Here is a 106,752-nt window from a genome sequence, read left to right as displayed (position 1 = left end):
TTCCTCGTACTTTCAAAGCTCGTGGATTTTACTGGTTTCGCAATCACATACCTGGAACGATAGTCGACAATGACCAGGATTGAGATCCCACCGTATTTCAAGTATGGACCATTAAAATCAACAGCGACTGTTTCCCAAACGGTGTTGGGTGCGAAAACACGCTCCATGGGTGTCGGTTTCTCTGGTTTTCCGTTGGTCGCACAAACCGCACATGTATCTACCCATGCTTCCGCATCTTTGGTCATGCCAGGCCACCATACACGTTCCCTCAAAATACTTTTAAATTTTGCCGTTGATGGATGGCCCTCGTGTGCAACTGCTAAAGTTTTCCGTCGAAGATTTTCCGGAATAACTGCGCAACCAGTTTTGGCTAGGATACCTTTTCGAACAACTATGTCACTGCCTAAGACTTCAAATCTTTTTAGTTGCTTTGGCCAGATTCCCGTTTCGAGGGCATCTATTACCTGTAAGAGTTACAAAGATACAGTTGCTTGAAACAGCACGCATAAATTTATATATGAGTATACCTCCTGAAGAAGTGTATCCGTCGCAGTTGCTTTTTGGATCTCATCTTCCGTTAGAAAGCCTGTTGGGTTTGCTTCGATGGACGCAATCTCCCAAGGACTGACGTCTTCCTCGAAGGGCCCATCGTGTCCTTCGTATAGCCTTGAAGATGGATCCGCGATGTTATCCCGTCCTCGCACATACTCAACGTCAAAATTGTAGGGGCTAAGCCTGAGGGCCCAACCGTCAGCACGGTTCAGAGCTCGCTTCGAATCCTCGCGCAATCTGTTCAGAATGAACGTGAAACCTTGCGCGTCTGTACGTAGGGTAAAAGGCCTTCCAAGTAGGAAATAGGCGAAATGTTCTACTGCCCATACTGCCCCTAACGCCTCACGCTGATTTTGTGGGTATCTTTTCTCAGTAGGTGTAAGAGCTTTTGACGCGAAGCTAATAACACGGGGAGGGCGTTCGTTATCCTCCTGAACAAGAACAGCGCCGAGGGCATTCGGCGATGCGTCCGTATATAGGACAGTTTTTTGCTGTTCCGAGAAATATCCAAGGGTCGTAGTGCAATGCACGATTTGTTCCTTCAACCGTTCAAAAGCTCTCGTTTGTTCGTCACCCCATGTCCATGAATTAGCGCTGGTAGCTGCCCACAGTGGGCTCGCCGTCTTGGCGAAACCTTTGATGTATGGACTTACAAAAGTAGCCAGCCCCAAAAAACTGCGAAGTTCCGACACTGTAGAAGGATTCCTGAATCTGCGAATGTCCTTGATTTTTGTTTCTTCAATGTTGAAGCCGTACTGGTCGAGTTCGTGTCCGAGGAACTTAATGCGAGCCTTGTCAAACTCACATTTTCCTGCATTTATGGTCAGGTTGTTCGCTCGTAAAATTCTCAATACTTCAGCAACGGTCTTACGGAGGTCTTCTAAATTTTCCGCGAAGATAAGAATGTCGTCTATATAGACTATAATATTTTTCACTCCTTCGAGCATTCGTGACATTTCTCGTTGGAAGATTTCCGGGGCACAGTTCACCCCGAACATTAATCGGGTAAACCTAAACATGCCATCTTCCGATAGAAACGTGGTCAAGTCTCTTGACATTTCATGGAGCTCCAGATGGTAAAATGCGTTCGTCAAGTCAAGCTTTGAAAAAAATTTCGCTCCATGAAGCTTGAGCTTCATTTCGTCCAACAACGGCAAACGAAAATACTCTCGTTTGATTGCGCGATTAGCGGCCCGCATATTGACAACGAGGCGAAAGTCGTCTTTACCTTTGGCCACCGCTTATCCAGTCCGGGGCCTTTGTCACACGTTCGATAATGCCTCGGTTCTCCATGTCCTGAAGCCTTGCCTTGGCATTGGCTCTATAAGCAGCTGGCACATTATAGTAGGCGTTTTTTATTGGAGGGATAGAATTGTCGACGCTGAACTTCACAAGAACCCCCGGTACCTTCGGAAATGTGTTCGTCCGTTCTGAAACGGCACAGCTGTTGACTGATATACCCAACTTGAGCAGCTTCAAATCACCAGCTGTGGATCGGCCTAGAAGCGAACGCCGACCTTCTTTGACGACTAGAAAGTCTGCCATAATAGATGGTTTATGACAGCCAACTACCTCAACCTGTGTTCTGAACCCACAGTTGACTGAGATTGGTTTACTTGAAGCATAAGATCGCATGTCACTGTTAACCGACAACTCAAATGGCTCAAGCTTTGCGTGGCCCGAGTGGAATTCACGTTTTAAACGGTACCAGTCATCACCGCCAATAACTGCGGATCAGAAGATTCCAGGTTCGACTCCTGGCAGGATCGCCAATGTGAATACCCCGAAACTGAGGAATGCCCAGCACGCTCCGAAATTGCCAAATGCGTCTTACCTCTTCTGCTACCAGCACACGAGAAGCGACGATGGTTGGTGCTGCACGACGATCGCAGCGACGGTGATGAGCCAAGAATGCCTATGCAAGGTGGAAGCCATGAGAGGCGAAACAACGGGTGTTACATACAGTGTTGCCGAAACATCGGCACTGCCACACACATTTCAGCTTTTCCTTGTCGTTTTCGCACCCAAAAGGTTCACCAGCTGGATTTTTTATGTAAACTTGGCCAGCTGTAAGCTCGAGAGCAAAACGGTCAAAATCAAAAGTACACATTAGAGTCTGTGTATACGCGCAAAAAAAACCGTTTCGATATTCGTGAACAAAATATCACGATACACGGTACTCGCATACTCATAAATGGGTAATCTTTTTACTCATTTAATGGGTAGTCCCAGTCTCCCTCGAAAATGCTTACTTTGTAGTCAATATCGAGTCTTTTAGTTCTTTAGAATTCATGACTTAGTTCCCATAAACGTGATCGAGTAAATCGAATTTTCATGAATTTAATCTCAAATCCGTGAATTTAGTTCACGTCTGCTCAGCGCGACTAGCGATTTCATAACGCTATGGAAAATACAAAATAAAATCATGATTTCGTGATACCATGGACCAGTGTTGGCAAAATCAATTGATATTTTTCCGCTCTCATGCGCTCGCAATATCACGCGTGATATTGGAACAAAATATCATGCTTGATATTGATTTTACAAGCTCCTTTGATATTGCGAGACTATTCACAACGTTGACTCGACACAAAAATGATTCCATTGCACATTGTTTTCTTAGAAAGAGAAAGCATAGTTTGCTATCTCTTTTTAATCTTCACCGATGGCAGACGCGAAGGGACTGGAAGTTTCGGTTGCATGCGGGTGTAAAGCAAAAATCATTAAACTCAATCTCACCACAGTTTGGTGAGATTTAAAGTTGGTGAGTTTTGTTAGCTTGATATTCCGAGCTGTGATATCACAGCTTGCAAAATCAACCGCAGTTGTTTGCTTGTGGATTTTTGTCTACGAAAATCAAGCGTGATCTTGGGCGTTGGTGAGATTTGATTTTTTTGATATTTTCCCAACACTGCCATGAACTCATAATTAATCATTTTGTTCGACCATTTTTCACAGAGATGGCGCTGTTCCGCTGGTAGGAAGTGATAAAAATCCCCATATAGAAATTGAGAGAAGTGGGAATAATTCGCTTTCGGTGCATATTCAGGTCAAAAAAAGTTAACGACAACCTAAAGAAATTAGTCAGGGGCTTTGTCGTTCAGTTTTTTCCCGGAAATTAATGCTAAACAAGCTACAATTAAATAAAAATGATTTTTCCCCATACAATTTTACCTGCTTTACTACCAGTCCCTAGAGAGCCAAAATAATTCAAATTTGAGAGAGTAATTCTCTCTCACGAGCTCAATCTCTTCACATGCCATGTATTTTGTTGACACTCGATTTAAGATTTCCCTTTCACAGATTACAAAATAGAGTACCTGACACTACAAAACATTGATTGATTGATTTAACTTTATTAGGGAGGCTTTCAGCCTGGGGCTGGTTCGCCTCCAACTACAAAACATGTCTGGTACCTCTATATATGCATTTGCTTTAACATTTGAAGTCCCTCCTTTTTTACATACTCTGCGCAAAAGATCCTTTATGCCCCGCCCCATACATAAAATTCGGCGGGAAATTCTGTGAGGGGTCAGCTATTTTGTGTGCAGAATGTGTAAAAAGGAGGGACTTCGAATTATAATCTAAATGCATACATAGAGGTACCATACGAGGGGGGCGACACATCTAAATCTCAAGTTTAGATGGTCAACAAATCTCACACTAGCGAATCAATCTTCGAACAATCTTCTTTCATTTGTCGCATCTACTTGCACCGCTCATCAATTTTTTGCAGGAAATCTTCAGAATCGTCATAAATCTTCTTTCTATCTACTCAGCGTTCGCCCAGCTAGCCACAGCAAAACACAATCTTTTTTGCATCGTAGATAGAGTCGTCCCCCTCGGTACCATACATGTTTTGCACTGCAGTGTCCTCTGTGAACAATTATAGGAAAACAGATTGTGTCTAGTTTCCGATAGATGTCACCGCAAACAACAGCTGTGACATCTGATGGAACATGAATGCAGAAGCTTGACAAAATGATCAATTGTGATTTTCGTTCCTCCAATCGTGAACTTGGATTACATACAAAGCTGCAGCTGTCTTTTTCAGGTTGTTGTCAAACTTATCCCTACTGAGTGCTCGGATTCATCGAGAATAGTGTGTTGCTTACTAGTGCATTCAGCTGAGCCATATCCTCAGAATGGTGGTGGAGTTCATTAAGCTGGCCAAAATCCTCGAAAGAAAGGGTGAACCAGTGAACGTCCTTTTCCAAAGTGACAAAGCGGCACCAGTTGTGTAGAAAACTTTAAAGATTACCCCAGAGGAGGTGGGTATGTTTACCGCTAGTTCGGAACCTAGAAATATCATGGGAGAGAAGGCGAGCAAGCACCGATGCGGCTAGCATCGCTGGAGATGTGATCAGTGCTTGTTGCTTGTTATGATGATGATGACAGATCCGTCGAATTGATGAGCTGAATGCTCGATGAACATTTCAAATGGTCCTATCTGCTTTGATCGATTTTCTTCATCGACTTTCTCTTTTCATAACCACTGGTATGCAAACAGATTTCGCGCTAATTCTATCACATCGTTTGATAAAGGAGGTTCTTACCTAGCGCCCAAAACGTCAAATACAACAAGGAAAGGTTTTGCAGCTGAGTTATAAGGCTGTCCACGAGACAGTTGCGATCAGCTGTTTTGTTTGTTTACCAAGAACTTTTGACAGATCACAGTAGAACTGGCAGTTTATTCTCATATGAATTTCTGCTTTGTTTATGTGTACATTCAGCACCATTAACACCAAATCACTCATACACTCTTGATTTCTAGCTGTCAGTTCCACTGAGAAACGTCCCTTGGATCACCTTATTGACGAAAGAGAAAGTCGATGAAGAGAATCGATCAATGCAGAAGGACTTTTTGAAATAATTATCTAGCATGTGTGTCCACTTCACCTGCTTCCAATTTGGGGGATGGGTGAAACTTGCATTGTTCGGTTGTTCCAGCCAAGTCTTCCATCGCTTTCAGTTTCCTTACACTTCCATGCTATACAATCCAATCAAAACATTGCAAATTATTTTAATGTTGACGTTTTGCAGTTCATGAACCATGTCCCCGTTTTTGAGAACGGGTTCACGATGGGCTCAAGTGTAATATGTGGAACGAGGCGGTATTCGCGGCCGTCTACCTCATCAATCGGAGCCCCACTACCGCGCTGACATTGAATAAGACACCTTACGAGCTTTGGTACGGGCACAAGCCAGACGTATCGAAGATTCGGATCTTTGGGAGCAAGGCGTACAGCTTCATCCCGAAGGAGAAACGTAGTAAACATGAGCCGCGTAGCAAAGTCAACTATTTTGTTGGTTACGGCGGAGGTGGATATCGTCTATGGGATGGTAAGAAGATCTACATTGCCCGTGACGTCGTGGTAGAGGAGAAAGCGTTGCTACCGAGAAGCATCAATGGCGAATCGTTGGAAGAAGAGGAACCAGATGCGGGATTGGATCATTATCAGTTGCATGGACCGTTCTCGTCAGGTTCTGCAAGCCGTGATGGTCAAAGTCTGCCAGCCGGCGGAGAAGCTGCTGACCTGCTGTCGGAGAGTGATGATTCCGACGGAGATTTCGATGAAGCGGAAGAAGGTTCGTTAAGCGAAGGCAGTCAACATGCTGACGAGAGGGATGTGTAAGTTGCGGCTTACCTGCTTACCTGGGCGGCCTCGAGCAAGGGTACTTCCCTCAAAGTCGTTCGGATTTGGGTGAAACAAAACAACAAAAAGAAAATGCAATTTTAGACATCTATTCTAGACCAACAATTGAAATAGGCGGAACAACCAAACGTAAACAATGGCTTTAAACGCAAATTTCTCGAAAATCAAGATACATCCACGCAATCTAACACCAGCATCTGAAAGAGCAAACTTCCTTTATCGAATGACATTATTAGTTTGCGTGGGTGTATTATGATTCACGAGAAATTTGCGTTTAAAGCCATTATTTACGTTTGGTTGTTCCGCCTATTTCAATTGTTGGTCTAGTATTATCCACATATCTGTGTCTTCCTCCTCGCTGTTGCTGCTGCTATTCGGTGGGGCCTTTTGATGACGGTCTGGCGGCGGTTCTGCTGCTACAAAGCACGGACTGTGCTGAGCGGTTTGCTTCTTTCGCTGCTTAGCAGCTGTCTTTAACACTTAGCGGGGGGATGAGCTGAGCTCGTCTGTTGGAACCCCCCGCGGCGACGTTGGTGACGAATCACCGGACTGCCTACTCGCCATAGGCAACCCCGGCAGACACCGCAGTGTTTCTGCCCAGGCGAACTAACCTCTGGTATCGCCTGCTTGACGATTAACTGTGGTGGCGAGACTGGCTCTATTGACGGAGCCACCGCAGTCAGGACGGCAGGTGTCAGATGGATCCTTATCGGTTAGCCAGGAAACGAATAGCTCGGCTTCCCACAATGGCGATCCGACACCCTTTTCACTGCACTACCAGAACAGTGTTCCGCGGCTTTCACTCGCGGTGTTTTTCCCAGCTGGAGTAGAACGATTTCTGCCTGTAAGGGGGTAATTTGTCTCCAAATCCAAAACACGCCTTCACTCCACCGTGGCTTGGATACTTCTCTCTTTTTCTTTCACAACGTCACAAAACAAAATCAAAACCGCCCCGCCATCGCACCTGCAACAGCGCTCGACACATTTATGTTGCTTTTTATGATTTCACCTTCTTTGCTTTTGGGACCTAACTTTATTTTGGACGCGATACAATCTAAAACGATATTTTTTTCCCTATCTAACTAAACTAACAACAACAAAAAACGAATAAAATAACGAAAAAAAATTACAAATTAAAATTATTCACGAAGGCATAGTGGTGAGTATGTCGCCTACCGTGCAATGACAACAAAAACAAAGCATAACAAACACGGCACACGCTCGTGAGAAACACGGCAATATTACACTCGGCGATAAAACTGTACAAAATGGGACAAATTGTAACACGTAGGTTACAGATGCTGATGTGGAAGTCGATGTGTGCCGAAGTGAACGGGTTCGAAAGGCACCGGCAAAGCTGAACGATTATCTTTGTATTGCGTATGCCTTGACTGCCGAGAGTTTCGTCGTGGATGTTCCTGAAACCGTCGAAGCGCTGCAGAAATTGTAGGATTGGCCCGAATGGAAGAAGGCCATCGATAAGGAGATGTCGTCGCTAGTCGAAACGGTACCTGGAAAATGGTAGACTTGCCTGCTGGATGCAAGCCGGTAGATTGCAAGTGGGTTTTCCGGCTAAAGCTGGCACTGGATAGATCCGTACAGAAGCGTAAGGCACGTTAGCAATATGGGTTCGATTATACGGAGACGTATGCACCTGTTGTTAGGATGGGAACCGTTCGTACAATGCTTGCGCTCCACCAGATGGATGTGACATCCGCCTTCCTTGACGGTGTCCTGACTGAGGACATTTATATGCGTCAGTCGAAGGGATTTGAGGAGGGGATAGAGTCTGCAAGCTCAACAATTCTAAGACTTGGAACGATCGCTTCAATGAGTTCATTAGTCGGTGTGGTTTTCGGCGATGCAAAGGCGATAACTGCTTGTATGTTCGTCAAGGCAAATCAGGTCCTGTATTCCTGTTGCTCTACGTGGACGATGCCCTGATCATAGCGAAGGATGTCAACGAAATTAGGGCTGTGAAGCGATTCTTGCGGAAGGAATTCAAGATGCAAGACCTTGGAGACGCTCGGATGTTCCTGAATATGCGGATCGAAAGTGATCAAGAGCAAGGAGTACTGAAGTTGAGTCAACCACACTACGTCAACGCCGTGCTGAGACGTTTTGGCATGGAAACATGCAAGCCGCCAATAACGCCGATGGAGGCTGGTCTCCAACTCAAGAAAGCTGAAACGGAACAGATGTTAAGCAAACCTTATCGAGAGCTCATCGGTTGCCTTACTTATTTGGCGGTAACCTCCCGTCCGGATTTGAACGCAGCAGTGTCGTACTTCAGCCAGTTCCAGTCCAACTCTACGGAAGATCACTGGACACATGCGAAGAGAATTCTTCGGTATTTGAAATGAACACCGGAGTATGGACTAGTGTACACTCGAATGGAGCCAGCATGTCGTCAGATCGTGGGCTTCGCCGATGCGAATTGGGCCACTGACATCAATGACCACCACTCCGTATCCGGTTACCTGGTTCAAATCTACGGAGCAACGAATGCACACTGAAGTAAAGCAACACTTCATCAAGGAATGTGATCGAGGTGGGAAGGTGGATTTGTGCTATATCCCGTCGGCCGATCAACCGGCAGATGTTCTAACGAAAGACCTTACGCCAATGTTGTTCAACAAGCATCGTCTGGCCATGGGTGTTAACTTGTGATTATTTGAGGAGGGGAGTAAGGAGAAAACTATCCACTGGGTAAGAACAAACATTCAAATGAGGGGTTTCAGATAACCGTGTAATTAAACGTAAATAAACAGTTGTTCTCTTGTACTCAAACGTACTAGTTTCATTCTCGTCTCTCGAATTTCGCGTTCCTATCACAGTCTGCTCTTATGGGATTTACGTCACATTTTCATGTCAGACCATGACCATTCAGAAAATTGAGGAACTTCAGGTAAGTCCAAAAAAGTTTAGACAAATTGAAACATTTTGAAGAGAAGTATTGTGACTATTGTGAGCATCAGGCTGGTTTCTCAAATTACAAATAAACTTCAGTTTATTAACCTTTCGGAAAATTTCGGAAACTTTCAAGTAGTTCTGAAAACCTCAAATAGTTTAGGAGATTTTCCTCCTGAAAATTAACTTGGAGTTCGCTTCAGCGTTAACTTTGAAATTTCCCGAAGTTCCCATATAATTATTCTAGAAAATCCATAAATTTTCTGAAATTCTCTTCAGAATTCTCTTTGCATGCTTCTTTGAATTCTCTAAAAATATCACCGGAATATCTCCGGAATAATTCTCCGACTTCCCTTGAAATATTCCTCAAACGGCTCCTATCGTCCACTCCTGCGGACTCGGCATGTGTTGAATTCGGTGTCCTGCCTTTTCGGTACCTAGTTGCCGAGACCCTGGTAAGCAGAACAATAAGCTATTTGGAGAAGACTGCCGGAAACGAAGAAGTCTGTCTCCTCAGAGAGGGGAACAGAGCTCTAAGCTGTATCCTTTCGGACTCTGCTAGAACACAGCTTTGGAATCCCAGACATCCAGACATTTATGGATCCAAGAGATACAACTGGAAGCTCCGTCGGACACTACCTTCCTATGAATCCCCGGGCATTGCGACATCCGGGGGAATTGTGAAGCAGTCCATCTTGCGGCTACGGGCTGATCTGGAAGGCTCGCTACTAAAACCGTTCCAGGACCTGATTTCAGGACTTGGATGAAGTTCAAACTTCGGAATGCTTGGACCCAGGAGTGGGCCAGCAAAAGAGAACCGTTCCTCCGTAAAATCAAAGGGGAAACCACCAAGTGGCAAGAATCCCCAAACCGTCATGACCAACTGATTCTTTCTCGTCTCCGCTCAGGACATACTCGGACGACCCACAATATGGGAGGTGCGACTTCGTTCCGAAAACAGTGTGATATTTGCAACACAACGATGACGGTAGAGCACCTCTTAGTGAATTGCCTAGGTTTCCAGGGAATTAAGGATCTTTATGGGATCCCGACGAACATTAGAAACGCCTTGACCAATGACCCTTCAACCGAAGCAGCTGTTATATGTTTCATCAAGGACGCCAACATGTATAAGAACATCTGACCTGCCTCACTGACAAGAACCAACCATAACCTACCCACTGCATCGAACCAGGACCAACCTATATAACGGACTCTGAATACACCACCATAACAATTAGCAATTAGCAAAATAACAAGAGCTTTTAAAAATGTGCAGGTAAATTAACTCCAGGTTCTTGACAGTTTCTTGAAGAATAATTAATTTTAGCCCAGAATTTCAACAACTTCTTCAAGTTTAAAATTTATACAGCATGCAAAAATGAGTGCGATCTACCCAGTCACTGAGTAGCCTCAAAATAGCGTGCAAACTAAAAATTGCTCAAACGTCCTTTAGCTGATGGAATGGAAAAAAGCGAAATGGAACGATGCGAAACGGAACGCAGAATCAAAACAAAACAGTAAATGAGGCTACCAGAATCTACCTTTTCTGATGGTCGAAGGGTTACTGCAAGTTCAAATTAAAAATTAACCTCGGTAATATGCACGAAGTGTCGTCTAATCTAATCTAATCTAATACCCCGTTCACATTACAGCGTATATCACGTGATATACGGTGTCTTGCAATGGGCACTCATACATCTAGTTTTCACTGGAAATCCTATGTATGAGTGCTCATTGCAAGACAGCCTATATTACGTGATATAGACTGTAATGTGAACGGGGTATAACGCAAACACAGCTAGTTCTTGAAAGCATCCTGGAAAATGATATATATACACTAGACTGATGCAAAATTTGACTTTTTCGCTCCACAATACTTAAACGATTCCAAATCGGATCCTGACTAACCTCTCAAAATTTGAACCCCTTTGGTGAGAAACTGAGATGGCACAAACCATTTGAAGTTTGTATGGGAATTACTATGGTAAAACCAAGATTTTTGTTCATGTCTATCTAATAATTCACCATATCGGTCTGCTTCAAAAGCTTTCAACTGTACTTGCAAGAAATTTTCCCAGCTACAACTTTGCCCAAGACCACTTTTTGATTAAATGCAAGGATCGAAAGTTATCAATGGTTCAATGCGCTGGGGCGTTGAATAGGACACAAAAATCATGGCTACTATGTCACACTGCAAAATACAGTGTTGCCTACAGAGCAGCTGCTTGATCATGTCATAAGTTTACCAATCTCTTAAATAATTAATAACTTTTTCCTGTCTCATTTTACATAGAAACAATCTTCAGCAAAGTTGTAGCTGAGAAAATTTTCTTTAATAATGGCTATCGAACTGTTTCGCAGCTCAATATGGAAAAAGACTAGAAGCTTAGAGAAATAATTATAATAGAGAGCTCATTACGAAGGAAACTTCGCATCACTGAAACAGCGCCTCTTTCAATTATTACAGCCAACGGGTGAACTAATTCACAGCAAGCGTTCGCATTTTACATGTACGATGAACTACAGGCTGTCAACTTTCCAAAAAAAGTAATTATTTATTGATACACGCTTCAAGATTATTGAATTGCAGGAGTAAACTTGTGAAGATTCTCGTGAAGATTATGCATTCGACGAAAATCAGATATCGAGTGTACATTGGACTACCGGATAGGCGTGCAGCAAAATAAAGCACGAAGCGTGTCTGAAACGGGCACAGTGACGAAGAATTCCAAAACCCGTTCGAAGTTGGTTCAACACCGAAGGAATGACAGTACCGGGTTATAATTTGATAATATTAATTTTAGAAATGCAAAAAATGGATTCCAACACACTTTTTTCCGTAGAAACAAAGATCTTTTTTGTATCAATAATTACCACATAATTCTCGATGAACATTTTAAATGGTCTTATCTGCTTTGATCGATTCTCTTCATCGACTTCAAATACTACAGGGAAAAGTTTTGCAGCTGAGTTATTAATGAAAGAGGAAGTCGATGAAGAGAATCGATTAATGCAGATAGCACCCCTTGAAATGTTCATCTAGAATTAATCAAAAATGAGGAAAGCAATAAAAATTGAGTTTTTTTATTATTGTGGTATAGACCTTTTGTATGGACCATACATGGACGAGATAGCTAGATTGATTTTACAATAAGTCCTATCTCCATTTTTCGAACAAAGAATCTATTAAATTAATTCGGTTTCTACTGCAACCGCGATGTAATGTATTGCAAATCCATCGCTCAGATCGTGGTAGAAAGCGAATAAAGTAAATCGATTATTTGATCGACAAACGAAGATCGGACCTATTCTAAAATCAATTGAGTTTAACTTTTAGCTGGTCAAGTTGTCATCTCAAGAACAACATGTGAAAAGGGCATACCTGGGACGGGACTTGACAATCGGGTAGCGATTTCGAGCCAATTTGCTGTCAAATTCGAGCCAGTTGCTGATTGGTCGATTTGACAGTAGCAATCGTGGAATAAAAAGGATAGAGGGATCGCATCAATCTGACTGGCAGTGATGCCGGAACCAATGGTGACGTTAATGGCGTTGTTAATAGTTTATATTTGCGAAAGGAAAGTTGGAAAATAGGGTCCACGGCGTGTTTTAAGAGATGGATATTATTGTTTGTTTATGGTTGTTTTTATTGTGTTAAGCAAAAATGATGACAAGATGCTAAACTGCGGTAGAAACTCCGAATCAAATTAAAATAAATTAAAATAGAAAAATCATTTTGCAATCCTGGCATCATTGGTCAACTCCGTCAAACACCATGTACTATTTTCGACGGGCATTCATCAAAAACATTAAGAAGAGTGAGAAGCTGGATTGTCAAGTCCCGTCCCGGGGGCATACAAGCTTTTTGTAAACAAACCTTCTTATGCCCTTTTCTCGCCACCCATATGACACCAACGCAAACCATCAACATCACCGGATAGGGAAAGCTTTTCCCTTCCCGATGATGTTATTAGTTTGCGTGAGCGACCCTCGGTTGGCAAGAGGAGGGCCTGCAAAGGTTTGTTTACAAAAAGCTTGTATGCCCTTTTCACATGTGGCTATTGATCTCGGTTTTCATTGTCAAAGAAAATGCGCCGGTAATTCATATGCGTGTGCACGGTACGAACACAAAATGCACAGGGCAGGAACAAAAAGCTTCACTCGTTTATCAATAGATTGCGCTCATGACAGTGTTGAAATTATTTTATTCGGGAAATGATTAAGTGAGCTCTCTATTATAATTATTTCTCTAAGCTAGAAGGCTATGAACAAAAATGTGAGATTTCCCATAGTAATTTACATGTAAACTTCAAATGGCTTGTACGAAGTATGTTTCTAACCAAATGAGGAGGCTAATCAGGACCCGATTTGAAACCATTTACCAGTGTGGAGCGAAAAAGTCAAATTTTGCATAAGTCTAATATACACTCCCGAGCATAAGTTTAAGGACACGTCCAAAAAAACATGACAAATTTGTTATGTTCATATCTCTGTCATGTTACGTCCAATTTTCGTTCTCTTTAGATCATTTCAAAGGTATTTAGTGGAACTTTTCTCGTAGGCAAATTGTTCAATATAATTTTCAAATTTTGTGTGCTAAAAGTTCACCCAAAATTACAATATTTTTAAAAATTTACTCTGAAGAATCTTGACTGATTTTCTCAGAATTGGGTTGGCCAAATTTTGAAATAAAAGTAGTAGTAGAACACTTAGGGATCGTCCATTAATTATGTCACACTTTTAGGTGGAGGGGGGGGGGGTTTGGAAACTGTGACGAGCCTTAAAAAAAAATTAAGGTCCATATAAAAAATGTGATAGAGGGGTGAGGGGGGGGGGGGTGTTGAAAATAGCAAAATTTGCGTGACATAATTAATGGACAAAACATATTTGCATGGTTTTTTTGGGGTGTCCTTAAACTTATGATCGGTAGTGTACCTACATCATTTTTCTTGTCTATTTGATATATGTTTCACATCGAAGATGCGTCACACATATAAAAACGGCCAGGCCTACTGTGCAGCGTTTAAAACGCTGTCCAGACTGGAGAGTTATAACATGTTATAACGGTTGTCAAATAATTGCAACACAGAAACCACCATCAAGATAGCGCTATAACATGTTATAACTCTGTAGTCTGAACGTACTATAAGGGACAAGATGATTCAGAAAACATCGATGCTTCAGAATCCAATAAATGGATGAAACGTGGACATCTCGTACCGTACGTTCCTATTTTGGTAATTATATGATTGGTTGGTCGTTGGAAGCACCAAAGCTAGAAAGGTTAAGTGATGCTCCATTTTCTTCTGACGGTTGGGACATGAGCACTAACTCTTGTCCTAGCCTTTTATGACTTATGGATATAGCGCCATTACTCGCTTTCTGAAAAGAGAAGATTGAAAGGAAAAGGAGAAGGACAAAGGGAAAAGGATTATGTGAAATCTATGAAAATAAACAATATTTTTGATTTGAAATATATCTACAATATAGAAATGCAGAACGGTGCGGTGGTCACTACTCGAGTCTTGTCACTATTATCAAGTCATAAAAAGTAATAAGGACTAAATAAAATGTGATCCTTTGATTACTGGGAAAAAATGCTAAAATCGAACCGTGCCTAAATCAAACGACTATTGTACAAATATTTAAATAAAATAAATGGTAAGCTCTCACCAGATTCTGCAGTTGTTTGTGACCATTCAACACTGTTGACCATCATAATCACAAGTGTTAATAAGTAGGAACGAACTCACCAAATGAATCCACGAGCAATGTCAACAGAATGAAATTGCATGGCGCTACTGTTACTTTCATGATCCACCTTGCTTGCTTGAATCAGGATGATATCCACCTGGTACTATTCAAGAGAATTAACATGTTGCCTCTCCTTGAATACATCCCGATTCCTAGTGATTCCTTTTCTTCAGGGAGAATTTCCTGTAGTCCTGTATCTGTTATCTGGTAATATGCACGAAGTGTCGTTCATATTAACTGGGGTTCACGGTATTCACCTGAAGCTGAAGCTAATAAATTTATTCCTCCTAAATACGTCTTCTGTGAAACTCGAACTTGACTGTTGGTGTCTTTGAGTAAACACACTTCAACATAAAAATAAAAATACTTATGCTTATACGGACAACGTCAAAGATTTATCGAAGCATGACTTTGATCGCATTGGATGTCCCACTACAAGATCGATCCTACATGCCGCATCTCTACATGTCATTCTATCAGATCAAAAGCACCGCCTCACGAGATGTATAGCAGCCACCCTTTGGACGTTGAAGAGCATTGAATGCAACTGCAAAGGACAAACCCCGGCCCACAGCTTGGTCGTATTTGTTTATGAAAATTCATTCATCCCCCCCGAGGCACACACATATTCTTAGGAACGCAACGATCGGAGAGGCAGACAGCGACTGGCGCCACGATCAACCTCGATCTTTGCCGCTTGCCCGTTCGCGTCGCGTCTCTGTATGCCAACATTCAGTGTTGTTAAATTGCCTACCGGTAGGCGTTTCCTCCCCGGCAAACAAAGTCAATGATACCGTAATTATCGACAGACACCTGATGCGTTTCCCTGTAAGCGGAAGGAAGTGAAATTACCCCCTTTCAACACTTCGCCAAATGGATCATTCTTCAACGGATGGGCTATTTTTGGACGACCGGCTGCGCGGTAGCACTACCGGTAGAGAATTTTTTCCTGATATTTCCGTTCGCTCGGATGCTTGTAGTAACGTGACTAACTATCTATGGTGGAAGCCTTTTTGCCCGATTATTTTTATCAAGCACCGAATGCGCTTCTCGTGCGGATTGGAGCTTCGAGCCGATGAAGATCGTTTGAGGAACATCGCTTCGCAGCTGGTGGAAACGTTGGGTGCAGAGCGCTGGCACGTCGATGACCGACAGTTGCATTGAAATCGATCAAACCTACTCAAAACAAAGTTAGATAATGGATAGATGAGTGTAATCGCCGAATGCAGAAAGATCGGCATCCGGCCGGATGTGCCGAAGATCCGTCGTTCGTCGTTCCGATTGGATGGCTTCGTAGTATTCGTCTTCGTCGCCGTCGTGCTGCATGACATTGAGTAATAGGTATTTTAAAGCAATTTTCAATTGTTTGGTAAAATTTAATCGATCTACTGCGGGCGGTGCAAGAGGAAGTATCGAAGCGTTGAACACCGGTGTGTCGCTCAGAAGTGAACTAGGTTAGTGGGTTGCAGGCTGCTAAACGATGGATGTCAAAGTAGATGCCCAGGAGATGGCGTTACCGCCGATCGAGTCGTTCAAGAACTGCGAGTACCATGTACGGGTTAGCGGAACTACGGCGCTGGACAAGCGGGTCATGTCGTTTGTGGACAATTTGTGGGGCTTTGAGGTGACCGGAGGAATTGATCAGTACGAACCGCTGACGGTGATCTCGGTGAGACGGGAAGGTTTGGCGAGACGGGCCGGTATTCGGGTTAACGATGTGATTACCATGATTAACGAAACGTCGGCGGATAAGCTGACCCTGGCACAGGCTCAGGAGTTGATCGCGGAATCAGGAAGGACGGTGAAGATCTTCGTGAGGGGGTAAGTTTTTTTTTAAAAGGGACCCAGTGGTACGAGGGTTAATGGTTACGTTTTTTTTGTAGTGATGTGGAAGAAGAAAGCGAAGATGAGATGACTGTGGACTATTGGTTCAAACCTTGTAAGTAATCTATGTTCCAGGAATTGATCAACCATCTAAGTGTCTCAGATCACGCTTCATTCGGACAAACCATTGTTTATCGAACCGTACCAAGACAAAAGAAGACGTGATTGGTGACCAAAGCGCACTGGCAGATGCTGTCTCTGTCTCTCCTTCTCTCTCTCTCATCCGACCCTCGAGACTATCTCATCCTGTCAACCTCCTATCCCATCCCACCTATCCATGTCATCCCAAGGAACAGTGATCCACTCTTGTTGATCGAAAGATGGTTTCTTTTCCTCAGTGAGCGAAGCCGATCGGGCAATGCTGGACTGGGAAGCTCGCCGGCGAGCTAACCGCAATGTAAGTTCGATCTTCACCTTTCCAAGACTGTCCTCAGTATGCTTATAATTAACCCCTTCGATTCCAGCCGGGCAAGTGGAATGGACTGTGGCCATGGAATGATCGCAGGAAGGTAGTCTACAAGTAAGTATCCCTATCGATGACACCGTCGTCGACGACTACGACGAAGACGTCTACGGATCCAAGATGACAAAGACTCACTACTGACTTCGTGGGTGCGGATGAAAATAGCCCCAGATGCGGTAACGAATGCGGAACTGACGAGGAGGGACCGTTTGGCAACGATCCCTTTCAAATTGGTGAAAACAAATACATTGTGTTGTTGGACCTATGCATTGGTTTTGCCTACCGATAGGCGCTGGTACTTAAGTTTCCGTTTTTGTATTTGCACCTTTTAGGGAATCCAACTGTTACATGGTGCCAAGCGTAGCGGAGGAGAAGCGCGATCGGGAACTCAAGCTTCGCGTCTCGGAAGCCGAATACAAGCAACATCTGGAGAATGAAAAGGCAGCGGCTGACAAGAAAGCCGAAGAACAGCGCCTGGAGGAAGAACGGAAGGCCGAAGAGGAACGACGAGTCGAGGAGGAGGCGTTCTTCGCCAAATTCGAAGCTGAGCAGACACGATTAGAAGCACAGGAAGCGCAAAATGCCAGAGAAGCTGACCAGTACATCGAGGAACTCATGCAGCAAGAGGAGGAACTGCTGACGGCGAACGAGGAGGAAATAAGTTCCGAAGTCCTGGAGGTGGACGCTACGCAAGAATCGCAGGAAGATGCTGCAGAGTAAGATAACCGTATCCGTAACTCATCTAGGCTTAAGTGACTGAACATTCGCGCAATGTTTGATATTTACATGTAAATAATAAACATATCTACCATTTATTTTGCAAAAAAAAAAATACTATTTAGTACTCCTTCGAATTCCTTTCCGAACCCAATCATCATGTCCCTAAATCTAGACGGCAGATAGTTTTGACTCGAGAGGATCACAAAGAGACAAGAGTGCATAGTTCTAAATTTATCGCCGATCGATTGCGAATTGAACTCATCGCAGTAGGCAAGCGAGACACGAGGAAGCACGTTGTCCCCGTTACCGATCGACACGAGGCGGCGGCGATGGCGACGGCGATGGCGACGGCGGCGGCTGAAAACGAGTACTGCATCTGCAAGTGTCTGCTGACAAGTGCCGATTGTACGATCAGATATTCTTTGCATACGGGACGGTTAACACACGCATCGTGATCGCGCTCCGTCGGAGTCGGTTCTTTTTCATTTTCCTGGTGAAAGTTTCAACGGAAGTGCGCTTCCAGAAGCAGGGGTCGTTGGACTTTACTCGAGTGTGTAGATTCGGTGTTCCTAAAGATCGCAACATTTGAAGACTCATAATCCGCGGAAAAGATCATTGCACCGGTAAACTAGGACACGGGAATACGTAATCGCATTCATCTGTGTGAAAATGCCCGAATTTGTGATCGAAAAACGCAATATTCCAGTGCTGACGATCGCTTCCAACAGTAGTGGCGGTGCAGGTGGTAGCAGCAGCAGCAGCTGCAGCGGCAGCCATGGGAGCGGTGAAAATGCGCTCGGATTCCGGATTACCGGTGGAGCCGATTTCGAAATGCCAATTACGGTGTTTCAGGTGAGAGGAAATGCGACGGACGACGAACTTCGGGTCGTCAAAATAGTACGGGAGCATCGTCGGGCGGTCGGCCGGTCGGTTATCATCTGGTAGACGTGCGAAATTTTACGGGAAGAAGCTGATCCGGCTAAAAATAGCCTTGGGAACCGTCGCCGCATCTGTCGTCTGTCTTTTTGCACGAGTGATGCGGTTTTCTTCGCAGCATCAGCACGCATTTGTAACACACTTTCGAGTGATTTGAATGCGCGTCGTGCATAACCTAGGATCAAGCGAAAGCGGTTGAGATTCGTGCGCAGTTGCATGCAAGTTTGCGTGCAAGTGATTATGATTTGTGTGGCGCTTGCGCTGTGTAATCATCATCAAGCAATCAGATGGAAAATGGATATTTACTGTATGGGAGAATTGATCTGTTTTTGAATTTTAATTGCAATCAGATTTTTACTTTGCTATTTTGCAGCTTAAACGCTGCACAGACATATTATAACATGTTATAACGGTTGTCAAATAATTGCAACATAGAAACCACCATCAAGATAGCCCTATAACATGTTATAACTCTGTAGTCTGAACGTACTATTATGCTATATTCGCACTACGGAGTTATAACATGTAACAAGGCTATCTTGATGACGTTTTTCTTGTCAATAATTATTACTACACCCTTGTAACATTAGGGTATTTAATTTTGAAAAAGCTATGAACTTCTGATAGTCCACCCTGCAGTTCGATTCATAACCCCAAAATATGAGACTGTACAAAAAACGGTAAATATTGATGAAGGATTAGAGGTCGCGCAGTTTGTGTAGAGATTTCGGAGAATTAGTTTGGAATATTATTATTATTGGTTATAGTTGTTCAAACGTTGAAAAAAAAAATAGTATGTGGTAATCATGACAATAATAAACAAGCCTGTTGCTGTTGTTGTTGTTGTGATGAAATTGGCGTTCTTTTCTTGCACATATTTATCTATCAATTTACCCTATAACGACATTTTTTCGCATTTATATGTTTCATGATATGCTACCAAACTGATCGTAGCAATAAAATTCTTGTTAGTCATTGCCATATCAACAATAGATAATTATTTTTCTACATTTGGACATGAAGAAGCAAAGTTATACCAACAATCAATACGAAACTATCGATTTTAAATTGGCTCACTACTTCACTAGCCTATTGGTCCCAAGCAAATCGATTAACGTACCCCATTCTAGTAGAAATTCTAGTACTACGAGCCACTGCAACTCTAAGACTAGAAGGTCCCGAAATAACGTGCTCAACTTTTTGGCTCAGCTCTGGTACTCTCTTCGGTCTCAAGCTAATCGATTCACCCCTCGAAACAGAGGAAAAACCAATAACCCCTCATTTTATCTGTCAAACTGTCATAGCGAATCAAAACAAACATAGTGTAGTACTAGAATTTCGTCTAGAATGGGGTGCGTTAATCGTTTGCTTGGGACCACTAGGCTAGTCAAGCAGTGAGCCAATTTAAAATCGTTAGTTTCCAACCTGTTGGCAATAGTGCGGTGCTTTCACACTCAGCCTAAGCAGTCAATAATTTTACGCTCTCGCAATGATACGAGTTTAGTGAGGAATTCGTGGATTTTCCTATGTTTCGGGGGTGCATCGATTAGCTTGGGACCGAAGAGAGTACCAGAGCTGAGCCAAAAAGTTGAGCACGTTTCTTCTGAACCTTCTAGGCTTAGAGTTACCTCTATGGTATTATTCTATGGTTATAACATATGAGGAGGTTATAAGGAAAGGGCTGCAAGTGACTTTGATCGATTCTCTTCATCGACTTTCTCTTTTGATAGCCACAGCTTTATAAACAGATTTTGCGCTATTTCTGCCACATAGTTTGATATAGAAGGTTCTCATCTAGCATCCAGAATGGCACACGAATCAAGGAATGTGTTTGCAGCTGAATTATTAACGAAAGAGGAAGTCGATGAAGAGAATCGATCAAAGTCACTTGCAGCCCTTTCTTCCTAAACACCTCGTATTATTTTAATTATAGACAAGAAAAATGTTATCAAGATAGACTTATATAATGTTATAACTGCTCAGTCTGGCCAGCGTTATAGACAGTTAGACTTTTATTAAACTACTGTTAAAGTCGGAATTAGAACAATCAAAGTAATCATTGAGAGAATTATAGACATTCGAATATCTGTATTATGTCTGATATTCAATCTAAACATGTATGGGAAATTAGCCTGTCGAAACCGAAGAGGAAGAGAAGACAGTAGGGGGACTTTTATGAACCAATTTTCTGTCAAACGCGAACCAGCGCCTGATTGGTCGGACGAACGTATAGAAACGGGGGAATCTATTTTCTTGTATTTTGGCAGTCCCCACAATGAAATAGTTTTTGCACGGTTGTTTCCGCGAGAGAACAAGAACACATCACAGTCAAAAATAAGCCAGTTGTCTCCTCTTTCTCTTAGAGCAACCGTACCAATGAGTAAATAAGGCACATTTACCTACCTCTACCATAACGCTACTTGCGTACCGGGGGTTGCTATTCAGGTGGGGGAAATAGCAATCCTCACCTTGGGAAGTAGTGAGTTCATAAATTTAGCAACGCATCAGCCGGTTGCTATTTTGAATAAACGTCAAAAGTTTGTTTTGCCGGTGTGGAAAACGGTAACTTAAATTATGACTCTGATAGCAACGACCGGTGTGGAGAGGAGTGAGTAAGCCAAAATGGAAACGCTGTGCGTGAGTAAAATAGTGCCGCAAATGGCAAAGACTGGTACGGTTGCTCTTAGGTCAAAACTGAGTGAACCCAGAGTCGATGTTAAGTGGACCCTACACGATTACTTTTATTGACAATAATCGTATTGTCAATACATTCTATATTGACGTCAATATATCGAGATTGACAATATTTCTGAATTCACATCATCAATATTATTGTCAATAATTCCCCTTCGCGTCAATATATTGATGCGTGTGGGGTTTGCTTTATAATAAGAGTCCTGCCTAGAGAAAATGACTACTATTTGTGAATTATTTTTCGTCAGAGTAAACGGCAACCAGATTTTTTGCGTTAGCATTGGATGACTTTCATTCAGAAGTGAAAAATTTCATGTCGATAACGGAGCTTCTGGGAGACAAAAACAATTATAGAACCTGAAAAAGGTTCAAGCAAGTGCTTGGTATATCTTATAAATACCACAATGTACTGAATAAAGCGAATAAATGTTTTTCATCTAAAATTACTAAAATATTGTCAGTAATAAATGCAATACTTGTAGTTCACTGGCTGTGGGAACAATAATGTTTATTTACTTTGCTTGTTTGGTACCCCGCTTGACAGTTTTATTGGTACTTCTGGCTTCACTCTTGGCGGGACTCTTATTATAACATCGACTCTGAGTGAACCTATATTGGGTTTCTGGCCACTGCCGAATTCAAGGAAATGAAAGTGCCGACATGTTACCAATTTTAGATCCCCCCACTTCCCCCGACTGCTTTCAGAGCAACACTACATCTTGCAATATGACATAGAACGACGCTTAGCAGTTGAATTAGCATGTCAGAAGAATCACCTTCCTAATTAATTAATAACTAATTTTCCTGAGGTTCTATTAAAATTAAGTCTTCAGCAAGAGAATTAAAAGTTCACTTTTCTCATAGCAATTCCCATATAATCTTCAAAGGACCAGTGTTGTATGAGATCAACCAAATGAGCTCAAATTTTGGGAAATGATCACGATTTGATTTAGAATCGATTGAACTGAGTGTAGCAAAATCGATATTTTGAGCCACCCTAATGAATAGCGTGTTTGTCGGTTATGACTTGTTCAGACTACAGAGTTATAACATGTTATAGCGCTATCTTGATGGTGGTCTCTGTGTTGCAATTATTTGACAACCGCTATAACATGTTATAACTCTCCAGTCTGAACAAGGCATTACTTACAATGGGACCCAATTGTTTCCAAACGTAATACAGTCAACTCTCCACAACTCGAAGTCCAATAACTTGATATCGAGTTATAGAACCATAGTAAAAATGAATTTCATGGCTGTTATGATAGCGATTTTGTATGTAATAGTACGTTCAGACTACAGAGTTATAACATGTTATAGCGCTATCTTGATGCTGGTTTCTGTGTTGGAATTAGTTGACAACCGTTATAACATGTTATAACTCTCCAGTCTGGACAGCGTTTAATCGTTATTCAATAACTCGATGGTCCCTTCAATATCGAGTTGTAGAGAGTTCACTGTAATTATAAAGGAGCTAAGAGACACGTCTTCTATAGATCAAAGAGCGGCTGAGAAAGTTGAATTCACTCTAATAAGGGCCTAAGTCGCAAACGCAAACAATGACTTTTTCGCTCTCGAGATAGTTGCGGAACAAATTATTGAAAAATTGAAAGCTTAAACTAAAAATGGTCTAGCAAAAGATGGGTGAAAGAAGTGAGGGTCTAGGATAAAAGAGGAACGGATTCAAAACCAACTGCCTTGGCAATCTACACGGGCAATGACAACGACCTAAATTTGAGTTTAGTTAACTTATAATCGCCAAAAGTGTCGGGACGCAGCGATGAGTCAATTTGCCTCATGTTTTTCTGTGGAAAACCGCAAAAATTCTTCCGGAAAATGAGAAAAATTAACGAAAATTTTACTCAGTCTAGGAGAAGTACCAATAGACTGAGTGAATCCAATCTTTTCTTTTCTGATATTCGGGATTTTTTTTCCTGCACAAACCTGGATATTCCTGGAAGAACATGAGGCAAATTTACTCATAGCTGAGTTCCCACACTTTATTGGCAAATCAAAGTTGGCCCCCGTGCGGTGCAATTTTAAAATGCATTTATTTTACGAACAATTTACTTCAATAAAATCCGGTTAGTATCGTTAGTACAAAACTTGAGGGCTACTGAAAAGTCATATAATATAGAAACAATAATTTAATTTCAACCAGATTTTAAAAATTTGCGCCATTTGCAAAATAAAAGCATTTTACGATTGCACTCGTGGAAATTTTTTAAATCATCATCACTTTCATAGTTCTTCTCACGGGAGCCAACTTGCATTTGCCAATGGCCGTTGTATACCTAGCGAATTCTAGCAACACTGCCTATGAAAACAAGATACAGCATTCCCTCCAAGAGTGCACTTCATACGGACGGCCTATAATGGAAACCGCATATATGGAGTCCACGTAGCATATGGGATTTGGCTTAATTGGTTCAAACATGAAATATCTCGTCATCCTAGACATTTAGAAAGCTACTGCCTTGAGCGAAGTTGTTCAATGGATCAAGGCCTTACGGTTGGTGGACAGCAGTTCATAATTTTCTCACTACGCGGCGCTAGTGTGAATGTCTATTTTCTGCTTAAGCTATATCTTGAGATCCTGGCCATCTAGAAAGTTTTTGCCTTCTTTAAAGTTGTTCAGGTGACCAATACCTTTCGGACGGTGAGCAGATTAGGTGGGAATAGAACATAATCCAAAGTGTTGTGTTGCAACAGATGGCACTTTTTCTGTGGTAGTGAAATCAAATTTTCGGGGCAAAGAAAGCATTCCGACTAGACATTTACACTAGAGAGGGTCTAGTATAAGAGAGGAGCGGACTGGCTGGTTTTAAGCCAAACGAACTGTCAAAGCCATAGCCAATCGAGCAGCGCCTATCTTGATTGTATTGGCAGTGTTGCAAGAAATCATGAAGGCATAGGTTGCCACATTTCTTGTTCATAACTTTTTGGTATGAATTGATTTAAAAGCCAGAAAACAACGCATTTCCATAGACCTTTTAAATGCACCACCAATGTAGAGTGCACCAAGCGAGTTCGAGAGGGAACGTCAAACAAACCGTTTGTTTGCATCAGAATAAGGATTTTCACAACGCAAATTAAAGAGTTTTTCAATGAACATCTTGTAAATTTCCATCAGTAATTGCGAGAGTAATTGTTGTATTTTACGATTTTTCACAATTTCTGAACTGATTTGCACCTAAACTATTTTCGGAACGGTGACGATATTTATGCCGAAAATCAATGTCCGACCCCATTTTTTTGATCCAAGATGGCGGCTCTTAGATTCTGGAAGACTGTCAAATACCCACAATATGGATATTTTCGGAACAGAGACGAAGTGTAGATGCCGAAAATCAATGTCAGACGAATTTTTGGAATCCAAGATGGTGGCCATTAGTTTCAGATGAACTATCAAATGCCCTATAATATGAGTATTATCGGAACGGGTTCGACGCGTACATCCCGAAAATCGATGTCTAATGCCCTTTGTTTAATCCAAGATGGCGGCCATTAATTTCAGAAAAACTGTCAAATACCCTATAATAGGAATATTTTCGGAAAATGGCGTCGGACAGTTTTGAGATTCAAGATGGTGGCTCTGATGGTGAAAAAACAGTAAAATACTCTACAATATGGGTATTTTTTGAACCGAGGAGACGGGTAGATGCAGAAAAACTATGTCCGAAGCCATTTTGTAATCCAAGATGCCATTGATTTCAGAAAAAAATGGTGGGGTTGTGTACAAGACACGACCGCAGGGTTGACGTAGACTACGTTAAGCTGTGTAGTGATATTGATTTAAAATACAGTAGAAGTAACCTATGTAACAGTAATTAAATTTTAAAGTCAGAGCAGAAGCTCGTATACTGGTTATCCCACTTGTTAAATGTTTCATTAGTATGAATCATAGTTACGTGTCGAACGTATGCAGTTCCAAAGGTTGTTAATTATTGATGTGAATTTCCTACCTCGAGTTGAAGGACATTCTGCAGCGTCCCAACCAGTAGATGGTGACGCATTACCTCTGACTGCTTTTTTGTTGGCCCGATATAACCGAGCTCTCTCTGTAGTAGTCTTGGGTCGTTTCGGAGAAACGTCTGCCTAACGATCCTTCACGCGCTTCCGGTAATTACGCACGTAATTTGCACTCAAACGTTGAGAAATACCACTGATTCGCTGTTCCACAATTTCTCAATAATTGCTTATTTTACTTCCAAGAAGTTTTTCGTTATCAAACATGCACTTCTGAGAAATAATGCATGAATTGCAAGTAGTAGATAGAGTTATTTCTCTATTTTGCACTATATATGCATTTAGATCAACATCCGAAGTTAATCCCCTTTTACATATTCTGCACAAAAAATATTTTCCAAACCCCGCCACTGCCAGGATTTCCCGCCGTTTTTTTATGAATGGGGCGGAGCAGAAAATATATTTTGTGCAGAATATGTAAAAAAGGATGGACTTCAGATGTTAATCTAATTGCATATAAAGAGGTACCCAGAAACTTTTCATTTATTTTTCATGTCTCTTTATAGGTTAGTTAAGGAGGGGGGTTTGTTTTACAAAAAATACATTTGTCGCGTTTCGTATTATAACGGGACCCAAACAGTCCAATAACTCTTTTTGTAAAAAAAATTGTGGTCCTGAAAAGGACCAATTGGTTCGATCTTCACATAGTTTACATCCTCTCCTCCCCCACTCCACTTCATCGTTGGTTGCCATCAAGGTGATCACGCCGTTCGCTGCTACTTTACCGCTGACTCCTGCTCTTTTACCGTCCGTCCGATGCAAAAATGAGCGGATTCGCGAACAGCAGCATACGCTCGACTGCGATTATGTTCAGCAAAGGGAAATTCCACCTTTTCCTGTATTTGCTTCTGCTTCCTACGCCGTTCGAAGCTATAATGAGCGGAAGAACGACAGCAGCGCTTTTATATAGTTTCACAGATTCAAACAAAACGATGCGCAACCAAATTGTACTTGATTATGAGGACTGGGTTTGAGGAGAACGTTTATTTCATGAAAACAGTGATAAAATTATCAATTTTTATTTGTCCATTTTTAAAAACAGTTTTTTATGAAAAATTGAAAAAAAAAGTTTATTGCAACAGCTTACGAAAGGTATTTCCTATTGATTGGTGTATTCGGATTTGAATTTCATCTATAAATGACAAAGCTTATAGCGTTCAAAAAATTACACCTTTTCGTGACGGTCGCAATTTTAGATTACCGATTTACCCCCAGTGCCTTCCCGTAAGACGTAGTCTACGTCAAAACTGTAACATATCCTACAATATGGACATTTTAGGCACGAGGACGACACCGGAATGCCGGATTCCAAAAATGGCGTCAGCCATCGGTCCGTCTATTGTAGTGTATAAGAGTTTTATAAAAACAGAGGGCTGCCATCTTAGAATAAAAAATTCCGTCGGACATCGATTTTCAGCCTCTACATATCGTCCTCATTCCGAAAATACCCATATTGTGGAGGTATTTGACAGTACTTTCCAGTTTATCTGTAACCAGAAACCGCCGTCATGGAATTCAATATGGCATTGGACAGCAATTGCCGGTCCCTAGCGTCCTGTAACTGGAAGTTGCCACCTTGAATTTGAAGACATTAATGTTCGATCTCTAGACGACATCCCGATTCCGAAATACCCATATTGAAGGATATTTGACGGTTTTTCTCCCTTTTCGGGAACTGGAAACCGCCATCTTGGATATCAAAATGGCGTCAGAAATCGATTTTCGGTCTCAAGGCATCATCCTGATTAAAAAACTACAAATATTGAACGGTTTTTTTGACAGTATTTCCCCCTTTTTCTGAAACTGGAAGTCGCCATATGCGAATCCAATACGCCTTTTTAATGCACCATCAACGTAGAGTGCGCCACGCGTGTTCGAGAAGAAACGCCAACCAAACCGTTTGTTTATATCAGAATAACTATTTTCACAACGCAAATTAAAGCATTTTTAATTCAATATCTTGCTAATTTCTATCGGTAATAGGCCTTTTTAATGCACCACCAACGTAGAGTGCGCCACGCGAGTTCGAGAAGAAACGTCAACCAAACCGTTTGTTTATATCAGAATAACTATTTTCACAACGCAAATTAAAGCATTTTTAATTCAATATCTTGCCAATTTCCATCGGTAATTGTCTTATTGTACGATTTTCCACAGATCTGAATTGATTTGTACCTTAACTATTAGCACACAAGAAATCCGGAAGATCATAACTTCTGAGGCACTTTTCTAATATTCTATTTTTCTCAACAAAATTATTCCTGAACACCAGTAGGATCTTTTCAAAAACGTTACAGAATTAAATTTTTCAACTGTAGATTAAGTTTTGAAGCATCTCAGATGAATCAATTTATCAGGAAAATTAAAAAAGTGTTCCGCTTCCTATGTCTCAAGGCAAAAATGTCTGCTCACAACACTCTTTTTGACGTTCTCCTATTCACCACCAGAGGTTGAATCGATCGTTTAGTTCCCATTAAAAAGACCTATTAAAAAGGCCTATTATAGATTATAGAAACTAAGTGATCGTTTCAGCCTCTGGTGGTGAATAGGGAAACCCTCAAAAGAGTGATGATGGCGAAAATTTCGACGCGAAGCATACACTGATAAATTTAACTATTCCCATTTTGCTTGAAATTTAATCAATAGGACATTAAACTCAGTTTAATCATATCGAATGATTAAAAATTAATCCTCTATTTCTAAAAAATAAGCATCTGATATTAATCCCAGTTTAATCATGGTTGATTAGATTGTAGATTATCTTTTTTTTGAATAAATTTAAATCATTTTTGTTTCTATTTTAATAATTTTTGATTGAATTTTAATAATTTTTTGATTATGTATTAGTATTGAAAAAGAATAAAATTTAAAACTGGAAAGATTATTTCGATTTTAATCATGTATGACTACTGCCGAAGTAATCATGGCTCGGACTCAATAAGGTGAAGCGGGAATCTGCATACTTTTTAAGCTTTTTGGATTTAATATATCTTTGAGTGTAGGGAGAGGGAAATATTTTCACCTTTCCTGATTAATTTATCAACCGCAAGTGCTTCAAATTATCATCTACGTGGAATATTTTGTAGTCTGCATCGATTTTGCAATGATCCGGCTGGTGCTTCCATATATTTGTGTAGAAAAACACGAAGATTTATAAAACTGTCGCAGCGGTTATGATCTTCCGGGGTTTTAATGCGCTGTTTTTGAGCTGTAAATCAGTTCAGATCTGTAGATAATTGTAAAATAATACCACTTCCGCTGGACATTTGCAAGATGTACAATAACATATACATTATTTTGAGTTTTTAAAATCGTCATTATAATGCAAACAAATGGTTTGGATGACATTTTCTCTCAAAATCGCATGGCGCACTCTACATTGATGGTGCATCAAAAGAGCCTATCTTGGATTCAAAAATGACGTTGACGTCGGACAATAATATTAACAATCAATACGAAACTAACGATTTTAAATTGGCTCACTACTTGACTAGCCTATTGGTCCCAAGCAAACGATTAACGTACCCCATTCTAGTCGAAATTCTAGTACTACGCAATGTTTGTTTTGATTCGCTATGAAAGTTTGACAGATAAAATGAGGGGTTATTGGTTTTTCCTATGTTTCGAGGGGTGAATCGATTAGCTTGGGACCGAAGAGAGTACCAGAGCTGAGCCAAAAAGTTGAGCACGTTATTTCGGGACCTTCTAGTCTTAGAGTTACCTCTATGATAATATCCGGTCTCTACACGTGTGAGTATTTGAGTGTTTCGCACTTGTTCTGAAACCGTAAGCCACCAGGATTTCAAAATCGGACATCGATTTATGGTCTTTATACGTCATCGCAGTTCCGAAAATATAAATATTGAGGGTATTTGTCAGTATTTCTGACTTTTTCTGAAATCGGAAGCCGCTATATTGGATTTCAATATGACGTCGGACAATGATTTGCGGTCGCTAGACATCATCCTAAATCTGAAAATTCACATATTGAAGGGTATTTGACAATATTCCCCTCTATTTCTGAAACTTGAAACCTCCATCTTGAATTTAAAAATGGTGTCGAACAGCGATATCCGGACTCTCCCATATTGAAGGTATTTTAAAGTATTTCCCACTTTTTCTAAAACCGGAAGCTGCCATCTTGGATTTCAACATGGCGTCGGACGTCGATTTATGGGTTTTACACGTCATTCCGATTCCTAAAATACCGATATTGAAGGAAATTTCAGACTTTTTCTCGTATTTTCAGACGCCCGTATTATGGATGGATGGATTTTTGTCGTGATGTTCCTTTTTAAATGGCAATTTAAATTTGGTTCGTTGGCGAAAGAAAAGAGCCAGAAGCCATACATTGGGACATGAACGAAGAGGTTTCCTTTGGGGTACTACTTGACTAGCCTATTGGTCCCAAGTAAATCGATTAACGAACCCCATTCTAGTCGAAATTCTAGTGCTACACTATGTTTGTTTTGATTGGCGTTGACGGCGACTCTGTAGCTCTTTACTCCTATGAGAAAATCCATAAGCAAACGTCAGACTGTGCGTGAAATATGGCGGACTTTGTACTATCCTTTCACTCCACCGAAAGTTCCCATCAGAAACTGTCAATATTTGCTGGAAGAGCAAATTTTTCGACGGTGCCGTCAACGCCAATTCGCTATGAAAGTTTGACAGAAATGAGGGGTTCGTGGATTTTCTTATGTATCGAGGGGTGCATTGATTAGCTTGGTACCGAAGATAGTACCAGAGCTGAGCCAAAAAGTTGAGCACGTTTCTTAGGGGCCTTCTGGTTTTCTCTATGGTATAAAGTTGTGTTGAACTCAGAGCCGAGAGTGTGAGCTGTCGTACTTTGTCACATGGAAAAGTATGACTGACATAGGACTAGAGTGATTATCTTTCACCCCAGCAGGCCTGGGTTCAATCCCAGTCGGCGCCGCCGGGATGTTCTGAGGCATAACATCTCTGATCACGGGAAGTAAAGCCGTTGGTCCCCGGTTCATGAGTTGATGGGTCAATAGGTAGGCTGCAGGTGTGGAAGCTGCCTCCCTGGCGTCGGTAGGATTAGTTCTCAGCACGGAAAACAAGATCGACGGAAAACAAATCAAGGAAAAAAAAAGAGAATTTTCCAGGATGAACATTTTTTAATGTATCTTGCCGTGCGTTAATGACAAACGTGACAATTCCCAAGCCTGAGCTGTAAATACGCAAAATTAATTGAACATATTTGATGAAAATGAGAAAAGCAGTTATCGGCTATCAAAGAGACCTCATTGGAATGGGTGATATATTGACATTGACCCGACCTAAACACAAAATTTACCCGACATGGGATAGACATCGGATTTAAATTGGTCTTGCATTGATCCGACATCGGATCGACATGTCTGTTCGGGACCACTGCCGTATATCAATTGACAGTGAGTGACTCAATTGACAGTGACGATGAGATTCGTTTGAGAAAGTGGCTAAATATGGACCAACAGGTCTGTGCCATAAAAAGGGAGACAAATTCAAATGATGGGCACGAGAAAAGTAGTTTTCGCAGAACTGATTGATTGTTTGGTTAATTTTCAATCGAATGATATGAACATTAACAGCACTGTTACAATATAAGTCTAAGAAAGGATGTGCCTAAAAATGACAATGTGATTTTCTTCTTCGAAAATAATGATGAGGACACCATACAAAAATGTATGGGAAATTGGTCGTTTTCGAAGCATGATTTAGAATATCAAAAATTATTATGGCACCAAAATAATCAAAGAGTTAGTTCAAATAATCATTAAACAATACTTTTGCAAAGTTTTACGTATATCCAATCGGTAGAAGTTCTCAAAATACACGAAAAACACTGGTTGATCATCGATGATCACCCAGGCCAGAACGAGTAAGCACTCTTCGAAGAAGGGAAAAGCTACATAGGAATTTTCATATATCGGAAATCTCTTAGAAAAACAAGTTTTTTTTTTATTCATGCCCGGGAAAATCTTTCGAGATCCAGATCTCAAACATGTCGGCAGTGAGCATGCATAAGGTCGTAAACGCGATGATCGATTCTCTTCTTCGATTTTTTCCTTTGTTAATAAGAATGTAGCCAATACAACCTGTTACAACTCTGCATTGAAAAAAATCTAGATAGAGCTGGAATTAGGACGTAACAGCTTTTGTAAACAATGACTTTTGTTACAGCTAAGCGTAACTATTTTCTAGAATTTGTTCAATGCAGAGTTGTAACAGGTTGTATTGGCTATCAAAAGCAACACATCAAACGCACCGAGAAACGTTAAATCTAGCGAGTTATTAACAAAAGAGAAAATCGATCATCGCGTTTACGCCCTTATGCATGCTCACTAGACTGATGCAAAATTTGACTTTTTCGCTCCACAGTGCTTAAATGGTTTCAAATAGGGTCCTTATTAGCCTCTCAAAGTTACAACTCCTTTGGTTAGAAACAGACTTCGCACAAGCCATTTGAAGTTTACATGTAAATTACTATGGGAAATCACAACTTTTTGTTCATTGCCTTCGAGTCTTTTTCCATATTGAGCTGCGAAACAGTTCGATAGCCATTCTTATTGAAAATTTTCTCAGCTACAACTTTGCTAAAGATCGTTTCTATGTAAAACGAGACAGGAAAAAGTTATTAATTATTTAAGAGATTGGTAAACTTATGACATGATCAAGCAGCTGCTCTGTAGGCAACACTGTATTTTGCAGTGTTACATAGTAGCCATGATTTTTGTGTCCTATTCAACGCCCCAGAAACACCAATATTGCCTGCTGAGCAGTTGATTGAGCATGATCATAAGACATCAGCGCATTGAACCATTGATAACTTTCGATCCTTGCATTTAATCAAAAAGTGGTCTTCAGCAAAGTTGTAGCTGAAAAAATTACCTACAAGCACAGTTGAAAACTTTTAAAGCAGACCGATATGGTGAATCATTAGATAGACATGAACAAAAATCTTGGCTTTACCATAGTAATTCCCATACAAACTTCAAATGGTTTGTGCCATCTCAGTTTCCCACCAAATGGGTTCAAATTTTGAGAGGTTAGTCAGGATCCGATTTAGAATTGTTTAAGTATTGTGGAGCAAAAATTTCAAATTTTGCATCACTCTAATGCTCACTGTCGAATTGAAGTTACACAACGTTCAAGTTCACTTCGTCAAACGCACCCAAATTTTGAAACAGATGGTGCTTGACGGTGTGACACATTGTCACTACAGTAAGTGATCTCTCCGGCGGAGCTTATGAATGGACACATATTACCATTCTCTCGGAACGCGGGGATGCTAATCGAACGCGACAGTGTTTATGATTTAAATTTAGACGCCATCCCATTCCCAACAACAGCTGACAGTCGTGTGAGCTGGTCCTCGTCTGGTTGATGTCGTAACTTTTAAAGAAAATTTAATGAACGGCGCAAGCGAATTTTTGCGTCCATTGCGGAAACTTTGCCCGCCCTATAAAAAGTAATCCCGATCTGCAGAGGAATGGGATTGCTGATTCGAAACAATTCAAATAAATTAATCCGCGCGGCACTGACCACTTGACGTCACAAGCAGTTTGATAGATGTTTTTGTATTACAATATTTATTTTGTGATGAGATTCTGATTCTCTTTTTCCCGCTCGCCGAAAACTCGTGTCTCGTGTTTCGCGGTATTGGTTAGCCATGGCACCCCCTTGATAATAATTGTAGGGGTTTTGCCGATTGCCGATTGCACACTCGAGGAGAGCAGGAAATTTGTTTTAAAAATATGAAAATCCGAACAACAGTCAAAATATAACCAGAAAAAAAAATACGACGACGACGGCGACGATGATGATGATGATGGTAGCAGGCCCAGGGCAGCGATCTGATGTCCGAGTTTCGCCCTCGCGTTTCAGTCTTGCGTCTATTGTTCAGCTGAAAACTGATACCGTTCTGATCCGTTGATCCGCGCGCGCGCTCGTGTTTGAAGAAGAATTTTTTTTTCGCTACCCTCGAAGTAAAATCAAGTTCACCGCGCATACTTCCCCTGAGAGCTACCGGAATGGCTCTGGAGGAACCGAAGTTGGCCCCGGAGGCTTCCGGTGCCACTGAGGAGCAGCAGCAGGAATCGACGGCCGACGACGTTCCATCGGGACCGGTAAAACGGGACGATGCTCCCGGCTACTACAAACGACCCTTGTTCAAGCGCAACATTATCCCCTTCGAAACGGACGATTTGTCGGTGCGGGTCATTCGTGAACGTTTTCTCATTCCGAGCCAGGTCAAGGAGGGCAGCCCGGCGGCAAAGGCTGGACTGAAGCTGGGCGATGAGATCGTCACGATCAACGGAGCCGATGCGTCGGCGATGCGCCTGGCCACGGCCGAATCCGTCATCAAGCAAGCCGGCGAGCAGCTGCACCTGGTGGTGACCAAGTAAGGACGAACATTTTTCTCTGATCTGAGCTTTTGGAGTGCATGGACGTGGAAGGCAGTGAGTGTACCTAGAAGTTGCATGATTGACAAGCCAAGTGTGATTATAAGATGGAACGCAAATAGCGATTGAGTTGTTGAGTGATGATGGACTGAGATATTTGAACGAGAAAGATTGCTTCCGAGCAGGATTGCGAGCGTGTGTGACAAGTGGGATTTATTTTTAAAATATTTTATATCAAGTTTCGAGCGAATTTGTGATAGCGTAAATGTGAAATGAACGGATGACATGCTTGCTGGGATTTAAACTGATTTAAATTGCAGAGCAGAAAATACTTTTGATACGGAATGGGGTAGCCTACTTCGGCGAAGGTTACCGAAGGGAGTGCCCTGCAAGCGAAAGTGATTGTGTTGTTTTTGTTGAATAAGTGTTTCAAGGTACATAGTTGTATTTTCTTTTACAGAAATCTCACCAAATCCAAATCAACAGCTGAATGTTCTTTAATATCGGTACAGTTGAAAACCAGTATAACCCACTAGCAACAATCGATTTTACTCTCGTTCTGTACGTTGAATATAGTGTCGGAAGTAGTGCGTATCATTGTGCTATTACAGCGCACTACTTCCGACACTATGTTTAACATACAAAACAAGAGTAAAATCGATTGTCGTTAGTGGGTTATTTTGGTTTTTAACTGTACCGATTTTCAAAAAATCTGTAATTTATAAAAAAAATGTCATTTTTACCGAGTTTATTCAGTAAATATTTACAAATTATTCTGTGAAATTTTAGTTGAAATAATTTTTATTTTATCGATGTGCTTTTCACTCCGCTTGACTTCTTCTGCTTCTTATACGTCTTTAGATCCATTCTTTCCTTGGCCCGCTCGACGTTACTATTCGAGGATCCCACTTTTTTAGCCGCGTCTCGAACCGAAGCACTTTTCATTCGAGTGAAAGCTTGCACGATTTCCCGGTCCAGATTTCGGTCGGTTTACGTCCAGATTTTTGCTTGTCCTGGAAAGTTGCTTCCTTACACACTAAGTTTTTTTCGCCGTATCTCGGCAAAACAATTGCCGAGATGGGCACCACTGAGTGCTCGGTAACCATCTCGGCAAACAGCAAATTTACCGAGGATCTCGGTAATCATAAAATTCACGGTTGTCAATTTTTGCTGAAAATCTCAGTAAAAAAACAACTGATTGCTCGGCAAAAGCATCCCTACGGTAAAAAACATACTGAATCTCGGCATTTTTTTCCAATTTTGTTTACTTACGTTAAAGAATAAGAAAAAAATAAATAAAAAGATTGTCATGTGGAAAATAGTTGCAAATAAGAAACAATGCAATGGGATTATAATTTTGTATATCTATTATTTTGTGTATCTCATTTGGTTAATTTTAAAGTTCAAGCAAAAAGCCAAAAAATAGCTTATCAGACGGCAAACATGCTACTCTGTAAACCGTAAACGCTTTACAGAGCAGCACGATCGCCTACAATACATCCGGTCCTGTTCCGACGACCACGTTATCCTAAATAACGTAGCACTCCCCTACCTCGAACTCCTCCCCAACAACTTTTATTTGGGGAATTGCTGACGTCGGCATACTCTTGTCGGACTGAAAGTTTAAACCAAACAAGAATTATTTTCACTCAAACAAAACAGAACAATCTTGATCTTACATCAATCCATTGGATTATACCATGGAGTGGGTTCATCTTTCGTAGGTTCGGATCCTGCTTCCTCGAGCGTTTTAGTCCACGTTTTGGGTTTTTTAAAGTTGTTTTCGATGCAAAAGACACAGACAATAATTAACTTCTGATCTTCTGAAAAATGGCGGGTGGAAAAAAGTGACAGCTGTATTACCGAAATTCGGCAATGGATGAGGCCAATACCGAAATCTCAGTAAATGCGATTGTTGATTTCGGTATTATTTTTATTTACTGATGTGCTCAGCGAATTACTTTGCGAATTTCGGAAATGTTTTTGGTCAATCTCGGGAAAAATATTTTTGTTGCCGAAATATCAGTAAAATTATGAATTGCCGTGTCAGCTCAGTATTTTTTTCTACCGACCTCGCGAATCTGTTTTAAGTGTGTACCATACTTCCGAATTGCGTTTCGAACGGCTCCGATGCTTACACCTTCCAATTTCGCTAATTGACTCAGAGAAATGTTGGTAACACCATTTGTGCACGATCTGTTTGCGTTTTTCCAGAAAAATGCTTCGCATTGTCACGGAAATGTAAAGAACCGATAATCAGCTGTTTCATCAGTCATCTGAAACAAGCAGGGGTGTTCCAAAGTCGTGCTTAGACATTCTGGGACACCCTATATGCTGTCCCTTAGGTAGAGAAGACATTCTGCACATTTTTTTTATCAAATCAATCACACCTAAAATCAGTGATGTCCCATTTTTTTTATTACTCGATTAATAACTAACCGATTAGTTTCTGTTCGCTTCGCTGTCATTTTTCCTCCAATGAGAGTGCAGAACATGTTTGAAACGATGGGTGATGATTCTTTGGAGAAGTTAATGCTTACTTTGATGTTGTAAATCAATTAATCGATTATTCGAATAAAAATCGGACACCACCAGCAGCGTTGCCAGATATACAGATTTATCGGTATTTGTACCGATTTTCCATCTTGAAACCGATATACAGATAAGGCTCCACAGAATACCGATTTTTCAGATTTTATACCGATTTATACCGACTTTTTAATAATCAAAATGGTTATTGCCCGCCAACGCTCAAATGTCATAAGAAACAATTTTGAGAGAATTCAGAGTGTCTACTCAATCCAAGGAATCAAATTCCCTGAGTTTTGCAGGTTTTTCCAGGTCGGATGAAAAAAAAATCAGGTGCATACAAATTATACACATTATTATTTTATCTATTTATCCATCTGGAATCCCTTTTAAAGGGTGATACGGTCAAAATTTGGTCAATATCAACTTGACGTATTTCTTTCAATTTTGCATTTAAAAAACCTGAACACCCCTCATTTTGAAGGTGTGTGTGTGTAGAATGTTGCTCCTATTTTGATTTTGGAATTCACTCTTCAGTTGTCAAAATGCCGTCCAAGCAAGAAGAGCAGCATATCAAAATTTTGCTCGCGCATCGCGAAAATCCGAGCTACTCGCACGCAAAGTTGGCAAAATCGCTAAAAGTTGCCAAATCAACCGTTACAAATGTAATTAAAGTGTTTGGGGAACGTTTGTCGACAGCCAGGAAGTCTGGATCGGGGGGAAATCGAAAACCGGAAGCCGCTGAGACGACAAAGAGAGTTGCCGGTAGTTTCAAGCGAAACCCTAACCTCTCTCTCCGAGATGCCGCAAATAAGCTGGGTGTATCGTCTACAACCGTGCATCGAGCCAAAAAACGAGCCGGACTATCGACTTACAAGAAGGTAGTGACTCCAAATCGCGATGATAAACAAAATACGACGGCCAAAGCGCGATCCCGGAGACTGTACACGACGATGCTGACGAAGTTTGACTGCGTGGTAATGGACGACGAAACCTACGTCAAAGCCGACTACAAGCAGCTTCCGGGACAGGAGTTTTATACGGCAAAAGGAAGGGGAAAGGTAGCAGATGTTTTCAAGCACATGAAACTGTCAAAGTTCGCAAAGAAATATCTGGTTTGGCAAGCCATCTGTACCTGTGGCTTGAAAAGCAGCATTTTCATAGCTTCCGGGACTGTCAACCAAGAAATTTACGTGAAAGAGTGTTTGAATAAACGTCTGCTGCCTTTCCTGAAGAAACACGGTTGTTCCGTACTGTTTTGGCCGGATTTGGCATCTTGCCATTACGGTAAAAAGGCCATGGAGTGGTACGCCGCCAACAACGTGCAGGTGGTTCCCAAGGACAAGAACCCTCCCAACACGCCAGAGCTCCGCCCAATTGACAAATACTGGGCTATTGTCAAGCGGAACCTAAAGAAGACCAAAAAAACTGCTAAGGGCGAGCAGCAGTTCAAGGCAAACTGGCTTTCTGCGGCGAAGAAGGTGGACAAGGTGGCTGTACAAAATCTGATGGCAGGGGTCAAGCGTAAGGCCCGGCAATTCGGATTTGGAAAAGCGGAAGCCTAACTGAATATTTTTCCTGAATTTTATACTAATTGAACTTGAAAAAGAAATTTAATTTGAATTTTTAAATAAACGATTTCACCGATTTACACGCGTTTTCCCTTGACCAAATTTTGACCGTATCACCCTTTATGTACTTATTGATTTATGTTATTTTCGATTGTTTAAAATATGGGCGTTGGTACTTATAAGTCGGCACAGCAAAAAAGTTATTGAATATTACAGCAGAACAGATGCACATAGGTTGTTTAATATTAATTTGTACAATTTATGTTTAGTAAATGCACCAATAGTGGAGGTACGTTAGTACAATGTAGCGGCTTAGGAAGACTCTATCACACAGAAGAAAAAAAACATAGCTAAACCAAACAAAATTCGTTTCATTTTTAACAAAATTTTGAATAGAATTTGGATCAATAAAATTGATGGAGTAATCCAACAAAATATTTAGTTGAAATAATACTTCAATGTTTATTGAATGAAACATCGGTTTTTATTGATTCAAAACAATGTTTGCTTGGATCAACTTGAAGCATTATTCAAAGTAATTAGCGTTGTTAGTTGTCTTGAAACGTAATTTTTATTGTTTCAGAATAAAGTTTATTTAAATCCCAGGTTAGGTTAACTAGTCTTTTTTGAAACATAAACCAATATTTTTCAATTCTGGTTTCAAACAAGTTATTTACTGAGCCACCGTTTATTTATTTATTTAATTGCACCATTTGCTGCGTGAATGAGTTGTAGAACGTGTTGTCCTTGTGTGCCTTGATATGCACCATGATGTCGATTTGTTATTGTTGATGGTAATTTTAAAGCGATTCTGCTGCTACCTCGGCTGCCACTAAGCTGCTGATGGTGACGATGCTGCTTCAACAGGGATGGTTCTGTTGAATCTCCGGAACCAGACGTAGGTTGAAGTTGGCTAAATTCTGTTCCTCGACGTTCGGTGAGGCACAGGGGGTACCGAGGGAGGTTCTGCATATGCAGTGCCAAAAAACGAATCCGTCGATGATCAACAGTGTAGCCTAATTTCGCGCTGAAATTTCAAATGCAAGTTAATAGATTGCTTGTCAAGGAACTTTATTAATCAATATTATTTAAAAAAAAAAAAAAAAACAAACAAAAGCTCACTGCGTCCTAGCAAGAAGTACGGTCGACTTGTTTCGCGCTCCGTTGTTTTGGAAGTTTTCTCGGTATTCGCTGGATATAAATTATCAGTTTTTTCTCACTAAGTGACTCCTGGCATAGTTCCCGGTAAATTGATCGAAAAGTGAGTTTTCTTACTAGAAAGTGTCATTTTCGGAACGATTAATCCGTGCTATTGGTGATTCGCAAACCAATTTGGGCATCATCGTTGCGTGGTCACGCATACACGCTCACGCATACCCGCTCACGTATCATCATCATCGAGTGTGCACCCGTTTCTACATCTACATCGTTCATCAATCATCGTGCGCCTGTGTGCGCTGAGTGCCGCGCCTCGATCAAGTGCACCACAACGAAGGTCATCCACGCAGCGCGTCTCTTCCAGCCATCTGTGTAAACGCCTACACATATAACGCTCGGTGGTAGTAGTATAGAATTATCAGATAAGTTTTTGTTTTTTTTTTGTTTCTTTTCCTCCCCCATTAGTTAAATTTTCATTTTGTATTTCTGTGTTTATAGTGTTTTCTGTGTATTGTGTCTGTGCGTTCAGTGGGAGAGCGTTTTGCGCTCCCACTAGTTGAACAAAATGGATGTTTTGTCAGAAGACGACATGGATGACCATTCATCTCAGAATAATGATGATGTCATCCCTGGTTCGTCGTCTCAGTCTGTCAATGGGCAGGATGAGAAAAGCACCAGATTGCGGGCCTACCCGAATGACTCGACTGGCCCATGGGTTGTCTATTTTCAGCCCAAAAACAAACCCTTGAATGTTGTTCAGATATCTGATGATCTGACAAAGCGATTCTCTGCCGTGACCGAAATAACGAAGGTTAGGCACAACAAACTTCGTGTGACCGTCGCTAACCTGAAACAGGCCAATGAAATTGCTGTTTCCCAGTTTTTCACACTGGAATATAGGGTGTACATTCCAGCTTCTGATGTGGAGATCGAAGGCGTGGTCACTGATGCGAGCCTGAACCCCGAGATACTGGAGAAGCAAGCGGTTGGCCGATTCAAGAACCCCTTGCTTCCTCCGGTAAAGATACTGGCCGTTCATAGAATGAAGTCAGTATCGCTCAGCGAGGGTAAAAAGAGTTTTACCCCCACAGACTCGTTTCGGGTGACCTTTTCTGGATCTGCCCTTCCTCAATACATCGAGCTGGGAAAACTTCGTCTTCCTGTGCGGTTGTTTGTACCTCGGGTCATGAACTGCCAGAATTGTAAGCGGTTGGGACATACGGCCTCCCACTGCGGCAACAAGGCACGCTGCTCCACATGCGGGGAGAAGCATGAGGATGGCGCCTGCGCAGCTACTGCACCAAAATGCGTGTACTGCAACGGAACTCCTCCTCATGCTCTCTCGTCGTGCCCGGCGTACAAACAGCTCGGGGACAAAATGAAACGCTCCCTTAAGGAACGTTCCAGGCGGTCTTTTGCAGAAATGCTTAAGACAGCCACGCCATCGACCAATGACAAAAATCCCTTTTCTCTTTTGTCAGATGACGAGACTGACTCTGACTTGGCTGAGGAGGGAACTTCTTTCAGTTTTCCGGAAGGTTCTGCACGGAAACGAAAGCGCATCCGTTCGCGGATTGTTGCAAATAAATATGTGATGAACTAGCCTACGGCTAAAAATCACAAAAATAAAGAAAAAAAAAAAAAAAAATGTTGCAAATAAAGAACCCCAAATCAGCTTGCCCAAATCAAGGAGTGGTGGAAAAAAGGAGACTTCTACTCCTCCTGGATTCCGCAGAACTGACTATACCCAGGATTTTCCACCTCTTCCGGGGACATCCAAAACCCCTGATGCCCCAATTTTAAGAACAGAAACCCCTTCTTCATCTGGGCTGTTCTCATTTGATGACATTGTGGACGGTATTCTCAAATACCTCAACATTTCTGATCCTCTGAAAAGCATTGTCTTCACATTGCTTCCCACTGTGAAATCCTTCTTGAATCAATTGACTTCAAAATGGCCCCTTCTTGCACCTATCATCTCCTTCGATGGATAATTTTCCAAACGAGGTCGGGGATTTGATCACTGTTCTACAGTGGACTTGTCGAAGTCTTATTCCGAAATTAGATTCGTTCAAGTATTTAGTCCATAACAATAATTGCGATGCATTTGCCCTCTGTGAAACATGGCTCTCTTCAGAAATTGATCTCCCTTTTTATGATTTTAACATTATTCGATTGGATCGTGAGGATTCACGTGGAGGAGGGGTACTTTTGGGGATCAAAAAGTACCATTCCTTCTATAGAGTGAATCTTCCCGAATTCCCCGGTATTGAAGTTGTCGCATGTCAGGCTACCATTAAAGGTAAGAGCCTTTGTATTGCTTCTGTATATATTGCTCCTAGAGTCTCTGTTAATCGCAAACAACTTTTCGACATATGTGCGATACTTCCCGCTCCATGGTTGATCATGGGAGATTTTAACTCCCACGGTACAGGCTGGGGGGAGCTGTACGATGATAACAATTCTACTTTGATTTATGATCTCTGCGACAACTTCAACATGACAATACTTAACAATGGAGAAGTAACACGTTTGGCTGGTCCATCCTCGAATGGTAGCAGATTAGACCTCACCTTTTGCTCCAATTCACTATCGTTGGATTGCACTTGGCATGTAATCCAGGATCCGCACGGTAGTGATCATTTGCCGATCAAAATTTCGATTGCCAGTGGGTTCAACTCGTCAGAATCCGTTAACGTCGCGTATGATCTAACCCGTAACATCAATTGGACTAAGTTCCAATCCGCGATAGACGATACAGTATCGTCAGTGGAAGAGCTTCCGCCGTTGGAGGAATATAATTTCCTCTCTAATCTCATCGTCGACAGCGCACTTCAAGCTCAAACACGACCGGTGCCGCGATCGTCTATTCGTTAGAAAACACCATCGCTCTGGTGGGATCAACAATGCACGGAGGTTTACCGTAAAAAGTCCGACGCGTTTAAACTTTTTCGGAAACCCGGAACACGCGAGCATTTCGACGCATACACATCTCTTGAACGCGAACTCAAGAGCCTCATCAAGGCCAAAAAACGGGGTTACTGGCGGCAGTTTGTAGACGGATTGTCGCGCGAAACGTCTATGAATACGCTTTGGAGTACGGCGCGAAGAATGCGTAACCGGTCTACTAACAACGAAAGCGAGGAATGCTCGGATCAATGGATTCTTAAATTCGCGCGAAAAGTGTGTCCGGATTCCGTGCCGTCGCAGTTGATTCCTCGCGGAACCGCGAATTCGGTAGACGGTTTTTCAATGGTGGAACTTTCACTCGCTCTCCTTTCGTGTGGCAATTCTGCCCCGGGATCTGATAGAATCAAGTTCAACTTGCTGAAAAACCTCCCAGACGTCGCTAAGAGGCGCATGTTGAACTTGTACAATCAGTTCTTGGAGCTCAATATTGTTCCCGACGATTGGAGACGAGTAAGGGTGATAGCCATTAAAAAGCCTGATAAACCCGCGTCGGATCACAATTCGTATCGGCCCATCGCGATGCTGTCGTGCATTCGAAAATTGTTGAGACGAACCACCTACTCTCAGATACTCAATTTGGATTCCGTAGGGGCAAGGGAACGAACGACTGTCTCGCGTTGCTTTCCACAGAAATTCAGTTGGCTTTTGCTAAAAAAGAGCAAATGGTTTCTGTATTCTTGGATATCAAGGGGGCTTTTGATTCAGTATCGGTTGAAGTCCTTTCAGACAAACTTCACGCTTGTGGCCTTTCTCCATTAATAAATAACTTTTTGTACAATTTGCTGTCAGAGAAACATTTGAGCTTTTCTCATGGAAACTCTACAGCTTCTCGATTTAGTTACATGGGTCTCCCCCAGGGCTCATGTTTAAGCCCCCTTCTGTATAATTTCTACGTCAGAGAAATTGACAATTGTCTAAGGGACAACTGCACGTTGAGACAACTTGCAGATGACGGCGTAGTGTCTATGACAGGGCCCAAAGGGGTCGACCTGCAAGGACCCTTACAGGATACCTTGGACAATTTGTCTACTTGGGCTATTCAGCTGGGTATCGAATTCTCCACGGAGAAAACTGAGTTGGTCGTTTTTTCTAGGAAGCATAGCCCAGCACAACCGAAGCTTCATTTTTTGGGTAAGCCGATCACTCATTCCATGTCTTTCAAATATCTTGGGGTCTGGTTCGATTCCAAATGCACCTGGAGATCCCACATTGAGTATCTGAGACGAAAATGCCAACAAAGGATCAATTTTCTCCGAACAATTACCGGAACGTGGTGGGGAGCTCATCCGCAAGATCTTCTAACGTTGTACCGGACAACGATTTTATCGGTTTTGGAGTACGGTAGTTTTTGCTTCCAGTCGGCAGCTAAAACGCACATCATCAAGCTGGAACGGATCCAGTATCGTTGTCTTCGTATCGCGTTAGGATGCATGCACTCGACTCATACTATGAGTCTCGAAGTGCTGGCGGGCATGTTGCCAATATCCGTCCGTTTTTCAGAGTTATCTCTGAGGCTCCTCACCCGTTGCGAAGTAATGAACCCACTGGTGATCGAAAATTTTGAGAAGCTTCTGGAGCCAAATCCTCAAACATGTTTTATGACTTTGTACTACCTATATTTAACACAGGATGTCAGCCCTTCAAGAAATATTCCCAATCGTGTAGTCTTCTCCGATTTCGGCAATTCAGTGAATTTTGATTTATCTATGACGCAGGAAATCCGCGGAATTCCAGAGCATCATCGTCCTATGATTGCTCCGTCATTATACTCTGCAAAGTTTGGCCATGTTGATTCTGCAAGAACGTTTTTCACAGATGGATCTCTAATAGAGGAGTCCGCTGGTTTTGGTGTTTTTAATGAATTTCATAGCGCCTCTCGAAAACTTGAAGCTCCTTGTTCTGTGTATGTGGCTGAACTGGCAGCAATTCACTACACTTTGGAAACTATTGCTTCACTTCTTCCACACCACTACTTTATTTTTACGGATAGTCTCAGTTCTGTCGAGGCTATCCGTTCCATTAGGCCGGTAAAGCACTTCTCGTATTTTCTCTTGAAAATACGAGAACTGCTTAGTGCTTTATCCGTGCGCTCTTTCATCATCACCTTCGCGTGGGTCCCTTCGCATTGCTCAATTTTGGGCAATGAGAAGGCGGATTCACTTGCGAAGGTGGGCGCTATGGAAGGCGACATTTATGATCGACAGATCGCCTATAGTGAATTTTTCTCTATTTATCGTCAGCAGTCGCTCGTTAGCTGGCAACATCAATGGAGTGAAGGGAGCTTGGGACGATGGCTACATTCAATTATCCCTAAGGTGTCGAAGTTTGCATGGTTCAAAGGGTTGGACTTGAGTCGAGACTTCATACGCGTGATGTCTCGTCTCATGTCCAATCACTATTGTCTAAACGCTCACTTGTTCCGTGTGGGGTTGGGAGACAGCAATCTCTGTGAATGTGGACAAGGTTACCAGGACGCTGATCACATCCTTTGGTCTTGTGCAGAGTATCGTGGAGTCAGATTACATTTTTATGATTCCCTTCGGGCTCGAGGTAGACAACCTAATGTTCCAGTTCGGGATATTTTGGCTAGACGCGATCTGGAGTTTATGAAACTCATATATGTTTACTTTAAGGATATTAACCTTAGATTGTAAGTTTGATTAACCTTCTGTTTAGTTTGTATTTTGTACGTGTGGGTTTTTTTTTTCAATGTTTGTTTTCAAGATGAATAGAAATAATTTCATGCTTTAGGATTAATTAAATAGTTGTATCGTAAACCACATTTCAAACCTCCTTCTTCCCTTTTCCCATCCAAAAAATTGTAAATCTCCACTAACCTCGAGACAACCGCGAGTACTCGGTCCAGTTCCTTTAACTTTGAATTTAAGACAGTAATAATGTATAACGCAAAGGATAACTCGGCTCTGTAAAGTTTATTCGATTGAGCCTGTACAAATAAAGTAATTATAAAAAATAAAATTATTTTTAAAACTAAAACTTACTTTTAAAGATCAAAGTTTGAAGGCAGCTTTTCCATAAGGAGGAACTTTTTAACTATAAATAGCATCAATGTCGATACAGGCTCACAGTTTAAAACGTGCACTTAAAATATTTAGTTAAAACAATGAAAACAGTTTTAAACAATTTTATTGGTTTGATTTAAATGAACTTCTGCACTCACTCGTGTATTTTTTTGCGTGTATAAGCCACCATAGGAACACATTGCACCAAAGTACCTCCACTATTGATGCATTTATCCTACACATAATTTGCGAAAAGAAATTATATCCATGGGTGTAATATTGTATTTGGTTTTTGCAATCACACTAGTTATTCATACAGTAGCATACATTACGACAATCAATATTACATTATTTTTTGGTATTTGTGTAGTATTTTTTTAAATTCAAGAATATAAATACAAGTTAGAAACCTGTCTATTAGAATGGGTCATCGTTATATGGAAAAATACAAACTTTACCGCACCATTGCGTTTGAAATTTGTATGGAAATTAGTATAAGAAAACCAACTTTTTTGCATTTTTATCCCTAGAGACCACAATTTTGCATTAACCGTGCAACTAATTATGTACAAATATATTCCAGGAAGTACCTTACAACTTTGCCAAAGAAAGTACGGTGCTAGAATGTATCTTAAAAAAGTTATAGATATTCAAATCTTTATGGTTTGAATTAAACACCAAAAATCCCTTTTTCTGCCAACACTGCCAGTGTACCAATGGAAGTCAGATTCCAAACTGAAATAATATCGGAGTTTCTTATCTTACCACTTTGGTATGTTCAGATGAATTATTCAAAAACAATTGCTCTATCTCATATGTGTAGTTGGAGAGGTGTGGGGGGGGGGGTGGGGTTGGGGGTAGGTCAATAATATACCCCATCCTCCTCACTCATATCAATAGTTTCAGTTTGAAATAACTTCGGAGTTTCTTATTTTATCGATTTGGTATGTTCAGGATGAATTATTCAAAAACATTTGCTCAATCTCATAAGCGTTGTTAGACAGCGGGCTGGTGGGAGGGAGGGGGGGGGGGTGCGTACTGGATGCAGATTTTAAAACGAAAATTGTTGTAGTGTAAATATTTAATATCCAGTTGTCGGTTCATTTGTTAGTGAGGAAATGTTTGAATTATTAGCAGAGTGGGAAATTTTAAATTTCTATACAAAGCTTTTATTTGAAATATTAAACTGCCTTTCGGGCCACCCGCATATAGAAAACACAGAACTAGTCGTACATCAAGATCCAAAAACAAGAGAAAACGAAAACTGTCTTCACCAGTTTCCTCTCAGACACAGGTACAGTCGGATTTCGCTTGTTGGGCTAATTTTAAATGGGCTAAGTTTCAGTTGGGCTCCCAAGCCAAACGTCACTTCTAACAGTGCTGATTCCTTTTCGAAATTTCGACCGGCTTCATGCAAAAACCGGCAAACGAGTGGAGTAATGAATGATACAGATTATTTCAATGCGATACAACGAGTTGCTTCCTTGATGGTTGTCAACGATATGGCTGAATAAGGGGTGAAGCTAATTTCTGACTCATCAAGAAATCCACCCGAGGCCTAGTTCAACAGCAATATTTGCTTCTAAGGATAGAAGAGCTTCGAAAAGAGTACCCTGATAAATCGTAGAATATTTTAAAATGAAATATAATCATTACAATCTAATGACATTTGTGTGAATATATCTGACATTGTATATTGCACCAAAAGAGTAGGGAAGAGTGTCTGTGAGGACCACCCTAGCACAATACTATCACCGTAACAGCCGACCAGATGATGGCTCCGGCTATTGTACTGGCCATCGATCGACCAGCAGTTGATTGTAGATCCAGATCACTTTCGCTTTCATTAGCACACGGGAGATGAGGTGGACGATGAGAGCGAGAGATTCGGTCTACGATTCGATCTCTTGTGAAACTCACCACATACACGATGGTATACTGGGATCGGGTTAGAGAGTAGATAACGGATATTTTGTATTTTAGTTGATAAGTGGCACAAGGTCGAAGACGGTCCTGCGAGACCGAGAAATATTATTGTAATTTGTGGTGTAGTCTGTTCAGAATAAATGTAGTGTAGTTAGAGTTTGTGTTTCGTACAAAACTTGTGTGTTAATGTTATTTGTATAATGAAGGAAGAACTTGTACCCTTCACCTGTTGTCCGTAATATGCGGTGAAGATTTGCGTGCCCATCACTGATCCGTTCCCTGTCGATCAATCATCGAACGATTGAGTTGGACACCAACAATCGTTGTTACGCTAGTGTAGAGCGTTCACCTCCACCGAAGTTTCTTCAGCAAGGACCCAGGTAAACCTACAAAGAGAATGGTAGTACTCGCTTTACAACTGCTCTTATGAGATTAAGCAAATGATTTTGAATAACCCATCCGACCAAATCGAGAGATGGGAAACTCCGAAGTTATTTTACTCTTTATCTTTACTTTCATTGATATAAGTGAGCGCCGGAAAGCATACAGTATGCCCCCCCCCCCCCAATATCTAACTACGCCTATTAAATGGAGCACATGTTTCGAATACATCTGAACATACCAACTTGACAAGATCAGAAACACTGAAGTTATTGCAGTTTGAAGCCTTACCTCCATTTATATGAGTGAGGGGGCGGAGGTATAGTTAGCCCCCTCTTCATCTTTTAATATGCCTATGAAATTGAAAAAATGTTATTGAATAATTCACCATTGTACCAAATCGATAAGATAATAAACTCCGAAGTTATTTCAGTTTGAAACTTTACTTCTATTGATATGAGTGAACCGATCCCCCCCCAGCCCCTCCCCCTCCGACTACGCATATGAGATAGATCTATTGTTTTTGAATATGTCATCTGAACATACCAAAACGATAAAATAATTAACTTCGAATTTGGAGTCTGACTTTCATTGGTACACCGGCAGTGTTGGTAGAAAAAGGGATTTTTGGCATTTAATTCGAAACATTGATCTTTGAACAGCTATAACTTTTTTTAGGGGCATTCTAGTACAAAACATTTTTAAGCAAAGTTGTTAGGCACTTCCTGGGCTATATATAAAGTATTTAGATGCGTGGTTTGTGCAAAACTGTGGTAATAAAGATGCAAAAAAAGAAGGTTTTCCCCGAGGGGGGCGACACATCTAAATCTCAATTCTAGATGCTCAAAAAATCTCACACTAGCGAATCAATCTTTGAAAAATCATCTTTAATTTCTCGCATCTACTTGCATCGTGCTTCATCTTTTTGCAGGAAATCTTCAAAATGGACATAAATCTTCCTTCTATCTACTCAGAGTGCGTGCAGCTAGCCATAGCAAAACACAATCTTTTCTGCATCGTAGATAGAGTCGTCCCCCTCGGTTTTCCCATACTAATTTCCATACAAATTTCAAATGCAATGCGGAAAGCCGGGTTACAACCAATCGTTCCCAAATTTTGCACAGTTGTTTGGGACCCCAAATGGAACCAAAAAAACATTGTTCTGAAAAAATAATCATGTTGACACATCCTACTGTCTATACTATTTCGATAAAACGATATATCAAAATATGATAACAATATGCTTTCAAAAACAAAATATCATTTTGATAATATGTTTGCGTCCAACTCTGTTTGGAAGATCAAGACAGAATAATCATGGTTTCACATGTCTAAAATCTCTTAAGGTCCGTTTAGACTATCTGATTTCTTGGTCTGATTTTGACCGCCGCCATAATGAAAAATCTGCTCGAATTTACCTGTTTGCTAGTGTTCACACTGCTTGCACATGTCGAAAGAACTGTCAATTTAGATTTCAAAACAAAACTGTATCAGGAATCAAAAGTAAATACTTCCATCATGAATTACCGGAAAATTCTCTAGTTTCGGTAGACGTACTTGCTTTTATTATTTCAAATAAAATGAGAAAGAGAAGGTAAACTTTGTGGAGTAAGAAATGGTTGCTCAGGAGGAACACCGGCAGGGATCTTGTGCTCACCGGCTCATCTTGTGCTTCAAGAGCTGCGATATGAAGATGTATTTGAAAACTTCGCCAGGATGTCGATACCAACTTTAGACAAGCTAGTGGGAAAAGTTCTCACTAGATATACATGATTCCTTGAGTTCTGGAAATTTCTGTTAACAACTCAATTCTGCAAGGTCTTCAAACCTTCTGACGTCCCTGAAGTTTTGTTTCTGTTCTCCGGTAAAATTTCTTTGAAGATCAACAATCTTTCCTGACAATCTGCAAATTTCTCGGTAGTTCTACAGATTTCTTTTGAGTTCTGTGTGTTCTTCAGAAGTTCTGCAAATTTTCCTAAAAATCTACAAAGTTCCTGAAGGCCTGAAGATTTAAGATCTTTGAAGATCAACGATTATCTCTGATGTTCACAAAATTTCTAATAATCTACAAACTTCTCGAAAGTTCTGTAATTTTCTCTGCAGATTTTCATGATTCAATGAATATCTGCAAATATATCTGAACATCTATACAATTTCAAAGATTATCTAGAAATTTTCGAGCTTTCCGGAAGTTTTAGGAAGTATTCTGAAGTTTTTCTAATTTTTCTGAAGCTGTGCAAATATTATTAAAGATCAGCGAACTTACCTGAAGTTCTGTAAATGTCTTTCAAAATCCAAGAACCACAGTAAAATCCTAAAAATTTATTTAAACATCTGCCAATTTTTGAGTAGATTTACGATCTAACCTCTGAACTTTTCTGAAAATCCTAAAATTTATTTCAAATTCTGTAAAGTTTTCTGAAGTACTGTATTTCTGCTCTAAAGATCTACGAACTGCCCTGAAGTTCAATATATTTCACAGTAGATCTCCGAACTTTTCTAAAGTTCTTTAAATTTCTTTGTGGATTCTTGATCCAAAGATCGGTGAACTTTCCCGAAGATCTGTGAGTTTTGCTGAAGTTTTGCAATTTTTTCTGACGTTCTACAGACTTCTCTTAAGGTCTACGGACTTCTCTGAAGTTCTTTAGATCTATCTATTTCCGACTTCCATGGAGTTCTGCAAAATATTGTACTTTTGTACTTCGCTGCGATTTGTTTTTGTAATTGAGGTGTTTTTTTGACATTTAACGAATTTTTCTGAAGATCTCACATATGCGTGAAACTGTGAAACTTTCTGTCAAATTCCTGCAAATATCTTTAAAGTTCTGTAAAGTTGTCTTAAGCTCCGTAGTTCTATTCTCAAGATCTAAAAAAAAAAACTTGAGGCTCAATTCATTTCTCAGTAGATCTGCAAACTTCTCTGATGCTTTGTAAATTCCTCTCGGGTTACCCTGAAGATTTGAAAATTTCATTGAAGATTACCTAAAGTTGTCAAAATTTATCTGAAAATATTTGAGCTTCTTTGAAGTTTTAAATGTCTCTCTCAAGATCTACAAATTTTCCTGAAATCGTGTACATATTTTTTTTTAAATTGCCGAACTTCCCTAACATTTTCTTCTACAATAATTTCTCAAAAACTAACGCTGGGATCAAAATCTAGACAATTCTGGACAGGTTGGTGGATAGATAGTTTGTTCAATAATTATCTTATACCATTTGGGGCTTCCTTTAGCTCAGTCTATAAAGGCGCAGCTACAAAGCAAGACCATGCTGGAGATGGTTGGGTTCGATTCCAAGTCCGGTCTAGGAATTTTTCGGGTTGGGAAATTTCTCGATTTCCCTGGGCATAGAGTATGATTGTACTTGCCACACAATTATACGAATGGTCAGAACTTGCTCGTACAGCTTCCTTGCACGGCTTTTGGCATCTGGGTTTGTTTCAGCGTCCTGTTGGGATGTTTGTTGGCATAGTACGACCGAAAACTTCTAGCCGGAGTCCGGAGATCCGAGGATTATTTTGGTTCTGCCCTAATGATCTTCGCTCGTAATTTTCGGTCATATGTTCCACTTCTACGTTTGTTTTGTTTTACGTGATCCAACGTTAGTGTTTCCTGGTAATGTTTAAGCCAGCCATGGTAAAAACACCAACCCTTTTTCGCGGGTAGCAGTTTTGCCTACAAACACATCACCAAGTACATTGAGTTTTACGCTCCGCATCAGTGCTCGATAGAAAACACCTTACTTACCTTATCAATCAGGCTAAGGCCTTGTTGTCCTCTGCTGTCCGAAGAAGTCGTCTCCACTCTACTCGATCCATGGCCACAGTTCGCCAGCCTCGTAGTCTGCGAAGGGTCCGCAGGTCACCTTCTACTTGGTCGTTCCACCTTGCCCGCTGCGCACCTCTTCTTCTTGTTCCTGTTGGGTCGCTTTCTAGAACCATTTTCACTGGGTTGTCGTGCGGCATTATTACGACGTGCCCAGCCCACAGTAGTCGCCCAATTTTTGCAATGTGGACGATGGATGGTTCTCCCAGCAGCTGGTGCAATTCGTGGTTCATTCGCCTCCTCCACGTTCCGTCATCCATCTGCACTCCACCGTAGATGGTACGCAACACCATCCGTTCGAAAACACCAAGGGCGCGTTGGTCCTCCACGAGCATAGTCCAGGTCTCGTGGCCGTAAAGGACCACCGGTCTAATCAGCGTCTTGTAGACAGTCAACTTCGTGCGGCGGCAAATTTTATTCGACCGGAGCGTCCTCCGGAGTCCAAAGTAGGCACGATTCCCTGCCATAATGCGTCTTTGAATTTCTCTGCTGGTATCATTTTTGACGGTCACCAGTGAGCCCAAATACACGAACTCACCGACCACCTCGATTTCGTCACCGTCAATCTGAACTCGAGGTGGGAGGTTAACATTGTCTTCCCTAGAACCTCTTGCTTTCATGTATTTTGTCTTTGATGCGTTGATGGTAAGTCCAATCCGTCTAGCTTCAGCCTTCAGTCTGATGTACGTTTCCGCCATCATCTCAAAGTTCCGTGCCATAATGTCAATGTCATCGGCGAAACCAAGGAGCTGGATGGACTTCCTGAATATCGTGCCACTCGTGTCTATCCTAGCTCTTCTGATCACACCTTCTAACGCGATGTTGAATACCAGACACGAAAGTCCATTACCTTGCCGTAACCCCCTTCGAGATTCAAAGGGACTCGAGAGTGTCCCCGATACTCGAACAACGCACATCACTCGATCCATCGTCGCCTTGACCAATCGCGTCAGTTTATCCGGAAGTCCGTACTCGTGCATAATTTGCCATAGCTGATCTCGATCGATTGTGTCGTATGCGGATTTGAAATCGATGAACAAATGATGTGTGGGCACGTTGTATTCGCGGCATTTCTGCAGAACCTGCCGAGTCGCGAAAATTTGGTCCGTGGTAGCGCGGGCACCCATGAATCCCGCCTGGTATTGCCCCACGAACTCTCTTGCATATGGTGACAGACGGCGGCATAGAATTTGGGAGAGTACCTTGTAGGCGGCGCTCAGCAGTGTGATCGCGCGGTAGTTGCAGCAATCCAACTTGTCGCCCTTTTTGTAGATTGGGCATACGACACCTTCGATCCACTCCTCCGGTAATATCTCCTCCTCCCAAATCTTGGCAATTACTCAGTGCAGCGCTCTAACCAGTGCTTCACCACCGTATTTCAATAGCTCACTTGGTAGTTGATCTACACCAGTTGCTTTGTTGGTCTTCAGCCGACCGATCTCCTCCTCCGAAAGAAAACACCAAACGTAGTGAACAAGGCACCGGTACCGGTGCCCGTGCATAAATCTTGATAGAGCTGGAATAAGGGCGCAACAACTTTTGTAAACAATGACTTCTCTCGATGATTTCTCGAAACTCAAGGCACGCCCACGCAAACCGTCATAACCCGATGGTGACGTTAATTTGAGTGGGCGAGCCTTGGATTTCTAGAAATCATCGAGAGAAGTCATTGTTTACAAAAGCTGTTACGCCCTAATTCCAGCTCTATCTAGACTTGTTTGCACCGGTGTATGGATGCTTCGGCAAACACCGCAGCCGAGTGTTTTCGATTTCGGAAAACACGCTTGCTGCTCGTACGAAAATTCCTACGTTAAGCAAGCGTGTTTTCCGAAATCGAAAACACTCGGCTGAGGTGTTTGCAGAAGCATCCATACGCCTCCGGCACAATCTCATAGGCATTAGATTGTTGTAAATAAAATTAGAGCACTGCTGGAAACCTGTCATTGAAGTTGTTCCGAACATTACGTGCTGTTTGACTGTATGTTCAGGAACATCTTCTAATTGACCACTCATAGATCTAAATACGAAATGTAGATTCTAGAGTGGACTCAAGAGGAAGAGGCAGTTAATCAGACCTCGTTAGTACCCTTAATTCAAATAATGCTGCAACTCACACAAAACAAACTAAAGAAGTCTATTCATCACACTCTATAGTCGGTCTCCAACAATGCTCCCCACCGGTTCCAACTCTTTCCGGCCGAAAGGCTAGGTTTCTGGTCTACCTTTGAGGGCATTATAAAACACTAAAACAAAGGACTTTTATTACCCTATGGATCACAGAACACCGAAATTTCACACACCTGCCACTTCCTGCGTCATCTTCAATCCGATTTATCCTTGCTATTTCAAACCAAAACATTCAAGGTGTCAGAAATACCGGGTTGCCGGGATGGGTATTTTACAAACAATCGCAGCTTGCTCTATGACCGGCACGATCGGCCCACCTGCGAGACACTGACAAAAAAGATGACCCAAGATCGGTGTGCGGAGTGACCTACCCCTTGGAAATACACCAATTTGAATTTGACCAATTTTTGCGCGTTCCAGACTTTAATAGCGTTCAGCGAATAGGCGTCTAACCTAATTCTCCCTAAAAAAAAGTTATTTTTAGGAATTCGAGCGGGGTTCTCTTTTTTTTCCTTGATTTGTTTTGCGTCGATCTTGTTTTCCGTGCTGAGCACCAATGCTACCGACACCAAGGAGGCAGCTCCCACACCTGGACCCTACGTATCGACCCATCAAACTCATGAATCGGGGACCAACGGCTTTACTTCCCTTACCGAAGGAAGGCGTGATCAGAGATGTTATGCCTCAGAACATCCCGGCGGCGCCAACTGGGATTGAATCCAGGCCTGCTGGGGTGAGAGGTAATCACGCTTACCGCTACACCGCCGGCGCCACTAGGAGGGGTTCTCTCTGTTTATACTCTTTAGTATGACGATGATTGCCCTGAAAAGAACCTTTTGATATGAATTTTAGTTGGGACATGTTCAGAAATGAAACTCTTTTGGAAAATCATGTTGGCAATGAAAAGGGCCGATGGTAGTACAGGCTTGAAGCCTTTGGAAGATGATGATGACGTGTAGGCAGCTGGATCAACAAATCGGACCGGACAATCCCATATTCTTCGGTTCAATGATTGGGCACTCCCAAGAATCTCGGCCCGTCTGCTACTGGACAGGGGTTGAACTGGTGTCTGCGACAGGTCGGAAGGACGCAGAATTTTATAATAATTTAAATACTTTGAAGACAGTAATAATTTAAATTTAAATACTTTAATCGGTATTTAAAGTAAATAACAAATAATGGACGATAATTTATGTAATGAAAAATTAAATTAACTATATTTGAAATAATTTAAAATATAAAATTTTGTGAGTATTTAAAGTATTTAATGCAGTAATGGCAAGATTTTAAATATTTGTTCAGCAGGCTGTGTAGTATTGAAAGATCAGTGCGTGCCCCTAAGCTCTTCCCATTTTTAGCATTTATCGTTAAAATCCTTCTCTCAACAAGTTGGTCAATATTAGCCAGCAGAAAAACGCTCAACACTTTTTTCGGCGAATTTATGATCCTGTTTCACGTCATTTATTTATTTTCTCTACTGCGCTTAATCAAACGAGTAGAAATAAGAAGGGATGTCGGTGACGCGCTCCAATAATTGAATAGCTGGAAAAATCTTTACGATTAATCGTTAATCGAATAATTGGACTTTAAGGCATCCCTAGAAAATAGAGTTATTTCATGTTTTTTGGTGGTCCTTCGAAAATGTCGGTGCGGTGCGATGCTAGTTCTAGACTAACATTTGAAAAGGGCGTAATTCCAAAATGACCATATCGAGAAAATCGCTTCTGAATTTTGATGAGCTAAAAATTATTCCTATTTCACGACTTTCCATTTTTTGGATGATTTTATAAGCTTGACATATAGTTAATAGTGTAATCTATCATCATGCATCACTAAAAACTCAAAAAAAGTTTTCTTTGTCGTGAAATCGAGAAGAAAACATCATACGCCCTGATAATTTCATACATGTTGTTACCCCCCGGATCTTCCACCCTTTGAACTGCCAACACTGGTGATACACCGTGGAAGTACACCCTCGGGATTTTTTGTTTGTTGTTCCGCCTTGGTTCTTCGTTCGCAAATTTTGTGAGAGTGGAATTACGTCCGGAGATTTTTTTGGTCTTCTTTTTGTTCGTTGTTTACACGTGAACTATCAATCGGATGCATTTCAAATGAATCGGGCGTGACTAGATACTACAGACTCAATACGTTTGGCATATTAAAACGATATAATTTGTAGTTCTGGTGCAAGGCGTAACAATCAGATGCATCATAGAATTGAAAGTTGGAAATACGCCATGTAAGAAGAAACATTTTTGATGATTTGAAGTGATATTTTCTTCTACATTTTCGTGTTTATCGAGTAGTTTGTGAACTATTCTCTCTATATGTGGCATTTGTTTACATTTTGGCTCTTCCGCCCCTTTCAAATGTTAGTCTAGAGCTCTCATTGCTCTGACGACGACTGAATTAAGAGGCTTTGAAACAGAGGGCAGTCAATTCTTTTCATCGATTTTTTCTTTTGATGAACATCACTAACGTATTTCGCACTATTTCTGCTATGCTCTTCTATCATCACGTATCACTGGATGTGTATGCCGTCGAGTTATTAACGAAACATAAAGTCGATGAAGATAATCGATCAAAAACACTTGCACCCATGCTTCCAAGTTTGGTTACAAGAATACAACTCTAGAGAGCATTTTGTGTGGTCGTTGGGGGCGTGTGGTTCGGAATATGGCGATGAGTGTGCAAAATGTTACGCAATGGCATCATCCCTATTCGCACACGCCCGAAGATCGCAGGCGAATGCTACTTCTACTTGTTTCGTTTACTAACGACTCTCTGATGACAGTGTTGGGGAAGCAGCCATGTACGCAATTGGTGAATTTGTTAGTTATTTCGACGCTTTTGGACAATGCTTAACATTTACCACTTTTCAATCGTTTGTTGTTGAAAATGTACAGTCGGAAGTATTACGTCAATTTCTGATCGATTGGTAATAAAATTATTGAAATTGGTCCAGGGGCAGCTCAGTTATTAACGTTCAAAATCTTTCATAATTTCGTTACATGTTCCATTTTTGGTTTTCACAAAGTGTACCTACATATAAAACAGACGTAATCCTACGTAAAAAAAACTGACCGGTTGTTGTTCTGCATAGTTTAGTGATACTGAGTCTCGGGTAAAGACCCTCTTGAGCAATGAGCACTCCGTGTCATTAATTAAAGCACCAGTCTGACACTGGTATGAAAAAGATAAACAGAGGAAATTAATGCTTGAATTAATAAACACGCTCTCCCTGTATATACCGGGACACATTTTGTGTGGGCGCAAGGTACTCAACGCACCTCCACCTCGTTTATAACGCCACACCGCCAAGCCAAAACCAGCCGGCCGGTTTTGGATGGAAAAGCGAATTTCCGCAAAAACAAACCAGCAACAGGTAGACGACGTGACGCGATTCATCGTGAGTGGAAAATCCGCGTCTTCGCTTCTCTGCCTGCCAGAATAGCAGAACACCTGTCCTTCAAAATAGGTGACATCGGTCATATGACGATGATGGCGCTTCTCGCCGGTGGATTGATGTGTGTGCACGTGTTTTGAATCAGCTGATTGACATGACCTACCTAGATGATTTTTTTTCCTGCTCGCGAGGGGAAATAGATTCTCCAAACATTGTAAACCGGTTCACTACACCCTATTTCAAAACTACTCAAATTTGGGTAGAATCCACCCAGGTCGGTCAAAGCTGAACGTACCCAAATATCGGTAAACTATGTTGGGGGAGTGACAAGTTGACAAATGAACAAAGTCAATCAACTTGTCACTCCCAACATAGTTACCCATTTTTGGGTAGGTTCATTTTTGATCGATCTGATGACATCAAAATAAACCAAACGATCAAACTGACGTTTGGCAGTAAACAAGCACAACCCATGTTGATACCGGATCCAGGTTGGAACTGAATAATAAAAAAAAAAAACGAATTCGCTATAATATAACCTATATCAACGGAAAAGTCCGTCAGCCAGCGTCCCAACCACTTTCAGCAGCGTGCCCAAAATAGAAATGCGCATTTCATTCTCGACGAATTTTGACGAGCAAAGCGAAAAGCGAAGAAAAATCGTTTCGAGGAAAGTTATGGGATGGCTATTTTCGAAAAAACCTCGAAAACGACGACAAGTTGCGAAACGTTTTATTTGCTTGCTTGCGTTCGGATTTTCCCGATTTTCTCAAGAGTCGTCGTCCTCTACGTACACGAGCTCGTTAGCGCTGCACTCAGCAGACGGATGGTTACTCTGTATGTGTGTGTATGTGTTTGGTGCAAATAAGTAACAACATTCGGCAGAATGTTCTATTTTGCCCAAAGGCAGCTGTTGGCGGTGATTTCTGGTTCAAGCTAGCCAGATGTATGTAAATATTTATCCCGCGCGGTTCACATGGTTCATTAAGCGAGGTTTTTGCGTTTTAGGAAAATGGAATTGCACATCGTTTTTGGTGCACTGTGCCACTGTGCACGTGTGTTGCACATTTTCTGGCAATTGACGCTAGTGGTTCGTTAAAAGGGATGTACGGTTTGATTTTAAAATATTGCTTTATGAATCGAGATTAATTGAACTCATTTTGACGATTGATTTCGATTCTTAACTCTGTTCAACGGGTGCTCGAAGCAGATTGCAAGCACTATGGAGTTGGTTTTTGGCGTTGTTTCAATCGATTAGAGCTGCACTCATCATTCGCTGGTACACGCAAAACAAACGGCACGAACATTTAATGTAAGTATGTGCACTAGACTGATGCAAAATTTGAAATTTTCGCTCAACAGTGTTCAAACGGTTTCAAATCGGGTCCTGATTAGCCTCCGAAAGTTTAAACTCATTTGATAAGAAACTGACTTGGCACAAACCATTTGAAGTTTATATGGAAATTACTATGGGAAAACAAAACATTTTGCTTATTGTCTTCTAGTATTTTTACATATTGTACTGTTAACAAAATCTATTGCTATTCTAATGGGAATTTTTATCAACTACAACTTTGCAGAAAATCGTTTTTCAGCCAAACGTCAAATTAAATAGTTATTAATTGTTTAATAGATTTATAATCTTATGGCAAGATTAAGCAAGTGTATTGTGGGCAACACTGTATTCTGCAGTGTGACATAGTAGCCATGATTTTTGTCCTCTATTCTACGCGCCATAAACACCAATGTTGCCTGCTGAACAGTTGATTGGGCATAATCATAAGACATAAGTGACTTGAATCATTAATCATTTTTGTTCCTTACGTTTGTTCGAAAAGTGGTCTTCAACAAAGTTGTAGCTGAGAACAAGTTCAACTATTATATTTTAAAGTAGAGTGTACTGGTAAACTTTGAGATAGATATGAACCGAAATTATGGTTTCTTCATAGTAATTCCCATATAAACTTCAAATGGTCTCAGTGCGATCGAACAACGAATTTCGACAGAACGAGGCCATCGACAAAACGTTGGAGTCCATAGCAATTCCGGATCCAGAACCACCATCAACCATCAACCAACCATTCTCGTTATTGGAAATGTGCTACGCATTGGCAAATGGAAAAGGTAAATCCGCGGGCCCAGACGACGTCGGCTACCCTCTCCTCCAACACCTCCCACCTTGTGGTAAACAGCTCCTCCTGGATATCTATAACAAAATATGGACTGAGAGAATATTCCCGACGCAACACAGCCTGGTCGTTCCCATTCCGAAAAACAACACACCCTCCACAGACCCACAAGGATATCGGCCAATATCGCTAACTAACTGCATCTGCAAGGTAATGGAGAGAATGGTGAACCGACGCCTGAATGAATATCTCCGTACAAACAATCTCCTAGACAACCGGCAGCACGCCTTTCGTCAGGGTTTTGGCACCAACACTTATTTTGCCACACTCGGACAGGTAATCAACGATGCTCTGGAGAACAACAAACACGTAGGCTTGACTGCGTTGGACCTCTCCAAAGCATACAATCGAACCTGGACACCGGAAATCTTGGCTCAGCTAGTGAAATGGAACGTCTCTGGTAACGTTCTCTTCTTCTTCGTCCAGAACTTCCTTAGCAACAGAACCTTTCAAGTGAGCGTCGGAAACACAAGATCAGGATCGTTTAGAGAGGAAACTGGGGTCCCTCAGGGCTCCGTTCTGGCCGTCACTCTTTTCCTGATAGCCATGAACGGGGTCTTCGGGTTCTTACCACGGGACATCCACATAGTGGTAGTGGGTAAACGCCCGTCTATAATCCGGCGGAAACTTCAAGAGACGGTAAACGCGGTGGACCGGTGGGCAAAATCTGATGGCTTCGAGCTATCGTCCAGCAAAAGCCAATTTTCGCACTTCTGCAACGGAGGCCACCACGCAGGAAAGAAGCCCGTGAAAATCAACAGTATCCCAATACCTTACCACACCACAGTTCGAGTTCTTGGAGTTCATCTCGACCGGCGAGATTACTAAAAAAGAGTGCGAACCCAGAATCTCTCTTCTTAAATCAATCAGGCGAATAATCGGGAAACAGCTCTAAGGGTGGCAAAGGCCATCATAAACAGTAAATTGTTATACGGTGCCGAAATCATCTGTCGAGCGGCTGACACGACAATCGACAAGCTGAGCGCCACATACAACCGCAGCATTCGAACGGTCTCAGGGTTCCTTCCATGCACCTCAGCGCCCTCGGCCTGCATTGAAGCTGGCATTCTACCCTTCAAACACATCTTCATCGAGGCGGTCTGCTCCAGAGCACTGAACTTTTTGGAGAGAACAGAAGGAAGTTATGAGGGAGTCTTCCTACTTGATGAGGCCAATAAACTGCTACGCTCACGTGACCCAGCAGGAACTTCCCAAGGTATCAACAATTCATCGTATTCGGGGACGAAGGATGGGACGCCGCCCCTCCGCGTATTATATGGAAATTAAAGGACATCCGAAAGAAAGATCCTGGTTCAATCTCGGCTGTACAACGTTTCAGTGAGCTAGTATCTACAAAACTCAGAGGCTACCAGATAGTCTACACGGACGGCTCGAAGGCAAGCGGTAAAGTAGGGATCGGAGTCTCCGGTCCACAGCTTAACTTCAATAAAAGGCTTCCAGATATGACTTCCATCTTCTCTGCCGAAGCGGCAGCGATCTTTTCGGCCATCACGGAAGTAGATTCTACACGGAAAGCCATCGTCACTGATTTAGCCAGCGGCTTTGGAAGCGCAAAGGATTCGTCATCCGTGGGTTCAGGAAATCCGCAACGTAGCAAAGCAAAATACAATTTTCGTGTGGGTACCAAGCCACAGCGGCATCCCAGGAAACGAACGGGCCGACAGTCTAGCGGCAATTGGAAGGGACTCGCTGTTTCTTACAGATGAGATACCAGCACCAGACATTAAAAACTGGGTCAACGGAGCAGTAAGGAACCCGTGGTTAATTGAATGGAACCAAGAAACACGGGCTTTCCTGATGAAAATAAAAGGAGAAACAGGCAAATGGGTCGATGTGAAGAGCTGGCGAGATCAGAGAGTTTTCTCCAGGCTTCGGACTGGCTACACTGGTCTAACGCATAACCTAACAAGCACGGGCAGCTTCCACACTCACTGCGATTCGTGCTCCGTCCAGCTGACGGTAGAACACGCGCTAACATCATGCCCTCTCTACCATGAAAACAGACTACTCTATGGCCTGGAAGGTAGCGTGCGGGACCTGTTATGCAACGAACCAGCCAGGGAGGCAGCACTAATCGAGTTCCTGAAAGCCAGTGGACTTTACCACAAAATCTGAAAAATACCTACAATAAACCTACAAAACAACACCCAAAAGCGACGACAACTCACAAGCAGTGCTGTAAATTCTCAAAATCATTTGAACATTTTTGATGAAAATGAGAAAAGTAGCTATTCGCTATCAAAGGGGACCTCCTCCGAATGGGTGATATCAGTTGCTTAGTCATTTGACGAAGGCATGGATCATTCTCATTTGAGAAACGCTATATATCATTCGATTGAGTGTAACCTACACACAAACGGAGCTCTGGTCGACATTCCGGCGAAAAAGCTAAGCCAACCCGACACCAACCTGACTTCTATCAAACCCCAACCCGATGTTGACCCGACATTAACCCGACATAAACCCAAAATTGGCCCGACATTAACACGACATTGGGTCGACATCGACCTTAAATTAGCCTTACATTGATCCGACATCGGGTCGACTTGTCTGTTCGGGACCATTTTCCTGGATTTCTTCCATACTCCACTGTCGTATATCAAATGATACTGAGTGACTCAATTGACAGTGACAATGAGCTTCGAATGAGAAAGGGGCTCTTCAAATTATGGTCATGTGAGAATTCGTTTACACAGAATTGATTGAAAGGTTGTATTGGTTCATCTTCAATCGAATGATATGAAAATTTACAGCACTGGCACTGGTGTCGATCAACGGTCTGCAAGTCGGAATCACAACGGCCGACGTCATCAAGGATCTCTCCGACGCCGAAGTGAGCGGCGTTCCGATGGGGGACAAAGTCAAGCGAGCCTTCAACTACCTGTTCCACCATAAAACGTTCTATCCGTTGAATCCGCCGTCAGCAAACGTCCCGCTGGATGTGCATCTGTTGAACGAGTTTGGCAATCTTCCGCGGGTTCCAAACATGATGATCTGCCCTGGGGATTTGAAGTGCTACATCAGGGTGTTTAGTTAGTACATATATGTATTGTAATTATGTCGAAAACCGAGGGTGGCCCCATTTAGGCGCCCTCTCCCATCAAAGAGACGAACCAGCCACTGGCTGAAAATCTCTATAATAAAGCAAAAAAAAAAAAAAAAACTTCAAATGGTTTGTGCCAAATCAGTTTCTCACTAAATGAGTTCAAATTTTGGGAGGCTAATCAGGGCTTAATTTGGAACCGTTTGAGCACTGTGGAGCGAAAATTTTAAATTTTGCATCAGTCTAATGTGCACTTAGATTTTTTGCCGAGATGGGCACCACCGAGCAGCTCGGCATTTTATTTTGCTGGATCTCAGGACCATAGGAATTACTATGACATTTCTGCTCAAAAAACACTACTGACATCTGTCGCCGTGTTGGCTGTTATAAGTTTTCGAAGTCGAGGGGGAAGACGGCTTTCATTTGAGTACTTCTCAAATTCTCTTTTACTCAGAGTTGCTCAGAGCTACTCCGGTTTGCTCTGGGATCTGATCTAAATTGCGACGAAAACAGAATTAGTTTGGCATATGGACATTGAAATCTGACCATGCAAATGTTAGTTCGGATGCAATATTTGTGGTTCATGGAATCCCTTCACTTCGCGTTTTCACTGGCACAAATGCTTGCCTCTCTGCAGCAGACATGTAGATTAACTTTGAACTTTGTCCATTAAGTAGATCACCAGATGTGTGCCCGTGAAATTGCGAAGTGGAAATTGTGTGGAAAATGGATTCCGTCATTAGTGTCCTTACATAATGGAAATGATCTTGTTTTCTACCAGTTGTTCCCTTGTTCCTCCCACTCAACCCTTGTGCCATCCATGACTTCTGTCCGAACTTAACTCTTCTATTATCAACTCTGCTGGCAATCATATCCTCAAGTTGAGGACCTAAACCATAACATAACGCTGAAAATGACAAATCCCCTTGCGACTCCTTTGCTGTTGTGGGTGTGCAGATTAGTCCTGGATACGGGCATTGACCCTCCCGCTACAGGAGGACGATGAGTGATCATGTGCCACCTGGGAAGAAGAACCAAGAAATGGGTGCAACTTGCAATTAAGGTGAAAGTGGATGGGTTCAGAATGACTCACTTCATCGATTTTTTACAAAATACTGCAACGCTCAATCGAAAAAATTCTTCCGTGCAAAATTAAAGAACTAAAATTGCTATCTCAAGCAATTTTTACTAGATTGATTTATTGTTTAAATTTTCTGTAAACCATTTTCTAAGTTTAATTTTTGGACCTGATTTGGACAACCCTGATTTCCAAGAATTGAAATGGCCGGACTTCTCTGAACTGCGGCAGGACTTCCCTGAACTTCGGCAGGACAACGCTGAACTACGGAAGGACTTCCCTGAACTTTGGCAGGACTTCCCTGATCTTTGACAGGACTTTCCTGAAGTTTAGCAGGCCTTCCAGAAACATTGGCAGGACTTCTCTGAACTTCATCAGGACAACCCTGATTTCCAAGAATTGAAATGGCAGAATTTCCCTGAACTACGGCAGGACTTTCCTGAACTTTGGCAGGACTTTCCTGAAGTTCGGCAGGCCTTCCCTGAACTACGCCAAGACTTCCCTGAACTTCAGTAGGACTTTCCTGTCCTTGGAATCTTGGAATTGAAATTGTCATTTCAGTAGTAGAATTATTATAACTTTACAATAATTTTGTATTTGTCAAAATTTCAATACTTCCCATTTTGCGAATTTGCAATGCTTGTTGGTATTGATGCATTTTGAATTTGGGTGTGGGTGCGGAGTCAGTATCAACGGAAAAACATTAACTTTCACCTTAATTGGTAGGGTCGTGATTGGACTGCTGCTGGTGAGAACTTAGGATTTACAATCAGAAACTGTTCCGTTGCATTTGTCATAGAGGTTTTCGCTATTTTCTTAAATCACGGGCGATGGTTTTCTGGAGGACACTTTTCGTTTTGCAGTGGTAATGAAATTGTACAGGATATTGCCACCTTAATACTACCATAGAGGTAACTCTAAGACCAGAAGGTCCCGAAGAAACGAGCTCAACTTTTTGGCTCAGCTCTGGTACTATCTTCGGTCCCAAGCTAATCGTTACACTCCTCGAAACATAGGAAAATCCACGAACCCCTCATTTTATCTGTCAAACTTTCAAAGCGAATCAAAACAAACATAGTGTAGTACTAGAATTTTGACTAGAATGGGGAACGTTAATCGATTTGCTTGGGACCAATAGGCTAGTCAAGTAGTGAGCCAATTTCAAATCGATAGTTTCATATTGATTGTTGATACTACTGAGCATCCAGATGCTTAGAGTAAGCGAATAGATAGATATTCCTTTCCAGCAACCAGCTCTGGTGAGGACATGTACTTGAGGATATGTCCTGCGAGTTCCAAACTCCGATAAATGTGGTTGCTTGGCTGCGCTGTCAAAACAATCGAGATAATACAATCAGCGAGCAAGAGAGTTTCTCAGAGTTACTCTGGATTGATCTGAGTTTCTCAATGTCTTCCCCCTCGGTTTAAGTTGCATGTCGGATTGTCAGTGGCGACTATATCTACGATGAAGGAAAGATTGTGTTTGACTGTGGCTAGCTTTGCGCACGCTGAGTAGATAGAAAGAAGATTGATGACGATTCTAAAGACTTCCTGCAAAAATATGATGCGCGATGCAAGTAGATGCGAGAAATGAAAGAAGATTTGTCGAATATTCATTCGTTAGAGCACCCGCACCAATGCGTTGCTAAAGCTATTTTAGCAACCTCCACCATAACGCAGTAACCGCACTGGGGGTTGCTATTCAAGTGCGGGAAATAACAATCTGCCTCTCGGTGAACAGCGGGTTGACAAATATAGCAGCGCGATAGCAACCGGCCCAAGCGTTGCTATTTATGAAATGTTTGTTTTGTTTTTCAAACCTTGTGGGTGGACAAGGGACAGCAAAACATTCCTCTGGAAGACCTGCAACATCCATAAATGTGGAAAATTAGTAAAAAATGATCCAGATTTTTTTAATCAACTTGTTGTTATGCTGCATGAATGAATTTGGATTTGGAACCAGTATGTGCACTCTGGTGGCCATGAAACGGTCCTTCGAAAGATCCGGAACATCCGTAAAGAGGGCCGATTCATAGAAAAGATCCTAGAGCTCTGTATTTTTAAATCACTTATTTTGATGCTACATTAATGAATTTGGATCTGGGACCAGCATGCGAACTCTGCTGGCCACAATCCGGTCTTTCGGGAGGTCCGTACCATGCGTAAAAGTGATCAATTCATAAAAAAGTTTCAAGAGCTTCACGATTCACTTATTCTGAAGGTACAATGGTATGAATTAGGATCTAGGACTAGCATATGTAAACAGGTAGCGGTGTGGTTCTCTGGAAGATTTGGAACACCCATAAAAGTAGACAATTCGCGTAAAAATCCTAGTTTTATTTTGACTTCCGTGAGGTTTTGAATCTTTCCTGAAGTTCATTAATTTTTCTATTGTTCCGGAAATTTTAATCATATTTATAAAATTTCCTGAAGACCTCGCATTGTTTCTGAAGCATCGAAAAAATTGATGAATTTCTTGAAATATCCCATAATTCCTTAGAATTCCTTAAAATATCCTGCAATTTCCCTTAAACAAATGAAACTGATTGTTTATTGTTTATTGTTGCCATACATCAACAGGCTGGCTGTAGCCCAAATGATGTTAATAATACTAATCATAATAATAATAATAGTAAAATTACATGTCAAATAATCACAGAAAGAAAAACAAAGCAACATGGTCAGAATTTAAAAAAAAAAACATAAATGGAAATACACTAATTTTCTCTGTCAGTCACTGCGGCCGGCGAAAACAGATGAGAATCTCCGACGAAGCGCATCACGTGTGAGGTGAAAGTCAAATACAGATGCGACTCTATTGAACACACGCTGTAGTCCGCAAATCGCACCATATGCCCCGTAGTTCGTGCGACGCAGTGGCAGTCTCAGCATGAGGTTGTTACGGAGTGGTCGGGGTTGCACGTTTAGGTTAATTTGCCTTAGGATAGCCTCACAATCTATTCGTCCCTGTAGAGTGTCGGCGATAATCAAAGCTCTGTTGGTGTCCCTTCTAATCCGGAGAGCTTCAAGGTTTATCAGTTGGCAGCGACTCTCGTAGCTGGGCAGCCAAAGCGGATCTCTCCAGGGCAGACTACGAAGCGCAAAACGAAGAAAGCGACGTTGAACAGATTCGATTCTCTCGGCACCATTGTTGTAATTCGGATTCCAAACCGCAGAACAATACTCAAGCGTCGATCGTACGAGGGAGCAGTAAAGAGATTTTAAGCAGTAGACATCGGTGAAATTCTTAGCTATCCTGAAGATGAATCCTAAAGTCCTAGACGACTTATTGATGACATAAGAAATGTGTTGCCTGAATGTTAGCTGTGAATCCAACACCACACCCAGGTCTTTCACCTGATTCACGCGTTCGAGTGTCGTTCCAAGCAGGTCATAGCTGAATACAATCGGTTGCTTTTTTTTTCGTGAGAACGTTATGGCAGAGCACTTTGCTGGGTTCACTACCATTCGATTTAAAGTACACCAACTGGCGAAGAAATTAAGCTGATGTTGAAGATTGTGGCAGTCAGCGATCGAGCAAATTCGAAAAAATATTTTGAGGTCGTCTGCATATGCTAATCGAGGTCCTTCGATAACCAGGTTCACGTCGTTGAAGTAGAGTAGAAAAATCAACGGTCCCAGATGGCTTCCCTCCGGTATACCTGATGTGGCAAAGAAGCTAGCTGATTTGCAATCTCCTATAGCAACCATAAGTTGGCAACCAGTAAGATACGAACGGAACCAACTCAAGAGATTACCGCTCACCCCAAGCCTGTCAAGTTTAGCAATCGCAATGTCATGATTCAACTTATCGAATGCCGCGGATAGATCGGTATATATAACGTCCGTCTGTACCCGTTCAGTCATACTATCGGTAATGTAGGATGTGAGGCATAGCAGATTGGTGGTTGTAGAGCGACCGCCAGTAAACCCGTGTTGATCAGCACTCAGATACTGCTTGCTGTGAGAGAGCAACGGTTCCATAATAACAAGCTCGAATAGTTTCGAAACAGCACTCAGCGATGTAATTCCACGATAGTTATCCACGGCTCGTTTGCTTCCCTTTTTGTGGACAGGAAACATGTGTGCACATTTCCAGAAGGATGGAAATATACCACTGGAGAGAGACATCCGGAATAGACGGTGAAGTGGAGTTAACAAGCAAGCAATATGTTTCTTAAAAAACACGGACGGAACTCCATCGGGTCCAGGGTTGAAGGACGATTTGAGCTGCGTTGCAGCGTTAGAAATCATCTCAACGTTGACATCAATTGCACTCAGCGTTTGACCATTTAGTGGGATGTTCCTGGCTGCGAGGGAAACATGGTCGTCACTTAGTCTCTCATCAGTGAACACACTGGCAAAATTGACAGAAAAAAGGCGACAAATATCCTGCGGAGTGGAAGCGACTTCACTGTTCAATTCCATTGACGATGGGAGGCCAGATTCTCTGCGTTGCTCGTTCACGTAGTTCCAGAAGGATTTCGGGTGAAGTTTAAGGTTACGCTGAATACCTCGTTGAAATCGCAGAAAGCATCGACGACTGGCTCGCTGATACTCGTGATTAAGCCTCACGTAGTGATGTTTCAGAGGAAGCGTGCGATACTTCGTAAATCTTCTCAATGCTGCTCTCTTGATCGACTTCAACCTACGCAGCTCAATCGTCTGCCAGGGAGGGTGAGAGTCTTTGCGTTGAATTCTTTTCGGGACGTGTCTGTCAATGACATATGCCAAGACATGAGAAAAAGTTTACGCAGCGGCCTCAACATCGTCATGATCGAGAATGTTCTCCCAGTCCATGTTTGACAACACATCTACAATGCTTCGATGGTCGGCCTTTCGAAAGTCATAAGAAACCGCAGCAGGAAGACTGTCGAAATCACGAACGAGATTGTCCTCAACAGTGACAATCAGAGGAGGGTGGTGCGGAACAAGCTTAACTAGTGAACAAGGTGCTGTGGAAATGAACGGAGCATTGTCCTGAGTGCTCACGAAGCAGAGGTCCAAACTACGGTTGTTCTCGTTGACTACGTAGTTAATTTGAGAAAACGTTGCTACGCTATAGTTATCGAGAAGGCCGATAGCTCCTGCATGAAATACAGAACGTTCTGGATCTGGATAGAGGAAGCCGCTATGGGATGGTCTCCACGAAACGCCTGCTAGGTTAAAGTCCCCAAAAATGAATAGCTCATCAATTGGAGTCGCTCTTTCCATTACTGTGAAGACTGATTGACAGTGAGTCTCGATGAGTTCAAGATCACGAACTCGATCTGGTGGCATGTACAATGCGCACAAAAATAATGTGCGATCGCCCAGTTTAATGGCTGTCCAAACCTGTTCCACACTGTTGCACGATTCATTTTCGATTGCTCTCGCCTCCAATCCGGAACGGACAGCCACAAGAACGCCACCACCAGTAGATTTTCGGCTGTTGTTTGGATTCCGATCGCAACGAAAAACCTCATAATCGGATCCGAACACCTGGCTGGAAAGCGTTCGCGAATCGAGCCACGTCTCGCATAGGACAATCACATCATAGCAACGATCCGATACAGCAAGCCGGTAGTCGTCAACATCAGAATTCATTCCGCCGGCGTTTTGGAAGAAAATCACGATGTCCTGCTTGCGGCTTACAATCGAACGTCTGTTCTCCCTAGAAATCACGGAAGCATCAGGCAGCGAATGAACATTAACAATACCATGCGGATACTCGCCATAGTGACTGGGTTGGAAGACCCCCTCTCCACATCCGACTACAGGTCCGGAACGACTATGGTGAGCGACGGCAGCAAATAGCTGGACTGAGACGGAGGGATCAGGGGCTTCCACGAGGCTTTCTACGGCGCGTTCCGGGCTCCGAGGTACGAGAGTTGATTCGGCGGCATTCAAGGTGCTGAAATTTGGATCGGCATCAGACATCGTATTTGCGCTATTAATTATGTACTCGCCTGTTCTAGCAAGTTGGAAGACCCCCAATCCACATCTAAAATCAGGGCCAGGACGACTATGATGAACGCTGACAGGAATTAGCACGACTGAGTTAGAGTCAGAGTTCAAAAGACATCGAGCTTACTACGTCGTTTTCAGAAGGCGAGGTTGGATCGGATGGTTGCGTTAAGTATTCGCTGCTGGAAGCGGAAGGTGGCTCAGAAAAAGAAGGTTTTGGAACGTATCGATACTTGCCTGTAAGTACAGGCTGGAAGACCTCGTCACCGATTCCAAAACCAGGGCCAGGACGACTTCTGATGATTAGATCTACAAACAGTTCGACTGGTTCGGAGGGATCAGAGGCTTCCGAAGCGCTGTGTTGTTGCGTCCCAGATCCGCCCAACAGCACGTTAGTAATTGAAAAGGAAGTATGCTGGAACTGGTGTCACTGTGCTGGACCAATACGGGTGATTTTGGTCACCTTCTTTGACCGGGAATCATCGAACTCACGGAACTGAATGCCCTCCGGCCACGAATCGCAGGAAAGGGCAACATCCCGTTTGTTTTGGTTGACGTCGACTTTGAAGGAAACGTAGTTTAACGTTGACGGATCTTTTCCTCTGGGAACCAACTTGGCAACCCGAGGTTTCTCGTCTGTTTCCAGACACAAACACTTAGAGACAAGAGATGAAATTTCATCGTTCGTAGTAGTGGGATGAAACGCCGATAAGTAAACCCACACCAGATCATCGTTCAGGTCCACGGTTCTGACCGAGTCGATAGGTGCTTTCTTACCACACAGTATGGGCTTGTCGTCAGTGCTAGATGAAGTACGGCGACGTTTCGGGGTGCCACGACCGGAATCAAAGCGGTCATTTTTAGGCCAACGTGGAGTTGAGCTGACTGGGATCTTCGATTCCACTTTGGCTGCAAGAGCAATAACAGCCGAATTCAATTTCTCGATGTCCTCTTTCATCGAATCAACCGCGTTTGGAGCCACAGAAGTCTGATTGACGTCACGGCTCACGATATTACGGAAGTGGCCGTTTGAAAAAAGCGCCGCACAGTGATCGCACATCCAGAAGACATTCTTCTCGTACAATCCAAGTTGATCGAGAAGTTCGAGATCAACTTTGGCACAAATCACGTGAAATGTGTCACCACAAAAACCGCGACAAACAATACGTTCGGAGTCCGAAATGGTTTTTTGGCACTTCTTGCAAGCCATGATCACAAAAACTGCGACGCAAACTTTATACACGCAACAAAGACTACCACGTAACGAAAAACTATAGCAAATTTCCGATGCGCTCCGATGCGCGAAACGAGGCAATCAGACGTAGAAACACTATTCAATACACAAAAGTACGGTAGCAGAGTGTAATGCAACAAGAGATACTGACGATTTGGTACGCTAAGTACGGTAGCAGTAGTGCAGCGACAGATACAAAACAAAAAATGTAAATAAAATGAAGATTGACACCACTGTTCCACGGGACGACACTTTTAATCTACAATTTCTCAACTTATCCACAAAGCTACACGAAATCCTACACTTCACAGAGGTACACCAAACGAACTCGCACTCTATAACACAAAACACTACTAAAACAGTTCAAATTTACACGGGTAAAACGACGATTTGTCACCAGCGGGTTTACGTTTTCAACTATTTCAGTGAAGCTCTATATTTTTTGCTGATATGAATATCTCGAATCATCTACGAAGTTTCAAGAACTTCCCAACATATAATGAAACTACCAAAAAATCTATATACTTCTCTAAAGGCCTCTAGACGTTCTTGAAGATTTCTGAACATTTTAAAAGATCTCACGATTTTCTTGAACATAATCTGATCGTCGCTGAAGTTCCTGCATTATTTTGCAGTTCTTTAAACTGCATTGAAAACCATGGAACTCCCTTGAAATGATCTCACATTTTCCTGATGCTCATGTAACATCTCTTATTAATCTGAAATTTAAATAAAGGTCTTGATTCTTTGATGAAGTTTAGGAAATTCCCTGAGATTCTTGGAACTTCTTAAGCATTCTTCAATTTCCTTGAAATTAGTTGAATTGTTCTTAGTTTATCTGATCAGTCCTTCTGTTTTCGAAGCATTCTTGAAGTTCTTTCAATTCTATTGAAGTTCTTCTTATTACCCTGAACTAAATAGAACTGTCAAAAAAATTCTCGAAGTTTTTCTGAAGCTTATGGAATTGACCGGAATTTTAAGGTCCGATAAATCTTCGAACTTCCCTGAAAGTCTGGAATTTCTTGGATTTCACGAAGTTATGAAGTTATTGGAAGTGCCGTTAATATCTGTGAAATTCCCTAAAGCCATCTAGTCTAATTTCTTTGAGGTACTTGGAAGTTTTTTAAAATGTAAATTTTCCTCAAATTACCTCTCCACATCTCTAAAATTATTTTGACTTCTCTAAAGTTCGCTAGATATCCCTGAAATTCTCAAATTTTCTTAAAAGTTCCTGCAGTTCCTGAAGTTTTTGGAACCACTTTGAACAACCTGAAGTTTGCCTGAAGTTCACCAAAATTTCCAGAAGTTTTCGGAACTTCCCTTTTGTTCCCGCAGTTTGCCTATTATACTTCCTGAAATTCTCAGTACTTCTTTTCATTCCTCAGACTTTCTTGAGGATTTCTATTGTTTCCTGAAGCTTGCTCAAATTAATAGAACTGCCCAGAAGATCTTTAAACTTTCCTTTAAACATAGATCTTCTGTGTAGGTTTTTTAATGTTTTAGGTTCATTCCCTGAAGTTTTTTTACTTTGCTTAAATGTTCGGAACTTGTTGAGAGGAATAAAACGGCCGACTGAGATTCGAGAGCGTGTATTTTCAAGCGCTTCAAAACTGTAATTGGAGCAGAAATTAATAGAATGAACCCTCTAATAATTTAATGAGCAACTTACAATTCAGTTTGCCTTTCAATATTTCAACAATTCCTGAATGCCAGCTTCCGGCCCTAATCCAACAACGAGTCCAACAGATACCTGTTTCCCCTAAATAAATCACAATCATAATTCGATCTTTCCGTTTGCCAATCAATAGCTACCTTCGATTTAATCCTCCTTCCAACTAATCACTACTAAATTACTTCTGCAACGTGCCTTTCTATTCAAAGGTCACTAGCGGTTTACTTTAATAATTATTTAACTAGTATAATGCAACTTAACAAAGACAGAATTCAATTCTCTACAGTATAATAGAAAGTATGTTGGCTGCCGAAACCCAAGCGCTGTTTTGTCCGTTTGACGTTTATGCTGATGTCCCGGAGCAATGGGCGCTCCTGTCACGACTCCGTAGCGGTTGGCAGTGCGGCCAACTCTACAGCGGCTGCGACAGAACTTCTTGATGGTTTCCTCTATTTTACTGAAATAAATGGAACTGCCATAAAGTTCTAGAAACGAACCTAAAGTTTTAGGAACGTCCCCCAATTTCTCACAGTTTTCCTGATATTCATGGAACTGCCCTAACATTTTCAGAACTTACCCGAAGTTCACGTAACTTACTCATAGGTCATTAAACTTAAATTTTCCTGAATTTAATGGAACTGCCCTGAAGCTCTTGATCTTCACTGATGTTAATTTTCTTGAAATCTATTAGATTGCGCTGGAGCTGTCGAAACTTACTCTTAATGATCTTTTAACTTCCCCACATTTCTATCAATCAGAACTTCTTAAAGGTTTAATTTTTTGTTCCTGATGTTAATAGATCTATCGTATTAAATTCGACCAACCGAGCTTGATACATTTACAAGCGAAAATATTTAATCTAGTTAGCCAGATTAGCATCCGAAAATGCCTCTATGCATTTTGGTGCGCAACTTTTATAAGATGACCATACGAAGATCGATATTTCGAAAATTTTTATGAATTGACCACTTTTGTGGATGTTTCCGATCTCCCAGAGGACAGTTTCGTGACGACCAGTGTGCGCATGCTGGTCCCAGATTCAAATTCATTCATGTAGCATCACAACAAGTGATGTAAAAAAAATCCCTGGGCTATTCGGATCTTCCGTTTCTTGAGTAGCTGGGTCTGTAGTTGGATCTCAGCCTTCAATTTTCAGTCTTCGTGGTTAGGTATATCAATATTGTCGCAAACAAACAATCACGAAACTCTGCGATCAATTTCAGCTCGAAATTTGACGATAAGTTTAGCCACTATCGGTGCGAAAGCCGAAAACGTAAATTCACAATCGTGATAGCCTGTTGGTATGACTAAATGTATCCTTCACTGTGCTTTTTGACACTATCTGGATGTCGGGTTTTGACCCCTCCCTTTCCCTCTCCCAGGGACAGAAGATAATGGAACAACATACGCCCTCCAGTTAGTGTCAAAAAGCACAGTGAAGGATACATTTATTCATACAAACAGGCCGCCATTATCGGGCATGGAAAGCTGCATAGATTTTTGATATAAAGGTGTCCCACATCAAAATGCATCACGGAAAAAACGCTGTAGAAAATTACCCACTGGGTATTTCTCTTGAAAATTGGGGTAGAAGTAGTTAAGAGTGTATTGTTTATACTGTATTTTTATCGCTGTCAGTTTTTCGAAAGTTGGAAAAAATGGAGTCACCCGAAAAGCAACGTGGCGAATTGAGCACCTGAAAAATCGGGACATCGGAAAACAACTCGGAATCGTGCAGTCAACGGTGAGCCGTGGGATTAAACGTTACTACGAAACTCTGAGCATCGAACGGTAGGAGAAATGCAGTCAGAATGGATGTTCTATTAGCGATCAGGATCACAAGCGTGTTGTGAAAGCGTTTAAGCGGAATCCCAATGTTTCGGTCAGGGATGAGGCCAAAAAGTTGAATCCGTCCAAGTCTTTCGGTCAGAGAGCCAAGGACCGGAAGGGACTGCACACGTACAAAGTGCAGAAGGCTCCAAATCGTGACGAACAGCAAAATACGGTGGGAAAGTCACGGGCCCGGAAACTGTACACCCAGATGTTGACGAAGCCTCATTGTCTCATCATGTATGATGAGACTCACGTCAAAGCGGACTTCCGGCAGCTTCCGGGGCTACTGTTCTTCACAATTTTGATGTTCCAGAGGAAGTAAGGAAGCCGAAACTTTCAAAGTTTGCCAAGAAATACATGATTTGACAAGCGGTTTGCTCATGTGGCAAACGGAGTGCACCGTTCGTGACTACCGGGACTGTAAACGGGGAGATCTACCTCAAGGAGTGTCCACAGAAGCGTCTGCTTCCTCTGTTGAAGCAACACGAGCGCCCTACGATCTTCTGGCCGGATCTAGCTTCGTGCCACTATTCAAATGTTGTCCTGGAGTGGTACAAAGCCAACGGGGTCACTTTCGTACCCAAGGACATGAACCCCCCCCCCCCCCACACTGGAACTAAGGCCCATCGAAAATACTGGGCTATTATGAAGCAGGCACTACGGAAGCATCCCAAGGAGGTCAAATCTGAGGAAGAGATGAAGAAAAAGTGGGTTTCCGTACAGAAGAAGCTGCAGCCAGATGTTGTACAGAACCTAATGAGTGGAGTTAAGCGTACGGTGGGTTAAGCTTATTAATGGGTTTTATTTTATTGTCTGAAAGTTTGAAAAGGATCGGTCAACTAGGTAATTTTCTACAGCGTTTTTCCCGTGATGCAATTTGATGTGGGACACCCTTTTTAAAGAATTTTCATCAAAGAGTTATGTCTGTTTGTTTGTGTTAAATGTAGTGTAGACACCGACAAACCGACATGAAACTTAAACTTAACTCTTGATATAGAATCCATAACGGCCGATTCAAATGTGCAGCGATCCCATCTGTCAAAACCATAGGAATGTTTTATCTAGATAAAAATAATTTGTCCGAAATAGATTAGACACGAACCAACTCATAAATTTTGTACGCGTGTTCGTGGCTAGGATAAATATTTTCCACGAACACGGCAGCAGATATCAGTTTTGATCTTTGATCAGAATTTTCTTTGTAATTTGTATGATCATTCATGTCGGTTTGTCGGTGATGTAGACACAGAATCTGAAATAGAATGTATGCATTGAATGTGAGTTTGATTGGTCTGAGCTCGGGTCTGAGGTACACTCAGTTGCTTTAAGAAAAATAAAAAATAAAATAAAGTTAATGTCCCTACTGTCAGTCTAATGGTGGTAAGTTCCAACCGGTATTATCCTCGGATTAAATCCCGATGACGAATGCCGGCTGTTTTATTGTCGCCGTCGATTTTAATCAATACGATCCGTTGCAAACATTTGACAGATCCAACCGCCATAAGTATCCTTAATATTGGGCCCATACAAAAATTTCGAAGGAATGCATTTTTTGACATTTTTCAACACATTCATTTGTGTGGTCCAGATGACGCTGTTCCACGAAAAAATTCATGAAAATTAGATTTTTATCGATGGACCCAATCTTTAGATTCATAGGCCAATAATAGAGCCATATTTCCCTAATAGCTAAGCAGTTAAGCCTTAAAACTAATCCAACATAAACCTCCTTTTTACAGGGAAGACGAGGAAGCGGTCAAAAAGCCGCAGGACCCGGAAAATCCGGAGATGCCGGAGAAACCGAAAGAAACCCGCGAAATCAAGTTCGCCGATAATGAAGACGCCAGGGATGAAGTCACTAACCCGTCCGCTCCCAAGCACAAGTCAAACGAAGGACGTGGTATGTTGTATTTACCTTCCCGAAATCCCCCGCATTCCTCGTACTAACCTCAACAATTCTTCTTGTTTTCTGTTTACTGTTGCCACGGCCGCCGCCGAGCAGAAGATTGGATCCAACCACCGGAGCGTAAGGTGTGGCATCCGATCGTATGGCAGCAGCCTCCACCACCGATTCCACCGGATGTATACGGCAAGGATGCTCCCCATCAGCGGCTGATCGCCAACATCCGCCGGCTGCTGATTGAGACGGCCAAGAAACCGGAGGAACGTCAGAAATACATCGATCACATGATGCTGTCGCTGCCGACCGGACCGAGACCACGCAACGACTTCGACGACTGGGACGAGGAACCGCAACCGGAACCGCAACCGAAGCCGAAGAAGAAGAAGAAGGCCAAGAAGGGCAAGAAGAAGGTGTCGTTCCAGAAGCGCACCGAGAGCGAAACGTCCGAGGAAGAGTCGCTGTCGCAGGGCCTGATGTCCACTCCGGCGGCTGCCGCGGATCCGATCCCGGATGAAGCTTGAGCGCAAACGAATCTGTCAAACTAGGATGTACTTACTTTTAACTTGTAGCTAAAACACTAACACATGTACTCTTACCAAAGATGGAAAAGGCTAATTTTATACACACGCATACACTTACAATTTTTACAAGTATATAGGGAAGATCGACGGAAGCGGAAGCAGCGGGAGGGTTTTGTTGCACACACACAAACACACCTGTGTTTTGAATCGAGATGACTTACAACGTAGTTTGCGAAATGTTATTAACTTTTGCTATAACCGAACCGAATAAAACAGAAACGTTGTTTTTTTTTCAAAAAAACACCAGGTCCACTGATTCGAAAAGAAAATCTCACATTTCAGCGTCCCCTTCGCCATCGTTCCGATTCCAATCCCGATCGTCCCGTTCCCGATCGGGAACGTACAGCCCCAAGTACACTCCGGAACCACCGGCGATGGCTACCCGTTCACCATCGTGCGAGTCTTGCGAGTACACGAACGCAGCCGTTGTGGAGGAACAGCTACGGCAGATGCAGAAGCAGCTGAACGAGATCAGCATCATCCCGATGCAGATCCAGGCCACGCTCAGCTACCTAACGAAAGCGCTGACCAAATTTGCTCCTCCGGAGTTGCAACGGGAGCTTCCGGCGTCGCTTCGCAGCAGTTTGGTACGGGAAACCATCCCGGAGGAATGCGAATCGTTCGACGAGGAAGATGAGGAGGAAGACTGGCGCAATTCGGAAGAAAACGAGGAAAATTTAGCGGCCATACTGGAGATGTTGTTCGATGAATCGGAGGTGTTGGACGTTGTCCCTCCCAGGGAGCTAGACGAGGAATATGACCGGCGAGAGGATGGTTCGGACGAGGATCAGGATCCGGACATCAGCGAAGAGGAACGCCTCAAGCAGGAGAAGTTGGAGCGCGTGAGCAAACTGGAACAGTCCTGGCCGTGGAGTCAAACGGCGAAGCCGATTCATAAGTATTCTCACGGACAATGCGGGAAGGTTTTCCAGTGAAGGGTTTAAATCGATTATTCTATTTACAGGAGATCTAACTGCCACCTGGTGCCGAGCGTGGCATTGGAAAAGTCCAAAATCAAACAGCTGACCGAGGAGAAATTGCCATTCTACAACAGAGGTTACCGTCAGAGGGTTGGCAACTGATGCGGAGCCGCTGCGGTTCCCGGGCCCGATGGGTCGAATTTTATGCGATTTTTCAGTTTTTTTTTTTTGTTACGATTTTCATTAACATAAACGATGTTTTTTTTTAATAAAATGGCCTTAATTTCAAACAAATAATCTTTTATCACCGACAAAACGAAATGAAAGCACCGACAAACCGACATGAATGATCAAACAAATTACAAAGAAAATTCTGATCAAAGCACAAAACTGACATCTGCCGCCGTGTTCGAGGAAAATATTTATCCTAACCACGAACACGCGTACAAAATTTATGAGTTGGTTCGTGTCTAATCTATTTCGGACAAATTATTTTTATCTAGATAAAGCATTCCTATGGTTTTGATTAGAAAAACTCAGAGGGAGAGATAGGCGGAGAAAACAAAATACAATTCGGTAGCAGGGATTTGTTCCTAAATTATCTTGCAACCCTTGCTAGAAGCTAGCATTTCAAATGACTTTTATTTTTGATTCGATTTACGAGCAAAATAATAATTGATTGCATCGCAATATTTTGCACATTTCTTGGTGCCATTCATTAACCAACGAAGATCAATTAATCAATAGAGTTAGAATATTGTTTTTGGTTCCAAAAACTACTTGAATTTGAGAAGCACACAAAATATAAAGGTGATTGAATTTCTGTTCGATTGCAATACTCTCAAAATTATTCTAGTAAAAATAAGAAATCTTCGGAAAAATTCTAATTGGAATGTTAGATTGGCTCAGATTATGACAGTTCATTTGGCTCAAAACATTCTCTCCGCCCATCTCTTCCTCTGTGTATTTCTAGTTTTGATAGATGGGATCGCTGCACATTTGAATCGGCTGTTATGGATTCTAGATCAAGAGTTAAGGCCCAAGCGCAATGTGGGCGGAAGCGGAACGGAAACGGAAAGTTTGACAGTTGTCATAAATGGCATCAAGAAAATGCCTAACTGAAGTCGATTTGATTCTAACTAGTTTTCAATCCGACAAGTAGGCTTACTCAGATCGGGCTTTTCCGCTGCCGCTGCCGTTCCGCTTGGGCCTTTAAGTTTAAGTTTCATGTCGGTTTGTCGGTGATGAAAGTTCAACTTACCTTTTGGTTGAAAATCTATAACGGCCGATTCAAATGTGCATGCAGCGATCCGATCCGTCAAAACCATTGGATTTTTTTTATCTAGATACAAATATTTTGTTCAGAATAGATCGGACACAAACCAACTCATAAATTTTGCCCGCTTGTTCGTGGCTCAGCTAAATGTCTTCCGCGAACATGGTCATGTCGGTTTATCGCCTGTGGACACCAGTATAGAGAACTCATTCTTCTTACCTTGTTGTATAACGTTTTGGGATATATTCACTTGATTCACGAAAAAATAACACAAAGTTCCGAGGAATATTCACTAATCTCTCCAGAGGTGAAAATTGGATTTGCAAACTTTTCACGCGTACGATCAGCGGACAGAAACACCGACTTGACACACCGAGGCGAGCAAAACAAAACTAAACGGGCAATTGGCAAATCAAAGTTGGCACTCGTGGAGAATAGAAGAACTATGAAAGTGATGATGGTTTCAAAATTTTACACGGTGAGGTATACGGGTGCAATCTTAAAATGCTTGTATTTGGCAAATGGAGCATTTTATTTAAATCTGGTAAGTGGTACGTTTGTAGAAAACTTAAGGACTACTCAATAGACATATAATATAGAAAAAATAATTTCTTTTCCGATTTGTATGTGTATACATAGATTTCAGCTTTTCTACAACTGTAGCAGCAACCAGATTTAAATAAAACGCTCCATTTGCGAAATAAAAGCATTTTAAGATTGCACTCGTATACCTCCCCGTGGAAAATATTGAAACCATCATCACTCTCATAGTTCTTCTATTCTCCACGAGTAACAACTTTGATTTGCCAATAGCTACTGACAGCAGATAAGACAAACTAAAATGTTAGCAGGGATGCCAGGTGTCTTTTGAAAAATTCTTCATCAAAATGGTCGAAATGTCTTCACATATCTTCTGGGGGGGGGGGGGGGGGACGTGCTGTCAAATCAGCCTACTGATCATTCTTGTATGAAACTGGTTCCAAACGTAAACAAACGCTGTATGTTTCTTATGGCGTGTTTACGTTTGGAACCAGTTATGCGAGGCATGCGAGGTAGGCGACGATTGTTCGTATTTGACAGCCACCTCCCCCCCTTGCATATCTTCACTGCTGCTTTTCTAATTGGCGTTGACGGCACCGTCGAAAAATTTGCTCTTTCAGCAAATATAAACAGTTTCTTATGAGAATTTTCGCTGGAGTGAAAGGATAGTACAAAGTCCGCCATGTTTCACGCACAGTCTGACGTTTGCTTATGGATTTTCTCGAAGGAGTAAAGAGCTACAGAGTCGCCGTCAACGCCAATTTGGTAGTTCAGATTTATTAAATTGAGTCTATGGAGATGCCGTTTGTCTTAAGTAACAACGTAGAGAAACCCGTGAGAAGCACAAACGAAGTGACAGACGACTTACTGGCGAAGAAATCCATTAAAATAATGTGGTTCACTGTAATAGAATTTTCTTGGAAGCTTGTGCCATCATCCACCAGATGGGTTAGTTTTTTTGTTTTGATTTGAACAAAGTTGATTTTGTGTACAATGATTCTTTGACAGTGTGCAAAGAGTGCGTATCATTTTGTCATTTTTTTATGCATTTCAGTTTTGAGTAGAGTGAGAGAGATAGAACCAAAATATTCTAGTACATTTGGTGAAAATGCTAGTTCAATCCAATAGTAGTGTTGCCATGTGGTACAATCCAGTAGTAGTGGTGTTGCCATGTGGTACACTGAAAAATTGCAATAGAAGGTTAATCACCAAAGTTTTCGAGCCGCTCCGTCTGTCACTTCGTTTGTGGTGAGAAGTGTACATTCGTCGTTTCACTTTCTCATTATTAAAGTGAATAAATCGAACTGTTTGTTGCTAAGATGATTTCGGTGGTCCTAAAATGATGACCGGGGAATGGACTGCACGTAAGGAGACGTGATTGATAATTCTCCCAAATATTCTGTTAAATACATTTTGACTTAAGTAACATTAGGGGGTTATCAAACGACGTATAATAACTTTTGACCGAGCTTTTAAATCAAAAACCAATATTTTTTAGCATGAAAGCTATAGCGATCTGCTTTGTATGATTAAAACCCTGCTTACTATATTAAACATTGCTATCTGTTGACTAGTGTAACTTAAGAATTTGCTCAGCCGTGTTTTTACCCTATATTTGCTACTCTTAAATAAACGTGCATCATTCAGTCCCTATCAAACGAACCAAAACAAACGCGTGTTTTTTCTTTTCACTCTGCAAATTCCCATAGGTTATGGGCCCCAGCAAGCGGAAAAATTTATTGCGCTGTTACGTTTTTGTTATAAGTTTTTCGCGAGTTTCGAATTCGAGTTTTGTCCGCGAGTTCCAAGTTTTGGAATGTCGACAGGCGGAGGAAACGGCGGTAGCAACGGTGGAGGCAGATCCGGGAGCCAGGTAGAAGGAAGAACAGGTGCAGTAGGAGGCAGTATTTCGCTGCCAGCAGTGGACAGGTTGCGTGGCCGAGAAAACTACTCGACGTGAGCGTTTGCCACCAAGATGCTGATGATCCGGGAAGGCACATGGGACGCAGTTACACGGCAAGAGCAGGATCCGCAGGACGCAGTTTCATTGCGAGGATTGGCGACGATATGCCTCAGCATAGAACCAGTTAATTACAGCCTGGTGCAGAGTGCCAAAACGGCAAAGCAAGCATGGAAGAACCTGCAGGATGCTTTTCGGAATGAGCTTATGACGACCAGCCACAAGTTGACGGAAGTTGGTTTTGCGGTCGATGACACTTGGCTGGCGTGTCTGCTGTTGATGGGCTTGCCAGAGTCATACGAGCCGATGATTATGGGCTTGGAAGCATCGGGAACGCGTATTACAGCGGATGCAGTGAAAGCGAAAATCCTCCAGGACGTGAAAATCGGCGGCATTTTGGCGGGTGGCAGCAAGGAAGAGGCTTTCTACAGCAAGAAAAAGACGGCTGGTAGCAAGAAGAAGACTGACAAATCGAAGATCCAGTGCTACAGGTGCAAGCAATTTGGTCACTTTGCTTCGGAGTGTCAGCAGAAAGGACCGAATGAACCGAAGGACAAGAAGGAAAAATCCGGTAAAAGGAACGCAGCGATGACCACCTTTGAGAACCCGAGGAAAAGTGAATCGGACTGGTTCTTCGATTCAGGAGCTACATCGCACATGTGCAGTAGTAAGGCGTTTTTGCTGAACGTGCAGGAAACGTCACAGCGCGTGAGTGTAGCCAACGACGCTGAACTGTCCGTAGTTGCTACCGGGAGTGTGGAGCTAGAGGCAGACATTGGAGAAGAGCCCTGCGACTTGACGATGTCCGATGTATTGTGCGTTCCGGATATAGCGATCAACCTTCTTTCGGTCAGCAGGATGTGCAGTAAGGGCTACAGCGTTCAGTTCACGAAGGAAACGTGCGAGGTGCGGTCCAATAGCGGCGAGTTGGTTGCCGTTGGTCAGGAGACAAGTGGTCTGTACAAGCTGTGTTTGACCAACAAGCAAATGTCGTGCGCTGTGAAGTCGAAGGATGACATCATACTGTGGCATCGGAGAATGGGGCATCTAAACGAGCAGAGTTTGATCAAGCTCCGAAGGTTGGCTGATGGGATTGATTTCGGTAACGCCAAGATTCCTGCTTGTGTCACCTGCTTGGAAGGGAAACACTTTCGACAGCCGTTCAACAACGAGGGCACTCGTGCGACCGAGGTGCTGGAGCTGGTCCACTCGGACCTGTGCGGTCCGATGGAGGAGGAATCGATCGGCGGAAGTAAATATTTCCTGTCGTTCATCGACGATGCGAGTCGCAAGTTGGTCGTGTATTTTCTCCAGTCGAAAACAGAGGTACTCGAATGCTTCAAAGAGTACAAAGCTAGGTACAAAGCATTGATGGAGAATCAGACCGGAAAAAGGATCAAAGGACTTCGAACTGATAATGGCACCGAATATGTGAACACCGGCATGAAACGGTTCCTGCGCAGCTGCGGTATTCGTCACGAAATGACAGTACCGTATAATCCGGAGCAGAATGGGCTAGCGGAGCACATGAACAGGACCGTTGTGGAGAAAGCTCGTTGTTTGTTGCTGGATGCAGACCTGGATAAGCGCTTCTGGGCGGAAGCTACGGCGATGGCGACTTTCCTGGTTAACCGATCACCGACTAAAGGTGTTCCGGTGACGCCGGAGGAGCGTTTCACTGGAAAGCGACCAGACTTGTCGGAACTGAGGGTTTTTGGTGCAAAGGTGATGTGCTACATTCCCAAGCAACGCAGGCGTAAGTGGGATGCCAAGTCCGAACCGGGAATCTTTGTTGGCTTTGCATATCAGTCGAAAGGATATCGAGTGTACCTGCCAAAGACGAAAACGGTGAAAGTCGTTCGTGATGTAGTTTTTCTCAGCGAGGAGGAACAGCGTTCGGTGGAATCTCAGGACGTAGTGTTGCCAAAAAGTCGAACGATGACGAACGAAATTATTTTTGGTGACGAATCAGGCGCAGGGGGAGTTGATCAAACGGAGGAAACTTCAGAAGCCAGCGACGAAGATAGCAGTCAGCCGGAAGATGTTTCAGAAGCCAGCGATGGAGATGGCAGTGAGCCGGAAGATGTTGCAGAAGCCGACGACGACGATGGCCCCGGACCGTTGTATGTCAGTGCAATCGAATCTCTAGAACCAACCTCAGCAGAAACCGTCGCGCTCCCTTCACAATCTGTAGATCCTCTCGCGATCAGGCGCAGTGAACGGGAGCGCAATATCCCAGGCAAGTATCAAGATTATAATATGACGTACAGTGTTATTCCTAAAAGGTTGTCCGTGTCTCAGGAATCATCGAAGGAGCCGCAGTCTTTCCAAGAAGCGATGGAGTCCGATGAGAAGCAGTTGTGGCAGCGTGCTATGGAAGCCGAGTTCGAGGCGCTGATGTCGAATAACACCTGGGAGCTGACCGACCTACCACCAGGACGCAAGGCCCTAAAGTGCAAGTGGGTACTGAAGAAGAAGATGAACTCTGACGGATCGCTGGATCGACACAAAGCTCGTGTCGTAATCAAGGGGTTTTTGTAAGTGAAGGGCATCGATTACAACGAGACCTACTCCTACTCCCGTTGTCAGATATGCCAGTATCCGATATCTGATGGGCATGGCAGCGCAGCTAGACTTGCAGATTCATCAGATGGATGCAGTCACTGCCTTTTTGTAAGGGGAACTGTCCGATGAAGAGATATTCATGGAGCAACCTGAGGGGTTTGTTCAGAAGGATCCAAGAAAGGTTTGTCGATTAAAAAGGCTCTGTACGGCCTTAAACAAGCCAGCCGTGTCTGGAACGTGAAGTTGGACACGGATCTGAAGAGAATTGGCTTCAGACGATCCAGTTATGACCCTTGCGTGTATTTGATGTCGGATGGGAAGCGAATCATCATAGTTGCAGTTTACGTGGACGATTTGCTATTGTTCTCGAATGCTCTGGAGTGGCTCGATGCAGTTAAAGGTCAACTGTCAGCAAGGTTCCGCATGAAGGATTTGGGCGAGGCCCGCCAAGTGCTTGGAATGCGGATCACCAGGAACGGTGGCACTATCGTGCTGGATCAACAGCGATACATCGAGGAGCTGCTTCAGAAATACAACATGGTGGACTGTAATCCGACATCGACACCGGCCGAAGTGAGCCAGAGGCTCGTAAAAGCAATGAGTCCGAAAACCGAACAGGAGAAAGCAAGGATGCAGAATGTTCCGTACCGTGAGCTAGTGGGTGGACTACTGTTCTTGTCTCAATGCACTCGTCCCGACATAGCGTATGCCGTGAATGCAGTTAGCAGTTTTTGCAGTAATCCGGGTGAAGCCCATTGGACAGCGGCCAAGCGCATTCTACGGTACCTTCAGGGTACCAAATCGTTCGGATTGGTCTTCCAGAAGATGGCGAACCCAGTGCTCGAGGGGTTTAGCGATGCGGACTGGGGAAACGATCCTGACTCGAGGCGCTCGGTCACAGGATATTTGTTCCAGTTGTGAGGCGGATCGGTGTCTTGGAGCAGCCGGAAACAGCCGACTGTTGCGCTTTCTACGATGGAAGCCGAATACATGGCCTTGTCGGCGGCATCACAAGAGGCTCTGTGGTGGCGTGGCTTCTGTGCGGAGTTGTTGGGCAAGAAGGAACCGATTGTCATTCATTGCGACAACCGTAGTGCGATGTGCCTAGCGGAGAAGGAGATCGGGAACTCGCCGAGAAGTAAGCACATCGACGTGCGACATCATTTTGTCAGAGAGCAGCTGGAGAACCACACTATGCAGTTGAAGTACATCCGTTCTGGTGACCAGAAGGCAGACGCGCTGACAAAGGCGGTCCCTGGACAATTCAAAGCAGTGTTCGGAATCTCTCAAATTCTTAGTTAAGGGGGAGTGTTGACTAGTGTAACTTAAGAATTTGCTCAGCCGTGTTTTTACCCTATATTTGCTACTCTTAAATAAACGTGCATCATTCAGTCCTATCAAACGAACCAAAACAAACGCGTGTTTTTTCTTTTCGCTCTGCAAATTCCCATACTATCACTATGAGATTATATGTGTTTAATTGGAAATAGGAATAACTTTTCGGTCATCAAAACAAAACTTTATTTTTCTCGGATAGGTGCGAATGTTCAGGTCGGCGCACAATAGGCCTTTTTAATAGAAACTCTAGAAACTAAACGATCGATTCAACCTCTGGTGGTGAATAGGAGAACGTCAAAAAGAGTGTTGTGAGCATAATTTTGGGCCTTGAGACATAGGAAGCGGAACACTTTTTTACTTTCCCTGATCAATTGATTCATCTGAGATGCTGCAAAACTTAATCTACAGTTGAAAAATTTAATTCTGTAACGTTTTTGAAAAGATCCTGCTGGTGTTCAGGAATATTTTTGTTGAGAAAAATGGATAGTTAGAAATGTGCCTTAGTGGTTATGGTCTTCCGGATTTCTTGTGTGTGAATAGTTAAGGTGCAAATCATTTCAGATTTGTGGAAAATCGTACAATTAGACAATTACCGATGGAAATTGGCAAGATTTTGAATGAAAAATGCTGTTATTTGCGTTGGGGAAAATACTTATTCTGATGTAAACAAACGGTTTGGTTGACGTTTCTTCTCGAACTCGCGTGGCGCACTCTACGTTGGTGGTGCATTAAAAAGGCGTATAGATACGTTTTCAGTTTTTTGACAGTATGCCCATGCATTATCTGTCAAAAAACACGAAAACGTATCTATTGTGCGCCGGCCTTTACTTTCGACATAATGAAAGGACAAGTTCACGGATAGAAATCTCCTTATACCTTTTTGCAAATTTCTATTGCTGATTATTCATAAAATGTATAAGTCAACTAATAAGCAGACACCTTGCAAAAAGTTAATGAAGCTCATGTGTCAAATGAAATGTATAAGCAGTCACACATACCTTTTTTGCATTCTTATAGGACCTATGTGGTTTGTCTTATGGAATATATAAGGTTGATGTTTTGGCAAAAATATATAAGTGAAACAAATGAATAAAATAATTGATTTTCGTTTCGTGTTGATATCAATGAAATCGTACTCGTAATTAAAAGAGTTCCAGTGTACCAAAATTGATGAAATCTTGGATGTCGGTTCCATTTTAATGCAGATAACGAATATGTATCTACACAATACCTCCAAACAACCCAATTAGCGACTGGACCAAAAACTACCCCCTAATTGGAGCCACCCTATCATTTCTTCCGGCTCACATCTTCAATTGCACTGCTTTACCGACACATCTGACTATATACTTTGACGTTTTGTCTCGCAACTCCGACAGCATCGTCAAAACGAAAATCAACAAACTCATCGCTGTCATAACCTCAAATCACCTTCCACAGCAGCGAGCGGTGTATAGTTTTGTTCCCTTCGTCTTTCGTTGAAATCGGGAAAATTTCGCAAAACTTCTAACGATTAGCGTACACTTGTGATCTATTACCGTAAACAAACCATCCGGCAAGCATGTCCCGTGGAAGTAGCGCTGGGTTCGACCGTCACATTACGATTTTCTCTCCCGAGGGTCGTCTCTATCAAGTTGGTAAGTGACGGAGCTCGGAAATTTTTTGTTTGGGTGACAAGGCAAATCACTGCTGAAATTCCCTTCTTCAGAATATGCCTTCAAGGCAATCAACCAGGAAGGACTAACCTCGATTGCCCTCAAGGGAAAGGATGTGGCAGTGGTGGCCACCCAGAAGAAGATCCCAGACAAGCTGATCGATCCGGCCACTGTGACGCATCTGTATCGCCTGACGAAGCAGATCGGATGTGTGATGACCGGCCGGATTGCCGATTCCAAGTCGCAGGTGCAGCGGGCTCGCTACGAGGCGGCCAACTGGCGATACAAGTACGGCTACGAAATGCCGGTGGATGTGCTGTGCCGGAGAATGGCCGATATCTCCCAGGTCTACACGCAGAATGCTGAAATGAGACCGCTGGGATGCAGTGAGTAGATTGGGGGGAGGATTTATTTTCAACTTAATTTAACGCAAATCCCCACGATTTCAGGTATGGTGCTGATCGCGTACGACGACGAAAATGGGCCGTGCGTGTATAAAACGGACCCGGCCGGATACTACTGCGGCTACCGGGCCATCTCGGTCGGCGTGAAGCAAACTGAAGCCAACAGCTATCTGGAGAAGAAGCTGAAGAAAAAGACCGACTTTAACGAGGAGGAAGCCATCCAGCTGGCCATCACCTGCCTGTCCACGGTCCTGGCAGTGGACTTTAAAACGTCGGAAATCGAGCTGGGGGTGGTCAGCAAGGACAAGCCCGACTTCCGAACGCTGAACGAGGACGAAATCGAAGTCCATCTGACCGCTATCGCCGAGAAGGATTAATCACCGATGATAATATTTACGTACGATTTTCCATTATTATTCAGTTTATTCTCCAATTCAGTGGGTGGAAATACACATTTACTTTAAAAAATAAGAAATCTTACGGATCTAGAGCTTACATTTTACTTCCCTGCTGCGGTGGCTTGCGGATTTCGCAGCACCAGGATGACCGAATCGCCTCGCAGGAACATCTTCGAGATGAACCGGTCCTTGTTGACGGGTTTGACCTTTTTCTTGCCTTTGCCGGTCCGCGGAACTTCGGTCCACATTTCTTTGACGTTCTCCAGCACCATGTTGCAGTGCCGATCGAAGGCTTTGACCCGTCCGAGCAGTTTCTTGTTGTTGCGGCAGTTAATCAGTACCTGAGTGTTGTTCTTCACCGACTGGGTTAGCACGGACAGCGGGCCGGTGTTGAATTCCTCTTCCTCCTGGCGGGCGAGCTCCTCCGGGGTCAGCTCGGATTTTGGTTTAGCGAGGGCCCTGGTGGTGGGGGAGTTTGATTAGCACGGTGGCGCACTCGAATGGAAGCTTGGTACTTACATTTTTCTGCTGGTTTTATCGAAACCTGATGGGATAAACGCACTAAACAAATTGTCTCGTGCGGTAGCAAGCAAACAAGAAATAAGAGTCAGTAAACGCAGCTGTCAAACTACTGTACACTGAAAAAAAAAATGTCCGAGACTAAATCGTATACGCAAATCTCACGTAACATTTGATAAAGGTCTATTATCTTTGGTTAACAAAACTTTTAAGACACTTTTCGCGCGAACCGAAGTACGCCCGCATAAACGCGAACCATAAATTGACCTTACCTAAAATGGTTAAAAATTGTTTATAATCCCTGCTAAACTTTAACTGAAATGGTTATGGAACTTTACATGAACGTTTAATGATAAAGTTTCAACCATATGTATTATGTTTTTTTGGAACTGGACCTTACAAATAATGGGTTGTTAAGAACCATTACCGTTCCAAATTCTTGTTTTCTCCATACATTTTCGGAAAGAGAACTATATTAGAACCTTTTAACTTATGGTTTGAGAACTTTAATGGTAATGGTTATGGTAGTCAGTAAGGTCCACGAATAGTTTTGTAACATCGATCAACTTTATGTGGAATATATCGCGAATTGGTTGCCTGTAATTTACTGATTACCAATTCACGATATATTCCACGTAAAGTTGAGCGATAATACAAAACCATTAATGGACCTTACTGACTACCATAACCATTACCATCAATGTTCTCAAATCATAAGTAAAAACGTTCTTATATAGTTCTCTTTCTGAAAATGTATGGAGAAAACAAGAATTTGGAATGGTAATGGTTCTTAACAACCCATTATTTGTAAGGTCCAGTTCCAAAAAACCATAATACATAAGGTTGAAACTTCATCATTAAACGTTCATGTAAAGTTCCATAACCATTTCAGTTAAAGTTTAGCAGGGATTATAAACAATTTTTAACCATTTTAGGTAAGGTCAATTTATGGTTCGCGTTTATGCGGGCGCCCACACGAACCAAGAATGCTATCGGGAAGGGGAGGATTTCCCCTAATTTCACATTCAATGTTTGCTGGGTTGATTTCTTAATGACAATAACTCAGTGCTAACATTTGAAAACGGCACAAAAGCCATTTGTAAACAAATGGTTTGTGGGCCCTTTACTCACTACTTGAAGTACACCCACGCGACACAACAGCAACATCGGGTAGGGGAAATTTTCCCCTTCCTGACGATGCTGTTGGTTTGCGTGGGCGTTCTTCGGGTAGCGAGTAAAGGGCCCACAAACCATTTGTTTACATATGGCTTTTGCGCCGTTTTCAAATGTTAGCACTGAACTCATGGTTAATTTTTTATTAAAGGTTAATTGATAAAAGTTAAAATGATAAAATTTAATGATGTGCTAAAAACATTAAATAGTAAATGTTAAAAGCGTAAATGTTAAATTATTACTGTCAATTGATAAATTTGAAATGTTGAATGTAAAATGAAAATGTGAAATATATATAATGGTAATTGTAATATGTTAACTGAAAAAAATTAAATGTAAAACACAAAATGTGGTTAAATGTTAAATGTTTAATGTCACATGATAAGTTACGAATCAAAGGTTTTACATGTTTTACATTAATTTTAAAATACAAAATGTTAAATGCAATATGTCAAATTTTGTTCACATCATGTCAAATGTGAAATGCTAAATGCTAAATATAAAAGGTTTAATGTAGAATTTGAAATGCTAATTGTTAAATACTAAATGATAAAATAATATAATATTAAATTTAAAATGTTAAATGCAAAATTTTATATGTTGAATGCAAAATGTCAAATCAGGCCAACATTTCATTACGGTGAAACTGGTTTTGTAAACAATGACATCAACCAGTGATTTCTCACAAATAAAAGCTCACTCCTGCAAATTAAAGATGCCAGCTGGATAGAGGATTTGCTAATTTGCATGTGTGAGCTTTTATTCGCGAGAAATCGACGGCTGAAGCCATTTTTTTTACAAAAGCAGTTTAGTTCTTTTGAATTGTTGTATGCTAAATTCTAAATGCTAAACGTTCAATGTTAATGTTAAATGTTAAATTTGAAATTCTAAATGTTTAAAGTATAATGTTGAATATTAAATGCTAAAATTTTTATATAAAATTTTCAACATTCAATGTTAACTATTAATGTTGAGTATGATAAATTCATTTTAAAAAGTTTCATATTATATGTTCGATGTATTATATGCTAAATGGTATATAGTTAAATGTTAAACTTACAAATGAACAAAATTTAGGGTTAAAGCACAAACGAAGTGACAGACGGAGCGGCTCGGTGACTAACCTGCTATTTAAATTTTTCAGTGTATTACATGGCAACACCACTACTACTGGATTGTACCACATGGCAACACTACTACTGGATTGTACTAGCATTTTCACCAAATGTGTCAGAATGTTTTGGTTCTATCTCTTTCACTCTACTCAAAACTGAAATGCATAAAAAAATGACAAAATGATACGCACTCTTTGCACACTGTCAAAGAATCAATGTACACAAAATCAACTTTGTGCAAAACCAAAACAAAAATACTATCCCATGTGGTGGATGATGGCACAAGCTTCTAAGAAAATTCTATTACAGCGAACCACATTATTTTAATTGATTTCTTCGCCAGTTAGTCGTCTGTCACTTCGTTTGTGGTTAAAGTCCATATAGATTAGCATTACATATATAAATTAAAAATTTAAATTTTCAGTCAATGTTTTAAATTCAACACCAAAACTTTTGTTTTTTTTCAGTGCAGTTTGATTGCGGTCGAGCTCGGTGGTCGAAACAATCGCAGCGTGTCGGAGTTGATAATGATATTGCTCTTCTTTATCGGCAAACGTGAACGAGGGGTGCTTGCATGAAATCGAGCATGAAATCGAGCATGAAATCAGGGGAAACATGGCAGAAGGGTCTAACTTGAAACGTAAACAATGACCGTCGGTTTCTTACGAAAGACAACAAAGCCACTCAAACTAACTAAATCATCTGACAGAGAAATGTTTGTTCTATGAGCTAGTGTAGTCAGATTCCGTGGGTGTGTGGTCATTCAAGAGAAATCGACAGACGTTTACGTTTCGAGTTGTACCCTTCTGACAAGTTTTCCCTGAAATATAAACTTAAAGTCGGTGCAAACATTTAAAAAGGGCGAAATCGCTTTTGTAAGGAATGGATTTAGTCACCGATTCCTCGTGATAAAAAGCTCACACATGCAAAGTAACCCTAATAAAAAATAACCATAAACGAACGATAACCCAAATCATTGAACTATTCCACAAATGGTTTGGATGATACCCAGAACACGTCGTTAAGCAAATTAACCATACAATTTTTATTAGGGAAGTACACCATTATTTAAAACAATGTTTCTTCTATCAGCTGGACTCGGTAAGTTGCCGGAGTGAGCTTCTATTGGTGAGAAATCAGCCGATGAAGTAATTGACTACTTTGTCAAGTAGTTTTGGCGTGACTTTCTACCAGCGATTTCACAAAACTGGACCAAATAATTTATATTTTTTTATGTAACGCACAAATCAAGAGCAAATTTTCATTATGTCGTAAGTAACATTCGCACCGATCCGAGAAAAATAAAGTTTTGTTTGGATGACCGAAAATTTATTTCTATTTCCAATTAAACACATATAATCCCATAGTGATAGCAATGTTTAACATATTCAGCCGGGTTTTAATCATACAAAGGCAAATCGCTAGCTTTCATGCTAAGAAATACTGGTTTTTAAGTCAAAAGATATTATACGTCGTTTGGTGGCCCCTATTGTTACTTAAGTCAAAGTGTATTTACCAGGATATTCGGGAGAATTATCAATTACGTCTCCTTACGTGCAGCCCATTCATCATTTTAGGACCACCGAGATCATCTTAGCAACAAACAGTTCGATTTATTCACTTTAATAATGAGAAAGCGAAACGACGAAAGTACACTTTTCACGGGTTTCTCAGTGCTGTTACTTAAGGCAAACGGCATCTCCATAGAAATCGGGTGACTTAAGTAACATCGAAAACTATTTTGATCGGAAGGTGATTACGTCAAAAAGCAATTCGACTGGTAAATAAATTTAAAAATGGGATGTGATTCTATATTTGGACAGTATATAGTGTAATAGCAGGAGCATCGATTGACACTGATAGCTCGACTTTGTTTACCTTTGTTACATTCGACGTAATGAAAATTTGCTCTTAATGTTGGTTACTTTTCTCGAGGTTCTAGAAGAAAAAATCTCAAAATAATGTTTGCAATTCAAATAAGGTAGTGGAATTAAATTGACAGCAACTGCTGAATCAATTGTATGAACGAGGGATGCTCCGGATGCACATCAATGCTTGGGAAGGCGGATGATAGAGGGTTCCAGTGTGCATGCAAAATTGGCGTTGACGGCGACTCTGTAGCTCTTTACTTCTATGAGAAAATCCATAAGCAAACGTCAGACTGTGCGTGAAACATGACGGACTTTGTACTATCCTTTCACTCAACCGAAAATTCACATAAGAAACTTTCAATCTTTGCTAAAAGAGACGATTTTTCGACGGTGCCGTCAACGCCAATACGCTTGACGATATTTTTTGAAGAATTCAGTGCCAACATTTCAAAGGGGCGTAATTGATTTTGTAAACAATGACTTAAGTCGTCAATTTCTCACGAATGAAATCTTACCTCTCCAAAATAACAATGCTAGCTGGTAGAAGAAACATTCCTCTACCTGTTGGTGTCATTATTTTTCATGAGTGAGCTTTTATTCGCGAGAAATCGACGGCTAAAGCCATTGTTTACAAATGCAATTACGCCCTTTGAAATGTTGGCACTGAATTTTCTTTTAAGAGCTATGTTCAGGAGGTAGGTAACTATGCCACATTGCTAATTTTTTAATCAATTCTGGCACCACTGCTGATAGTTTTTACAGGAAAAAAAGAACCGTCGTACCGTTCTATAATTGCCGGGATAGGTAAACATTCTGGATCTGGATTTACAATCTCCAATCCGAAGAAAAGGAAGTCCGGAACCGGTTGAGATCCGCGAATGCAGCAGCATCAGGAGGAACAGACGCAACTAATTAGTTTCTGATATATGAAAGTCAGTGCTGTAGGCACAGAGAACAGACATCCAAGTCAAATTCCTTAGGTGTGTAAGCAATTTAACTGCTATTTTGAATTTAAATTTTAAACTAGCAATATCATGGTGACGCTAGTGTCGCTGTCCATCGACGTCGACGACCGGCAGACGTCATCTTAACATTAATGTCAAAATTGTTGTGACCAAACCGATCAAAACATGAGCCGCAAGTACGAGTTTTATTGGTGCGCAAATAAACAAGGTGTTACCAAGCGAAAATCAGACGCAGGTGTGGCTTCAACGATGCCCCGAACGCTTTTAAATTCGGTAGCGCCTTCAAGTAAGCAATGATAGCAGCTGCTGATGAAAATTCTTTTGACGGGAAGACCTGCGCAAACGATCATGCACTTCCTATTCTAAATGAGAATGATTTGGATCATTTCCCGTTGCCGGATCAAGATGAATATTCAGACTACGACTTTGAACCTCTTGACGTTAACGTTCCCACGGTCACGGCACAGCATGACGATGATTTTTGAAGATTATTTGTTTAATTTACTAAAGTCATCAATTTCTTCGTACTCGGTACACATACCGAATAGTACTTTGTATGCTATAGGATTGGTGGCCCTGTGGTGTTTCAAAGTGAAGTACCGGAATTTTCGGAACAGGAGAGGTGTTGTTAAAGAACGTTTGAAGACTTACCATGATTACAACTCTTTCGATTGTTTGGCAGACTTGTCGATTTTGTTTTCAATAATTTCATTCAAAAATTCCTAGCCGAGGTGCGGTTCCAGCACAAAATTGCCGAGAACAAAAAACGTCAGAAAAAAACAAAACCGGAAAACATTCCGGATGAATTTGCCTGCTGAAAAGTAATTTACCACTATCAATAATACATGACACTTCGAATCAAATTCAAACATAATCACTGTTACAATCAATCAGCACAATATTAACATTTCACCGCTAAGATTTTTATTCGAAAATTATGGTTCCGCAGAAACTCGATGGATTTCCGTTGTTTTGTCTTGTTTGAAACACGGTGAATAAGGTCAACCTCAATTTTAGTTCAGTTTACTCGTTAATCGCAAAAAGTGATAACTCGAGTCGCGACATTTTGTATGGCGGCGCTAGTGTTTCTAACGTATTTTATTTATTTCCGAAAAATTTGTTTAAGCTTGGATGTCTGTTCTCTGTGCTGTAGGTTCTCACCAGCAGCAGCTCACGACAAATTGAATTTGCCCTTGGAGTAGGAACTATTGCCACCAACCGGAATTCTACGGGTAGAATTGCACGCATTGCTTGGTCCTCCTTCCCGGGTGGCACGTGGCCGTTCGTTTTCCTCCTGCAGTGAGGTCTCATATTCGGACACGTTACCCAGAACGGTAGCCACCAGCTGACTAGTATTTGATTTCTGCAGCTGCATAACGATTAGGGAACTCTGATGCTGCTGCTGCTGACGCCATATGTACTTTTTTTTTGCATTAGGCAATACAACATAAGCACAGAAACAAGGTTGCAGAGAGACTTACCCTATGCTTACCCTGGCTATGTCTGTTTGTCTGTGACCATAGTTTCATCACAGATAAACAGACATAACACTCGCAAGTTGTTCATCGAACAAGCATTTAACGGTCAATTTAAAAGTGTCGTAGTTGGTAGTACCACCACCTATGGCGCGCAAAGTCATTTGCCTTGAGTTTGACGTTTACACACTACCGCCATCTGTTCAGCGTACTACCCACCACAGTGTACTCAACAGATGGCGGTAATGTTTTAACGACGATGTTTTACAGTGAGAAATATACAATGTGTTATGTCTGTTTGTCTGTGGTTTCATATAGGTCCCACATTTGTGTGTTGGAAAAACTTTGTTCGTTCGTGTTTTGAACCATTTATGGTAGAGAACTACTCCGGCCTAATCCGCCCAATTTTTATCTTTATCTGATATGTCTAAGTGAATTCAATTGCGCTTTAATGTCGTTTTATTGCGTTAGGACGAGTTTAGAATCCGTAGGCCGTGTTTAGGGACAAGAAGCAGTGTTAGATTGTTAACAATATCTCAACAATTTGTTACTCTTTATCACATCTTTTTGTACGTACGGAAAGGTAAATACGTTTAGAAGGCATCTGCAGTAAAAACATTCTATTTTGTGGAAAAATCCGCTTGAAAAATAGAAGCAAAGGTCGGTAAGTTGGCCCAAAATTAGATCTAAGTCGTTTATTTAGTCGATGTATAGCATTGGAGCACTATTTCATATTCTTCGTCATGATGGTCACTTGTTTATGTGAATTATATTTAACTAGTTAACCGCGGTTCAAATGTCGATGCGTCGCTCTTTAATTTATTGAAAATTTGTTACACTCAAATAAACACATCAAGCTGAACATTACATTAGGTCCTAAGTAACATTGATCGATTCTCTTCGTCGACTTTCTCTTTCGTTAATAACATAAGCACTTAACCGTTTCTTGTTGTGTTTGTCGTATTAGATGGTAGATGAAAGCTTCTTTTATCGATATGTGTGCTGAAAATTCCTGGGAATGTCTTAAGATAGCCGTGGAGATACAAAGAGAAAGTCGACAAGAGAATCTGTCAATGTTACTTAGAACCTAATGCAATGTTCAGCTTGACATGTTCTCAATTAATTCACAACACTATCCAGAAATGTTTCCCAGCAAAAACAAAAGAATAACTGAGTTCAAAGCTCAAAATGGCAAACAAACTGCGTGCAGAACTTAAAAGCACCAACAATCCTATTCATTCTAACAATCAGCCAAATTCGCTAAATTTTCCTAAAACCGCCAACACATTTGCAAATTCGCAAACTATCCTCTATATATTGCACATCTGCACTATAGTATACTACAGGCCAGTTCTACATTCTGACGCTGCACTTTCCGCCCCAAAACACAATCCGGACTGAAAGACCACCACCCCCAAGCCATTCAACGACAGACAGACGCTCCCTCGAGAATGCCACAGCAAGGCACCATCGAAACCCAGCATTTTGGGTTTCGGTTGGATTTCATGAAATGATAATTTGATGTCCACCGCCGGCGAAAACCAAACTGCTCTGATTTTCAACCCCAGCGACAACCGTTTGTTGTCATCCGCCGGTCTGTGGCTGTCTGGTATCGCGCGCGCGGATGTATTCCAGCTACATTTTTGGAATTTCCCAAAGTGCATTTTAGTCCGTGGACTATTTATGGGGACATATACATTTTCAGAGTTAACAGGAAGTAGCTGCTGGTTCGTTGGTTGGAAACCATACAGACCATTTCAGTCGTGGTGATGGAACTGAAAGGGTGAACAAATGCTCGGTTTTGTTAATAAGTATCTGCGGACGGTGGAGTCAATCGATTTTATTTGTAACCTGCTAAATGGTTACATCAAAGATAAATACTTGCGCCTTTGTATATATTTTAGTTTTCACGGAGTAGTTTAGTTTGATTTATTGAATTGAAATTAAAATCTAAAATACAGAATGAATGAACTTAGAATCTACCTCCCTTTATGAACATCCCTATTTCCCTATTCCCACCATTCATAAACCTACCACTTCCATCATGCGCATCATGCGTTACCACCAGCAGTCACAGCAACCGGTGAACACTCGTGTTTTATTCAGTTACCGTGGGGACGTAATTTGTGATTAGCCCCGGTCCTTTTCAAATTGTATCATTATTTATGTACGGCCTTAAATTTGAAATGACTTTTCTCATTCATCTACACGCTAACTTGAAAGTACTCATTAATGAGTGAAAAAAGACCCATTTTGAAGAAAAGTGGCTTAACTCATTAATGATTAAACAATTTTACCCATTAATGAGTATCTGTTACCCATTAATGATTAACAATTACTCATTAATGGGTAACAGATATACTCATTTAATGAGTTAAGCCACTTTTCTTCAAAATGGGTCTTTTTCAACCATTAATGGGTACTTTCAAGTTAGCGTGTAGTGATGACCGATTTTCATTCGAATAATAGATTAATCGATTAACGAACCGAAAAGTAAAATATTTGTAATCGGTTATATCATGCCTTCTGGAAAATTTAATGTTTTTCAGGACAGTTCCATTCGTTTCAGGAGAATTGAGAGAACTTTAGGAAGCTCCGAGAACATCAGGACAGATCAATAAATTTCAAGGATATCGCTTAAATTTTAAAGGAGTTCCGAAAAACTCAGGCAATTTCCGAAAACTTCAGCAATATTCCGAAGGGGCTCATGCAAATTTAAGAAACGTAAGGGAAGTTATAGGAACACATTGTGAGAACATTTTATGGGAAGTTCCGTGCTTATTAATGGCAGTGTCGATAACTTTTAAAAATTAGAAAAATCGGGAAGATGAGAGAACTTCAATGCTGATGTTACAATAAATACAAGAACATTGTGAGAGCGCTTAAGAAATTTCATAATCTTCAAGAAAGTCTAGAGAAAGATGATCAGAGTACTCCAAAACAGCCCGAGGAAATATGGAATATTCCTAAGTACATTTCAGGAATGTTCCAAAAGCTTTAGGGGCATGCGGGGTCTTCAGGGATGTTTTGTGACCATTTGGAAAAATTTATGGATCATTAGAACATCCCCCAGGAGGTCTTTCTTGCGGAAATATGTCCTTGTTTCTTTCGACTGTTCCGTAAGCGCTCTGGCTTCCGACATTCTCCAGATTTATTTTCCAATCTACCTTAGGAAGTTTCTGCCAGCGTCTCCAGGAAGTTTCTTCCGTCTTCTCCAGAAAGTTCAATTAAACTTCTCGCAGAAATGTCTTTCGTCTAGTTCTGAAATTTTGTCCAGTTTGTTTTTTTTTTACTTCTATTGGAAGGTCTTTCCGAGATCACCGTGTGATCAATCTCTATTAAGGGCCACCCACATTAGATCCGTTTGCGTTGCGTTGACGTAAATTTGACAGTTAGACAATAGATTTAGGTGTCACTTTGCCGCAACGCGTCCGATCCGGATCTAATGTGCGTGGGCCTTTAGTGAACGAAAGTTTGTGTCCGGTATGCCACAAGAAGAAGAAAATTAAGGCCATCGGTGAAAGTTCCGGCAATACTGTGTGTCCGGCGCGGAAGAAGCAAATCATCGGATCCAGTGTGCTGCTTGCGTATCCAGCGAGTCACCTCCATCTTGACCACGTTGCACACGTTGGGCTAGTCCACCGATGCCTGCCAGCCGTCCGATGACTCGTCACCGAAGTGCCAGGTGACGATTAATCCCTTAACTACGCAATTCCCTATTTCCTCCATCTTCTTTTGAACTTCACCTTGGATAAGTTTTGGGAAGCATTTCCACCCAATTCCTTTCTGGTCCCGAAGAAACGTGCTCAACTTTTTGGCTCAGCTCTGGTACTCTCTTCGGTCCCAAGCTAATCGATGCACCCCTCGAAACATAGGAAAATCCACGAACCCCTCATTTTATCTGTCAAACTTTCATAGCGAATCAAAACAAACATAGTATAGTGCTAGAATTTCGACTAGCATGGGGTAAGTTAATCGATTTGCTTGGGACCAATGGGCTAGTCAAGTAGTGAGCCAATTTGAAATCGTTAGTTTCGTATTGATTGTTGGTTGTAATCAAGGTAAGCCTTCAAACGTTCTTTTACAACACCGCTCCTGTTCTCATTCCGAAAAATCCGGAACTTCGGTTTAAAACACCACAGGGCCACCAATCCTATAGCATACAAAGTACTATAACAATCAATACGAAACTAACGATTTGAAATTGGCTCACCACTTGACTAGCCTATTGGTCCCAAGCAAACGATTAACGCACCCTAAAGGGTGTCCACGATGAAATTGCCACACTATGAAATTGCTCTAACTTTTTAACCGTTGGGTAGAATTTAATGAAAATTTGGGTGGATTTAGTTCATAGTGCATTATTTACATCCTGCAAGTTTTAAAGTCCTGTGATCAAAACTCGCGGAAATGGAGTCGAAAGAACAGCTCGTGCGTGATGAAATCTTGCGCATTCATCACGAGAACAAGGATCTCTCGCATCGTTCCATCGCTAAAACGTTGGAAATCACGAATTCCACGGTGTCGCGAGTGATTAAGCGGTTCGAGGAACGGTTGACCACCGATCGGAAGCCCAGAAGTGAAGGAAAAAGTATTCCGTACAACACCAAAAATCACAACCGCGTAGTTGGGGCCTTCAACCGAAATCCGAACGCCTCCGTTAGGGATGTGGCTAAGAAGCTGCACCTAAGCCGAAGTTTTGTCCATAAGGCCAAAACTAAGGCTGGGCTTCGAACGTTCAAGGTACAAAAGGCCCCTAATCGCGACGAGAAGCAGAACAAGTCCGCCAAAACCCGTGCCAGGAAGTTGTACCTCAACATGCTGACGAAAGTTGAATGCTGCATCATGGACGACGAAACATATGTGAAGGCCGACTTCAAACAGATCCCCGGCAACCTGTTTTTCACGGCCAAGGATAAGTTCAGCGTTCCGGAGCATGTCCGCACTCAGAAGATGTCCAAATTTGCGAAGAAATTCCTGGTTTGGCAAGCCATCTGCACGTGCGGGAAGCGGAGTGCACCTTTCGTGACCCAGGACACGATGAACGGACAGGTGTACATAAAAGAGTGCCTCCAGAAGCGGCTGCTTCCTCTCCTGAAGGCCCACAACGTCCCAACAATCTTCTGGCCGGATTTGGCCTCATGCCACTACTCCAAGGACGTGCTGAAGTGGTATGCGGACAATAAGGTCAATTTCGTGCCGAAAATGTTCAACCCTCCCAACACTCCGGAGCTCCGCCCCATCGAGAAGTACTGGGCGATTATGAAGCAGCACCTTCTTAAACGACCTAAGGTAGTGAAGACAGTCGAGGAACTGAAGAAAGTATGGGTTTACATGCAAAAAACGGTTGATTCACAGGTTGTGCAGAATCTTATGGCCGGGGTTAAGGCCAAGGTGCGGGCATTTGCGTATGGACTGTAAATAAAATACGAGTAAAATGGTAAAATGAAGTTTAATAGTTATTTCTCAATCCCTGAAAATTTGATGGCAATCGGATGAAAACTCGAATTTTGCGAATCAATTTTGTGTGTGGCAATTTCATCGTGGACACCCTTTATTCTAGTCGAAATTCTAGTACTACGCAATGTTTATTTTGATTCGCTATGAAAGTTTGACAGATAAAATGAGAGGTTATTGGTTTTCCCTATGTTTCGAGGGGTGAATCGATTAGCTTGGGACCGAAGAGAGTACCAGAGCTGAGCCAAAAAGTTGAGCACGTTATTTCGAGACCTTCTAGTCTTAGAGTTACCTCTATGGTACTATTCGGAATGTGTACCGAGTGCAAAGAAATTGATGACTTCAGTAAAGTAAACAAATAATCTTCATTTTCTAGAAAATCCTCGTCATGCTGTGCCGTCAGCTTCTCGCGACATTTTTGATGCTGAAGTTTTCTTGCTGCTGCCCCGAGAATGTAGAACAGCGCATTAAGTTCTTTCTTTTGGGCCACCATGGGAACGTTAACGTCAAGAGGTTCAAAGTCGTAGTCGGAATATTCATCTTGATCCGGCAACGGGAAATCATCCAAATCATTCTCATTTAGAATAGGAACTGCATGATCGTTTGCGCAGTTCTTCCTGTCAAAAGAATTTTCATCAGCAGCTGCTATCATTGCTTACTTGAAGGCGCTACCATAGAGGCAACTCTAAGACAAGAAGGTCCCGAAGAAACGTGCTCAACTTTTTGGCTCAGCTCTGGTACTCTCTTCGGTCCCAAGCTAATCGATTCACCCCTCAAAACATAGGAAAATCCACCAACCTCTCATTTTATCTGTCAAACTTTCATAGCGAATCAAAACAAACATTGTGTAGTAGTAGAATTTCGACTAGAATGGGATACGTTAATCGTTTGCTTGGGACCAATAGGCTAGTCAAGTAGTGAGCCAATTTAAAATCGGTAGTTTCGTATTGATTGTTGGCGCTACCGAATTGAAAAGCGATCGGGGCATCGTTGAAGCCACACCTGTGTCTGATTTTCGCTTGGTAACATCTTGTTTATTTGCGCACCAATAAAACTCGCACTTGCGGCTCATGTTTTGATCGGTTTGGTCACAACAATTTTGACATTTATGTTAAGATGACGTCTGCCGGTCGTCGACGTCGATGGGCAGCGACACTAGCGTCACCACGATATTGCTAGTTTAAAATGTAAATTCAAAATAGCAGTTAAATTGCTTACACACTTTAGGAATTTGACTTGGATGTCTGTTCTCTGTGGTATGAGTGCTCATTGCAAGACAGCCTGTATTACATGATATAAGCTATATTAGATTTTTTTGCCGAGATGGGCTCCACCGAGCAGCTCGGTATTTTATTTTTCCTGGATCTAAGTGAAAAACTTGCCAACGAAGAATAATCACATCGCTACATATAGAGAAATACATTGATAGATGCGAGGGGGGCGACACATCTAAATCTCAATTCTAGATGCTCAAAAAATCTCACACTAGCGAATCGATCTTCGAAAAATCATCTTTCATTTCTCGCATCTACTTGCATCTTGCTTCATCTTTCTGCAGGAAATCTTCAAAATCGACATAAATCTTCCTTCTATCTACTCAGCGTGCGTGCAGCTAGCCACAGCAAAACACAATCTTTTCTGCATCGTAGATAGAGTCGCCCCCCTCGGAGAGATGTTCACTTTGTGTCGTTTTGACGGAACATAGATCCCTAATCGAATCCCGATTTTGCCCATTCTGAGTAACGTTCCTGCGGGAGTCCCGAAAATAGCTCTATAACAATAAATCTGAGGAAAACTTTTGCTGTCTTACCCATATTCTCAGATCAACCAGCACGACCAGGACACGACAAAGGTGGAGCGGCAAAACTTTCTGCCCATCAGATGCTGCAAATCCACCGTAAGCTTTCTCTTTCCGGAAAATTTCCATATTCTCTATGTACAACCGTTGCCGTCCTCCTGAAACGGGAGTGCAGTGCTGGGGCAGTACCAATAAACCATATATTTGCGAAGCAGCTTCCGAAACTTATGGAAAACTTTATGGGTAAAGCTGGTGCAGCGTGAAAGTTTTGCTCGTATCTATTTTAGTCTTTGCCATCCCAGAGTTTCCTCCATTTCAGTTTATCTCGTTTTTAGAATGGTCACACAAGACTTTCTGGCTGGCGTCGTTTGACCTTATAGATGAATGCACACGTCAGCTCCGTTCACACTTTTATTTTACGACAGTTGAAGCAACGATAAACGATTTCCTATACGGTCCCTTTCAAACTGTCTAATTATTTATTAATGGCCCTTATATATAATCGGTTTTATCATGCCAAGTAAGCATTAACTTGTCCAGGGGATACTCCATCATCTAAAACATATTCTGCACTCTCATTGGTGAAAAAATGACAGCACAGCGATTAAAAAATAATCGATTAATTGGGCAGCAAAAGCTTAAATACCAGACACAGGGATGCGTGGATCAAAGTGACCAAACCCAGGGACGTGGTAACAACAGCTTTTTCTTCGATTAGCATTCTTCATTGGTTGAAGTAACGGTTTGTCTTCATTGTTTTCTTAGATATCTTTTCCGAAGTAAATCAAAGTGCAGTGTAAATGGGGCTTAATTTAAGTTTGCTTTGATTTAAGAGCCGCACGCACAATTGACGAGTGCACGGATGGATTTGTGTTCACTCACTCGACAAAAAGTGACACAACAGCGGGGCCCTGTTTACTAAAAATGAACACATATGTGTTCATTTTTAGTAAACAGGGCCCCGCTGTTGTGTCACTTTTTGTCGAGTGAGTTAACTCAAATCCATCCGTGCACTCGTCAATGCAGCCGGATCTGATCCGATGCGGTAAATATGACAGGTAGACAATAGATGTATCTGCCACATTTCCGGAACGTACATCATCCGGATGCATTGTTCACCGCCCTTTAGAATGGAAAAGTGTTCCTCCATAAAAAAAAAAAGATTTTAAAAATTTCAAATTTAAACTCAAAGTCCACAAGCCACCAAGAAATTGAGGTTAACTCACCGATGCAGCTCCACTAGTAGAGAAAACTATGCGACCAAAAATACACCGCCCTCTCCAACGAGACACTAATCCAAAAAAGGCGTAAAAGTAAACGCAGTGTGCGGCACGGTCTGAAATCAGTCTCATGCTCATGATAGGAAGGAGATATTTTCCAAAAACTGCAAACGGAAGCAGGGGATGCTTCCCAAACGGCGAAAAGTTTTGCATGTTTTCTTCCGGATTTCCACCGCTTCCATTTTTTCCGGCTTGGATCCGAGGTTTATCTCCTCCTATAGCGAGTTGGTGGTTGTTCGGTGCGAGTGTGTGGATTTCTGGTCCTGTTTAGCGGTATATCTGCGAGACGGGGACAAGACGACAAACAACGCCATGAAATATGTACCCTACCCTGTACATACAAGAAGTGTGCGCGGAGAGAAAGTTTTCAATTGCACCTTAATACAAGTGTCTAGTTTAGAGAATCCGGTAAACAGGAAGGATACGGGGAGATACGAGCCAGATTTTTGGCTCCATACTGTGTGGTTGTTTGCGGTTGTGTGTCTCAAAAGTTGCGGAAAACACGAATGTCTTGATTTAATTATCGTTGTGGACTACGTCTAGGTGGGAGTGGGAGGTGTTTTCCTGCAAGTGGGTGCAGATTTTCTGGGTTGAAGTTTTTCTCGTTCTTTGGGATTGCAGGCTCGGCAATGCAGCTCTAAGTTTAATTAATTAGATAAAATTGTTTTGATGTCCGCAGGGCAAAGTTTTTGGGACATTGGGTTACTGGAACTTTGTGGCTTGGAAAATGACTCAATGTTCCAACAAAACAGTTTGGCTGATTGCAATCTGTCGTGTCAGCCAAATTAAAGAGGATTATTTTTACACAAGGTGGCAGAGTGACAAACCCCAGTTGGTGGCAATAGTTTTAACTATAAAGGGCCCACCCACATTAGATCCGTTTGCGTTGCGTTGACGTAAATTTGACAGTTAGACAATAGATTTAGCTGTCACTTTGCAGCAACGCGTCCGATCTGGATCTAATGTGCGTGGGCGTTAAGGGCAAAATTTGCAATCAATTGGTGGGACCGTGATGGGCTGCTGCTGGTGAGAACTTCAATAGGTTTAACAATGTTAAATCAGAAACTGTTCCGTTGGGTTGGTCTTGTTTTTTTTTGTAAGACGTCTTTACCTTTTTTAGCATCTGTTCCACCTGATGCTGCTACTTTCGTGGATCCCAACCGGGTTCGTATTTCTTTTTCTTCGAATTGGAGGTTTTCAATCCAGATCCAGAATGTTTCTCTTTCCCGATAGGACACTATAACTGATGTAAGAACTCAGCATTCACCAACTACCTACTCGGAGATCAAACATACAGCACCCGATCGACTCAGGCAACAAGAGCAAGCTCCGGAACACCCAGGGTCGGCTAGCTACCGGGTAATCAGAGGGTTTCGCGATACAAAAACGAAGAACTTTCACTTTTCTTTAATTGCATTTATTGGCCACTTTCTGTATTATGTGTGTGTTGTTCTGTGTTCATAGTTTCGTGTAATATGTGTCGTGTAGTCTAATCGCGTTGTTAACTGTACCGGTACATACCGCTGCTGCCGTTGATGGTGAATCGGGATGGCCGACACAGTGACTCCTGTTCTACTGTGCGGCCGGAACTCTCGCTAGATTGGCGAAGCGAGCGGATGACAGACCAGCGGGCGTTGTTGGACGGTGGGATGGCAGGCGTCGTCCTTCGTTGGCACGATCGGCCGACCGTGGCAAGGCCACCTTGGTCAAGCCGAGAAGGGAAAACTCCTTTACGATTATGGCCTACGTTTGGCCAGATAACAGTGTTTCGGTCCTTAACAATTAGGCTCGGAAACTGTTTCCAATATTTCTCGAGCCGGCCGTGTGCTGACGGATGACCTTTTTAAGGTCCAATATAAAAAAGAGGTCCTGAACGTTAGCTTGCCCTAGCGCACCTAGCTGCTGCTAGGGGGGTCCTGGTTCACGTTCTAAAACACCAACCACTGCACACGGGCGCCTGATATTAAAAGAGCCCGATTTTGGGCAATGGCCGCTCTTTCTCCCAATTGTCCTTCATCCCGTCATCCCGTCATCCTTGTTTTGTATAGTTGTTTGCAGCTCTATGGTGGACATAACGTAACGGCACAACATTTTCACAGCGGTACAGAACCCTATCACTTCTGTGATATACTGCTGTTCTTGCACAAGAAACGTGAAGGTTCTGAATATATAACATAAATGACAAAAACCTATGAATTTGTGACCAAACGGTTACAACACACGCTCCTTCAATTTTACTCTACAGTGAGTATTTTTTTCTTTATTATAGAGATTTTTAGCCATATGGCTAGTTCATCTCTTGGTGCCTACAGTGAGTAAAAATCTACTCAATTTCGTAAAATGGAACTACCCTTAAGTGAGTAATCTCATAGTTACTAACTTTTGAGTAATGACCCAAGTAGCCAAAAGTTCTGATAAAAGGCTATTTATGGCTTAAGCACCTTGGTTGAAGGTGGTCTATAGAATTCTTGACGAAACTGACGGTAGAGTCAGGACAACGAAGTGGAATATCAGCGGACGGATTCGGATCTGTTGTGGAAATAAAGGAACTCGCGAGAAATCACTTTAACTACATTTATTGATCGAGCACAAAAGCAGTTACTTTTGGAATGATAATTATGTTCGTTGCCTTCTCTCTCGTACCCCGAGTGGGCCAATATATATAGAGACGAGTAGAGGTGGGTTGAAGTGGTAACTGTTGTATCGTTCCACACTCCTCCTCAACGCTTTGCCACTTCACAGTTCCTTCTCTATTCCTAGCAGCTCGGTGAAGCGTCGGTGCTTCTCCGGACCTAGAGGCTTCGTCATGAAGTCGGCGATCATCGACTCCGTGGGACAATACTCCAAAACGATGTCCCCTTTCTCACACAACTCCTGGATAAACATTTCCTTTATGCAGATATGTTTGGATCGTCGGCTTGTTCGCTCCGTTTTGACAAATGCCAGACAACCTTGATTGTCTTCCTTTAACACTGCTGGTGCTCCTTGTGGTCCGCCAAAATCATTTAGCAGCTTTTGCAACCACACTGTTTCCTGACAGGTCTCCGACAGGGCAACATACTCCGCCTCCATTGTCGATAGTGTAACGCACTGCTGGCGGCGGCTAGCCCAAGATATTAAGCCACCACGATAGTAGAAGACTGACCCTGATGTTGACCTTCGGCTGGCGGGGTCGCCCGCCCAATCGGCGTCGGAGTATCCGACTAAACCTTCTTCACTATTTCCGCCCAAACGCAGATAGGAATCCTTCGTAGCCTTCAAATATCTCAACACACGTTTTGCGGCGGTCCAATCCGCTTCGCTAGGCGCAGAAAAACTTCTTCCGAGAATCGCCGTGGATACGGCAATGTCCAGTCGGGCAATCACCGACAAGTACAATAATCCACCGACTAGGCTCCTGTACTTGGTCGCGTCTTCAAAATGTTCACACTTCTCTTCCACTTTTAGGAACCCTGGATCCATCGACCTAACGGTTTTAGCTTCTTCCATTCCGTTCTTCGCAATCAACTGTTCGATATAGTTCTTCAGTCGGATTTGGTAACAATCATCTCTCTTTATCACTTCTAGTCCCAAAAAATGGCGAACTTCGCCAAGATCAGTCAATTCAAACTCTTT

General features: G+C 42.0%; 5 protein-coding genes across 6 annotated transcripts; 4 read left to right on the top strand and 1 right to left on the bottom strand.

Moving 5' to 3' along the window:
• Nucleotides 1–16,232: 16,232 nt before the first annotated feature.
• LOC135697219 (uncharacterized) lies at nucleotides 16,233–17,986 on the top strand. Its single transcript, XM_065216843.1, has 5 exons — nucleotides 16,233–16,697; nucleotides 16,760–16,815; nucleotides 17,081–17,157; nucleotides 17,225–17,280; nucleotides 17,556–17,986. The coding sequence occupies exons 1-5, from the start codon at nucleotides 16,357–16,359 to the stop codon at nucleotides 17,941–17,943; spliced, it is 918 nt and encodes a 305-aa protein (XP_065072915.1). The 5' UTR covers nucleotides 16,233–16,356; the 3' UTR covers nucleotides 17,944–17,986.
• Nucleotides 17,987–18,410: 424 nt separating this feature from the next.
• On the top strand, nucleotides 18,411–76,669 carry LOC135697232 (synaptopodin 2-like protein). Of its 2 annotated transcripts, XM_065216863.1 has the most exons (4): nucleotides 18,411–18,795; nucleotides 33,861–34,012; nucleotides 75,684–75,844; nucleotides 75,947–76,669. In XM_065216863.1, the coding sequence occupies exons 1-4, from the start codon at nucleotides 18,613–18,615 to the stop codon at nucleotides 76,366–76,368; spliced, it is 918 nt and encodes a 305-aa protein (XP_065072935.1). In that variant the 5' UTR covers nucleotides 18,411–18,612; the 3' UTR covers nucleotides 76,369–76,669. The 2 variants fall into 2 exon arrangements, with proteins under 2 accessions (XP_065072935.1, XP_065072934.1); XM_065216862.1 differs by lacking the exon at nucleotides 18,411–18,795 and having other exon boundaries at nucleotides 33,500–34,012.
• A 46-nt stretch (nucleotides 76,670–76,715) lies between these two features.
• LOC135697234 (uncharacterized) lies at nucleotides 76,716–77,511 on the top strand. The gene is made up of 2 exons (XM_065216864.1): nucleotides 76,716–77,326; nucleotides 77,393–77,511. Exons 1-2 carry the CDS (start codon nucleotides 76,803–76,805, stop codon nucleotides 77,508–77,510), a joined length of 642 nt encoding a protein of 213 aa, XP_065072936.1. The 5' UTR covers nucleotides 76,716–76,802; the 3' UTR covers nucleotide 77,511.
• An 8,986-nt stretch (nucleotides 77,512–86,497) lies between these two features.
• LOC135697217 (proteasome subunit alpha type-6-like) lies at nucleotides 86,498–87,567 on the top strand. Its single transcript, XM_065216841.1, has 3 exons — nucleotides 86,498–86,664; nucleotides 86,736–87,068; nucleotides 87,132–87,567. Exons 1-3 carry the CDS (start codon nucleotides 86,589–86,591, stop codon nucleotides 87,461–87,463), a joined length of 741 nt encoding a protein of 246 aa, XP_065072913.1. The 5' UTR covers nucleotides 86,498–86,588; the 3' UTR covers nucleotides 87,464–87,567.
• Nucleotides 87,485–88,068, bottom strand: SmD2 (small ribonucleoprotein particle protein SmD2). Its single transcript, XM_065216842.1, has 2 exons — nucleotides 88,004–88,068; nucleotides 87,485–87,943 (listed from the first exon to the last, which is right to left on the bottom strand). Coding segments are annotated over exons 1-2 (360 nt in total). The 5' UTR covers nucleotides 88,006–88,068; the 3' UTR covers nucleotides 87,485–87,585.
• Nucleotides 88,069–106,752: the final 18,684 nt, after the last annotated feature.

This window comes from Ochlerotatus camptorhynchus, unplaced genomic scaffold, assembly GCF_037179485.1.
Source record: "Ochlerotatus camptorhynchus isolate MF236.1 unplaced genomic scaffold, CSIRO-AGI_Acam_v1.1 ptg000069l, whole genome shotgun sequence".
Lineage (NCBI taxonomy): Eukaryota > Metazoa > Arthropoda > Insecta > Diptera > Culicidae > Ochlerotatus > Ochlerotatus camptorhynchus.
This window is presented reverse-complemented; position numbering and strand designations above follow the sequence as displayed.

Excerpts from the sequence above, each read along its gene's own strand:
- LOC135697219 (XM_065216843.1), top strand. The coding sequence starts at position 16,357 with ATGGATGTCAAAGTAGATGCCCAGGAGATGGCGTTACCGCCGATCGAG. Across the intron at positions 16,698-16,759 it reads GTGAAGATCTTCGTGAGGGG|TGATGTGGAAGAAGAAAGCG; the intron begins GTAAGTTTTTTT and ends TTTTTTTTGTAG. Across the intron at positions 16,816-17,080 it reads GGACTATTGGTTCAAACCTT|ATGGTTTCTTTTCCTCAGTG; the intron begins GTAAGTAATCTA and ends GTTGATCGAAAG.
- LOC135697232 (XM_065216862.1), top strand. The coding sequence starts at position 33,642 with ATGGCTCTGGAGGAACCGAAGTTGGCCCCGGAGGCTTCCGGTGCCACT. Across the intron at positions 34,013-75,683 it reads CTGCACCTGGTGGTGACCAA|GGAAGACGAGGAAGCGGTCA; the intron begins GTAAGGACGAAC and ends TCCTTTTTACAG. Across the intron at positions 75,845-75,946 it reads CAAGTCAAACGAAGGACGTG|AAGATTGGATCCAACCACCG; the intron begins GTATGTTGTATT and ends GCCGCCGAGCAG.
- LOC135697234 (XM_065216864.1), top strand. The coding sequence starts at position 76,803 with ATGGCTACCCGTTCACCATCGTGCGAGTCTTGCGAGTACACGAACGCA. Across the intron at positions 77,327-77,392 it reads ACGGCGAAGCCGATTCATAA|GAGATCTAACTGCCACCTGG; the intron begins GTATTCTCACGG and ends TTCTATTTACAG.
- LOC135697217 (XM_065216841.1), top strand. The coding sequence starts at position 86,589 with ATGTCCCGTGGAAGTAGCGCTGGGTTCGACCGTCACATTACGATTTTC. Across the intron at positions 86,665-86,735 it reads GGGTCGTCTCTATCAAGTTG|AATATGCCTTCAAGGCAATC; the intron begins GTAAGTGACGGA and ends TCCCTTCTTCAG. Across the intron at positions 87,069-87,131 it reads AATGAGACCGCTGGGATGCA|GTATGGTGCTGATCGCGTAC; the intron begins GTGAGTAGATTG and ends CCACGATTTCAG.